The sequence below is a fragment of the Triticum urartu genome, chromosome 1A, assembly GCF_056163025.1.
Source record: "Triticum urartu cultivar PI428250 chromosome 1A, HENAU_Tu73, whole genome shotgun sequence".
Lineage (NCBI taxonomy): Eukaryota > Viridiplantae > Streptophyta > Magnoliopsida > Poales > Poaceae > Triticum > Triticum urartu.
In genome coordinates, this window is record NC_141873.1 from 218,332,325 (window position 1) to 218,476,503 (window position 144,179).

Below are 144,179 nucleotides of genomic sequence, written 5' to 3' on the forward strand. Positions count from 1 at the left end.
GTGTGTACATGAGGAATACCATTTAGTATTGATATTACAAGAATATCTAGTTGCTATGTGGTATGTCTCCTCATGAGAAATTCAAATTCTAAATAGTCCATTAATTATCTCTTGTTGGTTCCTCTTATTGCCTCTTGTTAAAGTCTTTAATTGGTATCACATTATGGGGGAGTAATATGCTACGTGTATATTACTAGCCTAGAAAATGTGTACATTTGAGATATTGTCATCTAGAGTTGATATTGTAAATTATCTTGTTCCTAGGTGGCTTGCTAGCTCTACAAGTTGCAATTTGCTTTTTGTTGGTGTGAAGATGATGTCGGATATCCTTGCTGTCTACCACCGGGAATTATTTCCGTTTACTTCTTGTATTTTGACAATTGGTACTCACTTTTGTGGTAGATTTTATTGATCATCTTCACATTGGCTTTTGCTTTTTATTTGCCCTTTCTCTTGCCAAGGTTTGTATCAACTCCCTTTGTCTTCCATACCACTTCTGGATCTTGTGTATTTCTTGATCTTGTCTAGTGTTTTCTAGATATAGTGAAAGTGGTGATCCCACCTTGTGCATTTTGTATTCAAATGCAAATTCTCTATAATGCACTAGTCTTGGGGGAGCTATCCTATTTTCTATAAAACACTCATCTTGTGATCCTTATCAAGTGTGTGTTTGTGGAAGGCAAGCCATTTCTTTTTGGTGCTTTGTGCCATCATGAAACTTTGTAGAGAGCTTGGTTTGTTTGGAACCATCCTCTCTTTTGGGAGTTTGATGTCTCTTCTTTGTGTATATCAATGGATATCTCATTCCTTGTTGTATCCATTATGGATATCCTCCAAGTGATGATTTATTCATTTGGTATATTTTCTTCGCTTGATTTTTCTTTGTCTTTTGGTCTCAGTTCTTGAAAGTCTTGAGCATGCATATTAACTTCGTGTAGTATCTTTGGCATGCTTTCTTTCTTTGACCCAATATATAGGGGGAACTCCACCAAGTCTCAAAATTGGATGAGATGTGCATGAAATTCATTTTCATATCTATATGCACATATTTATGTGGAGTTTGTCCTATGTGTTGTTGGTTCTCTAACTCTTTGGTCCCAATGAGGTTGGGTACCATTTTGTTTGTGTTGTTGTTCTAGGAACAAGTGGAGATGCATTGGATGCTCGGCTCACTCACAAGGAAGGAGTTGTCACCATGTGCTTATTGGAGTCAAGCTAGGATGATCAATGAACTACATTGTACCTTCTATTGGTATCTACTACATCCATCCAATGTTATCTCGGTAACAAGTATCTTCATATACTTCATGCACACATTCCTTGCATCAACCTTGTGTAGGTTGTATCATGGCATGTTATCCATTCTTTCTTGTGATACTTGTTTCCTTTCTCAAAGCATCCCAACAATGATGTCTTGTTGCTAGTTGTGATGTCTTCGATGTTCGTGTGGTTGGAATTCATTTATATGCAATAAGACCATATCTAGCCTTGTGCCATGCTCTCAAGCAAATATCTTATTGGTATATGTATGAATTCCTTTTGGATATCTTGTTCCTTCATGTTGTAACTATTTCGGGTGTACATCCTTCTTTGTAGATATATATCATCATGATTTCGTCTACGTAGAACCTTATACACTTGAGAGAAATTACATCTCTAGATGATATCCTTTCTTTCACGTCCACCGTGTCTTTCTTATGTTATTTCTTTGGTGGCTCCGTGAAAGCTTTTGCCTTGAGTGCGTGTCTTATCTCGTTGCATCTTGATGCACTCTTGTGTGGTGAAGATTAGTTTCCTCTTGCTTATCTTTATGAGGCTTTTGCCATCTTATTGGTATCCCTCGTCTTGATGAGGCTTTCATCTTCTATCTTCGCAACGGGTTGTCACAAGCATAGGTTCTTTATATGCTTATTAGTAAGCTTGTGAACCCATTTACTTGTTGTGTGTGGGAATGATAGGCCTTGCACCGTGTTGCCTCATTCTTTCAAGACTTTATTGATGCTTAATGCTCATCCGTACATTAGTCTTCTCAAGTGCATTGCCTTGACTCACACACATCATTTTGGTTGAGCCCATTCTTAAGTTGCCTCTTTTACTTGTTGCTCAACCATGTGTTTCTTGCAAGTACTAGGCTTAGTTTCCTATATGCTCACTTGCACTTGTTGTAAGTTTCTATTGATTTTGGGGGAGCTATGATCCTATTTTGTGCACTTTGTATCCAAATACAAAAATTCTTGAGGTGCACAAATCATGGGGAGCTTCTCTAGGTTCTTTAGAACACTTCTCTGCTCTTATCATAATATCTTTCTTTCTTGTGGCTCGTAGGACCATTGGCCTAGTTGGTTCAATTGGTATCTTTTGATAGCTTGCTTCAATTGGTATCTTTTGATCGCTTGATTGCTTGTGTCTCTGTCGATTATGTCTTTGTGGCATATCTTCCTTTAGCAATCTTTGGGCCTCAATATCGTTTGTCTTCCTCCAAGTATTTACCGTTGGATATGTGTATTGCATTCCACTCTCTTGTTGAGAAATACACAACTTATGGAGGAACTCAATCTATATTGGCCTTCTAAGCTTTTCGCCCATTTTGGCAATCGATGCCAATGGGGGAGAAGTTTCAGAGAGTTTTGTGGAGGTTTCGGAGAGTTTTGTGGAGAAGTCTTTAGAGCTTTCTCCTTGCTTTGGTTTTGTTCCTAAGCATTTGCATCTCATACGCATGCATTATTGGTTGTTGCATTGCATGGTGATGCATAATTCCTTGTATTAAACTCTCTTGAAAGTGATTGTCATCAATTACCAAAATGAGGGAGATTGAAAGAACATGCGGTGCCCCCATGTTTGGTTTTGGAAATTGATGACAATCTCTATGGACTAATGGTTGCCTTGAGTTATATTTGAAGGTTTTGTCCATAGGCTTTTCTTGGAGTACATGTGTTGGTTTCAAGAAAAGTTTGTGTTGACCAAGGTGCTATTCAAGGAATTATCCAAAGATTGGTCATTTGAGAGTTGAGCTTATTGCAAGCATGTCTTGAAGAAGAAGATTGTGTGATCATTCATGTTTACCTTCAAGACATCATCCAAACGAAGAGAGTTGGAAAGACCCAAGGTTGATCAAGACTAAGTCAAGAGTGAATCAAGTTGATCAACTCACAAAGCATAGAAGATGTACCGAGAGGGATCAAGTGATCCCATGGTCTATGTGAGAGTTCTACGTGGGGTTAGGTACATGTTCATGGGCTTGTGTCAAGAGGAAGATATCTCTCAACCCATGGAGAGGATGACATCAAGTGGTGATCGTCATCAAGATTGCCGTGTGCTAGTTCAAGTGGATCATCGCGAAGAGATCAAGTGCTTGAAGCTTGCCGGCCATTGTGGTGACAATGGACTTGTGAAGATGTGCCGAAGAGTGGCTCACCCATATGGTCTATGGGGGAGCAATCATCTAGTATTCATCGTGCCAACACAATCAAGAAAGGTGGTCCAACTTGAGGAAGTCAAGATCGTCATCATCTAGCTCAAGTGGACCATGTGCAAGGCAAAGGTTTGCCCTTGATAGGTTTTCTATTTTACCGGTCTCATGATGGTAGTTGGGAGACCGGGTTATAGGATCGATTGCCGTACTATCAAGGGGGGCTCTCGATGAGTAGCTTGATCGTATCGTTCGTAGAGAGCTCAAACCATTGCATCCTTGCATCATCTTTCTTGATTCTTGTTTGGTTCTCTTTGTGAGTCTTAGAGCTTATGGTCATCTTGATGACAAGCTTGAGTTCATCGAAAACGGAGTTCGCATGCTTCTTCTATGATGTTTTCGATGTTGGAGGTTTTGCCGTTTCTTCTCGGTTGGAGGTTTCACTCCTCTATTTGTTGGCAATCCTCCCCTGCCTTTTCTTACTATAACCAGTCGCTGTTTTGATGCTACTCGTCGTCTTGTTTTCAACAAGCTTGAGTTTGCTCAATTCGGAGCTCATATGCAGAAGTTATGTCAGTTCTGATTCTCTTGAGTGTGGTTTTTGTCAGGGACCCAGCGGTAGTACCGCGGGCCACAGCGGTAGTACGGCTGAAGCTCAGCAAGCGGTAGTACCGCTCCTCCGAGCGGTAGTACCGCTGGATGGCCTCAGCCGCAGTACCGCTGTGGCTCCGTGCTCCTACTGCCTCGACTCGAGTGCGCATTTTCTCGTGTCGGGTTTTACGGTACTAGCTGCAGTAGTAGTGGCGGTAGTGCTGCTTGTGAGCGGTAGTACCGCCCTGCCTCCGCGGTAGTACCGCTCTGGGTCCCAGCCCCAGCCCCTTCTCTTCTAGCGCGGCAGTACCGCTGAGGGGGAGCGGTAGTACCGCTTATGAGCGGTAGTACCGCCCTGCCCCCGCGGTATAATAGAGGCGAGGGTGTCCCGATCTTTCGATGAGATGATAACTATCGATTTGGTGGAGACGACTTTGACGATCCGACTACAAACGTGCACGACGTTGCGCCTTAGCAATCGCTAAACCAATCTCCTGAGGTTACTGACGATGCCGGAAGCACGGTCAGCCTGACCACGAAGGTCTATTCGTGCAAGCAAACGAAGAACGAGCAAGAATATGATAAAGCAATCTGAATATTGCAAATACATATGAGGTATTGATAATGGTGGGGATCCGTAAGCGGTCTTGGTCTGGTCGTTGGACACAAACGAAGTACACGAAGTTGCAATGGCTAACTTTTAACTAAACAAATCCCAAAGTCTAAACGACGCCCTAAGGGCTGTATATATGGAGGAAGAGGGGGGAATTTCGTGGCCCTTGAGGGTGGGGTCCGAAACCAACCCTAACTCTTGTTTCCCCACACATACAGACTCTAAAAATAGCCTATACTTTAGTATTTCGAAATTACATGGGCCTGGCCCATTAATAAGGTGACGCGGCACCTAGAATAGCCTATGGACGAATATTATGAAGTGGCATCTTGTATATTTCGTCCAAGGCTTCATGCACTCCTTATGGCGGCTTCAAAGTCCTGAAATCATCACTTGTAACTCCGCTCTTGATCCCCTTGCGCATGCCATCAACTCCATGCGTGTTCTTGCTCCAATGTTCATCCTTCTCCAAGCTAGGCCCTTCATTTGTAAGCAAAACAAATGTATCCAATTTAGGCAGCATCATAATCTCATGAACATTAGAATCATTACCAAGAAACGAAAGTACCTGGTAATTTAATTGGCGTGCGCGAGCTCTAGTAATTGGTCCAGTATATGTAACAGTAGGGGCTGTGGGTGTAACAATGGTATTGATGTCCTCATCATCCTCCCCTTCTTGAAATGAAGTCGTCCTCGACGGAAGCGCATCTTCCTCACACAAATAAGGCTTCAAATCTGCAATGTTAAAAGTGGGACTAACCCCAAAATCTACAGGTAGCTCAAGTTTATATGCATTATCATTTATTTTCTCTAACACCTTAAAAGGACCATCAGCACGTGGCATTAGCTTTGATTTGCGCAGATTAGGAAATCTATCTTTACGCAAATGTAACCAAACAAGATCTCCAGGCGCAAACACAACATGTTTTCTACCCTTATCTCCAGCAAGTTTATATTTAGCATTCATACGCTCAATGTTTTCCTTAGTTAACTCATGCATTTTTAAAATCAATTCAGAACGTTCTTTAGCATCAAAATTAACCTTCTCCGAAGATGGAAGAGGCAACAAATCAATAGGTGCACGAGGTAGGAAACCATACACAATTTCAAAAGGGCACATCTTAGTAGTAGAATGCAATGAACGATTATAAGCAAATTCAATATGAGGCAAGCATTCTTCCCACATTTTCTTGTTATTCTTCAAAACAGCCCTAAGCATAGTAGACAATGTTCTATTGACTACTTCAGTTTGTCCATCAGTTTGGGGGTGACAAGTAGTACTAAAAAGCAGCTTAGTCCCCAACCTAGCCCATAAACATCTCCAAAAGTGGCTAAGAAATTTAGTATCACGATCTGAAACAATAGTATTTGGCACACCATGTAAGCGAATAATTTCACGAAAGAACAAATCAGCAACATTAACAGCATCATCGCTTTTATGACATGGTATAAAGTGTGCCATTTTCGAGAACCTATCCACGACAACAAATATGCTATCCCTCCCCTTCTTTGTTCTAGGTAAACCTAAAACAAAGTCCATAGATATATCCTCCCAAGGAACACTAGGTACAGGCAAAGGCATATATAAACCTTGAGGATTGAGTCGTGACTTAGCTCTTTGACATGTAGTGCAGCGAGCAACAAAACGCTCAACATCCCGTCTCATCTTTGGCCAAAAGAAATGTGTAGCAAGTATATCCTCCGTCTTCTTGACGCCAAAGTGTCCCATTAATCCTCCTCCATGCGCCTCCTGCAACAACAAAAGACGAACGGAGCTAGCTGGAATGCATAGCTTGTTAGCACGAAACACAAATCCATCGTTAAGAACGAACTTGTTCCAAGTTCTCCCTTCCTTACAATTCTGCAATACATCTTTAAATTCAGCATCATTAACATATTGATCCTTGATGGTCTCCAAACCAAATATTTTAAAGTCAAGTTGTGAAAGCATAGTATAACCACGAGACAAGGCATCAGCAATAACATTTTCTTTACCCTTCTTGTGTTTAATCACATAAGGGAAAGTCTCAATGAATTCAACCCATTTAGCATGTCGACGGTTCAGTTTTGCTTGACTTTTAATGTGTTTCAAAGATTCATGATCAGAATGTATAACAAATTCCTTGGGCCATAAATAATGTTGCCATGTTTCTAAGGTCCGAACAAGAGCATATAATTCTTTATCATAAGTAGAATAGTTCAGACTAGGCCCACTCAATTTTTCAGAAAAGTATGCAACAGGTTTTCCATCTTGTAATAACACACCTCCTAATCCAATTCCACTAGCATCACATTCAAGCTCAAAAGTCTTATTGAAATTAGGAAGTTGGAGTAAAGGAGCATGTGTCAACTTATCTTTCAATACCGTGAAGGCTTCTTCCTGTGCGGTACCCCAAACAAAAGGTACATCCTTCTTTGTAAGCTCGTTGAGAGGTGCAGCAATGGTGCTGAAATCTCTCACAAAACGCCTATAGAAACCAGCGAGGCCAAGGAAACTCCTCACTTGTGTGACCGTTTTGGGCTGCGGCCAACTCTCAATAGCTTCAATCTTGGCTTTATCAACTTCAATTCCCTGTGGAGTAACAACATAGCCAAGAAAAGATACTCGGTCGGTGCAAAAGGTGCACTTTCCAAGGTTACCAAACAAACGTGCATCACGTAGAGCAATAAAAACAGCACGTAAATGTTCCAAATGTTCCTCCAAAGATTTGCTATAAATCAATATGTCATCAAAGTAAACTACCACAAATCGTCCAATGAAAGCACGTAAAACTTCGTTCATTAACCTCATGAAAGTACTAGGTGCATTAGTTAACCCAAAAGGCATGACTAACCACTCATATAATCCAAACTTAGTTTTAAATGCTGTTTTCCATTCATCTCCCAATTTCATACGAATTTGATGGTAACCACTACGCAAATCAACTTTGGAGAATATTGTAGAGCCACTCAATTCATCAAGCATATCATCTAGCCTAGGAATAGGATGACGATAACGAATAGTAATATTATTAATGCCTCTACAATCAACGCACATACGCGACGTACCATCCTTTTTCGGCACTAAAATGATAGGAACAGCACAAGGACTAAGGGATTCGCGTATATAACCTTTGTCGAGCAGTTCTTGTACTTGACGCATAATCTCCTTCGTCTCCTCTGGATTGGTACGGTATGGTGCCCGGTTGGGTAATGATGCACCGGGAATTAAGTCAATTTGATGCTCAATCCCGCGAATAGGTGGTAATCCCGGTGGCACGTCTTGTGGAAAGACGTCGGCGAACTCCTGCAAAATGTTAGTGACAGCAGGAGGCAAAGAGGAAGGCACGTCCTTGAATGAAAATAATGCCTCTTTGCACACAAAAGCATAGCAAACAGATTTGCTAAAATCTAGATCATCAATATCAGATTTGGTGGCAAGTAAACATGCAGTTTTCAATTTAATTTCAGAAGCAACACTAGATTGTTTATTATTATTAGGCTGCATTTGTTGCTCAAATTCTTTTGCCACAATCTGATTTTCACTCTTAGTTTTCTCCTGTTTTGCTTTATTAGCTCTATTAATATCATCTTTCAAAATGGAATCAGGAGTCATAGGAAGCAAAGTAATATTTTTATCCTTATGAACAAGAGTATACTGATTGTTTCTACCATGGTGAATAGAATTTTTATCAAATTGCCATGGTCTACCAAGTAATAAGGAACATGCTTGCATCGGTACCACATCACAATCAACATAATCAGCATATGTAGAGATACTAAAATGCACACGAACAGTACGTGTTACCTTAACCTTGCCGCTGTTGTTGAACCATTGGATGTAGTAAGGATGTGGATGTGGTCTTGTGGTGAGAGATAGCTTCTCCACCATCTCGATGCTAGCCAAGTTGTTGCAACTCCCTCCATCTATGATCACGCGAACAGAACGTTCCTTCACAACTCCCTTTGTATGGAACAAATTATGCCTCTGATTTTGCTCAGCTTGTGTAACCTGCACACTCAAAACACGTTGAGCAACTAAACATTCATACCTGTCAGCATCTTCAGGAGCCATGTATTGCGTCTCATGATCAGAATCGTCTCCACCGTGTTCGTCACGTGTAATAAGAGCCAAAGTCTCCTCATCATAGTCACTAGCGGACTCATACCCACCATCCTCAGTAACAATCATCACACGCTTAGATGGGCATTCTCTCGCATAATGACCTCCACCCTTGCAACGTCGACAAATAATATCATGTGTCTGCCCTGTTGATGCCATGGATGAAGAAGAGCTCTTTGCAGGCCCAGAAGGTGTGCTCTTGGCAGATAGTGGTGATTGTGCCTGCTTTATTGTATCACGGTTGGAGGTGGCAGCCGACGGAGGCGCCGGTGAAGCAGAACGTGTGGAAGTAGATGATGCACGTGGTGTCCATGAAGAAGGTCGACCTGCAGAAAAGTTAGTCCGCGCCAATGCCTGTCGATCCTGCACTTCACGTTCAGCTTTACAAGCAAGATGGAATAAACGAGTGATATTAGTATACTCCTTATACTCTAGAATCGTCTGAATCTCTCTATTTAATCCACCCATAAAACGTGCAAGCATAGCTTCATTCTCCTCAACAATACCACATCTAATCATGCCAGTTTGTAATTCCTGATAATATTCTTCTACAGAATTTTTTCCCTGTCTTAAGCGCTGCAATTTTTGAAGTAATTCACGTTGATAATATGGTGGAACCCAACGAGTACGCATAGCAGTTTTCAAAGCAGGCCAAGTAGCAGGAATGGGATATAATCTACAATGCTCAGACCACCAAACACATGCGAAACTAGTGAATGCACAAACAGCAGCAGGAACACGTCTCTCCTCGGGATATTGTAAACATGTAAATCGTTGTTCAGTTTCTAACTCCCAAGTAAGATATATATCAGGAACATATCTACCCTCAAATGGTGGAATATTCAATTTTAGTTTAGGGAGATGGTCATGATCTCGTACCTGAGGGTGAGCCCTACCATTGCCAATATTTGCATGTGGACGACCTGATGGTTGCTGTGCTGGTGGTGGCACGTAGTTCTGATTTTGATCAACCTCATCCTCGTAATCGCCAGCAAAATCATCCTCCTCCGCATCAGCAGCAGGAGCCACAGAAGTAGCAACAGCAGCACCAACAGTTTGGCCAGGTGCAAGAGGGAGACGGCTTGCTCGGCGGAGGGCTGTTTCACGATGTGTAGGTAGTCGTCGTTGTTGTTGTTGTAGAGGTGCGTTAGGTGCAGCCGGTGGTGGTGGTGGAAGACGCGCGAGTAATTCATTAAACCTGTCATCGAGCTTTGTTTCGAACGTCTTCTCCATGTCATCTATCTTCTCCATGGCCTCTTCAAATCTGTTTAGCACATCCTGCACCTGTCCATTCATCATTTGCTGAAATTTATCATGCAACTCCTGATTCGTCATGTTCTCCCAGTCAGTCTCGTCGGCTTGTGATCCTGCCATGGTTAGCAACAATAGAAAACACACAAGAATATGATCCTACAGAATACTAACAAGAGGTGGTGGTGGCGGGTGTCACAAATCCGTCAAGCAAATCTCAAATTCTTACCAGTTCTTACCCAGCAGCAGGCGGTGATCGGCAACCGTTGTAGTCAAAACTCTCAAAAGCTTGGATAGAGCGATTGCCAGGGAGAGTCAAACACACGACGTAGAGGTATGTGGAGCTGGGAAGGCTTATAGTATGGTAGCAAAAAGGGTCAGCAATAATCAATTCAGAGATGCAAAGTTGAATAAACGCTCAACGACGGTACTGTGCTGGTCCTAGGCTAGACCGTGCTAGAGACGCGAGCCTAGAACACTAACAAAATCACGGCGCTGCACGTAAATAAGGGAAAAGCACACTCTGGAACTTTTTTTTTTCGCTTTTTTTTTTTGCGCTCCTCTTTTTTTTTTTTTTTTTTTGCGCTCCTCTTTTTTTTTTTTTTTTTGCGCTCCTCTTTTTTTTTTGCGCTCCTTTTTTTTTTTTTTGCGAAAAAATTACTATAATGGCGAGTGTCTCAAAACTCTTCCCTCGTCAAACTGATAGGATGGGCACGAAAAATTTTTTTCCCACTTTTTTTTCGGAAATCAGGGCAGCGACGACGAAAAAGTGCGACAAAAAATCACTATGATGGCACGTGGCTCAAAAGACTCAGAAAAGCCTAAAAATAGGATAGGGAAAAAAAAATTTTGCCCGAGAAAATTTTGGCCTAAAAACTGCCCGGGGGTCTCCAGACTCTTTTTTTTTTTTTTTTTTTTTTTTCCGAGACCTACGCAGGCAAGGAAACACGAATCGGAATTGAGATTGATCTCAAGAACAAACCTAATATGAGAAGAACTCGGATTGGTGGTGGATATATGGTTGTGGTATATGGCAGCGGTGGTGGTATATGGATATAGATTGGTGGTGGTATATGGATATGGATTGGTGGTGGTATATGGATACGGATTCAGAGCGGTGGCGGATAAGCAATGGTGGTAGATGGGCGATGATGATGGTGCGGCGGCGGCGTGACAACTTATGACCAGAACTCGAAACTCTAAAAGACTAGACTCTAAGACCAGCAACTTGACACGACGATGCAACCGCAAATTCAACAAAGCAAAAACCCTAAAAAGATTATGCAAAGGCTCAGATTGGTTCGGATATGATGAACTAACCCTAATTTTTTTTGTGTGTGGCTTTTTCGTGGACTGTAGGTATGAAGAACAGACTCGATCTAATCTACGAAAAACTGTAAAATCTCACCGAGCAACCTGGAAATCTGATACCACTTGATAGAGGCAAAGGTGTCCCGATGTTTCGATGAGATGGTGGCTATCGTTTTCTGTGGGAGTCGACCTTGACGATCCGACTACGAACGTGCGAGACGTCGCGCCTTAGCAATCGCTAAACCAACTTCCGAGGGGTTATTGACCACGCCGGAGCACGATCAACCTGACCACGAGGGCCTGTTTCCTGCGAGCAAACGAAGAACAAGCAAGAAACTGAGATTGCAATCTGGATATTGCGAATATAAGATGAAAGCTTTATTGATCAAGGTGGGGTTCTGTGACGTCTTGGTCTGGTCGTTGGACACAAACGAAGTACGCGAAGTTGCAGCTATGGCGAACTTTTAATCTAAACAAAACCCAAAGTCTAAACGACGCCCTAAGGGCTGTATATATGGAGGAAGAGAGGGGAATTTCGTGGCCCTTGAGGGTGGGGTCCGAAACCAACCCTAACTCTTGTTTCCCCACACATACGGACTCTAAAAATAGCCTATACTTAAGTATTTCGAAATTACATGGGCCTGGCCCATTAATAAGGTGACGCAGCACCTAGAATAGCCTATGGACGAATATTATGAAGTGGCATCTTGTATATTTCGTCCAAGGCTTCATGCACTCCTTATGGCGGCTTCAAAGTCCTGAAATCATCACTTGTAACTCCGTTCTTGATCCCCTTGCGCATGCCATCAACTCCATTCGTGTTCTTGCTCCAATGTTCATCCTTCTCCAAGCTAGGCCCTTCATTTGAAAGCAAAACAAATGTATCCAATTTAGGCAGCATCATAATCTCATGAACATTAGAATCATTACCAAGAAACGAAAGTACCTGGTAATTTAATTGGCGTGCGCGAGCTCTAGTAATTGGTCCAGTATATGTAACAGTAGGGGCTGTGGGTGTAACAATGGTATTGATGTCCTCATCAATTCCCCTCTCGTGAGCCCCGAACGGACTCCAGATCAGCCCTCCCGAGAGACATCAGGGCTTGGCGGCGGCTCCATATTGTAAAACGTGATGAATCCTCTCTCTGATTTTTTTCTCCCGAACGTGAATATATGGAGTTGGAGTTTAGGTCGGTGGAGCACCAGGGGGCCCATGAGGCAGGGGGCGCACCCAGGGGGTAGGCGCGCCCCCTGATACGTCTCCAACGTATCTATAATTTTTTATTGCTCCATGCTATATTATCTACTGTTTTAGACATTATTGGGCTTTACTATCCACTTTTATATTATTTTTGGGACTAACCTATTAACTGGAGGACCAGCCCAGAATTGTTGTTTTTTGCCTGTTTTAGGGTTTCGAAGAAAAGGAATATCAAACGGAGTCCAAACGGAATGAAACCTTCGGAAACGTGATTTTCTCATCAGATAAGATCCAGGAGACTTGGACCCTCCGTCAAGAAAGCCACGAGGTGGTCACGAGGGTAGGGGGTGCCCCCTGCCTCGTGGGCCCCTCGAAGCTCCACCGACGTACTTCTTCCTCCTATATATATCCATGTACCCCCAAACGATCGGGGACGGAGCCAAAAACCTAATTCCGCCGCCGCAACTTTCTGTATCCACGAGATCCCATCTTGGGGTCTGTTCCAGAGCTCCGTCGGAGGAGGCATCGATCACGGAGGGCTTCTACATCATCATCCAAGCCCCTCCGATGAAGTGTGAGTAGTTTACTTCAGACCTACGGGTCCATAGCTAGTAGCTAGATGGCTTCTTCTCTCTTTTTGGATCTCAATACAATGTTCTCCCCCTCTCTCGTGGAGATCTATTCGATGTAATCTTCTTTTTGCGGTGTGTTTGTTGAGACCGATGAATTGTGAGTTTATGATCAAGTCTATCTATGGATAATATTTGAATCTTCTCTGAATTCTTTTATGTATGATTGGTTATCTTTGCAAGTCTCTTCGAATTATCAGTTTGGTTTGGCCTACTAGATTGGTTGTTCTTGCCATGGGAGAAGTGCTTTGCTTTGGGTTCGATCTTGTGGTGTCCTTTCCCAGTGACAGAAGGGGTAGCAAGGCACGTATTGTATCGTTGCCATCGAGGATAACAAGATGGTGTTTTTATCATATTGCATGAAACTATCCCTCTACATCATGTCATCGTCCTTAAGGCGTTACTCTATTTTTAACTTAATACTCTAGTTGCATGCTGGATAGCGGTCGTTGAGTGGAGTAATAGTAGTAGATGCAGAATCGTTGCGGTCTACTTGTCTCGGACGTGATGCCTATATACATGATCATACATAGATATTCTCATAACTATGCTCAATTCTGTCAATTGCTCAACAGTAATTTGTTCACCCACCGTAGAATACTTATGCTCTTGAGAGAAGCCACTAGTGAAACCTATGGCCCCGACGTCTCTTTCTCATCATATCAATCTTCATCACTTTATTATTGCTTTTCTTTTACTTTATTTACTTTGCCTATACCAAAAATACCAAAAATATTATTTATCATCTCTATTAGATCTCACTTTCCATAGTGACCGTGAAGGGATTGACAACCCCTAATCGCGTTGGTTGCGAGGAGCTATCATTTTGTGCAGGTACGAGGGACTTGAGCGTAGCCTCCTACTGGATTGATACCTTGGTTCTCAAAAACTGAGGGAAATACTTACGCTACTTTGCTGCATCATCCCTTCCTCTTCGGGGAAATCCAACGCAGTGCTGAAGAGGTAGCAAGAAGAATTTCTAGCGCCGTTGCCGGGGAGTCTGCGCAAAAGTCAACATACCAAGTACCCATCACAATCCCTATCTCTTGCATTACATTATTTGCCATTTTCCTCTCCCCCACTTCACCCTTGCCGTTTTATTCGCCATCTATCTCTCTATCCTCCCTCTCTATTTGCCTCTTTTACCCGTTTGTTTCTTGTTTGCTCGTATGGTTGGAATTGTTGTTTATTTATTACTAAATAGAGAACCTAAGATCTATGGATACTCATCCACTTGCTAATCTTTTTAAGAGATCCAATTATGATGAACCAGTTGCTAGTGAGTTTTGTGCACTAGATTATCTTTATGAAGTTTTGCTTGAAATTCGTGAATCTAAAAAGTGTGATGAATTACTTTATGAAGCGATTCACGATAGATCTTTGAATAAAAAGCATGATTGCAATGATTTTATTATAAATTCTATTTATGCAAATTGTGCTAATAATATGCAAAACCTTAAGCTTGGGGATGCTAGTTTTGCTATGTCCTCTACTTGTTGCAATAATCATGATTGGGGTGATTCTTCTTTTGATCTTAAAAATTTATTTACTCCCCAAGATGATTATGAGATTGGTAATAGTGTTTGCAATAATATTGAAAGTGGGTTTGTAAGAGTGTCAAATTTAGATCCCATATATTTGGATAATGTTCAATCTTATGAAGTTTTTGATAAAAGTGGGTTTGAAGAGGTCATGACTTTAGTTAATGTTAATCCCACTATTTTGGAAGAGTGTCAACTTTGCATGCATGTGGATCATGTTGAAAATATTTTATGTGATAGCTATTTTGTTGAATTTGCTTATGATCCTACATGTAATTATTACGAGGAAAATATGGTGGTAGAAATTTTCATGTTACTAAATTACCTCTTGTTATGTTGAGATTGCTATTGTTTCTTTCCGCTTCCTTGCATATGCTAGTTTTTGCTTGCCTTGATAATTTGTTTGCCTATAAGATGCCTATGCATAGGAAGTATGTTAGACTTATATGTGTTTGTCACGTGTTTTATGATGCTCTCTTGATAGAGGCAAAGGTGTCCCGATGTTTCGATGAGATGGTGGCTATCGTTTTCTGTAGGAGTCGACCTTGACGATCCGACTACGAACGTGCGAGACGTCGCGCCTTAGCAATCGCTAAACCAACTTCCGAGGGGTTATTGACCACGCCGGAGCACGATCAACCGGACCACAAGGGCCTGTTTCCTGCGAGCAAACGAAGAACAAGCAAGAAACTGAGATTGCAATCGGGATATTGCGAATATAAGATGAAAGCTTTATTGATCAAGGTGGGGTTCTGTGACATCTTGGTCTGGTCGTTGGACACAAACGAAGTACGCGAAGTTGCAGCTATGGCGAACTTTTAATCTAAACAAAACCCAAGTCTAAACGACGCCCTAAGGGCTGTATATATGGAGGAAGAGAGGGGAATTTCGTGGCCCTTGAGGGTGGGGTCCGAAACCAACCCTAACTCTTGTTTCCCCACACATACGGACTCTAAAAATAGCCTATACTTAAGTATTTCGAAATTACATGGGCCTGGCCCATTAATAAGGTGACGCAGCACCTAGAATAGCCTATGGACGAATATTATGAAGTGGCATCTTTTATATTTCGTCCAAGGCTTCATGCACTCCTTATGGCGGCTTCAAAGTCCTGAAATCATCACTTGTAACTCCGTTCTTGATCCCCTTGCGCATGCCATCAACTCCATTCGTGTTCTTGCTCCAATGTTCATCCTTCTCCAAGCTAGGCCCTTCATTTGTAAGCAAAACAAATGTATCCAATTTAGGCACCATCATAATCTCATGAACATTAGAATCATTACCAAGAAACGAAAGTACCTGGTAATTTAATTGGCGTGCGCGAGCTCTAGTAATTGGTCCAGTATATGTAACAGTAGGGGCTGTGGGTGTAACAATGGTATTGATGTCCTCATCATCCTCCCCTTCTTGAAATGAAGTCGTCCTCGACGGAAGCTCATCTTCCTCACCCAAATAAGGCTTCAAATCTGCAATGTTAAAAGTGGGACTAACCCCAAAATCTACAGGTAGCTCAAGTTTATATGCATTATCATTTATTTTCTCTAAAACCTTAAAAGGACCATCAGCACGTGGCATTAGCTTTGATTTGCGCAGATTAGGAAATCTATCTTTACGCAAATGTAACCAAACAAGATCTCCAGGTGCAAACACAACATGTTTTCTACCCTTATCTCCAGCAAGTTTATATTTAGCATTCATACGCTCAATGTTTTCCTTAGTTAACTCATGCATTTTTAAAATCAATTCAGAACGTTCTTTAGCATCAAAATTAACCTTCTCCGAAGATGGAAGAGGCAACAAATCAATAGGTGCACGAGGTAGGAAACCATACACAATTTCAAAAGGGCACATCTTAGTAGTAGAATGCAATGAACGATTATAAGCAAATTCAATATGAGGCAAGCATTCTTCCCACATTTTCTTGTTATTCTTCAATACAGCCCTAAGCATAGTAGACAATTTTCTATTGACTACTTCAGTTTGTCCATCAGTTTGGGGGTGACAAGTAGTACTAAAAAGCAGCTTAGTCCCCAACTTAGCCCATAAACATCTCCAAAAGTGGCTAAGAAATTTAGTATCACGATCTGAAACAATAGTATTTGGCACACCATGTAAGCGAATAATTTCACGAAAGAACAAATCAGCAACATTAACAGCATCATTGCTTTTATGACATGGTATAAAGTGTGCCATTTTCGAGAACCTATCCACGACAACAAATATGCTATCCCTCCCCTTCTTTGTTCGAGGTAAACCTAAAACAAAGTCCATAGATATATCCTCCCAAGGAACACTAGGTACAGGCAAAGGCATATATAAACCATGAGGATTGAGTCGTGACTTAGCTCTTTGACATGTAGTGCAGCGAGCAACAAAACGCTCAACATCCCGTCTCATCTTTGGCCAAAAGAAATGTGTAGCAAGTATATCCTCCGTCTTCTTGACGCCAAAGTGTCCCATTAATCCTCCTCCATGCGCCTCCTGCAATAACAAAAGACGAACAGAGCTAGCTGGAATGCATAGCTTGTTAGCACGAAACACAAATCCATCGTTAAGAACGAACTTGTTCCAAGTTCTCCCTTCCTTACAATTCTGCAATACATCTTTAAATTCAGCATCATGAACATATTGATCTTTGATGGTCTCCAAACCAAATATTTTAAAGTCAAGTTGTGAAAGCATAGTATAACGATGAGACAAGGCATCAGCAATAACATTTTCTTTACCCTTCTTGTGTTTAATGACATAAGGGAAAGTCTCAATGAATTCAACCCATTTAGCATGTCTACGGTTCAGTTTTGCTTGACTTTTAGTGTGTTTCAAAGATTCATGATCAGAATGTATAACAAATTCCTTGGGCCATAAATAATGTTGCCATGTTTCTAAGGTCCGAACAAGAGCATATAATTCTTTATCATAAGTAGAATAGTTCAGACTAGGCCCACTCAATTTTTCAGAAAAGTATGCAACAGGTTTTCCATCTTGTAATAACACACCTCCTAATCCAATTCCACTAGCATCACATTCAAGCTCAAAAGTCTTATTGAAATTAGGAAGTTGAAGTAAAGGAGCATGTGTCAACTTATCTTTCAATACCGTGAAGGCTTCTTCCTGTGCGGTACCCCAAACAAAAGGCACATCCTTCTTTGTAAGCTCGTTGAGAGGTGCAGCAATGGTGCTGAAATCTCTCACAAAACGCCTATAGAAACCAGCGAGGCCAAGGAAACTCCTCACTTGTGTGACCGTTTTGGGCTGCGGCCAACTCTCAATAGCTTCAATCTTGGCTTTATCAACTTCAATTCCCTGTGGAGTAACAACATAACCAAGAAAAGATACTCGGTCGGTGCAAAAGGTGCACTTTCCAAGGTTACCAAACAAACGTGCATCACGTAGAGCAATAAAAACAGCACGTAAATGTTCCAAATGTTCCTCCAAAGATTTGCTATATATCAATATGTCATCAAAGTAAACTACCACAAATCGTCCAATGAAGGCACGTAAAACTTCGTTCATTAACCTCATGAAAGTACTAGGTGCATTAGTTAACCCAAAAGGCATGACTAACCACTCATATAATCCAAACTTAGTTTTAAATGCTGTTTTCCATTCATCTCCCAATTTCATACGAATTTGATGGTAACCACTACGCAAATCAACTTTGGAGAATATTGTAGAGCCACTCAATTCATCAAGCATATCATCTAGCCTAGGAATAGGATGACGATAATGAATAGTAATATTATTAATGCCTCTACAATCAACGCACATACGCGACGTACCATCCTTTTTCGGCACTAAAATGATAGGAACAGCACAAGGACTAAGGGATTCGCGTATATAACCTTTGTCGAGCAGTTCTTGTACTTGACGCATAATCTCCTTCGTCTCCTCTGGATTGGTACGGTATGGTGCACGGTTGGGTAATGTTGCACCGGGAATTAAGTCAATTTGATGCTCAATCCCGCGAATAGGTGGTAATCCCGGTGGCACGTCTTGTGGAAAGACGTCGGCGAACTCCTGCAAAATGTTAGTGACAGCAGGAGGCAAAGAGGAAGGCGCGTCCTCGAATGAAAATAATGCCTCTTTGCACACAAAAGCATAGCAAACATATTTGCTAAAATCTAGATCATCAATATCAGATTTGGTGGCAAGTAAACATGCACTTTTCAATTTAATTTCAGAAGCAACACTAGATTGTTTATTATTATTAGGCTGCATTTGTTGCTCAAATTCTTTTGCCACAATCTGATTTTCACTCTTAGTTTTCTCCTGTTTTGCTTTATTAGCTCTATTAATATCATCTTTCAAAATGGAATCAGGAGTCATAGGAAGCAAAGTAATATTTTTATCCTTATGAACAAGAGTATACTGATTGTTTCTACCATGGTGAATAGAATTTTTATCAAATTGCCATGGTCTACCAAGTAATAAGGAACATGCTTGCATAGGTACCACATCACAATCAACATAATCAGCATATGTAGAGATACTAAAATGCACACGAACAGTACGTGTTACCTTAACCTTGCCGCTGTTGTTGAACCATTGGATGTAGTAAGGATGTGGATGTGGTCTTGTGGTGAGAGATAGCTTCTCCACCATCTCGATGCTAGCCAAGTTGTTGCAACTCCCTCCATCTATGATCACGCGAACAGAACGTTCCTTCACAACTCCCTTTGTATGGAACAAATTATGCCTCTGATTTTGCTCAGCTTGTGTAACCTGCACACTCAAAACACGTTGAGCAACTAAACATTCATACCTGTCAGCATCTTCAGGAGCCATGTATTGCGTCTCATGATCAGAATCGTCTCCACCGTGTTCGTCACATGTAATAAGAGCCAAAGTCTCCTCATCATAGTCACTAGCGGACTCATACCCACCATCCTCAGTAACAATCATCACACGCTTAGATGGGCATTCTCTCGCATAATGACCTCCACCCTTGCAACGTCGACAAATAATATCATGTGTTTGCCCTGTTGATGCCATGGATGAAGAAGAGCTCTTTGCAGGCCCAGAAGGTGTGCTCTTGGCAGATAGTGGTGATTGTGCCTGCTTTATTGTATCACGGTTGGAGGTGGCAGCCGACGGAGGCGCCGGTGAAGCAGAACGTGTGGAAGTAGATGATGCACGTGGTGTCCATGAAGAAGGTCGACTTGCAGAAAAGTTAGTCCGCGCCAATGCCTGTCGATCCTGCACTTCACGTTCAGCTTTACAAGCAAGATGGAATAAACGAGTGATATTAGTATACTCCTTATACTCTAGAATCGTCTGAATCTCTCTATTTAATCCACCCATAAAACGTGCAAGCATAGCTTCATTCTCCTCAACAATACCACATCTAATCATGCCAGTTTGTAATTCCTGATAATATTCTTCTACAGAATTTTTTCCCTGTCTTAAGCGCTGCAATTTTTGAAGTAATTCACGTTGATAATATGGTGGAACCCAACGAGTATGCATAGCAGTTTTCAAAGCAGCCCAAGTAGCAGGAATGGGATATAATCTACAATGCTCAGACCACCAAACACATGCAAAACTAGTGAATGCACAAACAGCAGCAGGAACACGTCTCTCCTCGGGATATTGTAAACATGTAAATCGTTGTTCAGTTTCTAACTCCCAAGTAAGATATATATCAGGAACATATCTACCCTCAAATGGTGGAATATTCAATTTTAGTTTAGGGAGATGGTCATGATCTCGTACCTGAGGGTGAGCCCTACCATTGCCATTATTTGCATGTGGACGACCTGATGGTTGCTGTGCTGGTGGTGGCACGTAGTTCTGATTTTGATCAACCTCATCCTCGTAATCGCCAGCAAAATCATCCTCCTCCGCATCAGCAGCAGGAGCCACAGAAGTAGCAACAGCAGCACCAACAGTTTGGCCAGGTGCAAGAGGGAGACGGCTTGCTCGGCGGAGGGCTGTTTCACGATGTGTAGGTAGTCGTCGTTGTTGTTGTTGTAGAGGTGCGTTAGGTGCAGCCGGTGGTGGTGGTGGAAGACGCGCGAGCAATTCATTAAACCTGTCATCGAGCTTTGTTTCGAACGTCTTCTCCATGTCATCTATCTTCTCCATGGCCTCTTCAAATCTGTTTAGCACATCCTGCACCTGTCCATTCATCATTTGCTGAAATTTATCATGCAACTCCTGATTCGTGATGTTCTCCCAGTCAGTCTCGTCGACTTGTGATCCTGCCATGGTTAGCAACAATAGAAAACACACAAGAATATGATCCTACAGAATACTAACAAGAGGTGGTGGTGGCGGGTGTCACAAATCCGTCAAGCAAATCTCAAATTCTTACCAGTTCTTACCCAGCAGCAGGCGGTGATCGGCAACCGTTGTAGTCAAAACTCTCAAAAGCTTGGATAGAGCGATTGCCAGGGAGAGTTAAACGCACGACGTAGAGGTATGTGGAGCTGGGAAGGCTTATAGTATGGTAGCAAAAAGGGTCAGCAATAATCAATTCAGAGATGCAAAGTTGAATAAACGCTCAATGACGGTACTGTGCTGGTCCTAGGCTAGACCGTGCTAGAGACGCGAGCCTAGAACACTAACAAAATCACGGCGCTGCACGTAAATAAGGGAAAAGCACACTCTGGAACTTTTTTTTTGCTTTTTTTTTTGCGCTCCTCTTTTTTTTTGCGAAAAATTACTATAATGGCGAGTGTCTCAAAACTCTTCCCTCGTCAAACTGATAGGATGGGCACGAAAAAAAAAATTCACTTTTTTTTCGGAAATCAGGGCAGCGACGACGAAAAATTGCGACAAAAAATCACTATGATGGCACGTGGCTCAAAAGACTCAGAAAAGCCTAAAAATAGGATAGGGAAAAAATATTTTTGCCCGTGAAAATTTTGGCCTAAAAACTGCCCGGGGGTCTCCAGACTTTTTTTTTCCGAGACCTACGCAGGCAAGGAAACACGAATCGGAATTGAGATTGATCTCAAGAACAAACCTAATATGAGAAGAACTCGGATTGGTGGTGGATATATGGTTGTGGTATATGGCAGCGGTGGTGGTATATGGTAGCGGTGGTGGTATATGGATAGAGATTGATGGTGGTATATGGATACGGATTGGTAGTGGTATATGGATAAGGATTCAGAGCGGTGGCGGATAAGCAAAAGTGGTAGATGGGCGATGATGATGGTGCGGCGGCGGCGTGACAACTTATGACCAGAACTCGAAACTCTAAAAGACTAGACTCTAAGACCAGCAACTTGACACGACGATGCAACCGCAAATTCAACAAAGCAAAAACCCTAAAAAGATTATGCAAAGGCTCAGATTGGTTCGGATATGATGAACTAACCCTAATTTTTTGTGTGTGGCTTTTTCGTGGACTGTAGGTATGAAGAACAGACTCGATCTAATCTACGAAAAACTGTAAAATCTCACCGAGCAACCTGGAAATCTGATACCAGAAATCCTCTCAAGAAAAATGAAATACTTGATATCTTTTATAATGGACTAATCGATGCTTCCAGAGACCACCTGGATAGTTGTGCTGGTTGTGTTTTCAGGGAAAGAACAGTTGATCAAGCTGAATTGCTATTGAATAATATGTTGAGTAATGAAAATGATTGGACACTTCCTGAACCAACTCCTAAGCCAACTCCGAAGAAAATGGGTATTCTATTTCTCAGTCCTGAAGATATGCAAGAGGCAAAGAAATCTATGAAAGAAAAAGGTATTAAAGCTGAAGATGTTAAGAATTTACCACCTATTGAAGAAATACATGGTCTTGATAACCCGACACAGGTAGTAAAGGTAAATTCTCTCTATAGATTTGATGAAGGTGATATTCCTCGTAATAAGTCTGCTAGCCATTGCTTGGATGAGTTTGATAATTTTATTGTTAAACAAGAAAACTTCAATGCTTATGTTGGTAGACAATTGAAACACAATGCTTATACGATTGAACACTTGAGCGATTATATGTCTAGAGTTAAATGTGAACTTAAACTTATTAGTAAACATGCTTCTATGGTTACCACTCAAGTAGAACAAGTACTTAAAGCTCAGAATGATTTGCTCAATGAATTAAATAATAAGAAAAATGATAATGATGTTAGAGTTATGACTAGAGGGGGTAAAATGACTCAGGAACCTTTGTATCCCGAGGGCCATCCTAAGAGAATTGAGAAAGATTCTCAGAGAACTAATGTTGATGCACCTAGTTCTAAAAGGAAGAAAAACAAAAATGACAGGACTTTGCATGCTTCTATTGAACCTGTCGTAGACACACCCGAGAATCCCAATGATATTTGTATTTCTGATGCTAAAACACAATCAGGTAATGAACATGAACCTAGTGATAATGTTAATGATGATGTTCATGTTGATGCTCAACCTAGCAATGACAATGATGTAGAGATTGAACCTGCTGTTGATCTTGATAACCCACAATCAAAGAGTCAACGTTATGATATGAGAGACTTTGTTGCTAGGAAGCACAGTAAAAGAAAGAGAACCATGGGTTCAGAAACCCATGCCTTTTCCTCCTAAACCATCCAAGAAAAAGGATGATGAGGATTTTGAGCGCTTTGCTGAAATGATTAGACCTATCTTTTGCGTATGCGTTTGACTGATATGTTTAAAATGAATCCTTATGCTAAGTACATGAACAATATTGTTACTAATAAAAGAAAGATACCGGAAGCTGAAATTTCCACCATGCTTGCTAATTAAACTTTTAAGGGTGGAATACCTAAGAAACTAGGAGATCCAGGAGTACCAACTATACCATGCTCCATTAAAAGAAACTATGTTAAAACTGTTTTATGTGATCTTGGAGCCGTTGTTAGTGTTATGCCTCTCTCTTTATATCGTAGACTTGATTTCACTAAGTTGACACCTACTAAAATATCTTTGCAAATGGCCGATAAATGAAATGCTATACCCATTGGTATTTGTGAGGATGTGCCTGTTGTGGTTGCAAACGTTACTATTTTGACGGACTTTGTTATTCTTGATATTCCCGAGGATGATAGTATGTCGATTATCCTTGATAGACCCTTTTTGAATACTGCAGGGGCTGTTATTGATTGCAACAAAGGCAATGTCACTTTTCATGTCAATGGTAATGAGCATACGGTAAACTTTCCGAGGAAACAACCTCAAGTCCACAGTATCAATTCTATTGGAAAAATTCCAACAATTACTATTGGAGGTTTTGAATTTCTTCTTCCTACTGTCAAGAAGAAATATGATATTCTTATTGTTTGGGATGTGCATATCCCAGTTGAGGTAACCTAGTGTTATTCGAAATTTCTTCGATTCAGAATGAGTTTGTTAACAAGACTTGATCAACCTTGTTAGTGGATTCCTTTTGATGAGCATGAGATGGATGAAGTTAGAAAGCACAACCTTCTGTACCCTCTTTTTACTTTCCGCTATTTAGATTAAATAAAGAAAAAATTATATTTTTTGTCTGTTTTCTGAATTATCCTTGCAATAAAAAATACCCCGAAAATAAAAGTTCTCCAAGTGCCCTGAAAATTTAATATGATTTTTTCCAGAATATTTAAGAATTATTGGCACTGAGAACGCACCAGGGGGACCCATCATGTGCCCACGAGGGTGGAGGGCACGCCCACCCCCTCGGCGCGCCCCCCAACCTCGTGGACCCCACGTGGGTCCCCTCCACTTATTCTTGCACCCACACACTTCGTCTTCCTCCAGAAAAAATCATCCACCAGCTCAAACCCGTGTTCTAGCTCATCTTGCTGCCATTTTTGATCTCCTTGCTCAAACCTCCATTCACAAAACTTCTTTGGGGGATTGTTCCTCGATACGTGACTCCTCCAATGGTCCAATTAGTTTTTGTTCTAGTGCTTTATTTATTGCAAATTTTTGCTGCTTAGGTGACCCTATTCTTGAGATTGCATATCAAATTTATGTGGTCAAAAGTAGTTTTAATGCATGATATGGCCTCTAGGCACTTGTAGGAGTAGTTGCTATCAATCTTGTCGAGTATGGTTTACTTTTATTTCGAGTTACTAAAAATTTCAGAAAATTTTCAGAGGAAGAAATATGTTTAGGAAAATGTACCAAGGTGGTTCCTCAAAGAAGCAAGGACCCAGGCCCGCGATACATGAGCCGGACTATGAACTACCATGAGAAGCTCAAGTGCGGCCTTGTGAATGGCCGTCAGAAGATTTTATGGTCCAAGCAGGAATTAAGGAGGAATTCGACGCGTATGTGCGTAATGCTAAACTTGAGGGCTTCATGTCAGATAAGTGCCCTCAATATTATCACCTAACTGATACCTTTGTGAGAAGATTTAAATTTACATCATCACGCAATTCTCACACTGTCCTGTTTGATCTCTGTGATAAATCTTATACCATGGACTTAGATGATTTTAATACTGCTTGTAAACTCCCGCAGTGGGGTAGTGTTAGTGAACCTCGCAAATCTGAATTTAAAGAATTTCTTGCTAGTATCACTGTGGGAGAATCTAGAGAAATAACACAAGTTGCCATAGGGAGCATTCACTTTCCTGCCATACATTATTTTGCTCTCTTTATAGGTAGATGCATCAATGGTAAGGATGAGGCATGTCACATGTGTGTCCCCGATCTTAGTGTTCTCAAGAGTGCTGTATTAGGAGATAAACAATACAACTTGGGGGCCATTGTTGCACGTAGGTTGCATAATAACAGTATTATTGGAGACTTGTTTGGTGGAATTTATGCAACCCGTTTAGCTAATTTTCTTGAGATACCCATACATGAGAATGATATTGAATTGCCTCTTGCTTATCTAGATTATAATGCTATGGTTCGTCATCAGTTTTTTGAGAGGAACGATCAGTTCCTCCAGTACGACTAATCTTTGACAGATGGCGCACCGTCCATGTTTCTCTCCCTGCTCCTACTTTCTTTGACTTTCAGACAAAAGGGAGATATGTTATAACGAGGGAGGAGGCGAACGAGTACGAGAGGAGGATGGAGGAAGCCCACCTCCAAGCTGCAGCTCATGAGGCAATAGCCACTGCATCCCAGTATGACCCCAGTCACAACTTTGGATTTCCACCAGGCTAGCCGTGGCCATAGACAAACTTAGGCCAAAAGCCTAAGCTTGGGGGAGTACGTATCTCTCACCGACATTACGTTCATGTTCACACACTCATGCCAGTTGTCGGTGCTCATACTTTTTCATTGTATCATCCATGCTAGTTTGATTTCTTTTTCTGGCATTCTTCTTGTGTGTTTGAAAACCCTTAAGAAAAAACAAAAAAAAAGTTGTAGCTTTTAGCTAGTTTACTTTCCATGCTTGTAGTAGTAGTAATTAAAAAGAAAACCCAAAAAAGATTTCTCGTTCTTCTGTTGCTTGTTGGGAGCTTTCCCGTGTAAATAGTTTTGTTTCTTTTCTTTTTCTTTGGGGGTCGAGAGGAGAAGACCATAATGAAAATGTTGAGTGGCTCTCATATGCATTATTGCTGATCTAACAAAGAGCCCATATTACCTTGTCTTCTCCCATGTATTGAATGCTTGCAGATTCGAGCTTAGTCCAATGCACGTGCACTATTATTGTTATCCACACTATTCGGTTGTGCAAGTGAAAGGCAATAATGACGATATATGATGAACTGATTGAGATGAGAAAACCTGGTATGAACTCGACCTCTCTTGTTTTTGTAAATATGATTAGGTCATCGTTCTTGATTCAGCCTATTATGAATGAAACACGTTTGCAATGACAATTAGAGATTATAGTTGCTCATGCCATGCTTAATTTGATAGGAGTTTATAATGGTTTACCTTGCGTGCCAACATGCTATTAAAATGGTTGTGATGTGGTATGATAGGCTGGTATCCTTTGAATAATTCGAGTGGCTTGACTTGGCGCATGTTCCCGCATGTAGTTGAAACAAAATCAACATAGCCTCCATGATATTTATGTTCATGGTGAATTATATCCTACTCATGCTTGCATTTAGTGTTGATTAATTTTAGTGCATGTTCATGACTGTTGTCGCTCTCTAGCTGGTCGCTTCCCAGTCTCTTTCTAGCCTTCACTTGTACTAAGCGGGAATACTGCTTGTGCATCCAACTCCATAAACTCCAAAAGTTATTCCATATGAGTCCACCATACCTTCCTATATGCGGTATCTACCTACCGTTCCAAGTAAATTTGTATGTGCCAAACTCTAAACCTTCAAATGAAATTCTGTTTTGTATGCTCGAATAGCTCATGTATCAACTAGGGCTATCTGTATCTTCCATGCTAGGCGGGTTATTCTCAAGAGGAGTGGACTCTGCTCCTCACTCACGAGAAAATGGCTGGTCACCAGGATGCCCAGTCCCATGCTCAAATCAAATCAAAATAATTGCAAACAAAACTCCACCAGGATTGTTGTTAGTTGGAGGCACCCGTAGTTTCGAGCGAGCCATGGATTGATGCTTGTTGGTGATGGGGAGTATAAACTTTGCCATTCTGCTTGGGAACCGCCTATAATGTGTGTAGCATGGAAGATATCAAGATCTCTCGGTTGTTATGTTGACAATGAAAGTATACCACTCAAAATATTATTTATCTCTATTTCAAAACCGAGCTCTGGAACCTCTACAAATCCCTACTTCCCTCTGCGAAGGGCCTATCTATTTACTTTTATGTTGACTCATCATCCTCTTTTTAAAAAGCACCAGTTGGAGAGCATTGTTGTCATTTGCATGTATTATTATTAGTTTACATCGAGTATGACTTGGCTGGATCTCTTTTAACATGAATTACAATTTCCAATCAGCCCTTGATCTTCAGTGGTGCTCTGCATTTATGTTTTGCGGTCTTACAAAGGGCTAGCGAGATACCATCTTGTTATATCATATTATGATTATTTTGAGAAAGTGTTGTCATCCGAGATTTATTATTATTGCTCGCTAGTTGATTATTCCATTGATATGAGTAAACATGAGACCTAAATGTTATTGTGAATATGGTTAGTTCATAATCTTTGCTGAAAACTTGAATGCTGGCTTTACATATTTACAACAACAAGAGCAAACAAAGTTTGTAAAAGTTTTTCTTTATCACTTTCAGTTTGTCAACTGAATTGCTTGAGGACAAGCAAAGGTTTAAGCTTGGGGGAGTTGATACGTCTCCAACGTATCTACTTTTCAAAACACTTTTGCCCTTGTTTTGGACTCTAACTTGCAATATTTGAATGGAACTAACCTGGACTGACATTGTTTTCAGCAGAATTGCCATGGTGTTATTTTTGTGCAGAAATAAAAGTTCTTGGAATGACCTGAAAATCAACGAAGAATATTTTCAGAATATATAAAAAATACTAGAAAAGGAATCAAGGCCAGGGGCCCACACCTTGTCCATGAGGGTGGGGGTGCTACCTCTTGAGCACTGCGTTGGATTTCCCCGAAGAGGAAGGAATGATGCAGCAAAGTAGCGTAAGTATTTCCCTCAGTTTTTGAGAACCAAGGTATCAATCCAGTAGGAGGCTACGCTCGAGTCCCCCGTACCTACACAAAAACAATAGCTCAACGCAACCAACGCGCTTAGGGGTTGTCAATCCCTTCACGGTCACATACGAAAGTGAGATCTAATAGAGATGATAAATAATATTTTTGGTATTTTTGGTATAGAGATGCAAAGTAAATAAAGTAAAAGCAAAGCAATAATAAAGTGATGAAGATTGATATGATGAGAAAGAGACCCGGGGGCCATAGGTTTCACTAGTGGCTTCTCTCAAGAGCATAAGTATTCTACGGTGAGTGAACAAATTACTGTTGAGCAATTGACAGAATTGAGCATAGTTATGAGAATATCTAGGTATGATCATGTATATAGGCATCACGTCCGAGACAAGTAGACCGAAACGATTCTGCATCTACTACTATTACTCCACTCATCGACCGCTATCCAGCATGCATCTAGAGTATTAAGTTAAAAATAGAGTAACGCCTTAAGCAAGATGACATGATGTAGAGGGATAGTTTCATGCAATATGATAAAAACCCCATCTTGTTATCCTCGATGGCAATGATACAATACGTGCCTTGCTGCCCCTTCTGTCACTGGGAAAGGACACCACAAGATCGAACCCAAAGCTAAGCACTTCTCCCATGGCAAGAACAACCAATCTAGTAGGCCAAACCAAACTGATAATTCGAAGTGACTTGCAAAAATTATTCAGAGAAGATTCAAATATTATTCATAGATAGACTTGATCATAAACCCACAATTAATCAGTCTCAACAAACACATCGCAAAAAGAAGATTACATCGAATAGATCTCCACGAGAGAGGGGGAGAACATTGTATTGAGATCCAAAAAGAGAGAATGATGAGGACATCAATACCATTGTTACACCCACAGCCCCTGCTGCTGTACATACTGGACCAATTACTAGAGCTCGCGCACGCCAATTGAATTATCAGGTACTTTCGTTTCTTGGTAACGATTCTAATGTTCATGTGAATATGATGCTGCCTAAGTTGGATACATTTGTTTTGCTTAAAAATGAAGGGCCTAGCTTGGACAAGAAAGATGAACCTTGGAGCAAGTTCAAGCATGGAGATGATGGCAAGCGCAAGGGGAACAAGAACGGAGCTACAAGTGATGATTCCAGGACTCTGAAGCCACCATAATGAGTGCATGAAGCATGGGACGAAATATACAAGATGCCACTTCATAAATTTCGTCCAGAGGCTATTCTAGGTGCTGCGCCACCTTATTATTGGCCCAGACCCATGTATTTTCGAAATACTTAAGTATAGGCTGTTTTTAGAGTCCGTATGTGTGGGGAAACAAGAGTTAGGGTTGGTTTCGGACCCCTCCACCAAGGGCCACGAAATTCCCCCTCTCTCCTCCATATATACAGCCCTTAGGGCATCATTTAGACTTTGGGTTTTGTTTAGATTAAAAGTTCGCCATAGCTGCAACTTCGCGTACTTCGTTTGTGTCCAACGACTAGACCAAGACATCACAGAACGCCACCTTGATGAATAAAGCTTTCATCTTATATTCGCAATATCCAGATTGCAATCTCAGTTTCTTGCTTGTTCTTCATTTGCTCGCAGGAAACAGGCCCTCGTGGTCAGGTTGAACGTGCTCCGACGTGGTCAATAACCCCTCGGAGTTGGTTTAGCGATTGCTAAGGCGCGACGTCCTCGCACGTTCGTAGTCGGATCGTCAAAGTCGACTTCCTCTAAAACGATAGCCACCATCTCATCGAAAGACGGGACACCTTTGCCTCTATCAGAGAAGAAGCCATCTAGCTACTAGCTATGGACCCGTAGGTCTGAAGTAAACTACTCACACTTCATCGGAGGGGCTTGGATGTTGATGTAGAAGCCCTCCATGATCGATGCCTCCTCTGGTGGAGCTCCGGAACAGGCCCCAAGATGGGATCTCGTGGATACAGAAAGTTGCGGCGGTGGAATTAGGTTTTTGGCTCTGTCCCCAATCGTTTGGGGGTACGTGGATATATATAGGAGGAAGAAGTACGTCGGTGGAGCTTCGAGGGGCCCACGAGGCAGGGGGCGCACCCTAGGGGGCGCGCCCCCTACCCTCGTGACCACCTCGTGGCTTTCTTGACGGAGGGTCCAAGTCTCCTGGATCTTATCTGATGAGAAAATCACGTTTGCGAAGGTTTCATTCCGTTTGGACTCCGTTTGATATTCCTTTTCTTCGAAACCCTAAAACAGGCAAAAAAAACAGCAATTCTGGGTTGGGCCTCCAGTTAATAGGTTAGTCCCAAAAATAATATAAAAGTGGATAATAAAGCCCAATAATGTCTGAAACAGTAGATAATATAGCATGGAGCAATCAAAAATTATAGATACATTGGAGACGTATCAAGCATCCCCAAGCTTAATTCCTTCTCGTCCTCGAGTAGGTAAATGATAAAAACAGAATTTTTGATGCGGAGTGCTACTTGGCATAATTTCAATGTAAATCTTATTAATTGTGGTACGAATATTCAGATTCAAAAGATTCAAGACAAAAGTTCATATTGATATAAAAATAATAATACTTCAAGCATACTAACACAACAATTATGTCTTCTCAAAATATCATGGCCAAAGAAAGCTATCCCTACAAAATCATATAGTCTGGCTATGCTCTATCTTCACCACACAAAGTATTTAAATCATGCACAACCCCGATGACAAGCCAAGCAATTGTTTCATACTTTTGACATTCTCAAAACTTCTTCGATCTTCACGCAATACATGAGTGTGAGCCATGGATATAGCACTATAGGTGGAATAGAATGGTGGTTGTGGAGAAGACAAAAAGGGAGAAGATAGTCTCACATCAACTAGGCGTATCAACGGGCTATGGAGATGCCCATCAATAGATATCAATGTGAGTGAGTAGGGATTGCCATGTAATGGATGCACTAGAGCTATAAGTATATGAAAGCTCAAAAGAAACTAAGTGGATGTGCATCCAACTCGCTTGCTCACGAAGACCTAGGGCATTTTGAGGAAGCCCATCATTGGAATATACAAGCCAAGTTCTATAATGAAAAATTCCCACTAGTATATGAAAGTGACATAATGAGAGACTCTCTATCATGAAGATCATGGTGCTACTTTGAAGCACAAGTGTGGTAAAAGGATAGTAACATTGTCCCTTCTCTCTTTTTCTCTCATTTTTTTATTTTATTTGGGCCTTTCTCTTTTTTTATGGCCTCTTTTTTTTATTTTTTTCGTCCGGAGTCTCATCCTGACTTGTGGGGGAATCATAGTCTCCATCATCCTTTCCTCACTGGGACAATGCTCTAATAATGATGATCATCACACTTTTATTTACTTACAACTCATGAATTACAACTCGATTCTTAGAACAAAATATGACTCTATATGAATGCCTCCGGCGGTGTACCGGGATATGCAATGAATCAAGAGTGACATGTATGAAAGAATTATGAACTGTGGCTTTGCCACAAATACGATGTCAACTACATGATCATGCTAGCAATATGACAATGATGGAGCGTGTCATAATGAAAGGAACGGTGGAAAGTTGCATGGCAATATATCTCGGAATGGCTATGGAAATGCCATGATAGGTAGGTATGGTGGCTGTTTTGAGGAAGGTATTTGGTGGGTGTATGATACCGGCGAAAAGTGCACGGTATTAGAGATGCTAGCAATGGTGGAAGGAAGGAAAGTGTGTATAATCCATGGACTCAACATTAGTCATAAAGAACTCATATACTCATTGCAAAAATCTAGAAGTTATTAAAGCAAAGTATTATGTGCATGCTCCTAGGGGGATATATTGGTAGGAAAAGAGTTCGTCCCCGACCGCCACTCATAAGAAAGACAATCAATAAATAAATCATGCTCCGCCTTCATCACATAACGGTTCACCATACGTGTATGCTACGGGAATCACAAACTTTAACACAAGAATTCTCAAATTCACAACTACTCAACTAGCATGACTCTAATATCACCATCCTCATATCTCAAAACAATTATCAAGCATCAATTTCTTCTTAGTATTCAACACACTCATACGAAAGTCTTATTATTAATCTTGCATACCAAGCATATTAGGATTTTAAGCAAATTACCATGCTATTAAGACTCTCAAAATAATCTAAGTGAAGCATGAGAGATCAATAGTTTCTATAAAACAAATCCACCACCGTGCTCTAAAGATATAAGTGAAGCACTAGAGCAAAACTATAAAGCTCAAAAGATATAAGTGAAGTACATGGAGTAAAATTATATAACTCAAAAGATATAACTGAAGCACACAGAGTATTCTATCAAATTCCAAATCATGTATGGCTCTCTCAAAAGGTGTGTACAGCAAGGATGATTGTGGTAAACTAATAAGAAAATACTCAAATCATAAAAGACGCTCCAAGCAAAACACATATCATGTGGTGAATAAAAATATAGCTCCAAGTAAAGTTACCGATAGAAGTAGACGAAAGAGGGGATGCCTTCCGGGGCATCCCCAACATTTGGCTTTTAGGTGTCCTTAGATTATCTTGGGGCTGCCATGGGCATCCCAAAGCTTAGGCTCTTGCCACTCCTTGTTCCATAATCCATCAAATCTTTACCCAAAACTTGAAAACTTCACAACACAAAACTTAAAGTAGAAAACTCGTGAGCTCCGTTAGCGAAAGAAAACAAAAGACCACTTCAAGGCACTGTAATGAACTCATTCTTTATTTATATGGGTGTTAAACCTACTGTATTCCAACTTCTCTATGGATTATAAACTATTTTACTAACCATAGATTCATCAAAATAAGCAAACAACACATGAAAAACAGAATCTGTCAAAAACAGAACAGTCTGTAGTAATCTATAGCTAGCGCAAGATCTGGAACCCCAAAAATTCTAAAATAAATTGCTGGACGTGAGGAATTTATCTATTAAACATCTGCAAAAATAATTAACTAAATATCACTTTAAAAATAAAAATGATAGCAGTTCTCGTGAGCGCTAAAGTTTCTGTTTTTTACAACAAGTTCAACAAGACTTTCCCCAAGTCTTCCCAACGGTTCTACTTGGCAAAAACACTAATTAAACACAAAAAACACAACCAAAACAGAGGCAAGATAATTTATTTATTAAATAACAGCAAGGAATAATATTGGGTTGTCTCCCAACAAGCGCTTTTCTTTAAAGCCTTATAGCTAGGCATAATATTTCAATGATGCTCACATGAAAGACAAGAATTGAAGCACAAAGAGATGATGAGGACATCAATACCATTGTTACACCCACAGCCCCTACTGTTACATATACTGGACCAATTACTAGAGCTCGCGCACGCCAATTAAATTACCAGGTACTTTCGTTTCTTGGTAATGATTCTAATGTTCATGAGATTATGATGCTGCCTAAATTGGATACATTTGTTTTGCTTACAAATGAAGGGCCTAGCTTGGAGAAGGATGAACATTGGAGCAAGAACACGAATGGAGTTGATGGCATGCGCAAGGGGATCAAGAACGGAGTTACAAGTGATGATTTCAGGACTTTGAAGCCGCCATAAGGAGTGCATGAAGCCTTGGACGAAATATAAAAGATGCCACTTCATAATATTCGTCCATAGGCTATTCTAGGTGCTGCATCACCTTATTAATGGGCCAGGCCCATGTAATTTCGAAATACTTAAGTATAGGCTATTTTTAGAGTCCGTATGTGTGGGGAAACAAGAGTTAGGGTTGGTTTCGGACCCCACCCTCAAGGGCCACGAAATTCCCCTCTCTTCCTCCATATATACAGCCCTTAGGGCGTCGTTTAGACTTGGGTTTTGTTTAGATTAAAAGTTCACCATAGCTGCAACTTCGCGTACTTCGTTTGTGTCCAACGACCAGACCAAGACGTCACAGAACCCCACCTTGATCAATAAAGCTTTCATCTTATATTCGCAATATCCCGATTGCAATCTCAGTTTCTTGCTTGTTCTTCGTTTGCTCGCAGGAAACAGGCCCTCGTGGTCAGGTTGATCGTGCTCCGGCGTGGTCAATAACCCCTCGGAAGTTGGTTTAGCGATTGCTAAGGCGCGACGTCTCGCACGTTCGTAGTCGGATCGTCAAGGTCGACTCCTACAGAAAACGATAGCCACCATCTCATCGAAACATCGGGACACCTTTGCCTCTATCAAGTGGTATCAGATTTCCAGGTTGCTCGGTGAGATTTTACAGTTTTTCGTAGATTAGATCGAGTCTGTTCTTCATACCTACAGTCCACGAAAAAGCCACACAAAAAAAATTAGGGTTAGTTCATCATATCCGAACCAATCTGAGCCTTTGCATAATCTTTTTAGGGTTTTTGCTTTGTTGAATTTGCGGTTGCATCGTCGTGTCAAGTTGCTGGTCTTAGAGTCTAGTATTTTAGAGTTTCGAGTTCTGGTCATAAGTTGTCACGCCGCCGCCGCACCATCATCATCGCCCATCTACCACTTTTGCTTATCCGCCACCGCTCTGAATCCTTATCCATATACCACATACCACCACCGCTACCATATACCACCACCGCTGCCATATACCACAACCATATATCCACCACCAATCCGAGTTCTTCTCATATTAGGTTTGTTCTTGAGATCAATCTCAATTCCGATTCGTGTTTCCTTGCCTGCGTAGGTCTCAAAAAAAAAAGTCTGGAGACCCCCGGGCAGTTTTTAGGCCAAAATTTTCACGGGCAAAAATATTTTTTCCCTATCATATTTTTAGGCTTTTCTGAGTCTTTTGAGCCACGTGCCATCATAGTGATTTTTTGTCGCACTTTTTCGTCGTCGCTGCCCTGATTTCCGAAAAAAAAAGTGGAAAATTTTTTTTCGTGCCCATCCTATCAGTTTGACGAGGGAAGAGTTTTGAGACACTCGCCATTATAGTAATTTTTCGCAAAAAAAAAGAGGAGCGCAAAAAAAAGAGGAGCGCAAAAAAAAAAGAGGAGCGCAAAAAAAAAGAGGAGCGCAAAAAAAAAGCGAAAAAAAAAAGTTTCAGAGTGTGCTTTTCCCTTATTTACGTGCAGCGCCGTGATTTTGTTACTGTTCTAGGCTCGCGTCTCTAGCACGGTCTAGCCTAGGACCAGCACAGTACCGTCGTTGAGCGTTTATTCAACTTTGCATCTCTGAATTGATTATTGCTGACCCTTTTTGCTACCATACTATAAGCCTTCCCAGCTCCACATACCTCTACGTCGTGCGTTTGACTCTCCCTAGCAATCGCTCTATCCAAGCTTTTGAGAGTTTTGACTACAACGGTTGCCGATCACCGCCTGCTGCTGGGTAAGAACTGGTAAGAATTTGAGATTTGCTTGACGGATTTGTGACACCCGCCACCACCACCTCTTGTTAGTATTCTGTAGGATCATATTCTTGTGTGTTTTCTATTGTTGCTAACCATGGCAGGATCACAAGCCGACGAGACTGACTGGGAGAACATCACGAATCAGGAGTTGCATGATAAATTTCAGCAAATGATGAATGGACAGGTGCAGGATGTGCTAAACAGATTTGAAGAGGCCATGGAGAAGATAGATGACATGGAGAAGACGTTCGAAACAAAGCTCGATGACAGGTTTAATGAATTGCTCGCGCGTCTTCCACCACCACCACCGGCTGCACCTAACGCACCTCTACAACAACAACAACGACGACTACCTACACATCGTGAAACAGCCCTCCGCCGAGCGAGCCGTCTCCCTCTTGCACCTGGCCAAACTGTTGGTGCTGCTGTTGCTACTTCTGTGGCTCCTGCTGCTGATGCGGAGGAGGATGATTTTGCTGGCGATTACGAGGATGAGGTTGATCAAAATCAGAACTACGTGCCACCACCAGCACAGCAACCATCAGGTCGTCCACATGCAAATAATGGCAATGGTAGGGCTCACCCTCAGGTACGAGATCATGACCATCTCCCTAAACTAAAATTGAATATTCCACCATTTGAGGGTAGATATGTTCCTGATATATATCTTACTTGGGAGTTAGAAACTGAACAACGATTTACATGTTTACAATATCCCGAGGAGAGACGTGTTCCTGCTGCTGTTTGTGCATTCACTAGTTTTGCATGTGTTTGGTGGTCTGAGCATTGTAGATTATATCCCATTCCTGCTACTTGGGCTGCTTTGAAAACTGCTATGCGTACTCGTTGGGTTCCACCATATTATCAACGTGAATTACTTCAAAAATTGCAGCGCTTAAGACAGGGAAAAAATTCTGTAGAAGAATATTATCAGGAATTACAAACTGGCATGATTAGATGTGGTATTGTTGAGGAGAATGAAGCTATGCTTGCACGTTTTATGGGTGGATTAAATAGAGAGATTCAGACGATTCTAGAGTATAAGGAGTATACTAATATCACTCGTTTATTCCATCTTGCTTGTAAAGCTGAACGTGAAGTGCAGGATCGACAGGCATTGGCGCGGACTAACTTTTCTGCAGGTCGACCTTCTTCATGGACACCACGTGCATCATCTACTTCCACACGTTCTGCTTCACCGGCGCCTCCGTCAGCTGCCACCTCCAACCGTGATACAATAAAGCAGGCACAATCACCACTATCTGCCAAGAGCACACCTTCTGGGCCTGCAAAGAGCTCTTCTTCATCCATGGCATCAACAGGGCAAACACATGATATTATTTGTCGACGTTGCAAGGGTGGAGGTCATTATGCGAGAGAATGCCCGTCTAAGCGTGTGATGATTGTTACTGAGGATGGTGGGTATGAGTCCGCTAGCGACTATGATGAGGAGACTTTGGCTCTTATTACACGTGACGAACACGGTGGAGACAATTCTGATCATGAGACGCAATACATGGCTCCTGAAGATGCTGACAGGTATGAATGTTTAGTTGCTCAACGTGTTTTGAGTGTGCAGGTTACACAAGCTGAGCAAAATCAGAGGCATAATTTGTTCCATACAAAGGGAGTTGTGAAGGAACGTTCTGTTCGCGTGATCATAGATGGAGGGAGTTGCAACAACTTGGCTAGCATCGAGATGGTGGAGAAGCTATCTCTCACCACAAGACCACATCCACATCCTTACTACATCCAATGGTTCAACAACAGCGGCAAGGTTAAGGTAACACGTACTGTTCGTGTGCATTTTAGTATCTCTACATATGCAAGCATGTTCCTTATTACTTGGTAGACCATGGCAATTTGATAAAAATTCTATTCACCATGGTAGAAACAATCAGTATACTCTTGTTCATAAGGATAAAAATATTACTTTGCTTCCTATGACTCCTGATTCCATTTTGAAAGATGATATTAATAGAGCTAATAAAGCAAAACAGGAAAAAACTAAGAGTGAAAATCAGATTGTGGCAAAAGAATTTGAGCAACAAATGCAGCCTAATAATAATAAACAATCTAGTGTTGCTTCTGAAATTAAATTGAAAAGTGCATGTTTACTTGCCACCAATCTGATATTGATGATCTAGATTTTAGCAAATCTGTTTGCTATGCTTTTGTGTGCAAAGAGGCATTATTTTCATTCCAGGACGTGCCTTCCTCTTTGCCTCCTGCTGTCACTAACATTTTGCAGGAGTTCGCCGACGTCTTTCCACAAGACGTGCCACCGGGATTACCACCTATTCGCGGGATTGAGCATCAAATTGACTTAATTCCCGGTGCATCATTACCCAACCGGGCACCATACCGTACCAATCCAGAGGAGACGAAGGAGATTATGCGTCAAGTACAAGAACTGCTCGATAAAGGTTATATACGCGAATCCCTTAGTCCTTGTGCTGTTCCTATCATTTTAGTGCCGAAAAAGGATGGTACGTCGCGTATGTGCGTTGATTGTAGAGGCATTAATAATATTACTATTCGTTATCTTCATCCTATTCCTAGGCTAGATGATATGCTTGATGAATTGAGTGGCTCTACAATATTCTCCAAAGTTGATTTGCGTAGTGGTTACCATCAAATTCGTATGAAATTGGGAGATGAATGGAAAACAGCATTTAAAACTAAGTTTGGATTATATGAGTGGTTAGTCATGCCTTTTGGGTTAACTAATGCACCTAGTACTTTCATGAGGTTAATGAACGAAGTTTTACGTGCTTTCATTGGACGATTTGTGGTAGTTTACTTTGATGACATATTGATTTATAGCAAATCTTTGGAGGAACATTTGGAACATTTACGTGCTGTTTTTATTGCTCTACGTGATGCACGTTTGTTTGGTAACCTTGGAAAGTGCACCTTTTGCACCGACCGAGTATCTTTTCTTGGCTATGTTGTTACTCCACAGGGAATTGAAGTTGATAAAGCCAAGATTGAAGCTATTGAGAGTTGGCCGCAGCCCAAAACGGTCACACAAGTGAGGAGTTTCCTTGGCCTTGCTGGTTTCTATAGGCGTTTTGTGAGAGATTTCAGCACCATTGCTGCACCTCACAACGAGCTTACAAAGAAGGATGTACCTTTTGTTTGGGGTACCGCACAGGAAGAAGCCTTCACGGTATTGAAAGATAAGTTGACACATGCTCCTTTACTTCAACTTCCTAATTTCAATAAGACTTTTGAGCTTGAATGTGATGCTAGTGGAATTGGATTAGGAGGTGTGTTATTACAAGATGGAAAACCTGTTGCATACTTTTCTGAAAAATTGAGTGGGCCTAGTCTGAACTATTCTACTTATGATAAAGAATTATATGCTCTTGTTCGGACCTTAGAAACATGGCAACATTATTTATGGCCCAAGGAATTTGTTATACATTCTGATCATGAATCTTTGAAACACATTAAAGTCAAGCAAAACTGAACCGTCGACATGCTAAATGGGTTGAATTCATTGAGACTTTCCCTTATGTGATTAAACACAAGAAGGGTAAAGAAAATGTTATTGCTGATGCCTTGTCTCGTCGTTATACTATGCTTTCACAACTTGACTTTAAAATATTTGGTTTGGAGACCATCAAGGATCAATATGTTAATGATGCTGAATTTAAAGATGTATTGCAGAATTGTAAGGAAGGGAGAACTTGGAACAAGTTCGTTCTTAACGATGGATTTGTGTTTCGTGCTAACAGGCTATGCATTCCAGCTAGCTCCGTTCGTCTTTTGTTGTTGCAGGAGGCGCATGGAGGAGGATTAATGGGACACTTTGGCGTCAAGAAGACGGAGGATATACTTGCTACACATTTCTTTTGGCCAAAGATGAGACGGGATGTTGAGCGTTTTGGTGCTCGCTGCACTACATGTCAAAGAGCTAAGTCACGACTCAATCCTCATGGTTTATATATGCCTTTGCCTGTACCTAGTGTTCCTTGGGAGGATATATCTATGGACTTTGTTTTAGGTTTACCTAGAACAAAGAAGGGGAGGGATAGCATATTTGTTGTCGTGGATAGGTTCTCGAAAATGGCACACTTTATACCATGTCATAAAAGCGATGATGCTGTTAATGATGCTGATTTGTTCTTTCGTGAAATTATTCGCTTACATGGTGTGCCAAATACTATTGTTTCAGATCGTGATACTAAATTTCTTAGCCACTTTTGGAGATGTTTATGGGCTAAGTTGGGGACTAAGCTGCTTTTTAGTACTACTTGTCACCCCCAAACTGATGGACAAACTGAAGTAGTCAATAGAACATTGTTGATAGAGGCGAGGGTCCCGATCTTTCGATGAGATGATAACTATCGATTTGGTGGAGACGACTTTGATGATCCGACTACAAACGTGCACGACGTTGCGCCTTAGCAATCGCTAAACCAATCTCCTGAGGTTACTGACGATGCTGGAAGCACGGTCAGCCTGACCACGAAGGTCTATTCCTGCAAGCAATCAAAGAACGAGCAAGAATATGATAAAGCAATCTGAATATTGCAAATAAATATGAAGTATTGATAATGGTGGGGATCCGGAAGCGGTCTTGGTCTGGTCGTTGGACACAAACGAAGTACACGAAGTTGCAATGGCTAACTTTTAACTAAACAAATCCCCAGGAAAAAGCTACTAGATGGATCTACTTATATAGGAGCAAGGGGTGGCGGCCAAGGAGGTGGGAGGACGTCCCAAGGCAGCCTAAAACTAACCCTAGGTCGTACAAGGCTCATGGGCCCAAGTGGAGGTGATGCAACACCTTTGGGCTTGTAGTTTGACTCGGATTCTGCTGCAACGTCAGATTGTTTCGTCCGTAACTCAACGCTCCGGATGAATTTGAAGGTGAATCCAATTGGGTTGAAAAGATCACGAAATCTAGTTTCCAACAAAAAAAGAATCACCCAATTCGGAGTCCGGATGAAAAAGTTGTTGGCGTTTTGAGTCAGGTATGCCTGTGCAGTCCGAATCTGAATCCAGAACGTGAGAGACTTGGACTCTATCTTCTCTTGGCCCAAAAGTGACGTGAGAGGACTTTTTGAACACAACCTAAACTTCTCCTTTTCCCTTGTCTTCATATGTGGATTGTACAAATGTCTCATACACCTGCAATTAGACAAAACACAAAAGTGTGTGAAGTATTTTTGTTCTGGATAACATAAATAGATTATTGAATAGTTTGCATTAGAAATCACCTGACAAATATGCATGTATGCAATATTTTTGGTCGTATCCAAGGTAGTCATGTCCTCATCATCCTCCCCTTTTTGAAAACAAAGCCGTCCTCGGCGTTGCTTAATCTGAAATGTGGCTAACAAAAGAGACAAGGTGTACATGTTGTATATGTATATGTCATCCAGTTTAACTTCCTTTGATTTTTGCACGTATGACACATGTATACATGAGTAACTTTCATAGTTCATAAAAACTAAAGCCAAAACATTATCACAAGAAGTAGAAGGCATGAAAATATTAGAACTCGGTTTGCACATATAAGTGAAGCTCTTATTCATTTCAAAAGATTCGCAATGTTCATCATTAAACCATCCCAACTTTGGTGAATAAACCTTACTTGCATCAAATTTACATGCTACGACATGCTTAAATAAGCAAACATGCAATAAGTCATTGGACACAGAATCATCACCAAGATTGGAGGCCATATCAAAATGATTAAACATTAGTTCTTTTGCATCAACAGTTAATTCAATGGGTGCACTCAAAATTATTGATATTTCAGTTGTTTGATCACATGACGCATTCATGACAGTAACAAGATTCTCTAAAATAGGTGGTGTGCTCAAATCAACAGGTAACTCAATACATGACGCATTCAAGTTAACTAGACATGCATCATTCTCATGTGAAGTTATATCATCAATACCTTTACTGTTACCTTGTGGCAAAGATGTAGCTGATGTAGGTATGGACGTTGACAATGTACCATACCCTTGAGATGATGCCGTGCTCATAATCCGAGGTGCAATGATGGAGGAACCCACCGGCGGTGGTGAGCATGAACTGGAATAGTAGTTGTCGTAGTCACCTAATGCATCCTCCTGTATCTGTCTCTCAAAGGTACAGGCACGGACATACATACCAGTAATGCAACGAGGAATATACTGAAATCTTGCCTGAATATTATGGTTCAAACCACCAAAAAATATATTCATTGTATCATTCTCAGATTCTTCTATGTCACAATGATGCATATAAGATTTGAACTCTTGGTAGTAAGCATGAACAGTGTTGTTGCCTTGTTTAAATTGTTCAAATTTGCGAAGCAATTCACGACGATAATAAGGAGGGAAAAATTGTTGTCTCATTACAGCTTTCAAAACTTTCCAAGTTGTGGGTTGGTTATCAATGTTTTTCTTACAATGTACACTCCACCAAACAGAAGCAAAACCAGTAAATGCTCTAATGGTAGCTCGTACTCTCTCAAGTTCAGAAAAATCATGGTGACTAAAAACTTGTTCTACTTCAAGCTCCCAAGCTAGATAAATAGCAGGATTAAATCTACCCTCAAATGATGGTAAAGAGATAACCTGACCATATGCTTGTGTGTGTTGTCCCAACTCTCGTGATGGTGAAGATGTGTCCGTCGTCCAAGAACTTCTATCTCTGGAACCTGTCATGATTAGTAGAAACAAGAACCAAAATTCGAGAATAATGTTCCTATGAACTACTAGGATGTGGTTGTAAAGTGCTCACAGTAAAGCAAATATCAATATCTTACAAGTTCTTACCATGCAGCAGGTGGTGACAGGCAACCAGCGGTGTCAAATAACTCCGAAGATTGTGTAAAGCGATTGCCAGGGGAACGTGCGTATACACGGTGTAGAAATATGTGGAGCTGGGTTGGCTATATATGGTAGCAAAAGATTAGCAATAATCAATCCAGAGATGCAATGTTGAATAAACGCTCAACGACGATACTGTGCTGGTCCTAGGCTAGACCAAACTAGAGACGCGAGCCTAGAACACTAATGATGAGGACATGACTACCTTGGATACGACCAAAAATATTGCATACATGCATATTTGTCAGGTGATTTCTAATGCAAACTATTCAATAATCTATTTATGTTATCCAGAACAAAAATACTTCACACACTTTTGTGTTTTGTCTAATTGTAGGTGTATGGGACATTTGTACAATCCACATATGAAGATAAGGGAAAAGGAGAAGTTTAGGTTGTGTTCAAAAAGTCCTCTCACGTCACTTTTGGGCCAAGAGAAGATAGAGTCCAAGTCTCTCACGTTCTGGATTCAGATTCGGACTGCACAGACATACCTGACTCAAAACGCCAACAACTTTTTCATACGGACTCCGAATTGGGTGATTCTTTTTTTGTTGGAAACTAGATTTCGTGCTCTTTCCAACCCAATTGGATTCACCTTCAAATTCGTCCGGAGCGTTGAGTTACGGACGAAACAATCTGACGTTGCAGCAGAATCCGAGTCAAACTACAAGCCCAAAGGTGTTGCATCACCTCCACTTGGGCCCATGAGCCTTGTACGACCTAGGGTTAGTTTTAGGCTGCCTTGGGACGTCCTCCCACCTCCTTGGCCGCCACCCCTTGCTCCTATATAAGTAGATCCATCTAGTAGCTTTTTTGGTTGGGTTTTGTTTAGATTAAAAGTTCGCCATAGCTGCAACTTCGCGTACTTCGTTAGTGTCCAACGACCAGACCAAGACGTCACAGAACCCCACCTTGATCAATAAAGCTTTCATCTTATATTCGCAATATCCAGATTGCAATCTCAGTTTCTTGCTTGTTCTTCGTTTGCTTGCAGGAAACAGGCCCTCGTGGTCAGGTTGATCGTGCTCCGGCGTCGTCAATAACCCCTCGGAAGTTGGTTTAGCGATTGCTAAGACGCAATGTCGTGCAGGTTTGTAGTCGGATCGTCAAAGTCGTCTCCACCAAATCGATAGTTATCATCTCATCGAAAGATCGGGACCCTCGCCTCTATCAACTAATGAGGTCACGTCGTAGCACAACCAGTATCAATGAAGGATACTAAGTAGCTCTGGACAGCAAGATATAAGTGAAGATCACAACGGCAGTAAAGATAATGATGTGAAACAACAGCCAAGTTGTTTTACTGAACAGTGCACAAAACAGATTCCAATCCGAATTCAACTACGAGATTGAGTCTAAAAAGATTCGAATTTTGTTTTTTTTTCTCTTTTTTTTCCTCACACTTTTTTTTCTTTCTCTCCTTTTTTTCTCTGACTTTTTTTTTCTCTTTTTTTCCTCTCTTTTTTTTCTCTCTTTTTTTTCTCCCTCTTTCCAAAACAAACTAGATAAGATGCAGATTGGATCAAGTGAAGATGTGAACGATCTCAACTATTATTATGACAATGAATGGTGGGTAGCACGTGGTGGAAATTGATGGATGGGTGGTGGACAGCGGAAGAGATAATGATGCAGCGGTGGCGTGACTAATGTGAACAGAACTCGAAACTCTAAACGAACTAGACACTAAGACCAGCAACTCGACACGACGATGCAACCGATAATTCAACTATGCAAACAATGAAAAGAAAATTGCAAAGGCTCAGACTGGCTTGGACCAAGGATGAATAGATCTAACTCTTTTTTGTGGCTTTTTCTTGGACAATAGGTAAGAAAATAAATCTAATCTAGGAAAACTGGAAATTCTCACCGAGCAACCTGAAAACTGATACCACTTGATAGAGGCGAGGGTCCCGATCTTTCGATGAGATGATAACTATCGATTTGGTGGAGACGACTTTGATGATCCGACTACAAACGTGCACGACGTTGCGCCTTAGCAAACGCTAAACCAATCTCCTGAGGTTACTGACGATGCTGGAAGCACGGTCAGCCTGACCACGAAGGTCTATTCCTGCAAGCAATCGAAGAACGAGCAAGAATATGATAGCAATCTGAATATTGCAAATAAATATGAAGTATTGATAATGGTGGGGATCCGAAAGCGGTCTTGGTCTGGTCGTTGGACACAAACGAAGTACACGAAGTTGCAATGGCTAACTTTTAACTAAACAAATCCCCAGGAAAAAGCTACTAGATGGATCTACTTATATAGGAGCAAGGGGTGGCGGCCAAGGAGGTGGGAGGACGTCCCAAGGCAGCCTAAAACTAACCCTAGGTCGTACAAGGCTCATGGGCCCAAGTGGAGGTGATGCAACACCTTTGGGCTTGTAGTTTGACTCGGATTCTGCTGCAACGTCAGATTGTTTCGTCCGTAACTCAACGCTCCGGATGAATTTGAAGGTGAATCCAATTGGGTTGGAAAGAGCACGAAATCTAGTTTCCAACAAAAAAGAATCACCCAATTCGGAGTCCGTATGAAAAAGTTGTTGGCGTTTTGAGTCAGGTATGTCTGTGCAGTCCGAATCTGAATCCAGAACGTGAGAGACTTGGACTCTATCTTCTCTTGGCCCAAAAGTGACGTGAGAGGACTTTTTGAACACAACCTAAACTTCTCCTTTTCCCTTGTCTTCATATGTGGATTGTACAAATGTCTCATACACCTGCAATTAGACAAAACACAAAAGTGTGTGAAGTATTTTTGTTCTGGATAACATAAATAGATTATTGAATAGTTTGCATTAGAAATCACCTGACAAATATGCATGTATGCAATATTTTTGGTCGTATCCAAGGTAGTCATGTCCTCATCATCCTCCCCTTTTTGAAAATAAAGCCGTCCTCGGCGTTGCTTAATCTGAAATGTGGCTAACAAAAGAGACAAGGTGTACATGTTGTATATGTATATGTCATCCAGTTTAACTTCCTTTGATTTTTGCACGTATGACACATGTATACATGAGTAACTTTCATAGTTCATAAAAACTAAAGCCAAAACATTATCACAAGAAGTAGAAGGCATGCAAATATTAGAACTCGGTTTGCACATATAAGTGAAGCTCTTATTCATTTCAAAAGATTCACAATGTTCATCATTAAACCATCCCAACTTTGGTGAATAAACCTTACTTGCATCAAATTTACATGCTACGACATGCTTAAATAAGCAAACATGCAATAAGTCATTGGACACAGAATCATCACCAAAATTGGAGGCCATATCAAAATGATTAAACATTAGTTCTTTTGCATCAACAGTTAATTCAATGGGTGCACTCAAAATTATTGATATTTCAGTTGTTTGATCACATGACGCATTCATGACAGTAACAAGATTCTCTAAAATAGGTGGTGTGCTCAAATCAACAGGTAACTCAATACATGACGCATTCAAGTTAACTAGACATGCATCATTCTCATGTGAAGTTATATCATCAATACCTTTACTGTTACCTTGTGGTAAAGATGTAGCTGATGTAGGTATGGACGTTGACAATGTACCATACCCTTGAGATGATGCCGTGCTCATAATCCGAGGTGCAATGATGGAGGAACCCACCGGCGGTGGTGAGCATGAACTGGAATAGTAGTTGTCGTAGTCACCTAATGCATCCTCCTGTATCTGTCTCTCAAAGGTACAGGCACGAACATACATACCAGTAATGCAACGAGGAATATACTGAAATCTTGCCTGAATATTATGGTTCAAACCACCAAAAAATCTATTCATTGTATCATTCTCAGATTCTTCTATGTCACAATGATGCATATAAGATTTGAACTCTTGGTAGTAAGCATGAGCAGTGTTGTTGCCTTGTTTAAATTGTTCAAATTTGCGAAGCAATTCACGACGATAATAAGGAGGGAAAAATTGTTGTCTCATTACAGCTTTCAAAACTTTCCAAGTTGTGGGTTGGTTATCAATGTTTTTCTTACAATGTACACTCCACCAAACAGAAGCAAAACCAGTAAATGCTCTAATGGTAGCTCGTACTCTCTCAAGTTCAGAAAAATCATGGTGACTAAAAACTTGTTCTACTTCAAGCTCCCAAGCTAGATAAATAGCAGGATTAAATCTACCCTCAAATGATGGTAAAGAGATAACCTGACCATATGCTTGTGTGTGTTGTCCCAACTCTCGTGATGGTGAAGATGTGTCCGTCGTCCAAGAACTTCTATCTCTGGAACCTATCATGATTAGTAGAAACAAGAATCAAAATTCGAGAATAATGTTCCTATGAACTACTAGGATGTGGTTGTAAAGTGCTCACAGTAAAGCAAATATCAATATCTTACAAGTTCTTACCATGCAGCAGGTGGTGACAGGCAACCAGCGGTGTCAAATAACTCCGAAGATTGTGTAAAGCGATTGCCAGGGGAACGTGCGTATACACGGTGTAGAAATATGTGGAGCTGGGTTGGCTATATATGGTAGCAAAAGATTAGCAATAATCAATCCGGAGATGCAATGTTGAATAAACGCTCAACGACGATACTGTGCTGGTCCTAGGCTAGAACGAACTAGAGACGCGAGCCTAGAACACTAATGAGGTCACGTCGTAGCACAACCAGCATCAATGAAGGATACTAAGTAGCTCTGGACAGCAAGATATAAGTGAAGATCACAACGGCAGTAAAGATAATGATGTGAAACAACAGCCAAGCTGTTTTACTGAACAGTGCACAAAATAGATTCCAATCCGAATTCAACTACGAGATTGAGTCTAAAAAGATTCGAATTTTGTTTTTTTTTCTCTTTTTTTTTCCTCACACTTTTTTTTCTTTCTCTCCTTTTTTTCTCTGACTTTTTTTTTCTCTTTTTTTCCTCTCGTTTTTTTTCTCTCTTTTTTTTCTCCCTCTTTCCAAAACAAACTAGATAAGATGCAGATTGGATCAAGTGAAGATGTGAACGATCTCAACTATTATTATGACAATGAATGGTGGGTAGCACGTGGTGGAAATTGATGGATGGGTGGTGGACAGCGGAAGAGATAATGATGCAGCGGTGGCGTGACTAATGTGAACAGAACTCGAAACTCTAAACGAACTAGACACTAAGACCAGCAACTCGACACGACGATGCAACCGATAATTCAACTATGCAAACAATGAAAAGAAAATTGCAAAGGCTCAGACTGGCTTGGACCAAGGATGAATAGATCTAACTCTTTTTTGTGGCTTTTTCTTGGACAACAGGTAAGAAAATAAATCTAATCTAGGAAAACTGGAAATTCTCACTGAGCAACCTGAAAACTGATACCACTTGATAGAGGCGAGGGTCCCGATCTTTCGATGAGATGATAACTATCGATTTGGTGGAGACGACTTTGATGATCCGACTACAAACGTGCACGACGTTGCGCCTTAGCAAACGCTAAACCAATCTCCTGAGGTTACTGACGATGCTGGAAGCACGGTCAGCCTGACCACGAAGGTCTATTCCTGCAAGCAATCGAAGAACGAGCAAGAATATGATAAAGCAATCTGAATATTGCAAATAAATATGAAGTATTGATAATGGTGGGGATCCGGAAGCGGTCTTGGTCTGGTCGTTGGACACAAACGAAGTACACGAAGTTGCAATGGCTAACTTTTAACTAAACAAATCCCCAGGAAAAAGCTACTAGATGGATCTACTTATATAGGAGCAAGGGGTGGCGGCCAAGGAGGTGGGAGGACGTCCCAAGGCAGCCTAAAACTAACCCTAGGTCGTACAAGGCTCATGGGCCCAAGTGGAGGTGATGCAACACCTTTGGGCTTGTAGTTTGACTCGGATTCTGCTGCAACGTCAGATTGTTTCGTCCGTAACTCAACGCTCCGGATGAATTTGAAGGTGAATCCAATTGGGTTGGAAAGAGCACGAAATCTAGTTTCCAACAAAAAAGAATCACCCAATTCGGAGTCCGTATGAAAAAGTTGTTGGCGTTTTGAGTCAGGTATGTCTGTGCAGTCCGAATCTGAATCCAGAACGTGAGAGACTTGGACTCTATCTTCTCTTGGCCCAAAAGTGACGTGAGAGGACTTTTTGAACACAACCTAAACTTCTCCTTTTCCCTTGTCTTCATATGTGGATTGTACAAATGTCTCATACACCTGCAATTAGACAAAACACAAAAGTGTGTGAAGTATTTTTGTTCTGGATAACATAAATAGATTATTGAATAGTTTGCATTAGAAATCACCTGACAAATATGCATGTATGCAATATTTTTGGTCGTATCCAAGGTAGTCATGTCCTCATCATCCTCCCCTTTTTGAAAATAAAGCCGTCCTCGGCGTTGCTTAATCTGAAATGTGGCTAACAAAAGAGACAAGGTGTACATGTTGTATATGTATATGTCATCCAGTTTAACTTCCTTTGATTTTTGCACGTATGACACATGTAGACATGAGTAACTTTAATAGTTCATAAAAACTAAAGCCAAAACATTATCACAAGAAGTAGAAGGCATGAAAATATTAGAACTCGGTTTGCACATATAAGTGAAGCTCTTATTCATTTCAAAAGATTCACAATGTTCATCATTAAACCATCCCAACTTTGGTGAATAAACCTTACTTGCATCAAATTTACATGCTAGGACATGCTTAAATAAGCAAACATGCAATAAGTCATTGGACACAGAATCATCACCAAGATTGGAGGCCATATCAAAATGATTAAACATTAGTTCTTTTGCATCAACAGTTAATTCAATGGGTGCACTCAAAATTATTGATATTTCAGTTGTTTGATCACATGATGCATTCATGACAGTAACAAGATTCTCTAAAATAGGTGGTGTGCTCAAATCAACAGGTAACTCAATACATGACGCATTCAAGTTAACTAGACATGCATCATTCTCATGTGAAGTTATATCATCAATACCTTTACTGTTACCTTGTGGTAAAGATGTAGCTGATGTAGGTATGGACGTTGACAATGTACCATACCCTTGAGATGATGCCGTGCTCATAATCCGAGGTGCAATGATGGAGGAACCCACCGGCGGTGGTGAGCATGAACTGGAATAGTAGTTGCCGTAGTCACCTAATGCATCCTCCTGTATCTGTCTCTCAAAGGTACAGGCACGAACATACATACCAGTAATGCAACGAGGAATATACTGAAATCTTGCCTGAATATTATGGTTCAAACCACCAAAAAATCTATTCATTGTATCATTCTCAGATTCTTCTATGTCACAATGATGCATATAAGATTTGAACTCTTGGTAGTAAGCATGAACAGTGTTGTTGCCTTGTTTCAATTGTTCAAATTTGCGAAGCAATTCACGACGATAATAAGGAGGGAAAAATTGTTGTCTCATTACAGCTTTCAAAACTTTCCAAGTTGTGGGTTGGTTATCAATGTTTTTCTTACAATGTACACTCCACCAAACAGAAGCAAAACCAGTAAATGCTCTAATGGTAGCTCGTACTCTCTCAAGTTCAGAAAAATCATGGTGACTAAAAACTTGTTCTACTTCAAGCTCCCAAGCTAGATAAATAGCAGGATTAAATCTACCCTCAAATGATGGTAAAGAGATAACCTGACCATATGCTTGTGTGTGTTGTCCCAACTCTCGTGATGGTGAAGATGTGTCCGTCGTCCAAGAACTTCTATCTCTGGAACCTGTCATGATTAGTAGAAACAAGAACCAAAATTCGAGAATAATGTTCCTATGAACTACTAGGAAGTGGTTGTAAAGTGCTCACAGTAAAGCAAATATCAATATCTTACAAGTTCTTACCATGCAGCAGGTGGTGACAGGCAACCAGCGGTGTCAAATAACTCCGAAGATTGTGTAAAGCGATTGCCAGGGGAACGTGCGTATACACGGTGTAGAAATATGTGGAGCTGGTTTGGCTATATATGGTAGCAAAAGATTAGCAATAATCAATCCGGAGATGCAATGTTGAATAAACGCTCAACGACGATACTGTGCTGGTCCTAGGCTAGAACGAACTAGAGACGCGAGCCTAGAACACTAATGAGGTCACGTCGTAGCACAACCAGCATCAATGAAGGATACTAAGTAGCTCTGGACAGCAAGATATAAGTGAAGATCACAACGGCAGTAAAGATAATGATGTGAAACAACAGCCAAGCTGTTTTACTGAACAGTGCACAAAACAGATTCCAATCCGAATTCAACTACGAGATTGAGTCTAAAAAGATTCGTATTTTGTTTTTTTTTCTCTTTTTTTTTCCTCACACTTTTTTTTTCTTTCTCTCCTTTTTTTCTCTGACTTTTTTTTTTCTCTTTTTTTCCTCTCGTTTTTTTTCTCTCTTTTTTTTCTCCCTCTTTCCAAAACAAACTAGATAAGATGCAGATTGGATCAAGTGAAGATGTGAACGATCTCAACTATTATTATGACAATGAATGGTGGGTAGCACGTGGTGGAAATTGATGGATGGGTGGTGGACAGCGGAAGAGATAATGATGCAGCGGTGGCGTGACTAATGTGAACAGAACTCGAAACTCTAAACGAACTAGACACTAAGACCAGCAACTCGACACGACGATGCAACCGATAATTCAACTATGCAAACAATGAAAAGAAAATTGCAAAGGCTCAGACTGGCTTGGACCAAGGATGAATAGATCTAACTCTTTTTTGTGGATTTTTCTTGGACAATAGGTAAGAAAATAAATCTAATCTAGGAAAACTGGAAATTCTCACTGAGCAACCTGAAAACTGATACCACTTGATAGAGGCGAGGGTCCCGATCTTTCGATGAGATGATAACTATCGATTTGGTGGAGACGACTTTGATGATCCGACTACAAACGTGCACGACGTTGCGCCTTAGCAAACGCTAAACCAATCTCCTGAGGTTACTGACGATGCTGGAAGCACGGTCAGCCTGACCACGAAGGTCTATTCCTGCAAGCAATCGAAGAACGAGCAAGAATATGATAAAGCAATCTGAATATTGCAAATAAATATGAAGTATTGATAATGGTGGGGATCCGGAAGCGGTCTTGGTCTGGTCGTTGGACACAAACGAAGTACACGAAGTTGCAATGGCTAACTTTTAACTAAACAAATCCCCAGGAAAAAGCTACTAGATGGATCTACTTATATAGGAGCAAGGGGTGGCGGCCAAGGAGGTGGGAGGACGTCCCAAGGCAGCCTAAAACTAACCCTAGGTCGTACAAGGCTCATGGGCCCAAGTGGAGGTGATGCAACACCTTTGGGCTTGTAGTTTGACTCGGATTCTGCTGCAACGTCAGATTGTTTCGTCCGTAACTCAACGCTCCAGATGAATTTGAAGGTGAATCCAATTGGGTTGGAAAGAGCACGAAATCTAGTTTCCAACAAAAAAGAATCACCCAATTCGGAGTCCGTATGAAAAAGTTGTTGGCGTTTTGAGTCAGGTATGTCTGTGCAGTCCGAATCTGAATCCAGAACGTGAGAGACTTGGACTCTATCTTCTCTTGGCCCAAAAGTGACGTGAGAGGACTTTTTGAACACAACCTAAACTTCTCCTTTTCCCTTGTCTTCATATGTGGATTGTACAAATGTCTCATACACCTGCAATTAGACAAAACACAAAAGTGTGTGAAGTATTTTTGTTCTGGATAACATAAATAGATTATTGAATAGTTTGCATTAGAAATCACCTGACAAATATGCATGTATGCAATATTTTTGGTCGTATCCAAGGTAGTCATGTCCTCATCATCCTCCCCTTTTTGAAAATAAAGCCGTCCTCGGCGTTGCTTAATCTGAAATGTGGCTAACAAAAGAGACAAGGTGTACATGTTGTATATGTATATGTCATCCAGTTTAACTTCCTTTGATTTTTGCACGTATGACACATGTAGACATGAGTAACTTTCCTAGTTCATAAAAACTAAAGCCAAAACATTATCACAAGAAGTAGAAGGCATGAAAATATTAGAACTCGGTTTGCACATATAAGTGAAGCTCTTATTCATTTCAAAAGATTCACAATGTTCATCATTAAACCATCCCAACTTTGGTGAATAAACCTTACTCGCATCAAATTTACATGCTACGACATGCTTAAATAAGCAAACATGCAATAAGTCATTGGACACAGAATCATCACCAAGATTGGAGGCCATATCAAAATGATTAAACATTAGTTCTTTTGCATCAACAGTTAATTCAATGGGTGCACTCAAAATTATTGATATTTCAGTTGTTTGATCACATGACGCATTCATGACAGTAACAAGATTCTCTAAAATAGGTGGTGTGCTCAAATCAACAGGTAACTCAATACATGACGCATTCAAGTTAACTAGACATGCATCATTCTCATGTGAAGTTATATCATCAATACCTTTACTGTTACCTTGTGGTAAAGATGTAGCTGATGTAGGTATGGACGTTGACAATGTACCATACCCTTGAGATGATGCCGTGCTCATAATCCGAGGTGCAATGATGGAGGAACCCACCGGCGGTGGTGAGCATGAACTGGAATAGTAGTTGCCGTAGTCACCTAATGCATCCTCCTGTATCTGTCTCTCAAAGGTACAGGCACGAACATACATACCAGTAATGCAACGAGGAATATACTGAAATCTTGCCTGAATATTATGGTTCAAACCACCAAAAAATCTATTCATTGTATCATTCTCAGATTCTTCTATGTCACAATGATGCATATAAGATTTGAACTCTTGGTAGTAAGCATGAACAGTGTTGTTGCCTTGTTTAAATTGTTCAAATTTGCGAAGCAATTCACGACGATAATAAGGAGGGAAAAATTGTTGTCTCATTACAGCTTTCAAAACTTTCCAAGTTGTGGGTTGGTTATCAATGTTTTTCTTACAATGTACACTCCACCAAACAGAAGCAAAACCAGTAAATGCTCTAATGGTAGCTCGTACTCTCTCAAGTTCAGAAAAATCATGGTGACTAAAAACTTGTTCTACTTCAAGCTCCCAAGCTAGATAAATAGCAGGATTAAATCTACCCTCAAATGATGGTAAAGAGATAACCTGACCATATGCTTGTGTGTGTTGTCCCAACTCTCGTGATGGTGAAGATGTGTCCGTCGTCCAAGAACTTCTATCTCTGGAACCTGTCATGATTAGTAGAAACAAGAACCAAAATTCGAGAATAATGTTCCTATGAACTACTAGGAAGTGGTTGTAAAGTGCTCACAGTAAAGCAAATATCAATATCTTACAAGTTCTTACCATGCAGCAGGTGGTGACAGGCAACCAGCGGTGTCAAATAACTCCGAAGATTGTGTAAAGCGATTGCCAGGGGAACGTGCGTATACACGGTGTAGAAATATGTGGAGCTGGGTTGGCTATATATGGTAGCAAAAGATTAGCAATAATCAATCCGGAGATGCAATGTTGAATAAACGCTCAACGACGATACTGTGCTGGTCCTAGGCTAGAACGAACTAGAGACGCGAGCCTAGAACACTAATGAGGTCACGTCGTAGCACAACCAGCATCAATGAAGGATACTAAGTAGCTCTGGACAGCAAGATATAAGTGAAGATCACAACGGCAGTAAAGATAATGATGTGAAACAACAGCCAAGCTGTTTTACTGAACAGTGCACAAAACAGATTCCAATCCGAATTCAACTACGAGATTGAGTCTAAAAAGATTCGAATTTTGTTTTTTTTTCTCTTTTTTTTTCCTCACACTTTTTTTTTCTTTCTCTCCTTTTTTTCTCTGACTTTTTTTTTCTCTTTTTTTCCTCTCGTTTTTTTTCTCTCTTTTTTTTCTCCCTCTTTCCAAAACAAACTAGATAAGATGCAGATTGGATCAAGTGAAGATGTGAACGATCTCAACTATTATTATGACAATGAATGGTGGGTAGCACGTGGTGGAAATTGATGGATGGGTGGTGGACAGCGGAAGAGATAATGATGCAGCGGTGGCGTGACTAATGTGAACAGAACTCGAAACTCTAAACGAACTAGACACTAAGACCAGCAACTCGACACGACGATGCAACCGATAATTCAACTATGCAAACAATGAAAAGAAAATTGCAAAGGCTCAGACTGGCTTGGACCAAGGATGAATAGATCTAACTCTATTTTGTGGCTTTTTCTTGGACAATAGATAAGAAAATAAATCTAATCTAGGAAAACTGGAAATTCTCACTGAGCAACCTGAAAACTGATACCACTTGATAGAGGCGAGGGTCCCGATCTTTCGATGAGATGATAACTATCGATTTGGTGGAGACGACTTTGATGATCCGACTACAAACGTGCACGACGTTGCGCCTTAGCAAACGCTAAACCAATCTCCTGAGGTTACTGACGATGCTGGAAGCACGGTCAGCCTGACCACGAAGGTCTATTCCTGCAAGCAATCGAAGAACGAGCAAGAATATGATAAAGCAATCTGAATATTGCAAATAAATATGAAGTATTGATAATGGTGGGGATCCGGAAGCGGTCTTGGTCTGGTCGTTGGACACAAACGAAGTACACGAAGTTGCAATGGCTAACTTTTAACTAAACAAATCCCCAGGAAAAAGCTACTAGATGGATCTACTTATATAGGAGCAAGGGGTGGCGGCCAAGGAGGTGGGAGGACGTCCCAAGGCAGCCTAAAACTAACCCTAGGTCGTACAAGGCTCATGGGCCCAAGTGGAGGTGATGCAACACCTTTGGGCTTGTAGTTTGACTCGGATTCTGCTGCAACGTCAGATTGTTTCGTCCGTAACTCAACGCTCCGGATGAATTTGAAGGTGAATCCAATTGGGTTGGAAAGAGCACGAAATCTAGTTTCCAACAAAAAAGAATCACCCAATTCGGAGTCCGTATGAAAAAGTTGTTGGCGTTTTGAGTCAGGTATGTCTGTGCAGTCCGAATCTGAATCCAGAACGTGAGAGACTTGGACTCTATCTTCTCTTGGCCCAAAAGTGACGTGAGAGGACTTTTTGAACACAACCTAAACTTCTCCTTTTCCCTTGTCTTCATATGTGGATTGTACAAATGTCTCATACACCTGCAATTAGACAAAACACAAAAGTGTGTGAAGTATTTTTGTTCTGGATAACATAAATAGATTATTGAATAGTTTGCATTAGAAATCACCTGACAAATATGCATGTATGCAATATTTTTGGTCGTATCCAAGGTAGTCATGTCCTCATCATCCTCCCCTTTTTGAAAATAAAGCCGTCCTCGGCGTTGCTTAATCTGAAATGTGGCTATCCTTTGATTTTTGCACGTATGACACATGTATACATGAGTAACTTTCATAGTTCATAAAAACTAAAGCCAAAACATTATCACAAGAAGTAGAAGGCATGAAAATATTAGAACTCGGTTTGCACATATAAGTGAAGCTCTTATTCATTTCAAAAGATTCACAATGTTCATCATTAAACCATCCCAACTTTGGTGAATAAACCTTACTTGCATCAAATTTACATGCTACGACATGCTTAAATAAGCAAACATGCAATAAGTCATTGGACACAGAATCATCACCAAGATTGGAGGCCATATCAAAATGATTAAACATTAGTTCTTTTGCATCAACAGTTAATTCAATGGGTGCACTCAAAATTATTGATATTTCAGTTGTTTGATCACATGACGCATTCATGACAGTAACAAGATTCTCTAAAATAGGTGGTGTGCTCAAATCAACAGGTAACTCAATACATGACGCATTCAAGTTAACTAGACATGCATCATTCTCATGTGAAGTTATATCATCAATACCTTTACTGTTACCTTGTGGTAAAGATGTAGCTGATGTAGGTATGGACGTTGACAATGTACCATACCCTTGAGATGATGCCGTGCTCATAATCCGAGGTGCAATGATGGAGGAACCCACCGGCGGTGGTGAGCATGAACTGGAATAGTAGTTGCCGTAGTCACCTAATGCATCCTCCTGTATCTGTCTGTCAAAGGTACAGGCACGGACATACATACCAGTAATGCAACGAGGAATATACTGAAATCTTGCCTGAATATTATGGTTCAAACCACCAAAAAATCTATTCATTGTATCATTCTCAGATTCTTCTATGTCACAATGATGCATATAAGATTTGAACTCTTGGTAGTAAGCATGAACAGTGTTGTTGCCTTGTTTAAATTGTTCAAATTTGCGAAGCAATTCACGACGATAATAAGGAGGGAAAAATTGTTGTCTCATTACAGCTTTCAAAACTTTCCAAGTTGTGGGTTGGTTATCAATGTTTTTCTTACAATGTACACTCCACCAAACAGAAGCAAAACCAGTAAATGCTCTAATGGTAGCTCGTACTCTCTCAAGTTCAGAAAAATCATGGTGACTAAAAACTTGTTCTACTTCAAGCTCCCAAGCTAGATAAATAGCAGGATTAAATCTACCCTCAAATGATGGTAAAGAGATAACCTGACCATATGCTTGTGTGTGTTGTCCCAACTCTCGTGATGGTGAAGATGTGTCCGTCGTCCAAGAACTTCTATCTCTGGAACCTGTCATGATTAGTAGAAACAAGAACCAAAATTCGAGAATAATGTTCCTATGAACTACTAGGAAGTGGTTGTAAAGTGCTCACAGTAAAGCAAATATCAATATCTTACAAGTTCTTACCATGCAGCAGGTGGTGACAGGCAACCAGCGGTGTCAAATAACTCCGAAGATTGTGTAAAGCGATTGCCAGGGGAACGTGCGTATACACGGTGTAGAAATATGTGGAGCTGGGTTGGCTATATATGGTAGCAAAAGATTAGCAATAATCAATCCGGAGATGCAATGTTGAATAAACGCTCAACGACGATACTGTGCTGGTCCTAGGCTAGAACGAACTAGAGACGCGAGCCTAGAACACTAATGAGGTCACGTCGTAGCACAACCAGCATCAATGAAGGATACTAAGTAGCTCTGGACAGCAAGATATAAGTGAAGATCACAACGGCAGTAAAGATAATGATGTGAAACAACAGCCAAGCTGTTTTACTGAACAGTGCACAAAACAGATTCCAATCCGAATTCAACTACGAGATTGAGTCTAAAAAGATTCGAATTTTGTTTTTTTTTCTCTTTTTTTTTCCTCACACTTTTTTTTTCTTTCTCTCCTTTTTTTCTCTGACTTTTTTTTTCTCTTTTTTTCCTCTCGTTTTTTTTCTCTCTTTTTTTTCTCCCTCTTTCCAAAACAAACTAGATAAGATGCAGATTGGATCAAGTGAAGATGTGAACGATCTCAACTATTATTATGACAATGAATGGTGGGTAGCACGTGGTGGAAATTGATGGATGGGTGGTGGACAGCGGAAGAGATAATGATGCAGCGGTGGCGTGACTAATGTGAACAGAACTCGAAACTCTAAACGAACTAGACACTAAGACCAGCAACTCGACACGACGATGCAACCGATAATTCAACTATGCAAACAATGAAAAGAAAATTGCAAAGGCTCAGACTGGCTTGGACCAAGGATGAATAGATCTAACTCTTTTTTGTGGCTTTTTCTTGGACAATAGATAAGAAAATAAATCTAATCTAGGAAAACTGGAAATTCTCACTGAGCAACCTGAAAACTGATACCACTTGATAGAGGCGAGGGTCCCGATCTTTCGATGAGATGATAACTATCGATTTGGTGGAGACGACTTTGATGATCCGACTACAAACGTGCACGACGTTGCGCCTTAGCAAACGCTAAACCAATCTCCTGAGGTTACTGACGATGCTGGAAGCACGGTCAGCCTGACCACGAAGGTCTATTCCTGCAAGCAATCGAAGAACGAGCAAGAATATGATAAAGCAATCTGAATATTGCAAATAAATATGAAGTATTGATAATGGTGGGGATCCGGAAGCGGTCTTGGTCTGGTCGTTGGACACAAACGAAGTACACGAAGTTGCAATGGCTAACTTTTAACTAAACAAATCCCCAGGAAAAAGCTACTAGATGGATCTACTTATATAGGAGCAAGGGGTGGCGGCCAAGGAGGTGGGAGGACGTCCCAAGGCAGCCTAAAACTAACCCTAGGTCGTACAAGGCTCATGGGCCCAAGTGGAGGTGATGCAACACCTTTGGGCTTGTAGTTTGACTCGGATTCTACTGCAACGTCAGATTGTTTCGTCCGTAACTCAACGCTCTGGATGAATTTGAAGGTGAATCCAATTGGGTTGGAAAGAGCACGAAATCTAGTTTCCAACAAAAAAGAATCACCCAATTCGGAGTCCGTATGAAAAAGTTGTTGGCGTTTTGAGTCAGGTATGTCTGTGCAGTCCGAATCTGAATCCAGAACGTGAGAGACTTGGACTCTATCTTCTCTTGGCCCAAAAGTGACGTGAGAGGACTTTTTGAACACAACCTAAACTTCTCCTTTTCCCTTGTCTTCATATGTGGATTGTACAAATGTCTCATACACCTGCAATTAGACAAAACACAAAAGTGTGTGAAGTATTTTTGTTCTGGATAACATAAATAGATTATTGAATAGTTTGCATTAGAAATCACCTGACAAATATGCATGTATGCAATATTTTTGGTCGTATCCAAGGTAGTCATGTCCTCATCATCCTCCCCTTTTTGAAAATAAAGCCGTCCTCGGCGTTGCTTAATCTGAAATGTGGCTAACAAAAGGGACAAGGTGTACATGTTGTATATGTATATGTCATCCAGTTTAACTTCCTTTGATTTTTGCACGTATGACACATGTATACATGAGTAACTTTCATAGTTCATAAAAACTAAAGCCAAAACATTATCACAAGAAGTAGAAGGCATGAAAATATTAGAACTCGGTTTGCACATATAAGTGAAGCTCTTATTCATTTCAAAAGATTCACAATGTTCATCATTAAACCATCCCAACTTTGGTGAATAAACCTTACTTGCATCAAATTTACATGCTACGACATGCTTAAATAAGCAAACATGCAATAAGTCATTGGACACAGAATCATCACCAAGATTGGAGGCCATATCAAAATGATTAAACATTAGTTCTTTTGCATCAACAGTTAATTCAATGGGTGCACTCAAAATTATTGATATTTCAGTTGTTTGATCACATGACGCATTCATGACAGTAACAAGATTCTCTAAAATAGGTGGTGTGCTCAAATCGACAGGTAACTCAATACATGACGCATTCAAGTTAACTAGACATGCATCATTCTCATGTGAAGTTATATCATCAATACCTTTACTGTTACCTTGTGGTAAAGATGTAGCTGATGTAGGTATGGACGTGACAATGTACCATACCCTTGAGATGATGCCGTGCTCATAATCCGAGGTGCAATGATGGAGGAACCCACCGGCGGTGGTGAGCATGAACTGGAATAGTAGTTGTCGTAGTCACCAAATGCATCCTCCTGTATCTGTCTCTCAAAGGTACAGGCACGGACATACATACCAGTAATGCAACGAGGAATATACTGAAATCTTGCCTGAATATTATGGTTCAAACCACCAAAAAATCTATTCATTGTATCATTCTCAGATTCTTCTATGTCACAATGATGCATATAAGATTTGAACTCTTGGTAGTAAGCATGAACAGTGTTGTTGCCTTGTTTAAATTGTTCAAATTTGCGAAGCAATTCACGATGATAATAAGGAGGGAAAAATTGTTGTCTCATTACAGCTTTCAAAACTTTCCAAGTTGTGGGTTGGTTATCAATGTTTTTCTTACAATGTACACTCCAGCAAACAGAAGCAAAACCAGTAAATGCTCTAATGGTAGCTCGTACTCTCTCAAGTTCAGAAAAATCATGGTGACTAAAAACTTGTTCTACTTCAAGCTCCCAAGCTAGATAAATAGCAGGATTAAATCTACCCTCAAATGATGGTAAAGAGATAACCTGACCATATGCTTGTGTGTGTTGTCCCAACTCTCGTGATGGTGAAGATGTGTCCGTCGTCCAAGAACTTCTATCTCTGGAACCTGTCATGATTAGTAGAAACAAGAACCAAAATTCGAGAATAATGTTCCGATGAACTACTAGGATGTGGTTGTAAAGTGCTCACAGTAAAGCAAATATCAATATCTTACAAGTTCTTACCATGCAGCAGGTGGTGACAGGCAACCAGCGGTGTCAAATAACTCCGAAGATTGTGTAAAGCGATTGCCAGGGGAACGTGCGTATACACGGTGTAGAAATATGTGGAGCTGGGTTGGCTATATATGGTAGCAAAAGATTAGCAATAATCAATCCGGAGATGCAATGTTGAATAAACGCTCAACGACGATACTGTGCTGGTCCTAGGCTAGAACGAACTAGAGACGCGAGCCTAGAACACTAATGAGGTCACGTCGTAGCACAACCAGCATCAATGAAGGATACTAAGTAGCTCTGGACAGCAAGATATAAGTGAAGATCACAACGGGAGTAAAGATAATGATGTGAAACAACAGCCAAGCTGTTTTACTGAACAGTGCACAAAACAGATTCCAATCCGAATTCAACTACGAGATTGAGTCTAAAAAGATTCGAATTTTGTTTTTTTTTTCTCTTTTTTTTCCTCACACTTTTTTTTTCTTTCTCTCCTTTTTTTCTCTGACTTTTTTTTTCTCTTTTTTTCCTCTCGTTTTTTTTCTCTCTTTTTTTTCTCCCTCTTTCCAAAACAAACTAGATAAGATGCAGATTGGATCAAGTGAAGATGTGAACGATCTCAACTATTATTATGACAATGAATGGTGGGTAGCACGTGGTGGAAATTGATGGATGGGTGGTGGACAGCGGAAGAGATAATGATGCAGCGGTGGCGTGACTAATGTGAACAGAACTCGAAACTCTAAACGAACTAGACACTAAGACCAGCAACTCGACACGACGATGCAACCGATAATTCAACTATGCAAACAATGAAAAGAAAATTGCAAAGGCTCAGACTGGCTTGGACCAAGGATGAATAGATCTAACTCTTTTTTGTGGCTTTTTCTTGGACAATAGGTAAGAAAATAAATCTAATCTAGGAAAACTGGAAATTCTCACTGAGCAACCTGAAAACTGATACCACTTGATAGAGGCGAGGGTCCCGATCTTTCGATGAGATGATAACTATCGATTTGGTGGAGACGACTTTGATGATCCGACTACAAACGTGCACGACGTTGCGCCTTAGCAAACGCTAAACCAATCTCCTGAGGTTACTGACGATGCTGGAAGCACGGTCAGCCTGACCACGAAGGTCTATTCCTGCAAGCAATCGAAGAACGAGCAAGAATATGATAAAGCAATCTGAATATTGCAAATAAATATGAAGTATTGATAATGGTGGGGATCCGGAAGCGGTCTTGGTCTGGTCGTTGGACACAAACGAAGTACACGAAGTTGCAATGGCTAACTTTTAACTAAACAAATCCCCAGGAAAAAGCTACTAGATGGATCTACTTATATAGGAGCAAGGGGTGGCGGCCAAGGAGGTGGGAGGACGTCCCAAGGCAGCCTAAAACTAACCCTAGGTCGTACAAGGCTCATGGGCCCAAGTGGAGGTGATGCAACACCTTTGGGCTTGTAGTTTGACTCGGATTCTGCTGCAACGTCAGATTGTTTCGTCCGTAACTCAACGCTCCGGATGAATTTGAAGGTGAATCCAATTGGGTTGGAAAGAGCACGAAATCTAGTTTCCAACAAAAAAGAATCACCCAATTCGGAGTCCGTATGAAAAAGTTGTTGGCGTTTTGAGTCAGGTATGTCTGTGCAGTCCGAATCTGAATCCAGAACGTGAGAGACTTGGACTCTATCTTCTCTTGGCCCAAAAGTGACGTGAGAGGACTTTTTGAACACAACCTAAACTTCTCCTTTTCCCTTGTCTTCATATGTGGATTGTACAAATGTCTCATACACCTGCAATTAGACAAAACACAAAAGTGTGTGAAGTATTTTTGTTCTGGATAACATAAATAGATTATTGAATAGTTTGCATTAGAAATCACCTGACAAATATGCATGTATGCAATATTTTTGGTCGTATCCAAGGTAGTCATGTCCTCATCATCCTCCCCTTTTTGAAAATAAAGCCGTCCTCGGCGTTGCTTAATCTGAAATGTGGCTAACAAAAGGGACAAGGTGTACATGTTGTATATGTATATGTCATCCAGTTTAACTTCCTTTGATTTTTGCACGTATGACACATGTATACATGAGTAACTTTCATAGTTCATAAAAACTAAAGCCAAAACATTATCACAAGAAGTAGAAGGCATGAAAATATTAGAACTCGGTTTGCACATATAAGTGAAGCTCTTATTCATTTCAAAAGATTCACAATGTTCATCATTAAACCATCCCAACTTTGGTGAATAAACCTTACTTGCATCAAATTTACATGCTACGACATGCTTAAATAAGCAAACATGCAATAAGTCATTGGACACAGAATCATCACCAAGATTGGAGGCCATATCAAAATGATTAAACATTAGTTCTTTTGCATCAACAGTTAATTCAATGGGTGCACTCAAAATTATTGATATTTCAGTTGTTTGATCACATGACGCATTCATGACAGTAACAAGATTCTCTAAAATAGGTGGTGTGCTCAAATCGACAGGTAACTCAATACATGACGCATTCAAGTTAACTAGACATGCATCATTCTCATGTGAAGTTATATCATCAATACCTTTACTGTTACCTTGTGGTAAAGATGTAGCTGATGTAGGTATGGACGTGACAATGTACCATACCCTTGAGATGATGCCGTGCTCATAATCCGAGGTGCAATGATGGAGGAACCCACCGGCGGTGGTGAGCATGAACTGGAATAGTAGTTGTCGTAGTCACCAAATGCATCCTCCTGTATCTGTCTCTCAAAGGTACAGGCACGGACATACATACCAGTAATGCAACGAGGAATATACTGAAATCTTGCCTGAATATTATGGTTCAAACCACCAAAAAATCTATTCATTGTATCATTCTCAGATTCTTCTATGTCACAATGATGCATATAAGATTTGAACTCTTGGTAGTAAGCATGAACAGTGTTGTTGCCTTGTTTAAATTGTTCAAATTTGCGAAGCAATTCACGATGATAATAAGGAGGGAAAAATTGTTGTCTCATTACAGCTTTCAAAACTTTCCAAGTTGTGGGTTGGTTATCAATGTTTTTCTTACAATGTACACTCCAGCAAACAGAAGCAAAACCAGTAAATGCTCTAATGGTAGCTCGTACTCTCTCAAGTTCAGAAAAATCATGGTGACTAAAAACTTGTTCTACTTCAAGCTCCCAAGCTAGATAAATAGCAGGATTAAATCTACCCTCAAATGATGGTAAAGAGATAACCTGACCATATGCTTGTGTGTGTTGTCCCAACTCTCGTGATGGTGAAGATGTGTCCGTCGTCCAAGAACTTCTATCTCTGGAACCTGTCATGATTAGTAGAAACAAGAACCAAAATTCGAGAATAATGTTCCGATGAACTACTAGGATGTGGTTGTAAAGTGCTCACAGTAAAGCAAATATCAATATCTTACAAGTTCTTACCATGCAGCAGGTGGTGACAGGCAACCAGCGGTGTCAAATAACTCCGAAGATTGTGTAAAGCGATTGCCAGGGGAACGTGCGTATACACGGTGTAGAAATATGTGGAGCTGGGTTGGCTATATATGGTAGCAAAAGATTAGCAATAATCAATCCGGAGATGCAATGTTGAATAAACGCTCAACGACGATACTGTGCTGGTCCTAGGCTAGAACGAACTAGAGACGCGAGCCTAGAACACTAATGAGGTCACGTCGTAGCACAACCAGCATCAATGAAGGATACTAAGTAGCTCTGGACAGCAAGATATAAGTGAAGATCACAACGGTAGTAAAGATAATGATGTGAAACAACAGCCAAGCTGTTTTACTGAACAGTGCACAAAACAGATTCCAATCCGAATTCAACTACGAGATTGAGTCTAAAAAGATTCGAATTTTGTTTTTTTTTTCTCTTTTTTTTCCTCACACTTTTTTTTTCTTTCTCTCCTTTTTTTCTCTGACTTTTTTTTTCTCTTTTTTTCCTCTCGTTTTTTTTCTCTCTTTTTTTTCTCCCTCTTTCCAAAACAAACTAGATAAGATGCAGATTGGATCAAGTGAAGATGTGAACGATCTCAACTATTATTATGACAATGAATGGTGGGTAGCACGTGGTGGAAATTGATGGATGGGTGGTGGACAGCGGAAGAGATAATGATGCAGCGGTGGCGTGACTAATGTGAACAGAACTCGAAACTCTAAACGAACTAGACACTAAGACCAGCAACTCGACACGACGATGCAACCGATAATTCAACTATGCAAACAATGAAAAGAAAATTGCAAAGGCTCAGACTGGCTTGGACCAAGGATGAATAGATCTAACTCTTTTTTGTGGATTTTTCTTGGACAATAGGTAAGAAAATAAATCTAATCTAGGAAAACTGGAAATTCTCACTGAGCAACCTGAAAACTGATACCACTTGATAGAGGCGAGGGTCCCGATCTTTCGATGAGATGATAACTATCGATTTGGTGGAGACGACTTTGATGATCCGACTACAAACGTGCACGACGTTGCGCCTTAGCAAACGCTAAACCAATCTCCTGAGGTTACTGACGATGCTCGAAGCACGGTCAGCCTGACCACGAAGGTCTATTCCTGCAAGCAATCGAAGAACGAGCAAGAATATGATAAAGCAATCTGAATATTGCAAATAAATATGAAGTATTGATAATGGTGGGGATCCGGAAGCGGTCTTGGTCTGGTCGTTGGACACAAACGAAGTACACGAAGTTGCAATGGCTAACTTTTAACTAAACAAATCCCCAGGAAAAAGCTACTAGATGGATCTACTTATATAGGAGCAAGGGGTGGCGGCCAAGGAGGTGGGAGGACGTCCCAAGGCAGCCTAAAACTAACCCTAGGTCGTACAAGGCTCATGGGCCCAAGTGGAGGTGATGCAACACCTTTGGGCTTGTAGTTTGACTCGGATTCTGCTGCAACGTCAGATTGTTTCGTCCGTAACTCAACGCTCCGGATGAATTTGAAGGTGAATCCAATTGGGTTGGAAAGAGCACGAAATCTAGTTTCCAACAAAAAAGAATCACCCAATTCGGAGTCCGTATGAAAAAGTTGTTGGCGTTTTGAGTCAGGTATGTCTGTGCAGTCCGAATCTGAATCCAGAACGTGAGAGACTTGGACTCTATCTTCTCTTGGCCCAAAAGTGACGTGAGAGGACTTTTTGAACACAACCTAAACTTCTCCTTTTCCCTTGTCTTCATATGTGGATTGTACAAATGTCTCATACACCTGCAATTAGACAAAACACAAAAGTGTGTGAAGTATTTTTGTTCTAGATAACATAAATAGATTATTGAATAGTTTGCATTAGAAATCACCTGACAAATATGCATGTATGCAATATTTTTGGTCGTATCCAAGGTAGTCATGTCCTCATCATCCTCCCCTTTTTGAAAATAAAGCCGTCCTCGGCGTTGCTTAATCTGAAATGTGGCTAACAAAAGAGACAAGGTGTACATGTTGTATATGTATATGTCATCCAGTTTAACTTCCTTTGATTTTTGCACGTATGACACATGTATACATGAGTAACTTTCATAGTTCATAAAAACTAAAGCCAAAACATTATCACAAGAAGTAGAAGGCATGAAAATATTAGAACTCGGTTTGCACATATAAGTGAAGCTCTTATTCATTTCAAAAGATTCACAATGTTCATCATTAAACCATCCCAACTTTGGTGAATAAACCTTACTTGCATCAAATTTACATGCTACGACATGCTTAAATAAGCAAACATGCAATAAGTCATTGGACACAGAATCATCACCAAGATTGGAGGCCATATCAAAATGATTAAACATTAGTTCTTTTGCATCAACAGTTAATTCAATGGGTGCACTCAAAATTATTGATATTTCAGTTGTTTGATCACATGACGCATTCATGACAGTAACAAGATTCTCTAAAATAGGTGGTGTGCTCAAATCAACAGGTAACTCAATACATGACGCATTCAAGTTAACTAGACATGCATCATTCTCATGTGAAGTTATATCATCAATACCTTTACTGTTACCTTGTGGTAAAGATGTAGCTGATGTAGGTATGGACGTTGACAATGTACCATACCCTTGAGATGATGCCGTGCTCATAATCCGAGGTGCAATGATGGAGGAACCCACCGGCGGTGGTGAGCATGAACTGGAATAGTAGTTGTCGTAGTCACCTAATGCATCCTCCTGTATCTGTCTCTCAAAGGTACAGGCACGGACATACATACTAGTAATGCAACGAGGAATATACTGAAATCTTGCCTGAATATTATGGTTCAAACCACCAAAAAATCTATTCATTGTATCATTCTCAGATTCTTCTATGTCACAATGATGCATATAAGATTTGAACTCTTGGTAGTAAGCATGAACAGTGTTGTTGCCTTGTTTAAATTGTTCAAATTTGCGAAGCAATTCACGACGATAATAAGGAGGGAAAAATTGTTGTCTCATTACAGCTTTCAAAACTTTCCAAGTTGTGGGTTGGTTATCAATGTTTTTCTTACAATGTACACTCCACCAAACAGAAGCAAAACCAGTAAATGCTCTAATGGTAGCTCGTACTCTCTCAAGTTCAGAAAAATCATGGTGACTAAAAACTTGTTCTACTTCAAGCTCCCAAGCTAGATAAATAGCAGGATTAAATCTACCCTCAAATGATGGTAAAGAGATAACCTGACCATATGCTTGTGTGTGTTGTCCCAACTCTCGTGATGGTGAAGATGTGTCCGTCGTCCAAGAACTTCTATCTCTGGAACCTGTCATGATTAGTAGAAACAAGAACCAAAATTCGAGAATAATGTTCCTATGAACTACTAGGATGTGGTTGTAAAGTGCTCACAGTAAAGCAAATATCAATATCTTACAAGTTCTTACCATGCAGCAGGTGGTGACAGGCAACCAGCGGTGTCAAATAACTCCGAAGATTGTGTAAAGCGATTGCCAGGGGAACGTGCGTATACACGGTGTAGAAAAATGTGGAGCTGGGTTGGCTATATATGGTAGCAAAAGATTAGCAATAATCAATCCGGAGATGCAATGTTGAATAAACGCTCAACGACGATACTGTGCTGGTCCTAGGCTAGAACGAACTAGAGACGCGAGCCTAGAACACTAATGAGGTCACGTCGTAGCACAACCAGCATCAATGAAGGATACTAAGTAGCTCTGGACAGCAAGATATAAGTGAAGATCACAACGGCAGTAAAGATAATGATGTGAAACAACAGCCAAGCTGTTTTACTGAACAGTGCACAAAACAGATTCCAATCCGAATTCAACTACGAGATTGAGTCTAAAAAGATTCGAATTTTGTTTTTTTTTTCTCTTTTTTTTCCTCACACTTTTTTTTTCTTTCTCTCCTTTTTTTCTCTGACTTTTTTTTTCTCTTTTTTTCCTCTCGTTTTTTTTCTCTCTTTTTTTTCTCCCTCTTTCCAAAACAAACTAGATAAGATGCAGATTGGATCAAGTGAAGATGTGAACGATCTCAACTATTATTATGACAATGAATGGTGGGTAGCACGTGGTGGAAATTGATGGATGGGTGGTGGACAGCGGAAGAGATAATGATGCAGCGGTGGCGTGACTAATGTGAACAGAACTCGAAACTCTAAACGAACTAGACACTAAGACCAGCAACTCGACACGACGATGCAACCGATAATTCAACTATGCAAACAATGAAAAGAAAATTGCAAAGGCTCAGACTGGCTTGGACCAAGGATGAATAGATCTAACTCTTTTTTGTGGATTTTTCTTGGACAATAGGTAAGAAAATAAATCTAATCTAGGAAAACTGGAAATTCTCACTGAGCAACCTGAAAACTGATACCACTTGATAGAGGCGAGGGTCCCGATCTTTCGATGAGATGATAACTATCGATTTGGTGGAGACGACTTTGATGATCCGACTACAAACGTGCACGACGTTGCGCCTTAGCAAACGCTAAACCAATCTCCTGAGGTTACTGACGATGCTGGAAGCACGGTCAGCCTGACCACGAAGGTCTATTCCTGCAAGCAATCGAAGAACGAGCAAGAATATGATAAAGCAATCTGAATATTGCAAATAAATATGAAGTATTGATAATGGTGGGGATCCGGAAGCGGTCTTGGTCTGGTCGTTGGACACAAACGAAGTACACGAAGTTGCAATGGCTAACTTTTAACTAAACAAATCCCCAGGAAAAAGCTACTAGATGGATCTACTTATATAGGAGCAAGGGGTGGCGGCCAAGGAGGTGGGAGGACGTCCCAAGGCAGCCTAAAACTAACCCTAGGTCGTACAAGGCTCATGGGCCCAAGTGGAGGTGATGCAACACCTTTGGGCTTGTAGTTTGACTCGGATTCTGCTGCAACGTCAGATTGTTTCGTCCGTAACTCAACGCTCCGGATGAATTTGAAGGTGAATCCAATTGGGTTGGAAAGAGCACGAAATCTAGTTTCCAACAAAAAAGAATCACCCAATTCGGAGTCCGTATGAAAAAGTTGTTGGCGTTTTGAGTCAGGTATGTCTGTGCAGTCCGAATCTGAATCCAGAACGTGAGAGACTTGGACTCTATCTTCTCTTGGCCCAAAAGTGACGTGAGAGGACTTTTTGAACACAACCTAAACTTCTCCTTTTCCCTTGTCTTCATATGTGGATTGTACAAATGTCTCATACACCTGCAATTAGACAAAACACAAAAGTGTGTGAAGTATTTTTGTTCTAGATAACATAAATAGATTATTGAATAGTTTGCATTAGAAATCACCTGACAAATATGCATGTATGCAATATTTTTGGTCGTATCCAAGGTAGTCATGTCCTCATCAATTGTCTACTATGCTTAGGGCTGTTTTGAAGAATAACAAGAAATTGTGGGAAGAATGCTTGCCTCATATTGAATTTGCTTATAATCGTTCATTGCATTCTACTACTAAGATGTGCCCTTTTGAAATTGTGTATGGTTTCCTACCTCGTGCACCTATTGATCTAGCTCATCCTCGAATGAAAATAATGCCTCTTTGCACATAAAAGCATAGCAAACAGATTTGCTAAAATCTAGCTCATCAATATCAGATTTGGTGGCAAGTAAACATGCACTTTTCAATTTAATTTCAGAAACAACAGTAGATGGTTTATTATTAGGCTTCATTTGGTGCTCAAATTCTTTTGCCACAATCTGATTTTCACTCTTATTTGTCTCCTGTTTTGCTTTATTAGCTCTATTAATATCATCTTTCAAAATGGAATCAGGAGTCATAGGAAGCAAAGTAATATTTTTATCGTTATGAACAAGAGTATACTGATTGTTTCTACCATGGTGTACAGAATTTTTATCAAATTGCCATGGTCTACCAAGTAATAAGGAACATGCTTGCATAGGTACCACATCACAATCAACATAATCAGCATATGTAGAGATACTAAAATGCACACGAACAGTACGTGTTACCTTAACCTTGCCGTTGTTGTTGAACCATTGGATGTAGTAAGGATGTGGATGTGGTCTTGTGGTGAGAGATAGCTTCTCCACCATCTCCATGCTAGCCAAGTTATTGCAGCTTCCTCCATCTATGATCACGCGAACAGAACGTTCCTTCACAACTCCCTTTGTATGGAACAAATTATGCCTCTGATTTTGCTCAGCTTGTGTAACCTGCACACTCAAAACACGTTGAGCAACTAAACATTCATACCTGTCAGCATCTTCAGGAGCCATGTATTGCGTCTCATGATCAGAATCGTCTCCACCGTGTTCGTCACGTGTAATAAGAGCCAAAGTCTCCTCATCATAGTCACTAGCGGACTCATACCCACCATCCTCAGTAACAATCATCACACACTTAGATGGGCATTCTCTCGCATAATGACCTCCACCCTTGCAACGTCGACAAATAACATCATGTGTTTGCCCTGTTGATGCCATGGATGAAGAAGAGCTCTTTGCAGGCCCAGAAGGTGTGCTCTTGGCAGATAGTGGTGATTGTGCCTGCTTTATTGTATCACGGTTGGAGGTGGTAGCCGACGGAGGCGCCGGTGTAGCAGAACGTGTGGAAGTAGATGATGCACGTGGTGTCCATGATGAAGGTCGACCTGCAAAAAAGTTAGTCCGCGCCAATGCCTGTCGATCCTGCACTTCACGTTCAGCTTTACAAGCAAGATGGAATAAACGAGTGATATTAGTATACTCCTTATACTCTAGAATCGTCTGAATCTCTCTATTTAATCCACCCATAAAACGTGCAAGCATAGCTTCATTCTCCTCAACAATACCACATCTAATCATGCCAGTTTGTAATTCCTGATAATATTCTTCTACAGAATTTTTTCCCTGTCTTAAGCGCTGCAATTTTTGAAGTAATTCACGTTGATAATATGGTGGAACCCAACGAGTACGCATAGCAGTTTTCAAAGCAGCCCAAGTAGCCGGAATAGGATATAATCTACAATGCTCAGACCACCAAACACATGCAAAACTAGTAAAAGCACAAACAGCAGCAGGAACACGTCTCTCCTCGGGATATTGTAAACATGTAAATCGTTGTTCAGTTTCTAACTCCCAAGTAAGATATATATCAAGAACATATCTACCCTCAAATGGTGGAATATTCAATTTTAGTTTAGGGAGATGGTCATGATCTCGTACCTGAGGGTGAGCCCTACCATTGCCATTATTTGCATGTGGACGACCTGGTGGTTGCTGTGCTGTTGGTGGCACGTAGTTCTGATTTTGATCAACCTCATCCTCATAATCTCCCACATAAGCATCCTCCTCCACATCAGCAGTAGGAGCCACAGAAGTATCAACAGCAGCACCAGCAGTTTGGCCCGACTGAAGAGGGATACGGCTCGCTCGGCGGAGGGCTGTTTCCCGACGTGGAGGTAGTCGGTGTTGTTGCTGTTGTTGCAGAGGTGCGGCAGGAGCAGCCAGTGGTGGTGGTGGAAAACACGACAGCAATTCAGCAAACTTGTTATCGAGCTTTGTTTCAAACGTCTTCTCCATGCCATCTATCTTCTCCATGGCCTCTTCAAATCTGTTTATCACATCTTGCACCTGTCCATTCATCATTTGCTGAAACGTATCATGAAGCTCCTTGTTCGTCAAGTTCTCCCAGTCAGTCTCGTCGGCTTGTGATCCTGGCATGGTTAGCAGCAATAGAAACACACAAGAATATGATCCTACAGACTACTAACAAGTGGTGGTGGTGGCGGGTGTCACAAATCCGTCAAGCAAATCTCAAATTCTTACCAGTTCTTACCCAGCAGCAGGCGGTGATCGGCAACCGTTGTAGTCAAAAACTCTCAAAAGCTTGGATAGAGCGATTGCCAGGAAGAGTCAAACGCACGACGTAGATGTATGTGGAGCTGGGAAGGCTTATAGTATGGTAGCAAAAAGGGTCAGCAATAATCAATTCAGAGACGCAAAGTTGAATAAACGCTCAAGGACGGTACTGTGCTGGTCCTAGGCTAGACCGTGCTAGAGACGCGAGCCTAGAACACTAACAAAATCACGGCGCTGCACGTAAATAAGGGAAAAGCACACTCTGGAACTCTCTCTTTTTTTTCGAGACCTACGCAGGCAAGGAAACACGAATCGGAATTTAGATTGATCTCAAGAACAAACCTAATATGAGAAGAACTCGGATTGGTGGTGGATATATGGTTGTGGTATATGGCAGCGGTGGTGGTATATGGATAGAGATTGATGGTGGTATATGGATACGGATTGGTGGTGGTATATGGATATGGATTCAGAGCGGTGGCGGATAAGCAAAAGTGGCAGATGGGCGATGATGATGGTGCGGCGGCGGCGTGACAACTTGTGACCAGAACTCGAAACTCTAAAAGACTAGACTCTAAGACCAGCAACTTGACACGACGATGCAACCGCAAATTCAACAAAGCAAAAACCCTAAAAAGATTATGCAAAGGCTCAGATTGGTTCGGATATGATGAACTAACCCTAATTTTTTTTTCTGGCTTTTTCATGGACTGTAGGTATGAAGAACAGACTTGATCTAATCTACGAAAAACTGTAAAATCTCACCGAGCAACCTGGAAATCTGATACCACTTGATAGAGGCTAAGGTGTCCCGATGTTTCGATGAGATGGTGGCTATCGTTTTCTGTGGGAGTCGACCTTGACGATCCGACTACGAACGTGCGAGACGTCGCGCCTTAGCAATCGCTAAACCAACTTCCGAGGGTTATTGACCACGCCGGGGCACGATCAACCTGACCACGAGGGTCTGTTTCCTGCGAGCAAACGAAGAACAAGCAAGAAACTGAGATTGCAATCGAGATATTGCGAATATAAGATGAAAGCTTTATTGATCAAGGTGGGGTTCTGTGACGTCTTGGTCTGGTCGTTGGACACAAACGAAGTACGCGAAGTTGCAGCTATGGTGAACTTTTAATCTAAACAAAACCCAAAGTCTAAACGACGCCCTAAGGGCTATATATATGGAGGAAGAGGGGGGAATTTCGTGGCCCTTGAGGGTGGGGTCCGAAACCAACCCTAACTCTTGTTTCCCCACACATACGGACTCTAAAAATAGCCTATACTTAAGTATTTCGAAATTACATGGGCCTGGCCCATTAATAAGGTGACGCAGCACCTAGAATAGCCTATGGACGAATATTATGAAGTGGCATCTTGTATATTTCGTCCAAGGCTTCATGCACTCCTTATGGCGGCTTCAAAGTCCTGAAATCATCACTTGTAACTCCGTTCTTGATCCCCTTGCGCATGCCATCAACTCCATGCGTGTTCTTGCTCCAATGTTCATCCTTCTCCAAGCTAGGCCCTTCATTTGTAAGCAAAACAAATGTATCCAATTTAGGCAGCATCATAATCTCATGAACATTAGAATCATTACCAAGAAACGAAAGTACCTGGTAATTTAATTGGCGTGCGCGAGCTCTAGTAATTGGTCCAGTATATGTAACAGTAGGGGCTGTGGGTGTAACAATGGTATTGATGTCCTCATCAAGAAGCCTCCCCCAAGCTTGTGGGAGACTCTCTTCTTCAATTTGCACAAAATTATATATTTCCCTTAAGGCAGCTTGTTTCTTATGAGCAGGGAAATATTTAGCAGAGAAATAATAAATCATATCCTGGGGACTACGCACACAACCAGGATCAAGAGAATTAAACTATGTTTTAGCATCACCCTTTAATGAGAACGGGAATAACTAAAGGATAAAGTAATAGCGAGTTTTCTCATTATTAGTGAACAGGGTGGCTATATCATTTAATTTAGTAAGATGTGCCACAACACTTTCAGATTCATAGCCATAAAAAGGATCAGATTCAACCAAAGTAATTAACTCAGGATCGACAGAGAAATCATAATCCTTATTGGAAATAAAGATAGGTGAAGTAGCAAAAGCAGGGTCATATTTCATTCTAGCATTCAAAGATTTTTCTTTAAGCTTAACTAATAATCTCTTAAGATCAGATCTATCATTGTAAGCTAAAAAGTCTCTAGCAGTTTCTTCATCCATAACATAGCCCTCAGGCACAACAGGCAATTCATATCTAGGGGGAGAATCTTCATCATCACTTTCATAAATATTATCAGTTTTAATAATTTCATTCCCTCTAACCCTAGCAAGTTGTTCATCAAGAAATTCACCTAGTGGCACAGTATTATCAAGCATAGAAGTAGTTTCGTCATAAGTATCATGCAAAGTAGAAGTGGCATCATCAATAAAATGCGACATATCAGAATGAACAGCAGGAGTAGGTGTTGCAAGTTTACTCAAACAGAAGGTGAATCAAGTGCAGAGCAAGATGGCAGTTCCTTACCCCCCCCCCCCCTCGTAGTTGAGGGAAAAATCTTGGTTCTTTTACCTTTCAAGTTCTTCATAGTGATCAGCAAATATAAATCCCAAGTGACTGAAAGAATAGAGCTATGCTCCCCGGCAACGGTGCCGGAAAATAGTCTTGATAACCCACAAATATAGGGGATCGCAACAGTTTTCGAGGGTAGAGTATTCAACCCAAATTTATTGATACGACATAAGGGGAGCCAAAGAATGTTCTCAAGTATTAGCAGCTGAGTTGTCAATTCAACCACACCTGGAAAACTTAATATCTGCAGCAAAGTAATATGATAGTAGCGGTAACGGTTGCAAAAGTAAGAGTATTGGTTTTGTAGTCATTGTAACAGTGGCAACGGAAAAGTAACTAAGAAAAGAACAATATGTGAAAAAGCTCGTAGGCAATGGATCTGTGATGGATAATTATGTCTGATGCGATTCCTCATGCAACAGTTATAACATCGGGTGACACAGAACTAGCTCCAGGTCATTAGTGTAATGTAGGCATGTATTCCGAATATAATCATATGTGCTTATGGAAAAGAACTTGCATGGCATCTTTTGTCCAACCCTCCCATGGCAGCGGGGTCCTATTGGAAACTAAGGGATATTAAGGCCTCCTTTTAATAGAGTACTCGACCAAAGAATTAACACTTAGTGAATACATGAACTCCTCAAACTACGGTCATCACCGGTAAGTATCCTGATTATTGTCACTTCGGGGTTAACGGATCATAACACATAATAGGTGACTATAGACTTGCAAGATAGGATCAAGAACTCACATATATTCATGAAAAAATAATAGGTTCGGATCTGAAATCATGGCACTTGGGCCCTAGTGACAAGCATTAAGCATAGCAAAGTCATAGCAACATCAATCTCAGAATATAATGCATACTAGGGATCAAACCCTAACAAAACTAACTTGATTACATGATAAATCTCATCCAACCCATCACCGTCCAGCAAGCCAACGATGGAATTACTCACGCATGATGGTGAGCATCATGAAATTGGTGATGGATGATGATGACGATGGCGACGGATTCCCCTCTCGGGAGCCCCGAACAGACTCCAGATCAGCTCTCCCGAGAGAGATTAGGGCTTGGCGGTGGCTCCGTATCGTAAAACGTGATGAATCCTTCACTCTGATTTTTTTCTCCCTGAACGTGAATATATGGAGTTGGAGTTGAGGTCGGTGGAGCACCAGGGGGCCCACGAGGCAGGGGGCGCACCCAGGGGCTAGGCGCACCCCCACCCTCGTGGATAGGGTGTGGGCCCCTGGCCTTGAATCTTTCGCCAGTATTTTTTATATATTCCAAAAATATTCTCTGTTGATTTTCAGGTAATTCCAAGAACTTTTATTTCTGCACAAAAATAACACCATGGCAATTCTGCTGAAAACAACGTCAGTCTAGGTTAGTTCCATTCAAATCATGCAAGTTAGAGTCCAAAACAAGGGCAAAACTGTTTGGAGAAGTAGATACGTTGGAGACGTATCAGGGTGCTAGTGGGCGCTCACAACTTGCATGAGCAAACATCTCAAGGATCGAGTGAGAGTGATGTTCTTTCCCTATGTTGTGAATGCTTATAATATTTATGTCTTAATTAAAGAAATGGCAAGCCATTGGCCTAGTATGAAAGAAAATATGGGTCAAAGCCGAGTTGAAAAGGGCAACAATATCTAACTCCAGCTTACAAACAGTACAAAGGCACGAGGATTGATTGGTCATCAGGTTTATACAAAATCCAGATTGAACAGGACAAGGACATCTAACGCAACCAAAGTTTTCAGCAGTCACAATCAAATGGATCGGTCTGATCTATAAAATCAAGATCTGAGTACAAAATTTCTATTGTTCCGTGAGGACGACAAGCTGTTGTAAATAGAAGCCGAGCACAATCAGAAGCCCTTAGGTCCACCAGAAACTTCTTTTTTTATGCTGGTCAGCACTTGCAGCCGTGAGAAATTTCTTGTTGAAAAACTTAATCCTCACGGACAATAGTGCTCTCGCATTCAACATGAAGAATGTGACAAAGCTAGTGTTTGCATTGTTGGATGCATATCCTTCCAGCGTTATTGTCTTCAAACGAATGTCATGAGATCTGAGAAAAGCCCGATGCTTCTTGAACCATCGATTGGTTATACCTTTTTCTCCATGTGTTAGTGCCTAAATAGATATGAAGATTGAAAACAGTTAATGTCTAAAAAAGATTATGTTGAAAGGGTGATAGCTGAACTATTAATTATAGTACACTATATATGGGCTTTCAATGTGCATGAAATCATCACCTTTATATATAAATTCTCCAGACATGGAAAGCATTGCAGCAAGGCAATAATGATGTTGGGATCAAAACACCACATACTGATTTATAAGGTCTTGATAGAATCCACCACCACTTATGGGATGGACAAGCTCTTCATTAAGCATAGAGCATAATATTAGCACTGAAAGTGTACTCCAAGAAGATACTTAACTTATGCGCACAAATGAAAATGCAAATTACAAAAGTGTACGTGAATATTATATAGTACCTCAATAGGTGTGGAGGCAAACACCATCTCGAACCATTTAAACGGATCACGAATTGCACCGAAGGTCTCCAATTTAGGTGCAGAGACCACAATTATTTGCGAATGTTTATAACAACAATGAAGGAGCAACCTTTCAAGTGAAGGGGCATTTTTGATGATGAGCTCTTGTCCTTCAAAACGAATTCCAATGCTTACAAGGTGAGGTGACTTTATTTTGACACAAGGGATATGGATTCCTATTCGAAAAACAAGCGCCAAACGCTCTAGTGCAGGGCAGCTGGAGTGGATGATGTTGTGAAGTGTGGCCACCGACAGATCAACCAACACAACTGCATGTTTTTTCAACAGTGGGAGTTGAAGCATTTGTACTAGATTGTCTGCTAGATGGCACCGGGTTAAGGTGGTGGTGTGGAGAGAGGAGGAAAACCATGATATAGGCATCAGCGGTGAGGGCACATATCCAGCACTAGGTGGTAACCCATCACTGTAGTAATGGTAGAACTCAAGCTGCTGGAGTTTATCGAATTGACGGGATGTTAGCCAGGCGGCCACCATGAAGGGTATGTCCAGCAGGTAGCATGCGGGATGCAGATGCATTGAATGGAGCCCTGGTGGGAGGAGATGATGGCTCTGGGGAGTTCAGAATCATCATCGACAGATAGCTAATGATAGTCAAGATTAAGAGGCGCGGTGCGCCATCGAGATGCGAGGACTTGTGTGCGGCAGCCATCCTTGGTGGGGAGAAGGGAGATGATCTCCCCAATGATGGCGTCCAGGAGATTGCTGATGCGGTCCGCCAGAGATTCTACCGGTTCCTCAGGTCCAGAGAGGCGTGGCCGCTTCTGGCCACGTTGCCGGGTCCAAGATCTACATCCGGCGGCGGCGCTGGCCGGAGCCTCATCTATGTACATACCAATCTGAAAGAAAAAATGGCAAAAACATATATGTAGCACATTCAAAATCAATTCTCAAGGTTTGGAACAAAAAGGCACAAACATATATGTGGGACATTCAAAATCAATTCTCAAGATCTAGCCATGAATTATTAGCACGCACGCTAACCCTAGTCGGGTTATTAGCAAAAATCATATGTACAGAACAAACAAGTAATCACTAACTCTATACCGATAACATTCAAACAATCAATACACTACATGCATCTTAATTACTCTGATTTCATGGACTGAGAGAACATAACCATATTTGTATTCCAAAAAAATAGATAGGCGGGAGTAACCAGAGAAAACACATGATATGTTTGCCACACAAATGGGTATATAGATGACTAACCGGTTATTCGTCGGAGTCGCAGTCATTGTCGGAGTTACTGTTGACCTCCGCCTCCAGCTGGGGGGCACGACAGCGCCGACGAAGTCAAGGTCTTGCTGCTACCCGCGCGAGACCTCGTCGATGGAGGCGACAACCTCTGTGCCCAGCTTCGCATGTTGCACGGGTGCTTCACCAGCCCCGGCATCGCCACTCTCTCTGATGGTGCACTTCGGTGGCATCATCATACACTCCAGAGTCCAAACGTTGGTGACCACTGTGGACCGGGGGTGCGGCCTACTATTATGGCCGGTGGCTCGGGTGCGCAATTAATACAGACCAGTGGGAGCGAGGCGGGCGGCGGTTAAAGGTTGTCTCGCCTCCCGATGAGCCTGCGCGGCGGACTTCTGCCATGCCATCATTTCACACAGCTACTCGCACGCCTCCCAGTGACACTGCAAAGCAAAAACGCCTCTCGTCAATAATCAAACCTGCACGCACGCCTCCTGGTCTACCTGCGCGGTGGATTGCTCGCGTGCGTCCCGTCCACTCACGCCTACTCGCATGGCATACGGGGCGCGTGGCAGCACGTACATTTTTTCATTTATTGATGATTCATTCTGCCGCTTTACTGCTTAACCGAAGCATGGCACGGTCTAACGTACATGGTCAGAATAAGTAATCCGTATGAGATATTGGTTTCCAGTTATTAACAATCTCCCATTTGTAAGAAGATTATATCAAAACGTGTCTCAAATTTGATGAAAAGTACAATATCACAGTCTATTGGTGTCCATATATGACACCATGATAAGTCTCATCAATTTCAACTAAGTTATGGATTTACTGAATTTTAAAAATATATATTCTCAATGTTTTGAGATCTCTTCCATGGGGAAACATGCACCCAGGGACACATATGATTTTGCAGTCCATTTTGGTGCACATGTAGCTCTAGTTTTATTTTTGCACATTAAATCCCTAGGAAATCAATCAATGTATAAAAATGGTCGAATGATGTCTGTATTTTTAATTTTAACATGACACTCCTTTGGTCACATGTTCGCTGCAGAGAAAGTTTGACATGCCTCAGAGTGGCTGTGGTGGTGCGGGATGTGTGTGTCTGTGTGTGGGGGGTGGGGGGAGGGGTCCTGCAGTACACTACGAGCATGAGCCTCTGTGTGGGATTATTGATCATTTTGTGAGTCATATATGACACATCAAAGTCGTGAATTGGTTATTTGAAGCATTACAAGACCCTTTCATACATACATGTTCGGGCCACATGAATGCATTGGTTGTCCTCTCGGACACTCTCCCTCCTGCGGTTATCAGCGACGTGCCCATTCGTTAGTGAAAGCACAAGTCCTCCCTAGGTGGTTTTCGTAATTAATGTCAACATATTTCTTGTTGGACTAATGTATTTACCTAGTATATTTCAGATAAGTTCCAAAATGGAGTGGTGTGGACAAGAGGATGTGGAACTCCTGCAAGATGCTAAGAACAAAGGGTTGGCTCAAGCTCAAAAGCTCAAGACTCTACATTTTCATTTTAGTGATCCAAGATCACATTGAGTCCATAGGAAAGCCAATACTATTAAAAGGGGATGAGGTGTTGCTTAATGGCTTGCTTGCTCAAAATGCTTAGTGATATGCTCCAAAAACCCTCAATCACTTTCTCATATCCACATATATCCCTAACCAAAATTCAAACTCGGCACCACTGAAATATTCTATCTGGCGCCACCGAGTTCACTTGACATAGCCACTGCCAGAAACCCTAATCAATTCGGTCTCACCGATGGGATCTCGGTCTCACCGAGATGAGCTCGCAAACTCTTTGTTACCTGTTGTAATTATTTCGGTCCCACCGAGATGAGCTCGCAAACTCTTTGTTACCTGTTGTAATTATTTCGGTCCCACCGAGATAAGCAATCGGTCCCACCGAGTTTGCCTGGCGAACTCTTTGTTTTGCTTATTACCAAAATCAGTCCCACCTAGTTTGTGTAATCGGTCAAACCGATATGAGTTTTTACCCTAACCCTAGCACATCGGTTCCACCGAGTTGATCATATCGGTCCCACAGAAAAGCCTAACATTCACATTTGAACTGAATCGGTCCGACCGAGTTTTCTGATCCGGTCCCATCGAGATTTTTGAATTGTGTGTAACGGTTAGATTTTGTGTCGAGGCTATATATACCCCTCCACCCTTCCTTCATTAGAAAGGACAGCCATCAGAACATGCCTACACTTCAGCATTCATTTTGTGAGAGAGAACCACCTACTCATGTGTTGAGACCAAGATATTCTATTCCAACCATTTGAATCTTGATCTCTAGCCTTCCCCAAGTTGCTTTCCACTCAAATCATCATTCCAACAAATCCAAATCTGTGAGAGAGAGTTGAGTGTTGGGGAGACTATCATTTGAAGCACAAGAGCAAGGACTTCATCATCAACACACCGTCTATTACTTTTGGAGAGTGGTGTCTCCTAGATTGGTTAGGTGTCACTTGGGAGCCTCCGTCAAGATTGTGGAGTTGAACCAAGGAGTTTGTATGGGCAAGGAGATCGCCTACTTCGTGAAGATCTACCCTAGTGAGACAAGTCCTTCGTGGGCGATGGCCATGGTGGGATAGACAAGGTTGCTTCTTTGTGGACCCTTCGTGGGTGGAGTCCTTCGTGGACTCGTGCAACCGTTACCCTTCATGGGTTGAAGTCTCCGTCAACGTGGATATACGATAGCACCATCTATCAGAACCATGCCAAAAATCTCTGAATCTCCAATTGCGTTTGCACACTCCAATCCCATCCCTTTACTTTCTTGCAAGTTGCATGCTTTACTTTTCGCTGCTCATATACTCTTGCCATGCTTGCTTGAATGTATTGTGAATGCTTTACTTTCCGCTGCTCATATACAATTGTGTTTGCACACTCCAATCCCATCCCTTTACTTTCTTGCAAGTTGCATGCTTTACTTTCCACAGCTCATATACTCTTGCCATGCTTGCTTGAATGTATTGTGAATGGTTAAACTTGTGCTAGAACTCCACCTTAACTTAAAGAAATTAAAAACTGCTACTTTTCTTTGCTAAGAGTCTATTCACCCCCCTCTAGACACCTCTTCTCGATCCTTTCAATTGGTATCAGAGCATTGGTCTCCATTGCTTTGGTTTAAACACCTTTGGAGGAAGATAGGTGAGTCTACGTTGGGGAGTCTTAGACGTAGAGTGCCTATACTTGATGGAGAGTTCTTTCATGAGTGGAAATTTGAGATGCTTTAGATTTTCAATAAATATCATTTGAACAAGTACATTACTAGCCCTTGTGCACCTCATGTTGATCCTTTGCATCCTACCCTTGATGAGTCTTTTGACATGATCCGTAATCTTAGAACTGTCAATTTAATCACTAGAGGATTGCCTAGAAACTTGTTTGCTAGCTTGCCTGCTCTTGTTTGTGCTTACACCATATGGAGATTTCTTGAGAAACGATTTCCACACTATTCCTTGCAAAACTTGGATGAAATTATTCATAACTCTATTGCGTTGAGTAAGATGAGTTCCAATGATCCCAAATTTGGTGATTGTCTATTTGAGCTTACTAATCTCACGCATGCGAAAGGAGATGTTGGAATCATTAGCAATATCATCTCCGAAGCCATTAGAATTCATAAAGATGACTATTGTGATGACCATTTATCTAATGAATTACCCTCTCTAGGAATTGATCCATCACAAGACGATGTTGAACATGGATACTATGATGAGGATGATGATAGTGACTTTGATCTCGATGAGTTTATGAGACACTTTGGTCTTATGGCTAATCTTCGCGGCTACATGGCTGGAGGAAAGGAATGGGTTCTTGATAGTGGGTGTACCGATCACATGACCAGAGACAAGGATATGTTTCGTGAGCTTTGTAAGTGCATCTAGTGCCACCCCTAGTTGGTTTTGGAGTATTGACGACAAACCTAGTTGAGGGACTAATGTGTTTGTGAGAATTGCAGGATAACACAGGTAGAAGTCCCTCATTGATTCGGTTTTCCTACCAGAGATGACCCCTAAAAATGTATGAAGACATTGAAGTCAAAGGTGGTATGTGAAGACATTCACATTGAAGACTATGACAAGAGAAGACATCGCGTGAAGACTATGGAGCGCGAAGACTTAGCAGTTTCGTCATTCTGTGTTTTTCTTTGTTGAGTCATAGGAACCACCGTACTATTAAGTGGGGTCCAAGAGAACCAGTCAGAATGACTGAAGTGATGCTTAACCAAAATCCTATATCTTCGAGTGAAGACTATGAGAGCAAATCTTGTCCAGAGTTGGATAAGTCAGCTTTGCTTGTAGCCCAAGTAAAGTTGCCGTGTATGATTGAAATCTGACCGTTGGAACACGTGTCAGTTCCTTAGTAACCCAGGGTCATTTCGGACAAATCAGGTCGGGTTGCCTAGTGGTTATAAATAGCCCACCCCCTACAACCATAAACGGTTGGCTGCTCAGAGTTAAAGCACGGCTTCTGTCGTTTGAGAGCAACCCACCTCGAAGCCTTTGAGAGAGAATTCCTTGAGAGGATAAAGCCCTAAACACCCAGAGCCAAAGAGTGTTAGGCATCACTTAAGTCTTCCTGTCTGTCTGATCTGAAGACTTATTACACTTGAGGACTGTGAATCCTCCAGCCGGTTAGGCGTCGTGTTCTGAGCATCCAAGAGTCATTGTGGATCGCCGGTGAACGAAGTCTGTGAAGGTTTGGAAGTCTACCTTGAAGACTTACCAGAGTGATTGGGCGAGGTCTGTGTGACCTTAGCTCAAGGGGAATACGGTGAGGACTAAGTGTCCTGAGCTGCGGTTCAGGACTAGGTGTCCGGGACTGTGTGTCCTCAGGTTTAAATACCTATCCGCCCTAACCAGACGTACAACTGTCACCGCAGTTTGAACTTGTCTACCAAACCTTTGTCTTCATCCTGCACACTGGTTCTATCCTTCCCATCTCTTTATTTACAGTTGGCTCTTGTGAAGTTAGTGCCTATTTGCATTATCCATTTGTCTTCACTGTGTACCTGATCTTTACTGCCTAGCTGCTATTAGTCATTGTGCTTTCACTTCATTGAATACTTGACTATGGTCTGCCTAGTGTAGTCTACCTTCCGCTGCATGGTAATAGGTTCATTTCTATCATTTGTCTTCAAACTTCCATGTTTTGAAGACTTTCATAAAAATCACCTATTCACCCCCCCTCTAGTCGATATAACGCATTTTCAATAGGTATCAGAGCGAGGTACTCCCTTGTTCTGTGTGATTTTGGTTTAACCGCCTGGAGTTTTAGTTATGTCGACCACAGGAATGAAGACTGTGTCATGCCCCATCTTTGACGGTCACGAGTATCCCAAGTGGAAGGCCATGATGAAGAAGCGCCTCATGGCGACAAACAGCGAGCTATGGACCGTCACTGAGATTGGCCTGAACGATTTGTGCAAGATGGCGGAAGCTGATGACATTCGCAAGTACACTCTTCTCAACCTCACGGCGAAGGACGTCATCTGCTCCTGTCTGTCTCAAAATCAGTTTAGGAATATCATGCATCTCGATCATGCGAAGCTTATCTGGGACCGTCTCTCTGAGGTCTATGAAGGTCATCGAACTCGTCATGATCCTTGGTTTGAGGACTTTACGGAATCTCTCAAAGCGATGACATTCGAACCAGAATCATCATCTTCTGCATCATGCCTTATGGTAAAAGATGCTAAGGTAATTGAATGCTATCTATCTGAATCCAGTGATGATGAATCTGGTGATGAATTTGGACCCAGCTATGCAAAACTTGCTTCCCTTGCCACTAAACAACAGAAAGCTATGGAACATGTTCAAAAACTGTTAGACAAAAGCGATGACCTGTTGGACGCTGAAATGACTCGATCTTAGTCCTTAATTGAAGACATAAAAAATCTTCATGTTAAGTATGAGGAACTTGAAAGTCGTCATGAAACGCTCTCAACAACTCATGAAAAGCTTTCCTATGATTATCTTCAAAGGAAGCAAGATCTTGAGAAATTGAGAGCGGCTCATGAAGATCTTCAAATGGAAAACGAGTCACTTCGCGCCGAATAGATCAGTTCAGCTCAGGAAGGATTTGAACCACCATGTCTTAAATGCATTGAGCGTGATAACGCTACTTCTGTTGCTGAATGTTCTGCTGCTGCTACTATTGCAATATCTTCAACTGTTGATGTGGTAACTAACCCCTTTGCTGAGGGTACCACTGGTATTGCTGATGAGAATGCTAGGTTGAAGACACTGCTTGAAACAGGGATGTACAAAAGTCTCAAAGGGCATCAGACACTATGTGATGTCCTCAAAAGGCAGATCCTGAACCGAAACCCTAGGAAAGAGGGTGTTGGGTTCGAAAGGAAAATGAATGCTGATGGCTCTTACTGGAAACCTGAGCAGTACCCCAAAACCACATGGGTTGGTGCAAAGGAACCTTCAGCGGATCCATCCACCCTATCTGGCTTCACTTGTGCTAATCCCATTGTTATTGATGAATCCTTTGATGCAAACTATAAACTATTTAAGAATCAGAATGGTGAAGTGTTTGCCAGGTATATTGGTACTAACTGCAGGAATGGACCGCCTATGAAGAAGATCTGGGTGCCGAAAAGGTGTTTGGAGAATCTTCCTGTGAATGTCATCATGACACCACAGGTGAAGAAGACAAACCCCAGACCACAGGCTTCATACGGTCCAAAGGCTTCATACAGACAGAGGACTCACCTAAGTCGCGCTAACGCAAGTGTTTTGCAGGGAAACCATACTCAGGCCTGTGAATATGAGCGCGTTTCATCAAACCGCCATGTTCATAAGACCAAGAACTATTCTGCTTATTCTTATGAGTACTATTGTCCACCTGCAAGACTTTTTGCTAGGGCTCCAAAGCCAAAGTTCTCAGATGCCGCACTTAGACTCATTGCTTCGAAGCCACCCTTGAAGATGTGGGTGGCTAAGAAAGCTTAACTCTCTTTTGCAGGGAAAGGTCTCCAGCCGAAAACCAAAATCGTCTGACACTATTGCTGGGGACCTTAAACATCTTGTAGGGCGCAAGATCAAATGCCCAAATGGTCTTATTATGTACTTTGTTCCTGAATCGCTTGCTACTTGTCCTATCAGTCCTAATCTCGATCTAAGCTTTAATAATCCACTGGTTCGTCAAATGTTTTTGCTTCACAATTCTCTTCGTGAAGCCTATCCCTCTAACTGCACTGTAGGGTACGACACCAGCTGCTTCAGAATGGATTATTTATAGTGGGTGTACAAATCACATGACTGGCAAGCGAAGCCTTCTCATGGACTCAACTTTACGTTCATCTGACAAAAGTCACATCACATTTGCTGACACTGGTAAAAGCAAGGTATTGGGTCTAGGTAGAGTTGCAATCTCAAAGGATCAACACATGGATAAAGCCATGCTTATTGAATCCCTTGGTTTCAACTTAATGTCTGTCTCAATGCTTTGCGATTTAAACATGATTGTGATGTTTGGAAAATATCATTGCCTTGTACTAATGGAATCTGACAAGTCTCTAGTGTTTGAAGGGTATCGGAAAGATGATTTGTACGTGGTAGATTTCTCAGCAGGACCACAACTTGCAGTGTACTCTAGCAAAAGCTTCTGAATGCTGGCTCTGACATCGGAGGCTAGGCATGCTGGCATGAGGAACCTCCACACCCTTGCAAGGAAGAAGCATGTCTTAGGCATCGAGGGCGTCAAGTTCAAGAAGGATCACTTATGCGGTGCCTGCGAAGCAGGAAAGATGACGAGGGCCAAGCATCCCTCGAAGACAATCATGACAATGACTCAACCCTTCGAACTGCTCCACATGGATCTTTTCGGTCCCACTCATTACTCAACTCTTACTACTACTGCTTGTCTTTATGGCTTTGTCATTGTTGATGATTACTCAAGATATACTTGGGTGCATATAATCCTCTACAAGACTGAAGTGCAGGATGTCTTCAGACGCTTCGCCAGTCGAGCAATGAACAACTATGGCGCCAAGATAAAGCACATCAGAAGTGACAATGGCACTGAATTCAAGAACACTGGCCTAGATACATATCTTGATACCTTAGGCATCACACATGAATTCTCAGCTCCGTACACGCCACAGCAGAATGGCGTCGTCGAACGCAAGAATAGAACACTTATTGAGATGGCCCAGACGATGCTTGATGAATACAAGACTCCAAGAAAATTCTGGCCGGAAGCCATTGATACTGCATGCCATATCATCAACCGTGTTTATCTTCACAAGCTTCTGAACAAGATATCCTATGAGCTCCTTACTGGCAAGAAGCCAAATGTCAGTTACTTCAGAGTATTTGGCGCCAAGGGCTGGATCAAGGATCCACATCACACTTCAAAATTTGCACCAAAAGCACATGAGGGTTTTATGCTTGGATATGGAAAGGATTCGCACTCCTACAGAGTCTTTAACCTTTTTCACTATAAAGTGGTTGAAACAGTGGATGTGCGGTTTGATGAGACGAATGGCTCACAAAGAGAGCACCTGCCAAATGTGCTAGATGAAGTTCCATCTAGTGAATCAATCAAACTTATGGGAACTGGAGAAATCATACCGTCTGAAGCTCAACCTGAAGAGGAACTTATCATCTCCGCACCTGATCAACCTGAAGACAATGCTCAGCCTGAAGACAATCCCTCTAACAATGACAATGATCAGCAAGAGCAAAATCTCGGTCCTGTACATCCTCGTGTTGCAAATGAAGTATAGATTGAGAAAATAATTGATAGCATCAATGCACCAGGTCCACTCACTCATTCAAGGGCAACACAGCTAGCAAATTTCTATGGGCACTTCACATTCGTCTCAATATCTGAACCCAAAAAAGTTGAAGAAGCCTTCATGGAACCTGAATGGATTCAAGCTATGCAGGAAGAGCTTCAACAGTTTGAGCTGAATAATGTATGGGAACTGGTTAAGCGTCCTGATCCTCGCAAGCACAATATAATAGGCACCAAACGGATATATCGCAACAAGCAAGATGAGCATGGTCAAGTTGTTAGAAACAAAGCTCGTCTCGTTGCTCAAGGGTACACTCAAGTTGAAGGGATTGACTTCGATGAAACATTTGCTCCTGTGGCTAGACTTGAAGCCATACGCATACTGCTGGCCTATGCAAATCATCATAACATACTTCTATATCAAATGGATGTGAAGAGCTGATGAGGACATCAATACCATTGTTACACCCACAGCCCCTACTGTTACATATACTGGACCAATTACTAGAGCTCGCGCACGCCAATTAAATTACCAGGTACTTTCGTTTCTTGGTAATGATTCTAATGTCCATGAGATTATGATGCTGCCTAAATTGGATACATTTGTTTTGCTTACAAATGAAGGTCCTAGCTTGGAGAAGGATGAACATTGGAGCAAGAACACGAATGGAGTTGATGGCATGCGCAAGGGGATCAGGAACGGAGTTACAAGTGATGATTTCAGGACTTTGAAGCCGCCATAAGGAGTGCATGAAGCCTTGGACGAAATATACAAGATGCCACTTCATAATATTCGTCCATAGGCTATTCTAGGTGCTGCGTCACCTTATTAATGGGCCAGGCCCATGTAATTTCGAAATACTTAAGTATAGGCTATTTTTAGAGTCCGTATGTGTGGGGAAACAAGAGTTAGGGTTGGTTTCGGACCCCACCCTCAAGGGCCACGAAATTCCCCTCTCTTCCTCCATATATACAGCCCTTAGGGCGTCGTTTAGACTGGGGTTTTGTTTAGATTAAAAGTTCGCCATAGCTGCAACTTCGCGTACTTCGTTTGTGTCCAACGACCAGACCAAGACGTCACAGAACCCCACCTTGATCAATAAAGCTTTCATCTTATATTCGCAATATCCAGATTGCAATCTCAGTTTCTTGCTTGTTCTTCGTTTGCTCGCAGGAAACAGGCCCTCGTGGTCAGGTTGATCGTGCTCCGGCGTGGTCAATAACCCCTCGGAAGTTGGTTTAGCGATTGCTAAGGCGCGACGTCTCGCACGTTCGTAGTCGGATCGTCAAGGTCGACTCCCACAGAAAACGATAGCCACCATCTCATCGAAACATCGGGACACCTTTGCCTCTATCAAGTGGTATCAGATTTCCAGGTTGCTCGGTGAGATTTTACAGTTTTTCGTAGATTAGATCGAGTCTGTTCTTCATACCTACAGTCCACGAAAAAGCCACAAAAAAAAAATTAGGGTTAGTTCATCATATCCGAACCAATCTGAGCCTTTGCATAATCTTTTTAGGGTTTTTGCTTTGTTGAATTTGCGGTTGCATCGTCGTGTCAAGTTGCTGGTCTTAGAGTCTAGTCTTTTAGAGTTTCGAGTTCTGGTCATAAGTTGTCACGCCGCCGCCGCACCATCATCATCGCCCATCTACCACTTTTGCTTATCCGCCACCGCTCTGAATCCTTATCCATATACCACATACCACCACCGCTACCATATACCACCACCGCTGCCATATACCACAACCATATATCCACCACCAATCCGAGTTCTTCTCATATTAGGTTTGTTCTTGAGATCAATCTAAATTCCGATTCGTGTTTCCTTGCCTGCGTAGGTCTCGGAAAAAAAAAAAAAAAAAAAAAGAGTCTGGAGACCCCCGGGCAGTTTTTAGGCCAAAATTTTCTCGGGCAAAATTTTTTTTTTCCCTATCCTATTTTTAGGCTTTTCTGAGTCTTTTGAGCCACGTGCCATCATAGTCATTTTTTGTCGCACTTTTTCGTCGTCGCTGCCCTGATTTCCGAAAAAAAAAGTGGAAAAAAAATTTTCGTGCCTATATTATCAGTTTGACGAGGGAAGAGTTTTGAGACACTCGCCATTATAGTAATTTTTCGCAAAAAAAAAAAAAAGAGGAGCACAAAAAAAAAAAAGAGGAGCGCAAAAAAAAAAGAGGAGCGCAAAAAAAAAGCGAAAAAAAAAGTTCCAGAGTGTGCTTTTCCCTTATTTACGTGCAGCGCCGTGATTTTGTTAGTGTTCTAGGCTCGCGTCTCTAGCACGGTCTAGCCTAGGACCAGCACAGTACCGTCGTTGAGCGTTTATTCAACTTTGCATCTCTGAATTGATTATTGCTGACCCTTTTTGCTACCATACTATAAGCCTTCCCAGCTCCACATACCTCTACGTCGTGCGTTTGACTCTCCCTGGCAATCGCTCTATCCAAGCTTTTGAGAGTTTTGACTACAACGGTTGCCGGTCACCGCCTGCTGCTGGGTAAGAACTGGTAAGAATTTGAGATTTGCTTGACGGATTTGTGACACCCGCCACCACCACCTCTTGTTAGTATTCTGTAGGATCATATTCTTGTGTGTTTTCTATTGTTGCTAACCATGGCAGGATCACAAGCCGACGAGACTGACTGGGAGAACATGACGAATCAGGAGTTGCATGATAAATTTCAGCAAATGATGAATGGACAGGTGCAGGATGTGCTAAACAGATTTGAAGAGGCCATGGAGAAGATAGATGACATGGAGAAGACGTTCGAAACAAAGCTCGATGACAGGTTTAATGAATTGCTCGCGCGTCTTCCACCACCACCACCGGCTGCACCTAACGCACCTCTACAACAACAACAACGACGACTACCTACACATCGTGAAACAGCCCTCCGCCGAGCGAGCCGTCTCCCTCTTGCACCTGGCCAAACTGTTGGTGCTGCTGTTGCTACTTCTGTGGCTCCTGCTGCTGATGCGGAGGAGGATGATTTTGCTGGCGATTACGAGGATGAGGTTGATCAAAATCAGAACTACGTGCCACCACCAGCACAGCAACCATCAGGTCGTCCACATGCAAATAATGGCAATGGTAGGGCTCACCCTCAGGTACGAGATCATGACCATCTCCCTAAACTAAAATTGAATATTCCACCATTTGAGGGTAGATATGTTCCTGATATATATCTTACTTGGGAGTTAGAAACTGAACAACGATTTACATGTTTACAATATCCCGAGGAGAGACGTGTTCCTGCTGCTGTTTGTGCATTCACTAGTTTTGCATGTGTTTGGTGGTCTGAGCATTGTAGATTATATCCCATTCCTGCTACTTGGGCTGCTTTGAAAACTGCTATGCGTACTCGTTGGGTTCCACCATATTATCAACGTGAATTACTTCAAAAATTGCAGCGCTTAAGACAGGGAAAAAATTCTGTAGAAGAATATTATCAGGAATTACAAACTGGCATGATTAGATGTGGTATTGTTGAGGAGAATGAAGCTATGCTTGCACGTTTTATGGGTGGATTAAATAGAGAGATTCAGACGATTCTAGAGTATAAGGAGTATACTAATATCACTCGTTTATTCCATCTTGCTTGTAAAGCTGAACGTGAAGTGCAGGATCGACAGGCATTGGCGCGGACTAACTTTTCTGCAGGTCGACCTTCTTCATGGACACCACGTGCATCATCTACTTCCACACGTTCTGCTTCACCGGCGCCTCCGTCGGCTGCCACCTACAACCGTGATACAATAAAGCAGGCACAATCACCACTATCTGCCAAGAGCACACCTTCTGGGCCTGCAAAGAGCTCTTCTTCATCCATGGCATCAACAGGGCAGACACATGATATTATTTGTCGACGTTGCAAGGGTGGAGGTCATTATGCGAGAGAATGCCCATCTAAGCGTGTGATGATTGTTACTGAGGATGGTGGGTATGAGTCCGCTAGTGACTATGATGAGGAGACTTTGGCTCTTATTACACGTGACGAACACGGTGGAGACGATTCTGATCATGAGACGCAATACATGGCTCCTGAAGATGCTGACAGGTATGAATGTTTAGTTGCTCAACGTGTTTTGAGTGTGCAGGTTACACAAGCTGAGCAAAATCAGAGGCATAATTTGTTCCATACAAAGGGAGTTGTGAAGGAACGTTCTGTTCGCGTGATCATAGATGGAGGGAGTTGCAACAACTTGGCTAGCATCGCGATGGTGGAGAAGCTATCTCTCACCACAAGACCACATCCACATCCTTACTACATCCAATGGTTCAACAACAGCGGCAAGGTTAAGGTAACACGTACTGTTCGTGTGCATTTTAGTATCTCTACATATGCTGATTATGTTGATTGTGATGTGGTACCTATGCAAGCATGTTCCTTATTACTTGGTAGACCATGGCAATTTGATAAAAATTCTATTCACCATGGTAGAAACAATCAGTATACTCTTGCTCATAAGGATAAAAATATTACTTTGCTTCCTATGACTCCTGATTCCATTTTGAAAGATGATATTAATAGAGCTAATAAAGCAAAACAGGAGAAAACTAAGAGTGAAAATCAGATTGTGGCAAAAGAATTTGAGCAACAAATGCAGCCTCATAATAATAAACAATCTAGTGTTGCTTCTGAAATTAAATTGAAAAGTGCATGTTTACTTGCCACCAAATCTGATATTGATGATCTAGATTTTATCAAATCTGTTTGCTATGCTTTTGTGTGCAAAGAGGCATTATTTTCATTCGAGGACGCGCCTTCCTCTTTGCCTCCTGCTGTCACTAACATTTTGCAGGAGTTCGCCGACGTCTTTCCACAAGACGTGCCACCGGGATTACCACCTATTCGCGGGATTGAGCATCAAATTGACTTAATTCCCGGTGCATCATTACCCAACCGTGCACCATACCGTACCAATCCAGAGGAGACGAAGGAGATTATGCGTCAAGTACAAGAACTGCTCGACAAAGGTTATATACGCGAATCCCTTAGTCCTTGTGCTGTTCCTATCATTTTAGTGCCGAAAAAGGATGGTACGTCGCGTATGTGCGTTGATTGTAGAGGCATTAATAATATTACTATTCGTTATCGTCATCCTATTCCTAGGCTAGATGATATGCTTGATGAATTGAGTGGCTCTACAATATTCTCCAAAGTTGATTTGCGTAGTGGTTACCATCAAATTCGTATGAAATTGGGAGATGAATGGAAAACAGCATTTAAAACTAAGTTTGGATTATATGAGTGGTTAGTCATGCCTTTTGGGTTAACTAATGCACCTAGTACTTTCATGAGGTTAATGAACGAAGTTTTACGTGCCTTCATTGGACGATTTGTGGTAGTTTACTTTGATGACATATTGATTTATAGCAAATCTTTGGAGGACCATTTGGAACATTTACGTGCTGTTTTTATTGCTCTACGTGATGCACGTTTGTTTGGTAACCTTGGAAAGTGCACCTTTTGCACCGACCGAGTATCTTTTCTTGGCTATGTTGTTACTCCACAGGGAATTGAAGTTGATAAAGCCAAGATTGAAGCTATTGAGAGTTGGCCGCAGCCCAAAACGGTCACACAAGTGAGGAGTTTCCTTGGCCTCGCTGGTTTCTATAGGCGTTTTGTGAGAGATTTCAGCACCATTGCTGCACCTCTCAACGAGCTTACAAAGAAGGATGTACCTTTTGTTTGGGGTACCGCACAGGAAGAAGCCTTCACGGTATTGAAAGATAAGTTAACACATGCTCCTTTACTCCAACTTCCTAATTTCAATAAGACTTTTGAGCTTGAATGTGATGCTAGTGGAATTGGATTAGGAGGTGTGTTATTACAAGATGGAAAACCTGTTGCATACTTTTCTGAAAAATTGAGTGGGCCTAGTCTGAACTATTCTACTTATGATAAAGAATTATATGCTCTTGTTCGGACCTTAGAAACATGGCAACATTATTTATGGCCCAAGGAATTTGTTATACATTCTGATCATGAATCTTTGAAACACATTAAAAGTCAAGCAAAACTGAACCGTAGACATGCTAAATGGGTTGAATTCATTGAGACTTTCCCTTATGTCATTAAACACAAGAAGGGTAAAGAAAATGTTATTGCTGATGCCTTGTCTCGTCGTTATACTATGCTTTCACAACTTGACTTTAAAATATTTGGTTTGGAGACCATCAAGGATCAATATGTTAATGATGCTGAATTTAAAGATGTATTGCAGAATTGTAAGGAAGGGAGAACTTGGAACAAGTTCGTTCTTAACGATGGATTTGTGTTTCGTGCTAACAAGCTATGCATTCCAGCTAGCTCCGTTCGTCTTTTGTTATTGCAGGAGGCGCATGGAGGAGGATTAATGGGACACTTTGGCGTCAAGAAGACGGAGGATATACTTGCTACACATTTCTTTTGGCCAAAGATGAGACGGGATGTTGAGCGTTTTGTTGCTCGCTGCACTACATGTCAAAGAGCTAAGTCACGACTCAATCCTCATGGTTTATATATGCCTTTGCCTGTACCTAGTGTTCCTTGGGAGGATATATCTATGGACTTTGTTTTAGGTTTACCTCGAACAAAGAAGGGGAGGGATAGCATATTTGTTGTCGTGGATAGGTTCTCGAAAATGGCACACTTTATACCATGTCATAAAAGCGATGATGCTGTTAATGTTGCTGATTTGTTCTTTCGTGAAATTATTCGCTTACATGGTGTGCCAAATACTATTGTTTCAGATCGTGATACTAAATTTCTTAGCCACTTTTGGAGATTTTTATGGGCTAAGTTGGGGACTAAGCTGCTTTTTAGTACTACTTGTCACCCCCAAACTGATGGACAAACTGAAGTAGTCAATAGAACATTGTCTACTATGCTTAGGGCTGTTTTGAAGAATAACAAGAAAATGTGGGAAGAATGCTTGCCTCATATTGAATTTGCTTATAATCGTTCATTGCATTCTACTACTAAGATGTGCCCTTTTGAAATTGTGTATGGTTTCCTACCTCGTGCACCTATTGATTTGTTGCCTCTTCCATCTTCGGAGAAGGTTAATTTTGATGCTAAAGAACGTTCTGAATTGATTTTAAAAATGCATGAGTTAACGAAGGAAAACATTGAGCGTATGAATGCTAAATATAAACTTGCTGGAGATAAGGGTAGAAAACATGTTGTGTTTGCACCTGGAGATCTTGTTTGGTTACATTTGCGTAAAGATAGATTTCCTAATCTGCGCAAATCAAAGCTAATGCCACGTGCTGATGGTCCTTTTAAGGTTTTAGAGAAAATAAATGATAATGCATATAAACTTGAGCTACCTGCAGATTTTGGGGTTAGTCCCACTTTTAACATTGCAGATTTGAAGCCTTATTTGGGTGAGGAAGATGAGCTTCCGTCGAGGACGACTTCATTTCAAGAAGGGGAGGATGATGAGGACATCAATACCATTGTTACACCCACAGCCCCTACTGTTACATATACTGGACCAATTACTAGAGCTCGCGCACGCCAATTAAATTACCAGGTACTTTCGTTTCTTGGTAATGATTCTAATGTCCATGAGATTATGATGCTGCCTAAATTGGATACATTTGTTTTGCTTACAAATGAAGGTCCTAGCTTGGAGAAGGATGAACATTGGAGCAAGAACACGAATGGAGTTGATGGCATGCGCAAGGGGATCAGGAACGGAGTTACAAGTGATGATTTCAGGACTTTGAAGCCGCCATAAGGAGTGCATGAAGCCTTGGACGAAATATACAAGATGCCACTTCATAATATTCGTCCATAGGCTATTCTAGGTGCTGCGTCACCTTATTAATGGGCCAGGCCCATGTAATTTCGAAATACTTAAGTATAGGCTATTTTTAGAGTCCGTATGTGTGGGGAAACAAGAGTTAGGGTTGGTTTCGGACCCCACCCTCAAGGGCCACGAAATTCCCCTCTCTTCCTCCATATATACAGCCCTTAGGGCGTCGTTTAGACTGGGGTTTTGTTTAGATTAAAAGTTCGCCATAGCTGCAACTTCGCGTACTTCGTTTGTGTCCAACGACCAGACCAAGACGTCACAGAACCCCACCTTGATCAATAAAGCTTTCATCTTATATTCGCAATATCCAGATTGCAATCTCAGTTTCTTGCTTGTTCTTCGTTTGCTCGCAGGAAACAGGCCCTCGTGGTCAGGTTGATCGTGCTCCGGCGTGGTCAATAACCCCTCGGAAGTTGGTTTAGCGATTGCTAAGGCGCGACGTCTCGCACGTTCGTAGTCGGATCGTCAAGGTCGACTCCCACAGAAAACGATAGCCACCATCTCATCGAAACATCGGGACACCTTTGCCTCTATCAAGAGCGCTTTTCTCAATGGCAATATTGAAGAAGAAGTGTATGTTGCACAACCGCCTGGCTTTGAAGATCCAAAACATCCTGACATGGTGTACAAGCTCAACAACGCACTCTATAGCCTCAAACAAGCCCCTCGGGCTTGGTATGACACACTCAAAGACTTCCTGAAGAGAAAAGGCTTCAAATCTAGTTCCCTCGACCCCACTCTCTTCACGAAGACATATGATGGTGAACTGTTTGTGTGCCAAATATATGTAGATGACATTATCTTCGGCTGCACCAATCAGAAATACAGTGAAGAGTTTGGATATATGATGCAAGAGCAATATCAGATGTCCATGATGGGTGAGCTGAAGTTCTTCCTTGGTCTTCAAATACGTCAGCAACACAACGGCATCTTCATATCTCAAGAGAAGTACCTCAAAGATTGCCTGAAGAAATTTGGTATGCAAGACTGCAAAGGCTTCACGACGCCAATGCCAGCCAAACATCATCTGGGTCCCGACGATAATGGTAAAGAGTTCGATCAAAAGGTATACTGCTCCATGATTGGTTCTTTACTTTATCTATGTGCATCTAGGCCAGATATTATGCTTAGTGTTTGCATGTGTGCTCGATTCCAAGCGGCACCAAAGGAATCGCATCACTTAGCTGTGAAGCGAATTCTTCGATATTTGGCTTACACCCGAACACTAGGATTATGGTATCCAAAGGGCTCAGAGTTTGATCTGGTTGGATTCTCGGATGCTGATTATGCTGGTGACAAGGTGGATCGCAAGTCTACATCAGGCACATGTCATTTTCTGGGACGATCACTTGTATGTTGGTCTTCAAAGAAGCAGAACCGTGTATCTCTTTCCACTGCTAAATCTGAATACATTGCTGCTGGATCTTGCTGCGCTCAGCTTCTGTGGATGAAGCAAACACTCAAAGACTATGGCATTCATCTGAAGCAAGTGCCACTCTACTGCGACAACGAAAGCGCCATCAAGATTGCCAACAACCCAGTTCAGCACTCGAAGACAAAGCACATTGAAATTCGTCATCACTTTCTCAGAGATCATGTTGTGAAGGAAGATATTGCTATCATACACGTCAACACTGAAGAGCAATTGGCAGATATCTTCACCAAGCCCTTGGATGAGAAGAGATTTTGCAAGTTACGGTGTGAGCTAAATATCTTGGAATCCTCAAATGTCCTGTGATCAGGCACACATCCTAACACTTATGCATATTGATGACTTAGATGTGCAACACACGAAGTAAAGTATATCTTCAATCAATGCAGACATACATTCTAAGTGTGAATACATTAATGTGGAATTTGACTTCGGAGTGCCACGATAATTGTGCACCGTGTCTGGGTCTAATACTTCCTATACGGTGGGTAACGCCACCACCAAATTCTTCTGTTTGAAGTGTTTCACCCATGCGTTACATTTGCTATGTCTTCACATTTGGTTTGGCTTCAATCTCAACCTGTCTTCATGATTATCTTCACTATGTTGATTATATATATATACTAGTGTTCTGTCCTCTACAGCATTCACTTATAGCTATGTCTTCTTGTTGAATCTTTTGAACTAAGTGAATGTGATCGGACCGTAACCTCTCTATGCTTTCTATCTCAAACTCTGTCCCTCCAAATCATATGCATTCTCTTGAAACTGTCGAATGTCTTCTCTGCGTCCTTGTCAGCAGAAGATACAGAGACAAACATTAAGTCCGCTTTCAATGCTAATTCCTTCACCTGAAACCCAGAGAAGTGGGAACGACCACCCGATAATCCAGGCGTGCGTGGGAACGTGGAACAACCTCTGATATGTTGCATGATGGCCACGTGTCCTTCAGATGTGAATCGCCAAGAGCACCTGTGTAATAACACTGTGCCGTCCCTGTCCCTATAAATACACGCCTCACCACAGTCATTATCCTTTCTTCCACTCTCGCACGAACCCTAGCGCCACCACTAGCCCTTGACGACGCCGGCGACGAAGCGCTTAGCTGCCGTGACCTCTCCGACGCCGTCTTCACGCCGGTCGCGTACATCGTCTTCTCCGCCGTCGCCGTAGGTGTCCTCCATCGCCAAGTTAGGGCACGGACGATCGAACTGCTCGGCCTCCTCTTCCACTCCGTCTAGCAGTTCTTCGTGTGGTAAATAAAACTTCCTTTTTACGGCCCCTTTGATCCTATAGATTCATCACTTTCTACCACAAGCAGTTTCTGTTCACACAAGTTGGATCTATTTCGTACTGCATCTCATAATATGCCTAGTATGTTCACTTATGCTTCACAAAGTAGTTAGATTCCTCACTTGTACTGATCCGTGGATTCGTACAAATCTGGAACCAACTCCTTATCTATGAGTGAATGTCTTCGCATGATGAGGTCAATGTCTTCTAAACTGATTTATCTTCAAAATCTTCTGAGAATGCATATGACCTCTTCCCCTTCACTCGCACCTTAATGCTGTCATAGGTACATGTCCATGGGAGAATCCCTTGGTTCTCATAGTCTGCATTCATTTGTAGAATTCTTACAGCATCATATAAATTCTCCCGAAGCCAGTTCCTGTTTATCCAGCAAGCGAAAGCCTTTGAAACCTTTGAACGTGTTGAAGCCATTCAGTTTGAAGTTCATGGCTGTAGAGAAATCAGTAAGGAAGGGTGGCAGACAGCGTCGTGGGGGAACGTCAAGAGATTTGCCTGATGACCTCTCAGAGCTTTACAAGATAGATCCTGAAGAGGACTACAATCAGCGCAAGACCCGAATCCAATGGATTCGAAGATATTGGGCAGAACAATGGTTCAAGTACCGGTTTGTGACCCAGGAATATGCTGAGAAAAATGCCATCAAGCGACCATGGGGAGACATCCTATACAGAAATCTTCAACCCAGGTCCAGAGATGAAGCCATTGAACAAGGCTTCTATCCCTGCATGGTCCATGGACCACAGCCTGCGGATGCTCACCCATCGTCATTGCTATGGTGTCATGACGACAATCTGTTCAAACGCAACTTCCAATTTGCCAAGAATTCGTCTAAGCGAAACAAGAAGTCATTGGGACTAGACTTCAACCCTGGCCCTTCTGCTCCCCGTGCCGATGGCACCCGCGAAGCTGAACCAAATCTTGTTGGGCCCTTCTACAACCTGGAAGGTCTCATCACTCATATCATGGTTCAAGGGACAGTCGTGGATGAGCCTGCAGATGACGCTGAATCTGATGAAGCGCCTGCACCGCCGAAGCCACAGAAACTGAAGAAGCCTAAAGCTTCAATGCCTGCCTCAGCACCAAAAATCTCACGGGCGAAGCCACTGGCTACTGCACCTCCTGAAGACAGTGTGTAGTCTGAAGATTTGTCACGCATCTCCAAGCCCTCGAGAGTCAAGATGCCTTTGCAACACACCAGCCAAGAACTGACTACTACTGCTATTCTGCGCAACGACGCCATTGATCTGTCCAGCGATGAAGATCTTGCAGATGACGCTCTTGAGCAACTAATCAAGAGCAAAGAAGAAGCAGAAATCTTCAATGATTTGTCTCTCTTTGACGTGGCAATCATCCACAACTGCATTGATGAGTGGTTTGACCCGCCCAACCTCAGCTTTGAAGATCTGCAACTTCCAATTGGCCTCAGTGTCGCCTTCCATGGCGCCATTGCTTCAGAGCTAGCTCTAGCTCAGTGCATCGTTGAACTGAAGCAAAAGATCGACTTTGAGAAAGCTCAGTTCAAGAAGCACATGGCCAAGCTCAGCGTGCAAGAGGTCAAAAATTTCAAGATCATGCTGCACGAGCTCAAAGAAGCCTTTCTCAAGAAGCGTGAAGAAGCTCAAGGTTCTCGTGAGCGCATGAAGAGCCTGGATGACAACTGTGTGCAAGCCTACAATGAGGCTGAGAAGTGCAAGGCCCTTGGTCGTCCTGGCATCGATCCCAGGATGGCTGCAAAGAAGAAGAAGAAGGCAGCTGTGGCGGAACCCGAAGCACCAAGGCAGGAAGCACATCCCATTGTCTTCCCAGCCAGCATGACTGGCTCGAAGCTAAAGGTCAGGTCAACCGCTTCAGAACTGAAGAAGACGAGGACTGCTGAGGCTGAAGCGAGAAAGAGGAAACATCCTGAAGCCTCTGATGCTGCTCCCTCCAAGAAGAAGCGCAAGACCAAGAAGGATCGGGCTGCTCCCACAAAGCCCTTAGTTATTGAACCTATCTCCATGGTTCGCCCTGCAGCTGAACATCAAGAGCGCCAACTGACTGTCCATGAGCCTGCTTCCATAGAGGCTCATGAAGCTGAAGACATTCCAGCAGCTGATCCCACCGCTGCTGAAGACATTGGTCACCATGACAATGTTAAAGATGATGTAGTTCTTCCTCAGGTCGAGCACAACTTGGTATCATCGTCTATGCTTACGCACAGCGAACTCATCAGCATTGGTCGTCCTTTGACGCCAATTGCTCAGGATGCATCATGGGTTGATCACCCACAACAACAAGTCACACCACCCCGGCAAGAAGAAGAAGATGACTTTGAGGCCCAGCCAACTCCGTCTCCAGAGGCGTCGCCAGCGTTACGCAGGCTTCGCAAAGGACCAAGGTCTCAAGTCCCTCTTTCGAGCGTTCCAGAAGGAGAAGTGCCCCACCAATCTGTTGCATGTCAAGTGTTTCCAGATGCCACTCCTACTGTGAATGTCTCCGAGTCTGAGGCTAAAGCTGCTGAAGACATTCCGGCTGCATCAGCCGACGACACACAAGAAGAAGAATGTGTCCCTACTCCCCCCATTACTGAAGAAGCTGTTCTTGAGGAGAACGTGTCTGTGCCCGACACTCCAGCTCATCAAGTGGAGGTTGAGAATCTTGAGGCTGCCACCACCAACACAAATGAAGCCAATGACATAGTCATGGCTGAAGCAGATGTGGAGCCTGCACCAACAAATGTGCCAGAAGTCAGTGAAGCCAATGATGCTACTGCTCCTATTCCTGCGCCTGCTGCTGGTCCTCAGTTTGACTATCACGTTGAGCATAGGCCTCCGGTACAGAAGCCAATGCCAAGGTTGCCCAGGTTTCCAGGTCCTGCATCAGCGCCCGGATCCTTTAATGTCAACGGCTTCAAAGCAGACAACACCTTCTTCAATAGTGCCAAGAACCCCTACTCAAGGGAAAGAATATCTTCTGATCGGTTCTGGAGCTATCCGCAGCGAAGTTATTACTCATGCATTCTGTACAATCAAGGTCGCATTTTCCGTCATATGCGTCTTGACACCGAAGCCATAACTGGTCTGCCCTAGTTGGAAGAAGCTCTGGATTGCTTCAAAGAGTCTGGATTGTTGCCTTTCATCATCGACCAAGAGCACTGGAACGAAGAGTTGCTGCTCCAATTCTATGCCACTCTTCACATTCGTGGCTACAACAGAGATCCGAAGACTTGGGTCCTTGAGTGGATGACCGACAATGTTCATCACGAAGCCAAAGCCTTTGATATCATTGAGCTCACTGGTCTGCCCACTCTTGGAGATCTTTATGAACCTGGTTGTCAGCTTCACAGTGCAGCTATGGAGAGCATCTTTCAGAAGTCTGAACCGAACATGAGTCAGATGCTTAGCATGATGAAGCCTTTGCCTCCAGATGCTGCATATCCTAAGGAGTTCTTTGTTGAAGACCTTGAGTATCTGCCACGCACTATCTATCACATTATCAGGTGAACTCTCTGGCCCAACAAAGGACATTCTCCACATGCAAAGCTGGAAGGTGCAATGAAGACTTTGGTCTTTTATATTCTTCACGGCAAATGTTTCAATGCACAAGACTTCTTCATCCGCCAACTTGCTGCATCAGGATCTGGTCTTTTTGGCTTGAAGTTTTACGCTCCATGGATAATGCAGCTGATCAAACTACACTCAGCTATCTCATATCAGCCCTCTGCTCGCAATCATCGGATCTTTCTGCCTGACGTTGATATGTCCGTTGAAGCCATTTATCCAGAGCCTGCCAAGGAGCCTCTTAGTCTTCAGAATGCTGAGCATCAAAGTTTCTCTCAAAACATTGAAGGAGTTGAAGCAGTCACTCGTGTTTATCCTCTGGCTGGTACTACACGTGCACCTCATCGTGCCCTCACTGAAGCCACTGACAGCACTATTGCCCAACGGCCCAAGAAGTGATCTCGTATTCTCAATGATCGAGAGCTTCTGGTTGCCCTTCATCAGAAACATGATAGGAATTATGACTGGCTGAAGCGCCAAATGCAAAGCCTCTTGGTGGATGTCAACCGCATTCGCAATCTTGCCACCAAGAATGCCTTTGTTGCCCATGAAACCTGTTGGCGTACATGGAAAGGGCTGACGCTTATGTGTTCTGAAGATGATCTTCAAGAGGATGGCTTCTCTGAACGTTTCAAGTTTGACTCCACACCTCCAAGAAGGACTGTGCTGCGACGAACTCCGTCTCTTGAAGACTCTGAGTTCTCTTCCTCCTTGGCAACTGTGAATGCCAGAGTGATCGAGGACGAAGACGATGCCACTTCACCGCTCCCTACTTCTGCATGCATCGACACTACCCCGAGTTCATCTGCACCGCCGAACAACACCGACGACCTTGCTGCTTCACCTACTCCTCATGGGAACGAGTAGATGCTCTATGTATTCAAACCTTTTTGGTCCTTACTGACAAAAGGGGGAGAAGCATATGAGTTTAATAGTCTTCAAGCGGGTCCATATGGGCAGCTGCTTTATGTTTTGCCTAGTGTTTACAACTCTCGTTTTGATACATTTGGTTCTTTGAGTTGTAAGACTTAAACTCGATGGTCGTCTGCTACTTATTTGCTATTCTGTGATGTGATGATAAATTCCGCATGTGCGACGATAAATTCCGCACTTAGATCATTCTGCAGACATCCATTTTTCATTATGCATGTCATTATCTTCACATACTTTTCATGCATGATGAATTGTCATCATAAGTTGAAGAGGATCTCCACAAGTACAACCTGCCATGTGCATTTGCATTCCAAAAGCAAATTACTTATATGCACATCTTCAGGGGGAGCCCTTGCAACTTATGAAGACAATTCCCTATCCTTTACAATTTCACATATTATATTCCCCGTTGAAAACTTCAACTAGTTTGTCATCAATCACCAAAAAGGGGGAGATTGTAAGAGCATCTAGTGCCACCCCTAGTTGGTTTTGGAGTATTGACGACAAACCTAGTTGAGGGACTAATGTGTTTGTGAAAATTGCAAGATAACACAGGTAGAAGTCCCTCATTGATTCGGTTTTCCTACCAGAGATGACCCCTAAAAATGTATGAAGACATTGAAGTCAAAGGTGGTATGTGAAGACATTCACATTGAAGACTATGACAAGAGAAGACATCGCGTGAAGACTATGGAGCGCGAAGACTTAGCAATTTCGTCGTTCTTTGTTTTTCTTTGTTGAGTCATAGGAACCACCGTACTATTAAGTGGGGTCCAAGAGAACCAGTCAGAATGACTGAAGTGATGCTTAACCAAAATCCTATATCTTCGAGTGAAGACTATGAGAGCAAATCTTGTCCAGAGTTGGATCAGTCAGCTTTGCTTGTAGCCCAAGTAAAGTTGCCGTGTATGTTTGAAATCTGACCGTTGGAACACGTGTCAGTTCCTTAGTAACCCAGGGTCATTTCGGACAAATCAGGTCGGGTTGCCTAGTGGTTATAAATAGCCCACCCCCTACAACCATAAACGGTTGGCTGCTCAGAGTTAAAGCACGGCTTCTGTCGTTTGAGAGCAACCCACCTCGAAGCCTTTGAGAGAGAATTCCTTGAGAGGATAAAGCCCTAAACACCCAGAGCCAAAGAGTGTTAGGCATCACTTAAGTCTTCCTGTCTGTGTGATCTGAAGACTTATTACACTTGAGGACTGTGAATCCTCCAGCCGGTTAGGCGTCGTGTTCTGAGCATCCAAGAGTCATTGTGGATCACCGGTGAACGAAGTCTGTGAAGGTTTGGAAGTCTACCTTGAAGACTTACCAGAGTGATTGGGCGAGGTCTGTGTGACCTTAGCTCAAGGGGAATACGGTGAGGACTAAGTGTCCTGAGCTGCGGTTCAGGACTAGGTGTCCGGGACTGTGTGTCCTCAGGTTTAAATACCTATCCGCCCTAACCAGACGTACAACTGTGACCGTAGTTGGAACTAGTCTACCAAACCTTTGTCTTCATCCCGCACACTGGTTCTATCCTTCCCATCTCTTTATTTACAGTTGGTTCTTGTGAAGTCAGTGCCTATTTGCATTATCCATTTGTCTTCACTGTGTACCTGATCTTTACTGCCTAGCTGCTATTAGTCATTGCGCTTTCACTTCATTGAATACTTGACTATGGTCTGCCTAGTGTAGTCTACCTTCCGCCGCATGGTAATAGGTTCATTTCTATCATTTGTCTTCAAAACTTCCATGTTTTGAAGACTTTCATAAAAATCGCCTATTCACCCCCCTCTAGTCGATATAACGCATTTTCAAGCTTGCCGAAAACGACGGCCCTCGAAAGTATGTCACTTTTGGTGACAACTCAAAGGGTAAGGTGGTTGGCCTTGGTAAGGTGGCCATCTCACATGATAGCTCCATACAAAATGTTATGCTCGTCGAATCTCTTGGACATAATCTACTTTCCGTATCTATATTTGCTGACTTTGGTTTCAGTGTCCTATTTACTGAAGTAGATTGCCAAGTGTTTCATAGAGATAACCACAATATGGTCTTTACCGGTTTACGTAGAGGTGATCTTTACATTGTTGATTTTCCTAAAAAGGCTCAACCTAGAACTTGCTTAATTGCTAAATCTTCTAAAGGTTGGTTGTGGCATAGAAGATTAGGTCATGTGGGCATGCAAAATCTTGATTAAAGGTGATCACATCCTTGGAGTAAAAGATGTTACATTTGACAAGGATAGACTGTGCAGCACTTGTCAAGCAGGAAAACAAGTTGGAGGAAGTCATCCCGTGAAAAATATCATGACCACGAGAAGACCGCTCGAGCTACTTCATATGGATCTTTTTGGTCCCAATGCCTACAAAAGTCTCAGTGGAAACTCATTTGGTCTAGTTATAGTTGATGATTTTTCAAAGTTTACGTGGGTGTTCTTTCTTGATGATAAATCACAGGTCCAAAAGATCTTCAAGAACTTTGCTAGGAAGGCCCAAAATCAATTTGAAGTGAAGATCAAGAAGGTTTGAAGTGAAAACAGAACGGAGTTAAAGAACGCTAATGTGGATACCTTTCTTGACGAAGAAGGGATTTCACATGAGTTCTCGGCTACATACACGCCTCAACAAAATGGAGTTGTTGAGAGGAAGAACCAGACTCTTATCGAGATGGCGAGAATGATGCTTGATGAGTACAAGATGCCAAAACACTTTTGGGCGGAAGCAGTTGAGACAGCTTGCCATGCAACAAATCGCTTGTATCTTCACAAGCTACTCGGCAAGACGGCATTTGAGCTTCTCACTGGTAACAAACCCCAAGTTGGATACTTTCGAGTATTCGGCTCAAAATGCTACATTCTTCATAAGCATCGTCGTTCTAAATTTGCTCCTAAATCTCATGAGGGTTTCTTACTTGGTTATGGCTCAAACTCTCACACTTACCGTGTCTACAACAATTTCACTCAAAAGGTTGAAGAGACGGAAAATGTGAAGTTTGATGAATCTAACGGCTCGCAAGTAGAGCCATTGCCAACTGATGTAGGAGACAAAGACCCTTCGAAAGCAATCCAAGACTTGTCTATTGGCAAAATTCGTCCAACGAAGGTGAAGGAGAGTACCTCGTCCGTCCAAGTGGAAGCTTCTACCTCACGACAAGGTGAACCAAGAGTTGACATGGAAGCATCCACAAGTGGGACACGCCAAGATGAAGAAAACGAGGAAGTACACCAAGATGAACCTCATCAACCTCCTCCACCTAGACAAGAGACAACGCCAACAATGAAGAAGGCCAAGAATAAGAACGAGATGATGAAGAAGATGCTCCACCCAGACCCAAACAAAAGCTCCCACGAGTTCGAGCAAGAGTTTCACGAGACCATCCCGTTGAACAAATCTTCAACGATATTCAAACCTGGAGAATCACTCGCTCTAAAACTTGTTTGGCTAATTTTTGTGAACATTATTCATTCATCTCTAGCATTGAACCTATGAAGGTTGAAGAAGCATTGGAAGATCCAAATTGCATAAATGCCATGCACGAAGAGCTACACAACTTTGAGAGAAACCAAGTGTGGACATTGGTCGAGAAGCCCGACAACAAACACAACATCATCGGTACCAAATGGGTGTTTCTCAACAAGCAAGACGAAGATGGACAAGTGGTTCGCAACGAAGCACGTCTCGTCGCCCAAGGCTACACTCAAGTCGAAGGTATGGACTATGGTGAGACATATGCCCCCGTTGCTAAACTTGAGTTCATCCGCATCTTACTTGCCTATGCTAATCACCATGATATCACCTTGTACCAAATGGACATTAAAAGTGCTTTCCTAAATGGTGAAATCGAGGAGGAAGTTTATGTTAAACAACCTCCCGGCTTTGTTACTCATAAGAAACCCGATCATGTTTACAAACTTCACAAAGCTCTTTATGGTATTAAACAAGATCCTAGAGCGTGGTATAAATGTTTGACCAAGTTCCTTATTGAAAAAGGGTTTGATATTGGAAAGATTGACTCTACTGTTTTTACTAAAAGGGTTAATGGTGAATTATTTGTGTGCCAAATTTATGTCGATGATATCATATTTGGTTCGACTAACCATCATTTTAGTGAAAAGTTTGTGAAGCTAATGTCGGAGAAGTTTGAGATGTCTATGATGAGTGAACTCAAGTTCTTTCTTGGTTTGCAAATCAAGCAAACTAAGGAAGGCACCTTTGTCTCTCAAACAAAGTACACCAAGGACTTATTCAAGAAGTTCAACATGCAAGAAAGCAAAGGTATGAAAACCCCCATGCCTACTAGTGGACATCTTGACTTGACGAAGGATGGAAAACCGGTTCACCAAAAGGTTTTATCGCTCTATGATTGGTTCATTGTTATATCTATGTGCCTCCCGTCCCGATATTATGCTAAGTGTATGCATGTGTGCATGATATCAAGCGGCCCCCAAAGAATGTCATCTTAAGGCTGTGAAAAGGATAGTGAGATACCTAATTCATACACCAAATTTTGGCATTTGGTATTCTAAGAGGTCTTCTTTTGATCATGTTGGCTATTCCGACTCGGACTATGCCGATGATAAGGTTGATAGAAAGTCTACTTTGGGTACTTGTAAATTTCTTGGTAGATCTCTTGTATCTTGGTCCTCCAAGAAAGAAAACTTGGTATCCTTAAACACCGCCGAAGCGGAATACATTGCCGCTGGTTCATGTTGTGCTCAATTACTTTGGATGACCCAAACTCTTAAAGATTATGGGATCTATGTGAAACATGTTCCATTGCTTTGTGACAATGAAAGTGCTATTAAGATTGCTCATAATCCCGTGCAACATTCTTGAACCAAGCATATTGAAGTTCGTCATCATTTCATTTGAGATCATGTTGCCAAAGGGGACATTGATCTTAAGCATGTTCGTACCGATAAGCAATTGGCGGATATACTCACCAAAACGCTTGATGAGAAAGTATTTTGCCGTTTGAGAGGTGAATTGAACATCCTTGATGCTTCAAACTTGGAGTAGAAACTCCATTTGGATACATGCAAGGCATTAGCCTTTGAGAAATCCTTGATGTTTCTCTTATGATGATGATCATATGTCTTGGATATATTTGCATCCTTGCATGCTATCTAACCCTTGTAGGTACTTGGATGAATCAAAATCTATGAGATTGCAAATCACTCACATCTTGAACAATCTCTACATCACCAAGTCTCTACAATGTGGTGGTTGAAGACAAGGAAGCATGAAATCTTTCAACATATCCTTTGACCATTTCTATATATCAAATTTCATTTGGTATCAAATTCTAGACTGTCAATTTGGATACACGAGTGCTCTTCCCTGCAAGACTAACCCATGTAGGTAGACGAACTCAAACTACAAGTTGATAGAGGCAAAGGTGTCCCGATGTTTTGATGAGATGGTGGCTATCGTTTTCTGTGGGAGTCGACCTTGACGATCCGACTACGAACGTGCGAGACGTTGCGCCTTAGCAATCGCTAAACCAACTTCCGAGGGGTTATTGACCACGCCGGAGCATGATCAACCTGACCACGAGGGCCTGTTTCCTGCGAGAAAACGAAGAACAAGCAAGAAACTGAGATTGCAATCGGGATATTGCGAATATAAGATGAAAGCTTTATTGATCAAGGTGGGGTTCTGTGACGTCTTGGTCTGGTCGTTGGACACAAACGAAGTACGCGAAGTTGCAGCTATGGCGAACTTTTAATCTAAACAAAACCCAAAGTCTAAACGACTCCCTAAGGGCTGTATATATGGAGGAAGAGACGGGAATTTCGTGGCCCCTGAGGGTGGGGTCCGAAACCAACCCTAACTCTTGTTTCCCCACACATACGGACTCTAAAAATAGCCTATACTTAAGTATTGCAAAAGTACATGGGCCTGGCCCATTAATAAGGTGACGCAGCACCTAGAATAGCCTATGGACGAATATTATGAAGTGGCATCTTGTATATTTCGTCCAAGGCTTCATGCACTCCTTATGGCGGCTTCAAAGTCCTGAAATCATCACTTGTAACTCCGTTCTTGATCCCCTTGCGCATGCCATCAACTCCATGCGTGTTCTTGCTCCAATGTTCATCCTTCTCCAAGCTAGGCCCTTCATTTGTAAGCAAAACAAATGTATCCAATTTAGGCAGCATCATAATCTCATGAACATTAGAATCATTACCAAGAAACGAAAGTACCTGGTAATTTAATTGGCGTGCGCGAGCTCTAGTAATTGGTTCAGTATATGTAACAGTAGGGGCTGTGGATGTAACAATGGTATTGATGTCCTCATCATGCACACTCAAAACACGTTGAGCAACTAAACATTCATACCTGTCAGCATCTTCAGGAGCCATGTATTACGTCTCATGATCAGAATCATCTCCACCGTATCCTTCACGTGTAATAAGAGCCAAAGTCTCCTCATCATAGTCACTAGCGGACTCATACCCACCATCCTCAGTAACAATCATCACACGCTTAGATGGGCATTCTCTCGCATAATGACCTCCACCCTTGCAACGTCAACAAATAATATCATGTGTTTGCCCTGTTGATGCCATGGATGAAGAAGAGCTCTTTGCAGGCCCAGAAGGTGTGCTCTTGGCAGATAGTGGTGATTGTGCCTGCTTTATTGTATCACGGTTGGAGGTGGCAACCGACGGAGGCGCCGGTGTAGCAGAACGTGTGGAAGTAGATGATGCACGTGGTGTCCATGATGAAGGTCGACCTGCAGAAAAGTTAGTCCGCGCCAATGCCTGTCGATCCTGCACTTCACGTTCAGCTTTACAAGCAAGATGGAATAAACGAGTGATATTAGTATACTCCTTATACTCTAGAATCGTCTGAATCTCTCTATTTAATCCACCCATAAGACGTGCAAGCATAGCTTCATTCTCCTCAACAATACCACATCTAATCATGCCAGTTTGTAATTCCTGATAACATTCTTCTATAGAATTTTTTCCCTGTCTTAAGCGCTGCAATTTTCGAAGTAATTCACGTTGATAATATGGTGGAACCCAACGAGTACGCATAGCAGTTTTCAAAGCAGCCCAAGTAGCCGGAATAGGATATAATCTACAATGCTCAGACCACCAAACACATGCAAAACTAGTGAATGCACAAATAGCAGCAGGAACACGTCTCTCCTCGGGATATTGTAAACATGTAAATCGTTGTTCAGTTTCTAACTCCCAAGTAAGATATATATCAGGAACATATCTACCCTCAAATGGTGGAATATTCAATTTTAGTTTAGGGAGATGGTCATGATCTCGTACCTGAGGGTGAGCCCTACCATTGCCATTATTTGCATGTGGACGACCTGGTGGTTGCTGTGCTGGTGGTGGCACGTAGTTCTGATTTTGATCAACCTCATCCTCATAATCTCCCACATAATCATCCTCCTCCACATCAGCAGTAGGAGCCACAGAAGTATCAACAACAGCACCAGCAGTTTGGCCCGACTGAAGAGGGACACGGCTCGCTCGGCGGAGGGCTGTTTCCCGACGTGGAGGTAGTCGATGTTGTTGCTGTTGTTGTAGAGGTGCGGCAGGAGTAGCCGGTGGTGGTGGTGGAAAACGCGAAAGCAGTTCAGCAAACTTGTTATCAAGCTTTGTTTCAAACGTCTTCTCCATGCCATCTATCTTCTCCATGGCCTCTTCAAATCTGTTTATCACATCTTGCACCTGTCCACTCATCATTTGCTGAAACATATCATGAAGCTCCTTGTTCGTCAAGTTCTCCCAGTCAGTCTCGTCGACTTGTGATCCTGGCATGGTTAGCAGCAATAGAAACACACAAGAATATGATCCTACAGACTACTAACAAGTGGTGGTGGTGGCGGGTGTCACAAATCCGTCAAGCAAATCTCAAATTCTTACCAGTTCTTACCCAGCAGCAGGCGGTGATCGGCAACCGTTGTAGTCAAAACTCTCAAAAGCTTGGATAGAGCAATTGCCAGGGAGAGTCAAACGCACGACGTAGATGTATGTGGAGCTGGGAAGGCTTATAGTATGGTAGCAAAAAGGGTCAGCAATAATCAATTCAGAGATGCAAAGTTGAATAAACGCTCAACGACGGTACTGTGCTGGTCCTAGGCTAGACCGTGCTAGAGACGCGAGCCTAGAACACTAACAAAATCACGGCGCTGCACGTAAATAAGGGAAAAGCACACTCTGGAAATCTTCTTTTTCGCTCTTTTTTTGCGCTCCTTTTTTTTGCGAAAAATCACTATAATGGCGAGTGTCTCAAAACTCTTCCCTCGTCAAACTGATAGGATGGGCACGAAATTTTTTTTTCACTTTTTTTCAGAAATCAGTGCAGCGACGACGAAAAAGTGCGACAAAAAATCACTATGATGGCACGTGGCTCAAAAGACTCAGAAAAGCCTAAAACTAGGATAGGGAAAAAAATTTGCCCGTGAAAAAATTTTGGCCTAAAAACTGCCCGGGGGTCTCCAGACTCTTTTTTTTTCTGAGACCTACGCAGGCAAGGAAACACGAATCAGAATTTAGATTGATCTCAAGAACAAACCTAATATGAGAAGAACTCGAATTGGTGGTGGATATATGGTTGTGGTATATGGCAGCGGTGGTGGTAGATGGTAGCGGTGGTGGTATATGGATAGAGATTGGTGGTGGTATATGGATACGGATTGGTGATGGTATATGGATATGGATTCAGAGCAGTCGCGGGTAAGCAAAAGTGGTAGATGGGCGATGATGATGGTGCGGCGGCGGCGTGACAACTTATGACCAGAACTCGAAACTCTAAAAGACTATACTCTAAGACCAGCAACTTGACACGACGATGCAACCGCAAATTCAACAAAGCAAAAACCATAAAAAGATTATGCAAAGGCTCAGATTGGTTCGGATATGATGAACTAAACCTAATTTTTTTGTGTGGCTTTTTTTTCGTGGACTGTAGGTATGAAGAACAGACTCGATCTAATCTACGAAAAACTGTAAAAATCTCACCGAGCAACCTGGAAATCTGATACCACTTGATATAGGCTAAGGTGTCCTGATGTTTCGATGAGATGGTGGCTATCGTTTTCTGTGGGAGTCGACCTTGACGATCCGACTACGAACGTGCGAGACGTCGCGCCTTAGCAATCGCTAAACCAACTTCCGAGGGTTATTGACCACGCCGGAGCACGATCAACCTGACCACGAGGGTCTATTTCCTGCGAGCAAACGAAGAACAAGCAAGAAACTGAGATTGCAATCGGGATATTGCGAATATAAGATGAAAGCTTTATTGATCAAGGTGGGGTTCTGTGACGTCCTGGTCTGGTCGTTGGACACAAACGAAGTACGCGAAGTTTCAGCTATGGCGAACTTTTAATCTAAACAAAACCCAAAGTCTAAACGACGCCCTAAGGGCTGTATATATGGAGGAAGAGGGGGGAATTTCGTGGCCCTTGAGGGTGGGGTCCGAAACCAACCCTAACTCTTGTTTCCCCACACATACGGACTCTAAAAATAGCCTATACTTAAGTATTTCGAAATTACATGGGCCTGGCCCATTAATAAGGTGACGCAGCACCTAGAATAGCCTATGGACGAATATTATGAAGTGGCATCTTGTATATTTCGTCCAAGGCTTCATGCACTCCTTATGGCGGCTTCAAAGTCCTGAAATCATCACTTGTAACTCCGTTCTTGATCCCCTTGCGCATGCCATCAACTCCATGCGTGTTCTTGCTCCAATGTTCATCCTTCTCCAAGCTAGGCCCTTCATTTGTAAGCAAACAAATGTATCCAATTTAGGCAGCATCATAATCTCATGAACATTAGAATCATTACCAAGAAACGAAAGTACCTGGTAATTTAATTGGCGTGCGCGAGCTCTAGTAATTGGTCCAGTATATGTAACAGTAGGGGCTGTGGGTGTAACAATGGTATTGATGTCCTCATCATATCTACCCTCAAATGGTGGAATATTCAATTTTAGTTTAGGAAGATGGTCATGTACCTCAGGTGGTGGTGCAGCCCTACCGTTGCGATGATATGCATGAGGACGACCTGGTGGTGGTGGTGCTGGTGGTTGCACGTAGTTCTGATTTTGATCAACCTCATCGTCGTAATGGTCCTCCACCTCTGCAGTAGCAGCAGGAGCGACAGAAGCACCAACAGTAGATATAGCAGCACCAGAAGTTTGACTAGGTTCAATGGGAACGCGTTGTGCTCGTCCCACTTGATTTGGAAGACGATGTTGTTGTTGTAGAGGTGCGACAGGTGCAGCGGGCGGTGGAAGACACGCGAGCAATTCATTAAACTTGTTATCGAGCTTTGTTTCGAACGCCTTCTCAATGCCATCTATCTTCTCCATGGCCTCTTCAAATCTGTTTAGCACATCTTCCACCTGTCCACTCATCATTTGCTAAAACTTATCATGTAACTCTGTGTTCGTCATGTTCTCCCAGTCAATCGCGTCGGGTTGTGATCCTGCCATGGTTAGCAGCAATAGAAACACACAAGAATATGATCCTACAGACTACTAGAAAATGGCAGTGGTGGAGTGTCACAAATCCGTCAAGCAAATCTCAAATTCTTACCAATTCTTACCCAGCAGTAGGCGGTGATCGGCAACTGTTGTAGTCAAAATTCTGAAAGCTTGGATAGAGCGATTACTAGGGAGAGTCAAACGCACGACGTAGATGTATGTGGAGCTGGGAAGGCTTATAATATGGTAGCAAAAAGGGTCAGCAATAATCAATTCAGAGATGCAAAGTTGAATAAACGCTCAACGACGGTACTGTGCTGGTCCTAGGCTAGACCATACTAGAGACGCGAGCCTAGAACACTAACAAAATCACGGCGCTGCACGTAAACAAGGGAGGAGCAAGCTCTGAAATTTTTTTATTTTTTTTGTCACTTTTTTTGCACTTTTTTCCTCTTTTTTTTGCTCCGCAACAATTTTTTTCAAAAAAGCCTACAAATGGTCCAAAAACTGCCTAGCCAGAATTTTCCAGACTTAGTTTTTTTTGAGTTTGGAACTATTTTTCTTCTGCGGATAGCACGGAATCTCAGAGTCCTACTCTGTCACGACTTGAAGTATCGCGTAATCTGGAAATGAAAAACAAAGCAACAATTACTAGACTCGGACTAAGACTGGTGGCGGCGATGAATCTGGTGGAATCTCGGACTGGTAGCGGCGATGAATCTGGTGGAAATCGGACTGGTGGCGAATATATGTTGCAGGTGGACTCGGATTGGCGTGATGGCGGCGGATATGTGGTGGCGTATATGGACTCAGATTGGTGGTGAATATGTGGTGGTGAATATGGCAACGACGATGAAGTTGGTGTGGTGGTGGTATATGGCAGCAACGATGATGATGATGCGGTGGTGATATATGGCAGCGGCGACGTGACAACCTGTGAACAGAACTCGAAACTCTAAAGGACTAGACGCTAAGACTAGCAACTTGACATGACGATGCAACCGCAAATTCAACAAAGCAAATACAGAAAAGATTATGCAAAGGCTCAGATTGGTTCGGATAGGATGAACTAACTCTAATTTTTTTTGGCTTTTTCGTGGACTATAGGTACGAAGAAAAGACTCGATCTAAACTACGAAAAACTGTAAAATCTCACCAAGCAACTTGGAAATCTGATACCACTTGTTAGAGGCGAAGGTGTCCCGATGTTTCGATGAGATGGTGGCTATCATTTCTGTGGGAGTCGACCTTGACGATCCGACTACGAACGTGCGAGACGTCGCGCCTTAGCAATCGCTGAACCAACTTCTGATGGGTTATTGACCACGCTGGAGCACGATCAACCTGACCACGAGAGTACGTTTCCTGCAAGCAAACGAAGAACAAGCAAGAAACTGAGATTGCAATCTGGATATTGCGAATATAAGATGAAAGCTTTATTGATCAAGGTGGGGTTCTGTGACGTCTTGGTCTGGTCGTTGGACACAAACGAAGTACGCGAAGTTGCAGCTATGGCACTTTTAATCTAAACAAAACCCAAAGTCTAAACGATGCCCTAAGGCTGTATATATGGAGGAGAGAGGGGGAATTTCGTGGCCCTTGCTGGAGGGGTCCGAAACCAACCCTAACTCTTGTTTCTCCACACATACGGACTCTTAAAACATCCTATACTTAAGTACTTCGAAAATACATGGGCCTGGCCCAATAATAATGTGACGCAACACCTAGAATAGCCTCTGGACGAAATTTATGAAGTGGCATCTTGTATATTTCGTCCCATGCTTCATGCACTCATTATGGTGGCTTCAGAGTCCTGGATTCATCACTTGTAACTCCGTTCTTGTTCCCCTTGCGCATGCCATCATCTCGATGCTTGAACTTGCTCCAAGGTTCATCTTTCTTGTCCAAGCTAGGCCCTTCATTTGTAAACAAAACAAATGTATCCAATTTAGGTAGCATCATATTCTCATGAACATTAGAACCGTTACCAAGAAACGAAAGTACCTGATAATTCAATTGGTGTGCGCGAGCTCTAGTAATTGGTCCAGTATGTATAGCAGTAAGGGCTGTGGGTGTAACAATGGTATTGATGTCCTCATCACATATTCCATAGTTACATGGATGCATACATATAGGGGGAACCTATGCATGTTACATGTCTTTCCAAAGCTTTACTTGCTATTCCCTATATCTTTATCTAAAGCTGATGAGGACATGACTACCTTGGATACGACCAAAAATATTGCATACATGCATATTTGTCAGGTGATTTCTAATGCAAACTATTCAATAATCTATTTATGTTATCCAGAACAAAAATACTTCCCACACTTTTGTGTTTTGTCTAATTGCAGGTGTATGGGACATTTGTACAATCCACATATGAAGACAAGGGAAAAGGAGAAGTTTAGGTTGTGTTCAAAAAGTCCTCTCACGTCACTTTTGGGCCAAGAGAAGATAGAGTCCAAGTCTCTCACGTTCTGGATTCAGATTCAGACTGCACAGACATACCTGACTCAAAACGCCAACAACTTTTTCATACGGACTCCGAATTGGGTGATTCTTTTTTTTTTGGAAACTAGATTTCGTGCTCTTTCCAACCCAACTGGATTCACCTTCAAATTCATTCGGAGCGTTGAGTTACGGACGAAACAATCTGACGTTGCAGCAGAATCCGAGTCAAACTACAAGCCCAAAGGTGTTGCATCACCTCCACTTGGGCCCATGAGCCTTGTACGACCTAGGGTTAGTTTTAGGCTGCCTTGGGACGTCCTCCCACCTCCTTGGCCGCCACCCCTTGCTCCTATATAAGTAGATCCATCTAGTAGCTTTTTCGTTGGGATTTGTTTAGTTAAAAGTTAGCCATTGCAACTTCGTGTACTTCGTTTGTGTCCAACGACCAGACAAAGACCGCTTACGGATCCCCACCATTATCAATACCTCATATATATTTGCAATATTCAGATTGCTTTATCATATTCTTGCTCGTTCTTCGATTGCTTGCAGGAATAGACCTTCGTGGTCAGACTGACCGTGCTTCCGGCATCGTCAGTAACCTCAGGAGATTGGTTTAGCGATTGCTAAGGCGCAACGTCGTGCACGTTTGTAGTCGGATCGTCAAAGTCATCTCCACCAAATCGATAGTTATCATCTCATCGAAAGATCGGGACACCCTCGCCTCTATTAAGTGGTATCAGTTTTCAGGTTGCTCGGTGAGAATTTCCAGTTTTACTAGATTAGATTTATTTTCTTACCTATTGTCCAAGAAAAAGCCACAAAAAAGAGTTAGATCTATTCATCCTTGGTCCAAGCCAGTCTGAGCCTTTGCAATTTTCTTTTCATTTCTTGCATAGTTGAATTATCGGTTGCATCGTGTGTCGAGTTGCTGGTCTTAGTGTCTAGTTCATTTAGAGTTTCGAGTTCTGTTCACATTAGTCACGCCACCGCTGCATCATTATCTCTTCCGCTGTCCATGACCCATCCATCAATTTCCACCACGTGCTACCCACCATTCATTGTCATCATAATAGTTGAGATCGTTCACATCTTCACTTGATCCAATCTGCATCTTATCTAGTTTGTTTTGGAAAGAGGGAGAAAAAAAGAGAGAAAAAAACGAGAGAAAAAAAACGAGAAAAAAAAGTCATAGAAAAAAAGGAGAGAAAGAAAAAAAGTGTGAGGAAAAAAGAGAGAAGAAAAAAAACAAAAAAATCGGCACAAACTTTTTCAGAGGAAAGTTGGAGACAAAGTTGTTGATATAAACAGCTTGGCTGTTGTTTCACATCATTATCTTTACTGCCGTTGTGATCTTCACTTATATCTTGCTGTCCAGAGCTACTTAGTATCCTTCATCGATGCTGGTTGTGCTACGACGTGACCTCATTAGTGTTCTAGGCTCGCGTCTCTAGTTCGGTCTAGCCTAGGACCAGCACAGTACCGTCGTTGAGCGTTTATTCAACATTGCATCTCTGAATTGATTATTGCTAATCTTTTGCTACCATATATAGCCAACCCAGCTCCACATATTTCTACACCGTGTATACGCACGTTCCCCTGGCAATCGCTTTACACAATCTTCGGAGTTATTTGACACCGCTGGTTGCCTGTCACCACCTGCCGCATGGTTGATATTGATATTTGCTTTACTGTGAGCACTTTACAACCACATCCTAGTAGTTCATAGGAACATTATTCTCGAATTTTGGTTCTTGTTTCTACTAATCATGACAGGTTCCAGAGATAGAAGTTCTTGGACGACGGACACATCTTCACCATCACGAGAGTTGGGACAACACACACAAGCATATGGTCAGGTTATCTCTTTACCATCATTTGAGGGTAGATTTAATCCTGTTATTTATCTAGCTTGGGAGCTTGAAGTAGAACAAGTTTTTAGTCACCATGATTTTTCTGAACTTGAGAGAGTACGAGCTACCATTAGAGCATTTACTGGTTTTGCTTCTGTTTGGTGGAGTGTACATTGTAAGAAAAACATTGATAACCAACCCACAACTTGGAAAGTTTTGAAAGCTGTAATGAGACAACAATTTTTTCCTCCTTACTATCGTCGTGAATTGCGTTGCAAATTGGAGCAATTAAAACAAGGCAGTAACAATGTTCATGCTTACTACCAAGAGTTCAAATCTTATATGCATCATTGTGACATAGAAGAATCTGAGGATGATACAATGAATAGATTTTTTGGTGGTTTCAACCATGATATTCAGGCAAGATTTCGGTATATTCCTTGTTGCATTACTGGTATGTATTTCCGTGCTTGTACCTTTGAGAGACAGATACAGGAGGATGCATTGGGTGACTACAACAACTACTATTCCAGTTCACGCTCACCATCGCCGGTTGGTTACTCCACTATTGCACCTACTAGAGCAGCCCCAACTCGGATTGTGAGCGCAATATCATCTCAAGAGTATGGTACATTGTCAACGTCCGTACCTACATCAGCTACATCTTTGCGAGGTAACAGTAAAGGTATTGATGATATAACTTCACATGAGAATGAAGCATGCCTAGTTAACTTGAATGCATCATGTGTTGAGTTACCTGTTGATTTGAGCACACCACCTATTTTAGAGACTCTTGTTACTGTCATGAATGCGTCATGTGATCAAACAACTGAAATATCAACAATTTTGAGTGCACCCATTGAATTAACTGTTGATGCAAAAGAACCAATGTTTAAGCTTGGATACTAAAATGCACATGAACAGTACGTGTTACCTTAACCTTGCCGCTGTTGTTGAACCATTGGATGTAGTAAGGATGTGGATGTGGTCTTGTGGTGAGAGATAGCTTCTCCACCATCTCGATGCTAGCCAAGTTGTTGCAACTCCCTCCATCTATGATCACGCGAACAGAACGTTCCTTCACAACTCCCTTTGTATGGAACAAATTATGCCTCTGATTTTGCTCAGCTTGTGTAACCTGCACACTCAAAACACGTTGACCAACTAAACATTCATACCTATCAGCATCTTCAGGAGCCATGTATTGCGTCTCATGATCAGAATCGTCTCCACCGTGTTCGTCACGTGTAATAAGAGCCAAAGTCTCCTCATCATAGTCACTAGCGGACTCATACCCACCATCCTCAGTAACAATCATCACACGCTTAGATGGGCAATCTCTCGCATAATGACCTCCACCCTTGCAACGTCGACAAATAATATCATGTGTTTGCCCTGTTGATGCCATGGATGAAGAAGAGCTCTTTGCAGGCCCAGAAGGTGTGCTCTTAGCAGATAGTGGTGATTGTGCCTGCTTGATTGTATCACGGTTGGAGGTGGCAGCCGACGGAGGCGCCGGTGTAGCAGAACGTGTGGAAGTAGATGATGCACGTGGTGTCCATGAAGAAGGTCGACCTGCAGAAAAGTTAGTCCGCGCCAATGCCTGTCGATCCTGCACTTCACGTTCAGCTTTACAAGCAAGATGGAATAAACGAGTGATATTAGTATACTCCTTATACTCTAGAATCGTCTGAATCTCTCTATTTAATCCACCCATAAAACGTGCAAGCATAGCTTCATTCTCCTCAACAATACCACATCTAATCATGCCAGTTTGTAATTCCTGATAATATTCTTCTATAGAATTTTTTCCCTGTCTTAAGCGCTGCAATTTTTGAAGTAATTCACGTTGATAATATGGTGGAACCCAACGAGTACGCATAGCAGTTTTCAAAGCAGCCCAAGTAGCAGGAATGGGATATAATCTACAATGCTCAGACCACCAAACACATGCAAAACTAGTGAATGCACAAACAGCAGCAGGAACACGTCTCTCCTCGGGATATTGTAAACATGTAAATCGTTGTTCAGTTTCTAACTCCCAAGTAAGATATATATCAGGAACATATCTACCCTCAAATGGTGGAATATTCAATTTTAGTTTAGGAAGATGGTCATGATCTCGTACCTGAGGGTGAGCCCTACCATTGCCATTATTTGCATGTGGACGACCTGATGGTTGCTGTGCTGGTGGTGGCACGTAGTTCTGATTTTGATCAACCTCATCCTCGTAATCGCCAGCAAAATCATCCTCCTCCGCATCAGCAGCAGGAGCCACAGAAGTAGCAACAGCAGCACCAATAGTTTGGCCAGGTGCAAGAGTGAGACGGCTCGCTCGGCGGAGGGCTGTTTCACGATGTGTAGGTAGTCGTCGTTGTTGTTGTTGTAGAGGTGCGTTAGGTGCAGCCGGTGGTGGTGGAAGACGCGCGAGCAATTCATTAAACCTGTTATCGAGATTTGTCTCGAACGTCTTCTCCATGTCATCTATCTTCTCCATGGCCTCTTCAAATCTTTTTAGCACATCCTGCACCTGTCCATTCATCATTTGCTGAAATTTATCATGCAACTCCTGATTCGTCATGTTCTCCCAGTCAGTCTCGTCGGCTTGTGATCCTGCCATGGTTAGAAACAATAGAAAACACACAAGAATATGATCCTACAGAATACTAACAAGAGGTGGTGGTGGCGGGTGTCACAAATCCATCAAGCCAATCTCAAATTCTTACCAGTTCTTACCCAGCAGCAGGCGGTGATCGGCAACCGTTGTAGTCAAAACTCTCAAAAGCTTGGATAGAGCGATTGCCAGGGAGAGTCAAACGCACGACGTAGAGGTATGTGGAGCTGGGAAGGCTTATAGTATGGTAGCAAAAAGGGTCAGCAATAATCAATTCAGAGATGCAAAGTTGAATAAACGCTCAACGACGGTACTGTGCTGGTCCTAGGCTAGACCGTGCTAGAGACGCGAGCCTAGAACACTAACAAAATCACGGCGCTGCACGTAAATAAGGGAAAAGCACACTCTGGAACTTTTTTTTTCGCTTTTTTTTTGCGCTCCTCTTTTTTTTTGCGCTCCGCTTTTTTTTTGCGAAAAATTACTATAATGGCGAGTGTCTCAAAACTCTTCCCTCGTCAAACTGATAGGATGGGCACGAAAAAAAAATTTCACTTTTTTTTCGGAAATCAGGGCAGCGACGACGAAAAAGTGCGACAAAAAATCACTATGATGGCACGTGGCTCAAAAGACTCAGAAAAACCTAAAAATCGGATAGGGAAAAAAATATTTTTGCCCGTGAAAATTTTGGCCTAAAAACTGCCCGGGGGTCTCCAGACTTTTTTTTTCCGAGACCTACGCAGGCAAGGAAACACGAATCGGAATTGAGATTGATCTCAAGAACAAACCTAATATGAGAAGAACTCGGATTGGTGGTGGATATATGGTTACAGATTGGTGGTGGTATATGGATACGGATTGGTGGTGGTATATGGATACGGATTCAGAACGGTGACGGATAAGCAATGGTGGTAGATGGGCGATGATGATGGTGCGGCGGCGGCGTGACAACTTATGACCAGAACTCGAAACTCTAAAAGACTAGACTCTAAGACCAGCAACTTGAGACGACGATGCAACCGCAAATTCAACAAAGCAAAAACCCTAAAAAGATTATGCAAAGGCTCAGATTGGTTCGGATATGATGAACTAACCCTAATTTTTTTTGTGGCTTTTTCGTGGACTGTAGGTATGAAGAACAGACTCGATCTAATCTATGAAAAACTGTAAAAATCTCACCGAGCAACCTGGAAATCTGATACCACTTGATAGAGGCGAGGGTGTCCCGATGTTTCGATGAGATGGAGGCTATCGTTTTCTGTGGGAGTCGACCTTGACGATCCGACTACGAACGTGCGAGACGTCGCGCCTTAGCAATCGCTAAACCAACTTCCGAGGGGTTATTGACCACGCCGGAGCACGATCAACCTGACCACGAGGGCCTGTTTCCTGCGAGCAAACGAAGAACAAGCAAGAAACTGAGATTGCAATCTGCATATTGCGAATATAAGATGAAAGCTTTATTGATCAAGGTGGGGTTCTATGACGTCTTGGTCTGGTCGTTGGACACAAACGAAGTACGCGAAGTTGCAGCTATGGCGAACTTTTAATCTAAACAAAACCTAAAGTCTAAACGACGCCCTAAAGGCTGTATATATGGAGGAAGAGAGGGGAATTTCGTGGCCCTTGAGGGTGGGGTCCGAAACCAACCCTAACTCTTGTTTCCCCACACATACGGACTCTAAAAATAGCCTATACATAAGTATTTCGAAATTACATGGGCCTGGCCCATTAATAAGGTGACGCAGCACCTAGAATAGCCTATGGACGAATATTATGAAGTGGCAGCTTGTATATTTCGTCCAAGGCTTCATGCACTCCTTATGGCGGCTTCAAAGTCCTGAAATCATCACTTGTAACTCCGTTCTTGATCCCCTTGCGCATGCCATCAACTCCATGCGTGTTCTTGCTCCAATGTTCATCCTTCTCCAAGCTAGGCCCTTCATTTGTAAGCAAAACAAATGTATCCAATTTAGGCAGCATCATAATCTCATGAACATTAGAATCATTACCAAGAAACGAAAGTACCTGGTAATTTAATTGGCGTGCGCGAGCTCTAGTAATTGGTCCAGTATATGTAACAGTAGGGGCTGTGGGTGTAACAATGGTATTGATGTCCTCATCATCGATGATGAGGACATGACTACGTTGGATACGACCAAAAATATTGCATACATGCATATTTGTCAGGTGATTTCTAATGCAAACTATTCAATAATCTATTTATGTTATCCAGAACAAAAATACTTCACACACTTTTTTGTTTTGTCTAATTGCAGGTGTATGGGACATTTGTACAATCCACATATGAAGACAAGGGAAAAGGAGAAGTTTAGGTTGTGTTCAAAAAGTCCTCTCACGTCACTTTTGGGCCAAGAGAAGATTGAGTCCAAGTCTCTCACGTTCTGGATTCAGATTCGGACTGCACAGACATACCTGACTCAAAACGCCAACAACTTTTTCATACGGACTCCGAATTGGGTGATTCTTTTTTTGTTGGAAACTAGATTTCGTGCTCTTTCCAACCCAACTGGATTCACCTTCAAATTCATCCAGAGCGTTGAGTTACGGAGGAAACAATCTGACGTTGCAGCAGAATCTGAGTCAAACTACAAGCCCAAAGGTGTTGCATCACCTCCACTTGGGCCCATGAGCCTTGTACGACCTAGGGTTAGTTTTAGGCTGCCTTGGGACGTCCTCCCACCTCCTTGGCCGCCACCCCTTGCTCCTATATAAGTAGATCCATCTAGTAGCTTTTTCGTTGGGATTTGTTTAGTTAAAAGTTAGCCATTGCAACTTCGTGTACTTCGTTTGTGTCCAACGACCAGACAAAGACCGCTTACGGATCCCCACCATTATCAATACCTCATATATATTTGCAATATTCAGATTGCTTTATCATATTCTTGCTCGTTCTTCGATTGCTTGCAGGAATAGACCTTCGTGGTCAGGCTGACCGTGCTTCCGGCATCGTCAGTAACCTCAGGAGATTGGTTTAGCGATTGCTAAGGCGCAACGTCGTGCACGTTCGTAGTCGGATCGTCAAAGTCATCTCCACCAAATCGATAGTTATCATCTCATCGAAAGATCGGGACACCCTCGCCTCTATCAAAAGCTTTGATGTATGTTGTCATCAATTACCAAAAAGCGGGAGATTGAAAGCACAAGTGCTTCCTGGGTGGTTTTGGTAATTAATGTCAACATATTTCTTGTTGGACTAATATCTTTACCTAGTATATTTTAGATAAGTTCCAAAATGGAGTGGCATGGACAAGAGGATGTGGAACTCCTGCAAGCTGCTAAGAACAAAGGATTGGCTGAAGCTTAAAAGCTCAAGACTCTACATTTTCATTAGTGATCCAAGATCACATTGAGTCCATAGGAAAGCCAATACTATTAAAAGGGGATGAGGTGTTGCTTAATGGCTTGCTTGCTCAAAATGCTTAGTGATATGCTCCAAAAACCCTCAACCACTTTCTCATATCCACATATGTCCCTAACCAAAAGTCAAACTCGGCCCCACCGAAATATTCTATCCGGCGCCATCGAGTTCACTTGACATAGCCACTCCCAGAAACCGTAATCAATTCGGTCTCACCGATGGGATCTTGGTCTCACCGAGATGGGCTCGCAAACTCTCTGTTAACTGTTGTAATTATTTTGGTCCCACCGAGATAAGCAATCGGTCCCATCAAGTTTGCCTGACTAACTCTCTGTTTTGCTTATTACCAAAATCAGTCCCACCGAGTTTGTGTAATCGGTCATATCGAGATGAGGTTTTACCCTAACCCTAGCCCATCGGATCCACCAAGTAGATCATATCGGTCCCACCGAAAAGCCTAACGTTGAAATTTTGAACTGAATCGGCCCGACCGAGTTTTCTGATCCGGTTCCACCGAGTTTAGTGAATTGTGTGTAACGTTTAGATTTTGTGTGGAGTCTATATATACCCCTCCACCCTTCCTTCATTAGAAAGGACAGCCATCAGAACGTGCCTACACTTCAGCATTCATTTTCTGAGAGAGAACCACCTACTCATGTGTTGAGACCAAGATATTCCATTCCAACCATTTTAATCTTGATCTCTAGCCTTCCCCAAGTTGCTTTCCACTCAAATCATCATTCCACCAAATCCAAATCTGTGAGAGAGAGTTGAGTCTTGGGGAGACTATCATTTGAAGCACAAGAGCAAGGAGTTCATCATCAACACACCGTCTATTACCTTTTGGAGATTGGTGTATCCTAGATTGGTTAGGTGTCACTTGGGAGCCTCTGTCAAGATTGTGGAGTTGAACCAAGGAGTTTGTACGGGCAAGGAGATCGCCTACTTCGTGAAGATCTACCCTAGTGAGGCAAGTCCTTCGTGGGCGATGGCCATGTTGGGATAGACAAGGTTGCTTCTTCGTGGACCCTTCGTGGGTGGAGTCCTCCGTGGACTCGCGCAACTGTTACCCTTCGTGGGTTGAAGTCTCCATCAACGTGGATGTACGATAGCACCACCTATCGGAACCACGCCAAAAATCTCCGAGTCGCCAATTGCGTTTGCACACTCCAATCCCATCCCGTTACTTTCTTGCAAGTTGCATGCTTTACTTTACGCTGCTCATATACTCTTGCCGTGCTTGCTTGAATGTATTGTGAATGGTTAAACTTGTGCTGAAACTCCACCTTAACTTAAAGAAATTAAAAACTGCTACTTTTCTATGCTAAGAGTTTATTCACCCCCCCCTCTAGACACCTCTTCTCGATCCTTTCAGTTAGCCCGCAAAGGTTTTCAGTTTCCACCGACAACGAGAGGCATTTGACCAAAAGGTGGATTCATCTTGGCATGTGTGTGGTGTGGATCATGGTGAGATTCCGTATCAAAGTTCGGGCACATGCGTACACATGAGTCCCTCCCACCGGCTTGAAGTGAGGGGGCTACGCATCGTGGTTTAGTGCGTTTCTGGTTTGCGAAGCATGTGCCACGTCAAAGTAGTGCATTGGGTATTCAAACATCACATAACACACGGGCACATGCACGTGGTGGTTTTGTCCTATGACACTCACTCGCATGTGACTCTCTCTGTGGGCCCATGAGGTCATCGTCGATCAGTTGAATGTACAACGAGAGAGAGAGGTTAATTTGACCAACAAGGATGGTTCTTTTTTGGTTTTGTGCACAGTAGGAGTATGTACATGTCAAAGAGGGGGCAACATGAATACTCTCTCTATATATATATGTGTGTGTGTGTCATAACCTCGCTCCATGTGGGAACTTTTCAGTTCTCGAGGCAGGTGCCACATAAAAGTTGTACATTATATTGGTATTCAAACATCACACAATACCATGCAGGCGGTGGTTGCCCTATAGGAACTCACTCGTGTGTGGCGGTTCCATCCGTGGGCATGCAAGGTTGTCCTCCATCACTGTGACCCAACGAGAGAGAGGTTAATTTGACCATCAAGGAACGATTCTTTTTTGGTTTGTGCTATACAGTAGAAGTACATATTTACCATGAGTCAAATGGGACCGTACATATAGCACATACCACGCATCATGAACCTCGCACTCTCTGTGGGGACTTTTTGGTTTCCTATATATGTGGTGTCACATCAAAGTTGTGCATTGTGTATTCAAACATCACACAAACACCTCTTTGGGCCACACGCAGACGGTGGTACATGATAGAGGCTTGAAGCTACGTCGGTATTTCCCCAAAGAGGAATGGATGATGCAACACAACGACGGTAGGTATTTCCCTCAGTGATGAAACCAAGGTTATCGAACTACTAGGAGAACCAAGAAACAACACGTAAACGACACCTGCACACAAATAACAAATACTCACAACCCGATGTATTAAAGGGGTTGTCAATCCCTTTCGGGTAACGACGCCCGAAATTGGCAAACAGACGTGAATAAATTGTAGTAGATTGATAGATCAAACACCAAATAAAATAATAAGAATAAATTGCAGCAAGGTATTTTTGGTTTAATAGATCTAAAAATAAAAGGAAAATAAAATAGATCAGAAAGGCAAATAATATGAGAAAGAGACGCGGGGGCCATAGGTTTCACTTGTGGCTTCTCTCGAGAAAAATAGCAAATGGTGGGTAAACGAATTACCGTTCGGCAATTGATAGAACTTCAAATAATCATGATGATATCCAGGCAATGATCATTATATAGGCATCATGTCCAAGATTAGTAGACCGACTCCTGCCTGCATCTACTACTATTACTCCATACATCGACCGCTATCCAGCATGCATCTAGTGTATTAAGTTCACGGAGAAATGAAGTAATGCGATAAGAACGATGACATGATGTAGACAAGATCTATTTATGTAGAAATAGACCCCATCGTTTTATCCTTAGTAGCAACGATACATACGTGTCGGTTCCCCTTCTGTCACTGGGATCAAGCACCATAAGATCGAACCCACCACAAAGCTCGTCTTCCCATTGCAAGATAAATAGATCAAGTTGGACAAACAAAACCCAAATATCTGAGAAGAAATACGAGGCTATGAGCAATCATGCACATAAGAGATTAAATAAACTCAAATAACTTTCATGGATAAAAAGAGATAGATCTGATCATAAACTCAAAGTTCATCGGATCCCAACAAACACACCGCAAAAGAGTTACATCGTATGGATCTCCAAGAAAGTGTTGTATTGATAATCAAACGTGAGAGAGGAAGCCATCTAGATACTAACTAAGGGCCCGAAGGTCTACAAAGAACTACTCACGCATCATCAGAGTGGAACCAATGGAAGTGGTGAACCCCTCCGTGATGGTGTCTAGATTGGATCTGGTGGTTCTGGACTCTGCGGTGGCTGGAATTGATTTTCGTCCATTCCCCTAGGGTTTCTGGAATATTGGGGTATTTATAGAGCAAAGAGGCAGTGCGGGAGGCCACCGAGGTGGGCACAACCCACCTGGGCGCGCCCTAGTGTGTTGTGCCCTCCTCGGGGCACCCCCAGGTGCTTCTTCGGCCCATTGGATATCTTCTAGTCCATAAAAATTCCACAAAAAGTTTCGCTGCGTTTGGACTCCGTTTGGTATTGATTATCTACGATATAAAAAGCATGCAAAAAATAGCAACTGGCACTTGGCGCTATGTCAATAGGTCAGTACCAAAAAATGATATAAAATGACTATAAAATGATTATAAAGCATCCAAGATTGATAATATAATAGCATGGAGCGATCAAAAAATTTAGATATGTTTGAGACGTATCAACATCCCCAAGCTTAATTCTCGCTCGCCCTCGAGTAGGTAAATGATAGAAACATAATTTTTTATATGGAATGCTGCCTAACATGTCATAGCATATTCTTTTCTTTATAACATGGACATTTGGTCTTTTATATTGTTCAAAGAAATAGTCTAGTCTTGACATGATAACTTAAATACTCAAGCATATCAGCACTAAAATAAGCTATCCCTAGCCCATCATGCTCAATCATTGATCCATTCATGAAGCACACTCGCATATTAACTACACCCAATGCTCAAGTACGACCATAGTGCCCCCTAGTTGGTGCTTTATAAGAGAAGATGGAGACTCAAATTTAAAAATAAAAATTGCATAAAGTAAAAGAAGGGTCCTTCGCAGAGGGAAGTACGTATTTGTAGAGGTGCCAGAGCTCAAAGCGAAAATTTAGAGATAAAAATATTTTGAGAGCCATACTATTCACCAACAAAAACGAACTTAGAGTTCCCAACACTTTCCATGCTAGATATATCATAGGCAGTTCCCAAACAGAAATTGAAATTTATTCCTTTTTCCACCATATTTTCACTTTCCATGGCTAACCATATCCACGGGTGCCTTCCATACCAACACTTTGCAAGGAATTTATTATTTGAGAACATAAAGTAAATTCATTTTTCATTTCCATACTGGGCATCCCTAATATCTTTGCCTTACTCTCGTGCAATGATAAGTGAATAAACACTCATTGTGATAATAACACATCTAGCATGGAAAATATTAGCCACCCCTCACCGCCTCCCGAGCGGTACGAGCACACAAAAAGAGAAATTATTTTGAACATTAGAGATGGCGCATACAAATTTTTTTAGAACAGCAAAAGAATACCGCATATAGGTAGGTATAGTGGATTCATGTGGCAAAAGTGGTTTAAAGGATTTTGGATGCACAAGTAGTGATCATACTTGGTGCAAAATGAAGGTTAGCAAAAGATTGAGAAGCGACCAACCAAGAAAGGAATAATCTCATAAGTGAGCATTAAGCATAATTAACACTGAATAATGCACCACAAGTAGGATATAATTTCATTGCATAACTATTGACTTTTGTGCTTGCATAGGGAATCACAAACCTTAACACCAATATTCGTACTAAAGCATAATTACTCATCAAGATGACTCACATATCACATCATCATATCTCAAAACTATTACTAAGAATCAAGTTTATTTTGTCCAATGATCTTCATGAAACTTCTTATTATATCCTTCTTGGATATCTATCACTTTGGGACTAATTTTCATGTGTTGCTTTTGATAAGCTCAAACAAATATAAATGAAGATCATGAGCATAATATTTGTCTCTCTCAAATTAATTTAAGTGAAGCAAGAGAGAATTTTCTTGAAAATTTTACTAACTCTCAAATAAATCTAAGTGAAGCAAGAGAGAATTTCTCCAAAAATACTAAAGCACACCATGCTCAAAAGGATATAAGTGAAGCACTAGAGCAAGTCCATCACTCATAAAAATTTTAAGTGAAGCATAGAGAGCAATTCTAAAATTCATGACATAATTTTGGCTCTCTCAAATAGGTGTTTCCAGCAAGGGATCAAGACTAAAACACAAAATAAAACAAGCAAAGACTCATATCATACAAGACACTCCAAGAAGAACACATAGTATGTGACAAATAAAAATAGCTTCGAGTAAAATACCAATAGTCGTTAGAAGAAAGAGGGGATTCCACTCTGGGCATCCCCAAGCTTAGTTGCTTGCTCTCTTTTGTATAATAGCTTGGGATGCCAGGGCATCCCCATGCTTAGGTTCTTCTTACTCCTTATTCCTTCATCTGTCGTAAGATAACCCAAAACTTGAAAACTTCGATCACACAAAACTCAACAGAACCTTCATGAGATCCATTAGTATAAGAAAAAATTCACTACTATAAGTGCTGTAGTAAACCGATTCATATTTTGTTCTTGATAGGGGCAAAGGTGTCCCGTCTTTCGATGAGATGGTGGCTATCGTTTTGGAGGAAGTCGACTTTGACGATCCGACTACGAACGTGCAAGGACGTCGCGCCTTAGCAATCGCTAAACAAACTCCGAGAGGTTATTGACCACGTCGGAGCACGATCAACCTGACCACGAAGGTCTATTTCCTGCAGGCAAACGAAGAACAAGCAAGAAACTAAGATTGCAATCTGGATATTGCGAATATAAGAAGAAAGCTTTATTGATCAAAGGTGGGGTTCTATGACGTCTTGGTCTGGTCGTTGGACACAAACGAAGTACGCGAAGTTGCAGCTATGGCGAACTTTTAATCTAAACAAAACCCAAAGTCTAAACGACACCCTAAGGGCTGTATATATGGAGGAAGAGAGGGGAATTTCGTGGCCCTTGGAGGAGGGGTCCGAAATCAACCCTAACTCTTGTTTCCCCACACATACAGACTCTAAAAACAGCCTATACTTAAGTATTACGAAAATACATGGGCTTGGCCCAGTAATAAGGTGCCGCAGCACCTAGAATAGCCTGTGGACGAAATTTATGAAGTGGCATCTTGTATATTTCGTCCAAGGCTTCATACACTCCTTATGGTGGCTTCAAAGTCCTGAAATCATCACTTGTAACTCCGTTCTTGATCCCCTTGCGCATGCCATCATCTCCATGCTCGGTCTTGCTCCAGTGTTCATCCCTCTTATCCATGCCAGGCCCTTCATTTGTAAGCAACACAAATGTATCCAATTTAGGCAGCACGAGCTCTAGTAATTGGTCCAGTATGTATAGCACCAGGGGCTGTGGGTGTAACAATGGTATTGATGTCATCATCATCCTCCCCTTCTTGAAATGAAGTCGTCCTCGATGGAAGCTCATCTTCCTCACCCAAATAAGGCTTCAAATCTGCAATGTTAAAAGTGGGACTAACCCCAAAATCTGCACGCAGCTCAAGTTTATATGCATTATCATTTATTTTCTCTAACACCTTAAAAGGACCATCAACACGTGGCATTAGCTTTGATTTGTGCAAATTAGGAAATCTATCCTTATGCAAATGTAACCAAACAAGATCTCCAGGTGCAAACACAACATGTTTTCTACCCTTATCTCCAGCATGTTTATATTTAGCATTCATATGGTCAATGTTTTCCTTAGTTAACTCATGCATTTTTTAAATCAATTCAACACGTTCTTTAGCATCAGAATTAACCTTCTCCAAAGATGGAAGAGGCAACAAATCAATAGGTGCACGAGGTAGGAAACCATACACAATTTCAAAAGGGCACATCTTAGTAGTAGAATGCAATGAACGATTATAAGCAAATTCAATATGAGGCAAGCATTCTTCCCACATTATCTTATTATTCTTTAAAACAGCCCTAAGCATAGTAGACAATGTTCGATTGACTACTTCAGTTTGTCCATCAGTTTGGGGTGACAAGTAGTATTAAAAAGCAGTTTAGTCCCCAACTTAGCCCATAAACATCTCCAAAAGTGGCTAAGAAATTTAGTATCATGATCTGAAACAATAGTATTTGGCACACCATGCAAGCGAATAATTTCACAAAAGAACAAATCAGCAACATTAACAGCATCATCGCTTTTATGACATGGTATGAAGTGTGCCATTTTCGAGAACCTATCCACGACAACAAATATGCTATCCCTCCCCTTCTTTGTTCGAGGTAAACCTAAAACAAAGTCCATAGATATATCCTCCCAAGGAACACTAGGTATAGGCAAAGGCATATATAAACCATGAGGATTGAGTCGTGACTTAGCTTTTTGACATGTAATGCAGCGAGCAACAAAATGCTCAACATCCCGTCTCATCTTTGGCCAAAAGAAATGTGGAGCAAGTATATCCTCCATCTTATTAACGCCAAAGTGTCCCATTAATCCTCCTCTATGCGCCTCCTGCAACAACAAAAGACGAATGGAGCTAGCTGGAATGCATAGCTTGTTAGCACGAAACACAAATCCATCGTTAAGAACGTTCCAAGTTCTCCCTTCCTTACAATTCTGCAATACATCTTTAAATTCAGCATCATGCACATATTGATCTTTGATGGTCTCCAAACCAAATATTTTAAAGTCAAGTTGTGAAAGCATAGTATAACGACGAGACAATGCATCAGCAATAACATTTTTTTTACCCTTCTTGTGTTTAATGACATAAGGGAAAGTCTCAATGAATTCAACCCAGTTAGCATGTCTACGGTTCAGTTTTGCCTCACTTTTAATGTGTTTCAAAGATTCATGATCAGAATGTATAACAAATTCCTTGGGCCATAAATAATGTTGCCATGTTTCTAAGGTCCGAACAAGGGCATATAATTCTTTATCATAAGTAGAATAGTTCAGACTAGGTCCACTCAATTTTTCAGAAAAGTATGCAACATGTTTGCCATCTTGTAATAACACACCTCCTAATCCAATTCCACTAGCATCACATTCAAGCTCAAAAATCTTATTAAAATCGGGAAGTTGGAGTAAAGGAGCATGTGTCAACTTATCTTTCAATACCATGAAGGCTTCTTCCGGTGCGGTACCCCAAACAAAAGGCACATCCTTCTTTGTAAGCTCGTTGAGAGGTGCAGCAATGGTGCTGAAATCTCTCACAAAATGCCTATAGAAACCAGTGCAGCCAAGAAAACTCCTCACTTGTGTGACCGTTTTGGGCTGCGGCCAACTCTCAATAGCTTCAATCTTGGCTTTATCAACTTCAATTCCCTGTGGAGCAACAACATAGCCAAGAAAAGATACTTGGTCGGTGCAGAAGGTGCACTTCCCAAGGTTACCAAACAAACGTGCATCACGTAGAGCAATAAAAACAGCACGTAAATGTTCCAAATGTTCCTCCAAATATTTGCTATAAAGCCAAGATTGAAGCTATAGTTAACACAAAAGGCATGACTAACCACTCATATAAACCAAACTTAGTTTTAAATGCCATTTACCATTCATCTCCCAATTTCATACGAATTTGATGGTATCCACTACGCAAATCAACTTTGGAGAAAATTGTAGAGCCACTCAATTCATCGAGCATAGCATCTAGCCTAGGAATAGGATGACGATAACGAATAGCAATATTACTAATGCCTCTACAATCAACACACATACGTGACATACCATCCTTTTTAGGCACTAGTATAATAGGAACAGCACAAGGACTAAGAGATTTGTGTATGTAACCTTTGTCGAGCAGCTCCTGTACTTGACGCATAATCTCCTTCGTCTCCTCTGGGTTGGTACGGTATGGTGCACGGTTGGGTAGCGATGCACCGGGAATTAAGTCGATTTGATGCTCAATCCCTCGAATAGGTGGTAATCCCAGTGTCACGTCTTGTGGGAAGACATCAGCGAACTCCTGCAAAATGTTAGTGACAGCAGGGGGCAAAGAGGAAGGCACGTCCTCGAATGAAAATAATGCCTCTTTGCACACAAAAGCATAGCAAACAGATTTGCTGAAATCTAGCTCATCAATATCAGATTTTGTGGCAAGTAAACATGCACTTTTCAATTTAATTTCAGAAGCAACACTAGATGGTTTATTATTAGGTTTCATTTGTTGCTCAAATTCTTTTGCCACAATTTGATTTTCACTCTTATTTTTCTCCTGTTTTGCTTTATTAGCTCTATTAATATCATCTTTCAAAATGGATTCAAGAGTCATAGGAAGCAAAGTAATATGGCTATCCTTATGAACAAGAGTATACTGATTATTTCTACCATGGTGTACAGAATTTTTATCAAATTTCCATGGTCTACCAAGTAATAAGGAACATGCTTGCATGGGTACCACATCACAATCAACATAATCAGCATATGTAGAGATACTAAAATGCACACGAACAGTACGTGTTACCTTAACCTTGTCGCTGTTGTTGAACCATTGGATGTAGTAAGGATGTGGATGTGGTCTTGTGGTGAGAGATAGCTTCTCCACCATCTCCATGCTAGCCAAGTTGTTGCAGCTCCCTCCATCTATGATGACGCGAACAGAACGTTCCTTCACAACTCCCTTTGTATGGAACAAATTATGCCTCTGATTTTGCTCAGCTTGTGTAACCTGCACACTCAAAACACATTGAGCAACTAAACATTCATACCTGTCAGCATCTTCAGCAGCCATGTATTGCGTCTCATGATCAAAATCATCTCCACCGTGTTCTTCATGTGTAATAAGAGCCAAAGTCTCCTCATCATAGTCACTAGCGGACTCATACCCACCATCCTCAGTAGCAATCATCACACGCTAATATTTGCATTCTCTCGCAAAATGTCCTCTTCCCTTACAACGACGACAAATAATATCACTTGTGTGCCCTGTTGATGCCATGGAAGAAGAAGAGCTCTACGCAGGCCCGACAGGTGTGCTCTTGGCAGATAGTGGTGGTTGTGCCTGCTTTCTTGTATCACGGCTGGAGGTGGCACCTGATGGAGGTCCTGGAGTAGTGGAAGTAGAGGATGCACGTGGTGTCCATGATGAAGATCGACCTGCAGAAAAGCTAGTTCGCGCCAATGCCTATCGATCCTGCACTTCACGTTCAGCTTTATAAGCAAGATGGAATAAATGAGTGATATTAGTATACTCCTTATACTCTAGAATGGTCTAAATCTCTCTATTTAATCCACCCATAAAACGTGCAATCATAGCTTCATTCTCCTCAACAATACCACATCTAATCATGCCAGTTTGTAATTCCTGATAATATTCTTCTATAGAATTTTTTTTCCTTGTCTTAAACGCTGCAATTTTTGAAGTAATTCACGTTGATAATATAGTGGAACCCAACGAGTACGCATAGCAGTTTCCAAAGCAGCCCAAGTAGCTGGAATAGGAGATAATCTACAATGTTCAGACCACCAAACACATGCAAAGCTAGTGAAATATCAAACAGCAGCAGGAACACGTCTCTCCTCAGGATATTGTAAACATGTAAGTCGTTGTTCATTTTCTAACTCCCAAGTAAGATATATATCAGGAACATATCTACCCTCAATTGGTGGAATGTTCAATTTCAGTTTAGGGAGATGGTCATGATCATGTACCTGAGGTGGTTGTGCAGCCCTACCATTGCGATGATATGCATGAGGACCTGGTGGCGGTGGTGCTGGTGGTTGCACGTAGTTCTGATTTTGATCAACCTCATCCTTGTAATGGTCCTCCACCTCTGCAGTAGTAGCAGGAGCTACAGAAGCATCAACAGCGGCACCAGAATTTTGACCAGGCTCAAGGGAATGCACAGTGCCCGTCCCAGTTGATTTGGAAGGCGATGTTGTTGTTGTTGTTGTAGAGGTGCGTTAGGTGCAGTTGGTGGTGGGGGGGGGGGGAAGACGCGCGAGCAATTCATTAAACTTGTTATCGAGCTTTGTTTCAAACGTCTTCTCCATGTCATCTATCTTCTCCATGGCCTCTTCAAATCTGTTTAGCACATCTTGCACCTGTCCACTCATCATTTGCTGAAATTTATCATGTAGCTCTTTGTTCGTCATGTTCTCCCAATCTGTCTCATCGGCTTGTGATCCTGCCATGGTTAGCAGCAATAGAAACACACAAGAATATGATACTACAGACTACTAGGAAGTGGTGGTGGTGGTGGGTGTCACAAATCCATCAAGCAAATATCAAATTCCTACCAGTTCTTACCCAGCAGCAGGCGGTGATCGGCAACCGTCGTAGTCAAAACTCTCAAAGCTTGGATAGAGCGATTACTAGGGAGAGTCAAACACATGACGTAGATGTATGTGGACCTGGGAAGGCTTATAATATGGTAGCAAAAAGGGTCAGCAATAATCAATTCACAGATGCAAAGTTGAAGAAACGCTCAACAACGGTACTGTGCTGGTCCTAGGCTAGACCGTGCTAGAGACGCGAGCCTAGAACACTAACAAAATCACGGCGCTGCACGTAAATAAGGAAAAACCCACTCTGGAATTTTTTTTCGCTCTGTTTTTTTTGGTGCTCCTCTTTTTTTTGCGCTCCTCCTATTTTGTGAAATTTCACTATAATGGCGAGTGTCTCAAAACTCTTCCCTCGTCAAACTGACAGGATGGGCACGAAATAAAAATTGACTTTTTTTGGAAATCAGGGCAGCGACGACGAAAAAATGCGACAAAAACTCACTATGATGGAGAGGGTCTCAAAACGCTTTGTGGGACCTAAAAATAGGATAGGGAAAAAATATTTTTGGTCGCCGAAATTTTGGCCTAAAAATTGCCCGAGGTCTCCAGACTTCTTTTTTCAAGACCTACTCAGGCAACGAAACACAAAACAAAAACTAGATGGATCTCGAAAACAAACCTAATATGAAAAGAACTCGGATTGGTGGTGGACAGGCAGATGTATATGTGGACTCGGGTTGGTGGTGGACAGGCGGATGTATATGTGGACTCGAATTAGTGGTGGGCAGACAAATGTATATGTGGACTCAGATTGGTTGTGGACAGGCGGATGTATATGTGGACTCGGATTGGTGGTGGACAGGTGGATGTATATGGCAGCGGTAAGGAATATTTTGGTGGTGGTTGTATATGGTTGGAACGATGACGATGGTGCGGCAGCGACGTGACAACTTATGACCAGAACTCGAAACTCTAAAAGACTAGACTCTAAGACCAGCAACTAGACACGATGATGCAACCGCAAATTCAACAAAGCAAAATAATGAAAAGACTATGCAACGGCTCAGACTAGTTCGGATATGATGAACTAACCCTAATTTTTTTGTGGCTTTTTCGTGGACTGTAGGTATGAAGAACAGACTTGATCTAAACTACGAAAACTGTAAAATCTCACCGAGCAACCTGGAAATCTGATACCACTTCATAGGGGCAAAGGTGTCCCGTCTTTCGATGAGATGGTGGTATCGTTTTGGAGGAAGTCGACTTTGACGATCCGACTACGAACGTGCGAGGACGTCGCGCCTTAGCAATCGCTAAACCAACTCCGAGAGGTTATTGACCACGCCGGAGCACGATCAACCTGACCAGGAAGGTCTATTTCCTGCAGGCAAACGAAGAACAAGCAAGAAACTAAGATTGCAATCTGGATATTTCGAATATAAGAAGAAAGCTTTATTGGACACAAACGAAGTACACGAAGTTGCAGTTATGGCGAACTTTTAATCTAAACAAAACCCAAAGTCTAAACGACGCCCTAAGGGCTGTATATATATGGAGGAATAGGGGGGAATTTCGTGTCCCTTTGAGGAGGGGTTCGAAATCAACCCTAACTCTTGTTTCCCCACACATACGGACTCTAAAAACAGCCTATACTTAAGTATTTCGAAAATACATGGGCCTGGCCCAATAATAAGGTGATGCAGCACCTAGAATAGCCTCTGGACGAAATTTATGAAGTGGCATCTTGTATATTTCGTCCAAGGCTTCATACACTCCTTATGGTGGCTTCAAAGCCCTGAAATCAACACTTGTAACTCCGTTCTTGATCCCCTTGCGCATGCCATCATCTCCATGCTTGATCTTGCTCCAGTGTTCATCCCTCTTATCCGTGCCAGACCCTTCATTTGTAAGCAAAACAAATGTATCCAATTTAGGCAGCATCATATTCTCATGAACATTAAAATCATTACCAAGAAACGAAAGTACCTGATAACTTAATTGGCGTGCACGAGCTCTAGTAATTGGTCCAGTATGTATAGCAGCAGGGGCTGTGGGTGTAACAATGGTATTGATGTCCTCATCAGTTCTTGCATTATATCTACTGTATTCCAACTTTTCTAAGCCAAAAACTCATCAAAGAAAACCATAGAATCATCAAAACAAGTACACAACGCAAAGAAAACAAAATCTATCAAAAACAGAACAGTCTGTAGCAATCTGGATATTTTGAATACTTCTATAACTCGAAAAACTCTGAAAAATTCGGACGACCTGGCAAATTCGTATATTAATCTTCTGAAAAAAGAATTGGTATTTTATCGCTCTCTGGTTAATAATGAGAATTGTTTTCGTGAGCGCAAAAGTTTTTGATTTTTCAGCAAGATCAAACAACCATTACCGAAGAAGATCCTAAAGGCTTTACTTGGCACAAACACTAATTAAAAAACAAAACACACAATCATAAAAGTAGCATAATTGTGCTAACACTCAAGAACAGAAAGCAAAAAGAAAAAATAAATTGTATTCATTGGGTTGCGTCCCAACAAGCGCTATTATTTCACGCCCCTAGCTAGGCATAAAGCAAGGATCTAAGTTTTGTCATCCTTATTCTTAATTCCCTTAGAGGTGTTTTCATCATGGGGTTTTGTAAAAAGAACATAAAAAGTATTATCCATAGAAACCTTAGCATTATTAAGTTGCCCATTATCATAACCACGTTGATTTCCGGCAACAGACCAAGAGTAGTGTTGATTAACATTATTAAAAACTTGTTGGATTATATCTAGAATGGGGACTTCCTTTTTAAGATTCACATCGAAGATTTTATTATCCCCAAGCAAATGTCTTAACGCATAATCGCTATTGTAATGAATTCATCTATCACGGGCTTTTCATGATTCATACCATAAAAATCAAAGATTTCCCTAGCTTCTCGTATGATATAGTGAAACTCATTCATAAGAACGAGAGTGGCTAAATTTTTAGCCTTAGGATTCTTTATAACGGGAAGCTCAAAAAACAATCTTTGCAAAGTAGGATGGGTACGGATAAATTTACTTCCAAGTTTCAGAACTAGTGCTGAAATAGCATCCGCATAAGATCTAGTAGTTCTAAGTATAGGAGCATCATCAAGACTTAGATTTCCCACACAGTTGAAAAATTCTTGGAGACGTTCCTTTCCCATAACATTCCCTTGCCCCAAGATTAAAGTTTTAGCATCCAGATTGCCCGTACATCCAATCTTAGGAGTTAGGCAATCATCTGTTGGTGCCATACCGAAATCACTCATGGTTGCAAGCAAAGGATAGATCCGACAAGAAAATGGCGAACGTAAAAGAGGGCGAATAAAACAAAAAAAAATTGTGAAGTGGGGGAGAGGAAAATGGCAAATAATGTAAATTTTGAGGAGATGAGATTTTTGATTAGGAACCCGATATATGTTGAAGTTCCTCCCCGGCAATAGCGCCAAAAATTCCTATTGATAGCGGCTTGAAGCTATGTCGGTATTTCCCAAATAGGAAGGGATGATGCAGCACAATGACAGTAGGTATTTCCCTCAGTGATGAAACCAAGGTTATCGAACCAGTAGGAGAACCAAGCAACAACACATAAACGACACCTGCACACAAATAACAAATACTCGCAACCCGACGTATTAAAAGGGGTTGTCAATCCCCTTCGGGTAACATAGCCAGAAATTGGCAAACTGACGTGAATAAATTGTAGTAGATTGGAACGCCAAATAAAATAAATAAGAATAAATTGCAGCAAGGTATTTTTGGTTTAATAGATCTGAAAATAAAAGACAAATACAATAGATCGCAAAGGAAAATAATATGAGAAAGAGACCCGAGGGCCGTAGGTTTCACTAGTGGCTTCTCTCGTCAAAAATAGCAAACGGTGGGTAAACGAATTACTGTTGGGAAATTGATAGAACTTCAAATAATCATGATGATATCCAGGCAATGATCATTGTATAGGAATCACGTCCAAGATTAGTAGACCGACTCCTGCCTACATCTACTACTATTACTCCACACATCGACCGGTATCCAGCATGCATCTATTGTATTAAGTTCATGGAGAAACGGAGTAATGCAATAAGAACGATAACATGAAGTAGACAAGATCTATTTATGTAGAAATAGACCCCATCGTTTTATCCTTAGTAGAAACGATACATATGTGTCGGTTCCCCTTCTGTCACTGGGATCAAGCACCATAAGATCGAACCCACCACAAAGCACGTCTTCCGATTGCAAGATAAATAGATCAAGTTGGCCAAACAAAACCCAAATATCAGAGAGGAAGTATGAGGCTATAAGCAATCATGCATATAAGAGATCAAAGAAACTCAAATAACTTTCATGGATAAAAAGAGATTGATCTGATCATAAACTCAAAGTTCATCAGATCCCAACAAACACACCGCAAGAGAGTTACATCATATGGATCTCCAAGAGACCATTGTATTGAGAATCAAACGAGAGAGAGGAAGCCATCTAGCTACTAACTACGAACCCGAAGGTCTACAAAGAACTACTCACGCATCACCGGAGAGGCACCAATGGAAGTGGTGAACCCCTCCATGATGGTGTCTAGATTGGATCTGGTGGTTCTGGACTCTGCAGCGGCTGGAAATGATTTTCGTCAACTCCCCTAGGGTTTCTGGAACTTTGGGGTATTTATAGAGCAAAGAGGCGGTGCGGGAAGCTACCGAGGTGGGCACAACCCACGTGGGCGCGCCCTAGTGGGTTGTGCCCTCCTCGGGGCACCCCTAGGTGCTTCTCCGGCCCATTGGATGTCTTCTGGTCCTCGGGGCACCCCCCAGGGTATTCGAACACAACACACACCATTTCCATATACATACTTGGGCCACATACACAGAGTGGGTTTCTCTTCATACTCTACTCCCTCGTGAGGTTATCGGCGACAAACTAGTCCATTTTGCGGGGCCGTGTGGATGTCCATCACTTTGACCAACAACGAGTGGGAGAGGTTGTACGACCAAGTTGGATTCTGCTTGGTCCGTGTTATAGTACGACATGGTCAGATGCCCCCCCCCCCCCGCCGTGTGTGTAGGGGGGGGGGCTACTTCGCAACCTGCAACATCTGTGGGGTTGGGGAAGTCCGGTTAATTTGCGAGGCACACGTGCCACATCAAAGTTGAGAATGGTAGTTAAATATCACACCACACCCTTTTCATACATATAGAAGGGCCACCCGCATGTGGTTCGTATGTGGTCTCACCCATCTCGCGCCACAAGCACACATTTGTGAGTCGGCACATGGTCCACCTTTGTCGGGAAGCAAAAGGGGAAGTTTTACCATATATATATATACATATATATATATATATATATATAGGTTTTGTGTTACGGTAGGGTGAGATTTCAAACCTAGCTATTTGGGGGCACGCATTCGTAGCTAGGATTCCCTTACCGCCGACACGAAATGGGGTCCGTAGGGGGGGGCTGACTAGCAATACTATGCTTTTGTGCGACAGGTGCCACATCAAAGTTGTGCATTGGGCATTCGAACGTCAAACCACCCTTTTCATACATATATATATGGTCCACATGCAAGTGTGTACGTGTTCTGACCCTCTCCCGCGTTATTCTTTTTGCCAAATTTATAAACAGCCCACGAGTTGGATGTAGAAACCGTTTGTGATTGGGTACACAACAGACACGGTTCGGTCAGACTACCCGTGTGCCACGCCCGTGCCCCTGCAGTCACTCACATCAGCACAGTAGATTGGGCTCCATGAGGCTTGCCTCCAAGTCTAAAAAATATCTACTGCCTCATAATCTCGAAAATATCTACCGCCTAGAGGTTTTAATATTTGATAGCACACGATTAGTATGAGTGGATCATGTGCAATGTCTGTTACTCCTGCTCTGCTTCAATCCCTTGATTCAAATTTTTAGTAGCCCCGACATTTTACTCCCGCCTCTGCATTCCTCGCAATCTCAAAAATATCTGCTCGCCCTTGATTCAAATTTTTCCGTAGCCCCGCCTTGTTACTCCCGCCTCTGCATCCCTCGCAATCTAAAAAATGTCTACTCGCCCTAGATTCAAATTTTCAGTTGCCCCGACATTTTACTCCCGCCTCTGTATCCCTCGCAATTTCAAAAAATTTGCTCGCCCTTGATCCAAATTTTCAGTTGCCCAGCATTTACCCCCCGAGTAAAGTTTTCAGTAGCCCAACATTTACCCCCCTAGTTAAATTTTCAGTTGCCGCGGTATTCACTCAAACACCACCTTGCCCCCCTCCACACACACCACACACTCCCCAAAACCTCCGCTCACACAGGCAATCACCACCCCTCCCTCAATCGAAATCATTGGTAGGTCACCGCCATCGCCGCCGCCGCCTCCATCCTCAAGCTCTGCTTGTGTGTCGGGGAGCTCGAGGAGCCAATGGCCAAAAAGTGGTTTATCGCGGCCTCTTCGCCCAACGGTGGCGAGGTGGCCGCTGAGGTGTCCCCGTCATCCTCCGCGGGCTCTTTATTGATCCACCATCGCTGGTCGCCCGATCCGCCCATCGCGGCACCCCTACGCTGGTTCGAGGACTTCCCCATCCTCCCTTGGGCACGACTACCGACGAGGTCCTACCTCGGGGTCCGACAGTGGCGGTGGGGAACGTGGGTCACCGAGATTACACATTGGGAGACCCACACCTGCCGGTGGCTCGATAGCTTCCACATGACCTAGCTCGCGGCCATGGAGTATGACCGCTGGCAGGTCCACTACCACGGCACGGCGGTGATACGTCTCCAACGTATCTATAATTTTTGATTGTTCCATGCTATTATATTATCTATTTTGGATGTTTTATATGCATTAATATGCTATTTTATATGATTTTTGGGACTAACCTATTAACCTAGAGCCCAGTGCCAGTTCCTGTTTTTTCCTTGTTTTAGAGTTTTGCAGAAAAGGAATACCAAACGGAGTCCAAACGGAATAAAACTTTCACGATGCTTTTCTTGGACCAGAAGACCACAAGAGCCACGAGGTGGCCACAAGGGTGGAGGGCGCACCCAGGGGGTAGGGTGATGAGGACATGGCTACCACAGTTACACCCATATCCCCTGTTGTTTTACCTCTTGGAACAGTTGCTAGAGCTCAGATACGCCAATTAAATTATCAGGTACTTTCATTTCTTGGTAATGTTTCTAGTGTTCATGAGAATATGATGCTGCCTAACTTAGATACATTTGTGTTGCTTGCAATTGAAGGGCCTAGCACGGACAAGAAGGATGAACATTGGAGCATGGTCAAGCACGGAGATGAAGGTGCGTGCAAAGAGAACAAGAATGGAGGTTCAAGTGGAGATTTCCGGACTTTGAAGCCACCATGATGACATACAAGAAGATGGACGAAATATACAAGATGGCCTTTCATAAATTTCCTCCATAGCTTATTATTGGTGTTGCGCCACCTTATTTTGGGCCAGGCCCATGTAATCTATTTTTAGAGTCCATATTATAGGGGAAATGACTTAGGAGGTGTTTTAGTCCCACCTTGCCAAGGGTGGACAAAATCCCCTCTCTCTTCCCTATATATATAGCCCTTAAGGCTTCGTTTATACTGGGGTTTTATTTAGTTAAAAGTTAGCCATCGCTGCAACTTCGTGTACTTCGTTTGTGTCCAACGACCAGACCAAGACCGCTTATGAAACCCCACTTTTATCAATACTTCATCCATACTCGCAATATTCAGATTGCTTAATCATATTCTTGCTTGTTCTTCGATTGCTTGCAGGAATAGACCTTCGTGGTCAGGTTGATCGTGCTCCAGCGTGGTCAATAACCTCCCGGAGTTGGTTTAGCAATTGCTAAGGCGTAACGTCGTGCACGTTTGTAGTCGGATTGTCAAAGTCGTCTCCACCAAATCGATAGTTATCATCTCATCGAAAGATCGGGACCCTCGCCTATATCAAGTGGTATCAGTTTTCAGGTTGCTCGGTGAGATTTTCTAGTTTTTCATAGTTTAGAATGCATCTGTTCTTCATACCTATAGTCCACAAAAAAAGCCACAAAAAAGTTAGATTAGTTCGTCATATCCCAGACAGTCTGAGCCTTTCGCTATTATCACTTAGTTTTTGTTTTGTTGAATTTTCGGTTGCATCGTGTGTCGAGTTGCTGGTTTTTAGTGTCTAGTATTTTAGAGTTTCGAGTTCTAGTCACGTTTTGTCCACGCCGCGTCCGCTCACATTATCATCCAGTTCGTTGTCATCTTCCGCTGCCACTTATTTTCTTTGCCATCACTGTCAACATCACCACCATCCGTTTGCTATTGTCGTTCATCACCACCATCACATTAGTTCATCTTGAGCCCGATTCATCTTGTGAAAAAAGTGAGAGAGATTTAGAGGGAGTATGGATCAGCCAAACAAATATTGAAGGAGATCATGTGAGGAGTCTAGAAGGAACGTAGAAAGAAAATTGCATGAAAGTTTGATTCGGTTGTGTCCTACTTGGAAAGTAGCAGAGAGAGAAAAATTAAAGAAAAGAAAGAGGACGTGACAGGCTACTGGCTTTGGAAAGTTGATTTGTTTCCAAGAAGAGAGGATACATTATAAGTTGCTCGTGCTCCTGTTTGGAACGATTCATTTTGCTTTTGGCAAGTATAGATTGGTTTGGTTGGTGGCAGCTTTGTTGGGCAAGTTTTATTTGGAAAGGAAGAAAAAAAATTAGAAGGAAGCAACTCACGTGAGAAATTTATTAGAGAAAAGGAAGGAAAGTACTGTAAAAAAACGCTGCAATTAAAGAGGAGACGTACAGGTTTTTTTTTCTGGTTGAGATTCTTGAGTATAGATCAGATCTATTTTGGAAAGGATTCTGTTAAAATCCGTGAGGCAATAGTAAAAAAAAAGGGGGGTCGGTTGTGGTTTGTCTTTTAAGAGAGGAAGTCCAGATTCGTTTTATCAGCAAGAAAAAAAAACGATTCTGTTGGAGGTTTCCCTGTTCTAGCCGTGTCTTTGGAGAAAATAAAGGAAAGATTAAACAAGGAAAGAGTTTTTCGGTCAACTAGCAATTTAATAGGGGGATATTGCTGGACGGTTTTGATTTCAAAAAAAATGAGCAGCCAACTCACGTTTTTTTTTGGAGATTGGAAAGTTTCCTAGTCAGCCACATGGAGTTTGCAAAGGAAATATTCGTAGTATATTAGATCCGCCAGGGAAAAAAAACGTGGAACAAGAAAAAAGGGGAGAAAAGAGAACGTGCGCTTCCTTCAAAAGGAGAGACAGAAGAGAACGTGAACACTGATTGCTTTGCTGTTTGGAAGGTGTTGACAGCGAAAATAAAAGAGAAAAAAAACAAAAAGAGAAAGGAGACTTGGTGTGCTATACAACTTGGAAAGTTCGGATTTTTTTTATTTCGGATCAAGTCTTGAGAAAAATCAGACCGACTCTTCCTGGTTTGGTAACGTTGAATCAGCAAAAAAAAGACGAAGAAGAAGAAAACAAAAAGAAGGAGACGTGCTGTTTAGTTTTGGTTCGTTGCAAAGGTTGAAAAAAAGAGAAGAGTGCATCAGCTCTTATTTTTCTTTCTCGTTTCAGCCCAATCTGTCTTCGTACGCTCATTATTCTCTATTTGTGTGAATATTCATCTGTGTCTTAGGCTCGCATCTCTAGTACAGTCTAGCCTAGGACCAGCACTCGACCACTTTGAACGAATTTTCAGCTTGCACTAATTAACGTGGTTGTAGCATTTTTTTCCCACATATATAAAGCCAACCCAGCTCCACATATTTCTACACCATCTATCCATACGTTCACCTGGCAATCGCTTTACCCAACTTTTGGAGTTACTTGACACCGCGGTTGCCGATCACCGCCTGCTGCATGGTAAGACATTGTAAGACATTGATATTTGCTTTACTGTGAGCGTTTTACTACCACATCCTAGTAGTTATAGGAACATTATTTTTGGATTTTGTTTCTTGTTTCTACTAATCATGACAGGATCTAGAGTCAATCCATGGGCTTTGTCGATCGCGAGAGACGTGCCACCACCTATGCAAATTCCACAACGATCACGAGAGGTGCATAAACATCCAAATGCACATGATCAGGTTAATGTTTCTATACCATCATTTAATGGCCGTTTTAGACCTGCTTTATATATTGAATGGGAGTTCGACATAAATATTATATTTGCTTCCCATAATTTTGATGAATGTAAAAAAGTTAAGGTTGCGGTTGGTTCTTTCACTGGTTATGCTTTAGTTTGGTGGAGT

The 144,179-nt window shown here is 42.0% G+C and overlaps 1 pseudogene; it reads right to left on the bottom strand.

The window, feature by feature from the left end:
- Positions 1-76,522: 76,522 nt before the first annotated feature.
- LOC147990640 (putative FBD-associated F-box protein At3g50710) lies at positions 76,523-78,466 on the bottom strand (annotated as a pseudogene).
- Between the last annotated feature and the right edge of the window lie 65,713 nt (positions 78,467-144,179).